Source organism: Coffea arabica, chromosome 11e, assembly GCF_036785885.1.
Source record: "Coffea arabica cultivar ET-39 chromosome 11e, Coffea Arabica ET-39 HiFi, whole genome shotgun sequence".
Lineage (NCBI taxonomy): Eukaryota > Viridiplantae > Streptophyta > Magnoliopsida > Gentianales > Rubiaceae > Coffea > Coffea arabica.
Window position 1 is genome coordinate 62,115,294 of NC_092331.1, and position 121,896 is coordinate 62,237,189.

Consider the following 121,896-nt stretch of genomic DNA (forward strand, 5'->3'; position numbering starts at 1 on the left):
TCCGAGAACGGACTCAAAGCTACTATTCTAGGCTTCTTCATGAGCTGTGTCAAGTAATCTTTCAACTATTTCTTTTTCAATATTTGTTTGACTATTTTTCTTTTGTTATTCGGAGCTTGCTACATATGTAAATACCGATTTTGGTTTTTCTGTCGTAAATTTTGGTTATATTTGATACAGGTTAGTGCCTGGAGTAAAACGATACATCGATGCCGAAAAGCAAAAGGTGGTGTATATTGTATAATTGTTTATCCGTTATGATTTCATAATATATGCTTATTGACCTTTTTATATTATGTTTAACGGTTTTTGGAAATAAGTAAAGAATTTGAGCTTTAATTGGACAATGAAAAAGTAGCCAAAGAGAGAATAATCAATCAAAAAAGGAACAGAACTAAAAGTAGCACCGGATGATGTTCTTTTATTATCAAATTTTCTGGTATAATATTGCAAGTCTAACTGAATCTGCCACCACTGTAATCGATTGAAAAATGACATGACTGTGTGCAAAATTGAATGAGTAGATAATGCCTTTCAGCAGTGGATTAGTAGTTCCCTGGTTGATGTCAATTACATAGAACGTTTGCTCTGGACAGAAACTTGTTGATTGTGTTGGACTCTTTTGGTACTTGTTTCTTATTTTTCTATTTTCCTCATCATGACAACCTTTTCAAAATGCGTAATCCATTCCAAATTGTTCGAATATTTGCCTTCATCATTTTTCGTTCAAAAATTGTTTTACTATTCCAAATCTTTTTTTAAGCAAATTTGAATTCCAGCTACAAATATGAATTTTATTAGTTACCAAAAGCTTCTTGTCTAGTGCTTTTCATGGTCCACTGTATTATGTTTCTTTTTTCATATTAGTTGTAACTTGTAACTAAAAATCTTACTCGGCTTACTGAGCTGCAGTTTTTGTTCATTTACTTTGCAGGTTGTGGATAAAATGCAAACTTCTGGTAAATCCAAAAGAGATGATTGGATAAGTGAGTTGCCACGGACACGACTGGGAGCTGGAGTTATTGAGAAAATGAAAGATGAGAAGCAAAAAGATGTGGTCTGGCAGGGCAGATGCTCTGGTACAGTGTATGTTCTTAGTTAATCATTGGCTAGGCATACTTTCAGGCACCTTTGAGACAGTGATTTTATTACTAGTAGCATGTTCTTGCAAGTAAAGGCTAACTTGATATGTTTGTGCAGCTATATTGGAGGAACTGAGCAGGAAGGACATTTTCCTTTGATAAATGAGGCATGTTCAATGTTAGTATGATAATGCAGTTGTTCATATTAAAAAGCCCATTCTATTAACTAGACAATAGGATAGTTTTGATCTGTAGCTAATGTATACAATGAACAAGCAATTCTAATTTCTGGTAAAACTTCCGGAATTATAGTGAAGGACCTTCTAGGGAAAGGTCACAGATTTGGCATTGGATGTTTCATTGTCAGTTTTAGATGGTTTTCCATTCTCATTTATCAACCTTCAGCCTATTAAAATGGTGTCACTAATTTTTGTCTTTTGGCCTCTTGCTCTCGAGGTTCCTTTCAGGTTTGCACATACTAATCCACTGCATCTCGATGTATTCCCAAGTGTTGTAAGATTTGAAGCAGAGGTTGTTGCAATGACAGCTGCACTACTTGGAAGTAAGGAAAAGGCTTCTGGAGGGCAAATCTGTGGGAATATGACATCAGGTGGGACAGAAAGCATATTATTAGCGGTGAAATCATCTCGTGACTACATCAGAGCTAAGAAGGGAATCACTAAACCAGAAATGTATGTAGCTATACATAAGCTTTTCTTGCTTAATTTTCATGAGCAAATTAATCACATCATGCATTTTACTTTGCGAACATAGGATAATACCAGTATCTGCCCACTCTGCGTATGACAAGGCTGCTCAATATTTCAAAATCAAGTTGTGGCGAGTCCCAGTAAACAAACAATTTCAAGCAGATGCCAGGGCTATAAGAAGACATATCAACAAAAACACTATAATGGTATTATTCTTAAGTAGGTCTGGTATGCCGTGCATTTAGCAATATTGGAGCAGAGTTTGTTTCTTTTCTCCCTAAAGCAATGTTATTTTACTATAGATCATGTCAGGTTTTGATGGTTTTGTGTAACTGTTGGCGATCAGATTTCATTTCACATTTTGCTGTCATCATTTAGAAGCGATAATTGCTAGTTTATCTTCATGTTATCTTTTGTCTGGTTTCCTAACTTTGTTACTTTTCAAGCGAACCTGAACTTGAAACTCATGAATTCACAGATTGTTGGATCAGCACCTGGCTTCCCTCATGGAATTATTGACCCAATTGAGGCATGTGATTCAGAGTACTCATTCTCCAATTCCTGAGAAATGGTTTTTGCTTCTCAGAATTCACCTTTTATAATCTCTCTCGCAGGAGCTTGGTGATTTAGCTTCTAGTTTTGGAATTTGTTTACATGTAGACCTCTGTCTGGGTGGCTTTGTACTACCTTTTGCTCGTAAACTTGGGTAAATATTCTGGACATTATCTGGCTCATTTTCTGCTATCTTTTGCTAATTATTAAATCATTCAAGTTACTTTGAAGTCTCGTGTTCTCCCTTCTTATCCTTAGGCTTCAAGCTGTTATGTAGATCACCATTTCTCATATTCTCTTATATCTTATCCTTACATAGTTAGTTCTTCTTTTACTGAATATTTGTTCTCACAGGCTACAAAAATGAAATTGCATGACAATAGCATTTTGAGGAGAAGGATCCTTCCTATTCTTGAAATTGTTTTGATGGCATCATGCTGTTTTTATGTCAATTAATGAAAAAGGAAGGAAAACAATACCAGCTTATACTGTTAAAACTGTTCTGTAATTTTTATTAATCACTGCTTTCATGGGCTCTCTAATATGTTGGTGAGAATAGGAATTGATCCAAAGCTACAATGAAAAGTATATGATAGCACTTGAAGTGGATGCTGCTAAAATATACTCTTAAACAACTGCATCCAAAATGTATTCAAGGAGTATTCATTACAAGATGCCTATGGTGTGGGTTTTAAACATTTTCATTAGATGCTGCAGTTGTTGTGTCATATGTGCCATTTATTTGGACAAATTACCAAGAGAAGAAGCTTATACTTGATAGTGGCTTTTATTTATTTATTTATTTTCATTGATTGATCTTTCTGCTTCATTTGTTCTTGGGGTTACGAAAATTATTTGTTTAATCCACTAAACTATCATGTTAATTACTAGGTACCCTGTACCACCTTGTGATTTTTCTGTTCAAGGAGTGACCTCAATCTCAGTAGATGTACACAAATATGGTTTGGCTCCGAAAGGAACTAGTATAGTTCTGTACAGAAATCATGACATCAGAAAGGTAAGCAATTATTTGTCATCTCTCTACTTATACGCTATTCTCAAGAAGCATTTAAAATCGTTTGGAGTTTTCTTATGGTAGATTGAAAACCTATCAGAGATGAATGCAGGCTCCTTTTTTCTTTGGAAGGTGTTTCTGCATGATTTTTCCCGTTCTTTTTAGGGGGTTTGGTGTTAAGAGTGTAGGGAGAGATATGGTCTTCCTCATCTGCTGGTTGATTCCTTTGTTATTGATTAGTCTCTTGCTACTGTAGTTATCACTGTCCAAAATGTCATAGTATCTCCATATTTTGGTGACAAGTATGGTAGAGATATAACGTTTGGAATTCAACCTCCCCCCTTACACGCTTTAATAAGGTCATAAAACTACCTGTTTTCAGGTTCCCCTGTCTACATTCATCTATTCATTCGGCCTGTTGTGGAACCATTTTCAGCTGATCAGTTCAGTTTTGCTTTACTCATAAGTTGGAGTTCCTATGCTGGTCGTGCCAACAAACACGTCTTGGGCAGGATTGACTAACCTAATCTGTATTTTTTGCATAGACTGGTGCTCTGCTTTAGACCGGAGTGATGCCTTCAATTTTCTTGAAATGCTATAGTTCCAAGCTGATAATTAGAGAAGAAAGCAAAACTTTCATCTTAGTGAAACCTATTCTTCGCTTTTTCGAATTAAAGCTTTACCCAATTGAAAAATTAGAAGAAACTAGTAGCAATATTTAGAATCTTAGACATGATTAATAAGGATAAATGCACTTATAAATTGCAATCCACAATTCATTCATCCAATTGCATTAGTCATTCTGCGTACTAATGTTGATCTACAAGCTGATCATTATGGCTTAACATGTCTAAATGACATATTCCACACATAGCTCAAGTTGCTGAACACATATCATCTTTTTTTTTTTTTTTTTTGCTTTTTTTTTTCCCTTCTAATTTCGATGGCTGCCTATTCTACTTTGCATGTTTGCTAATGGGCCTGAATGTTGGGATGCTGAATCACGTGGCTTCTTGTATCTCTGATATAACAGCATCAATTTGTTGCTGGTGAGTTATAATTTCACAATGATCTATTTCTAATTTTTGAGCGGTCAAGCTAGGTGCATGCCATAACAAAACTTTTGTAATTTGATTTAGTAAATGTTGAGCAGTCTCTGTGAGACTACATTTCTAGAAATCAGGTCATTATTGGCATTCTTGCAACAACTGTTGGACATAAAAGGATTTGGGATTGTCTTAATTCTTGGCCAGTGAAATATGTTATCTGTATTTTAACTTATGCCTAAACTCATGTCTGATGCTTCTGTATAAATTACTTTGACTGTCAGTTACTGAATGGTCTGGTGGGCTTTATGTCTCTCCAACGATTGCTGGGAGCAGGCCCGGAGGCTTGATTGCTGGAGCTTGGGCAGCAATGATGTCACTAGGAGTGGAAGGTACATCATAATTAATTACAATTTGCACTTGGTTGTCCAAATTTCTGTTTTGAACTTGTGGATTCTGAGCTCACAAGTTTCTTCCTCTCTTACAGGATACTTGGAAAACACAAGGGCTATAATGGAAGCTTCAAAGAGAATACAGAAGGGGTAGATACATGTTTCACTGGATAGTTTTTGAGTATTTCAAATTAAGGACCGTCACATACCAATGTTTTATCAATGCAGAGTGCAGGAAATTCCCGAACTATTCATCATTGGAAGGCCTGATATGACCATTGTGGCCTTTGGATCTGATGTTGTGGACATCTTTGAAGTCAACGATATTATGTCATCAAAAGGTTGGCATCTAAATGCGCTGCAAAGACCTAATAGGTAAGCATCTTTTACTGATCATGGATACATCATGATATTGGATTTTAGTCATCACATTTACCAATGGCAAGATAGTCACTCAACATGGCATCTTTATCATAATACGACATTTAATTACATGTAATAGTGCTTCTTACCATTTTGAGTACTCTACCCAGTTGCTCTGAAGAATTGTGTTTATTCATTTAGTGCTCTCTCAAATTCTTCTCCTGAGGTATTAACATTATGCTTCTTTGACAGCATTCATATATGTGTGACACTTCAGCATGTATGTGTTGTTGAGGACTTCTTGAAGGATCTCAGAGAATCTGTTCAAACTGTAAGTTCTTGATTAGTCGAGAACACTAATTACCATATTTCTAATCAGACCATCGCAGTTGCATATCAGGATTGATTAACGTAATAGACATGCATAATTCATGATGGCGGCTCACAATTCATGTAACTTTTGCTGGTAAAAATGTAAACCTGGTCATGTCATGTCCTGTGCCATTCGGTGGAGGAATAATAACATGCTGAGGTTGAAAACAAAAGCTTTTGCCGTCAAAGTTAGGGAACTTCTAAGATGTGCAGAGGGCGCTGAAGGTTGAGCCTCTTAAGTCTCTTTTTCTGAACCTTCATTTTGCGAGGCCTCAATCTGTTTTGGCCCTTAACTTTGGAGATGTATTTTTGCCAACGCCATGAATTTTGAAGAAACACTAACAATCATTCATGGAGTTTTTCCCATTTCAGGTAAAAGAAAATCCAGGTCCTATTAGTGGAGGGCTTGCTCCAATATATGGTGCGGCGGGAAAGATGCCAGATAGAGTAATGGTTAAGGATTTGTTGGTGGATTTCATGGATAGTTCATGCTAGTGGCATTCTTATCTTCCCGGTGGCGAAGCTTTCGTCTTATAATATTTCATAATTCTTTTGTAAAGGTTCGATGGAAGAAATAACCAGAATTGATTAGCAATACATGACGTGACATATTTCAGCTAGTTTTGGTGTTGTCTGGAAATCTTGTATGCTTGCAAAATCGCATTATCAATTTTCTTCTTTTATTTTCGTGCATCAGACAATGGCAGTGCTTTTTCTGCGTTTTTATGATTTTGGGACGGACTTGCGCAGGAACTGCATGCCTCCAAGTAGAGGTATCCTTCACTACTTACCTTTTCTTGGGTGCTAAAGGAGGAGGGGGGGCCATAGAAATTCCTCATATTTAAGTCTTAAGCAGAGCATCTCGCATGCTACAATCTTCTCCGAGAGACAGCACCGTTCACAAAGAAAGAGATTTTACCACCAGTAAAAAGTTTATGCACCGAAGACTCAGAAGATGTGCCCATTCTCAATTGACCAACATTGTGGACGGTAGTCATTTAGCTCATCTCGGGAAATCAAACCAACAGTTGTATTTGATTTGCAAAACCACAAACAATAATATATTATTGCACAAGACAAGTTAATCCTTAAACAACTATTATTGAAGATGGAAATCAGGATCGAGATAACTCAGATTTTTGTTAAAGTGTCTCTCAGCTGAGCATTTACTTTGCATAGAATTTGAGAGTCGAAATCTTTACGACTGCAAGAACCTGGAATCCTGTATGCTTCCATTCCGAAATTCGTTAGACTTGTCAGACCACGGTTTGCAGCTCCAGTCATAAATACTTTGTGTTATCATTTTTAGCGTGGCATGGACGTTATATAAAAAGCTAAATCAAAGGGGCTATAATATATATGTTTCTTCCAAAAAATCTACCAAGGATAGATTATGATCACATAATCACTTTCAATAACCTATACCAATTATTTCTTTTAATTAGCACATACGGCTATGCTTTTCCCACTAGGTCATAATATTATTCGATTCCGTATTAATAATCAAACATAGCTCTATCTATATTATTCTACTAATGGTTTATGAAAGCAAAGAGAATTCTCCCTGTTCATATCTTGCAAGAGATTTCAAAATCTTCCAAACTAATAACAATATCAGTATCGACATGATCCAAAGACGTTTTTCAGAAAAAAGGAATTTTCAATCATTTTATCCAAAATCCTCCCAACTAACTTAACTAATTAATGACTTTAATAATCATCTATCAATAACATTACTCAACAGTAGTGCCAAAAAAAATGCAAATGCAATCGTACTTCACTTTTTTTTAGAGTAATCTTATAGTATACACTAACAGTGTATACATTATCATGGTTGAATGTACGATACATATGCAAAATTTGGGTTTCAAATTCAAATTCCGATTATGTGTCATATATCCAATGGTGCAAGTGGATACACTGTCAGTATATAGAAAATTAATTCTTTTTTTTATAATAGCATTTTCACAATTTTTTATTATACAATTTAATAAATGAAAAATACATGATAAAAATGATAGTAGGAGTGTCATTATAAAATAGGTTGAGTGTGATTACACATATATGTGTGTGGGTGCACGCATGCATGCATGTATAGTTAAGTATAACTCACTTTGTACATTTTTCCAACTTTCACCGACCAAGTGGAGATTACCTAGAGAAATAAAAAAGTCGCCAGTCGAGAATTGAATTGAATTTCTCCGGCGAAGTTGTTAAATCTTCTATAGAAAGAATGACAAGGAGAAAAACTCTGCTATCTAGTCATGGCCGTAATAACGTCAACTTTTTCCATGCCTTCACGCAATCCACGAGTTATGTTAAGTTGCCATGCAATGGCATTGATCATCTCCAATACTATTGCATGGCAACTTAACATATTTAGCAATTCTGTGAAGATTCTGATTCTCAAAAATTCACCAAATATTTTCATTCCTTCTAAGTGCACCAATAATATGGAAGTTTTCTATGCTTATTACCCCAAAAAACTTTTCCCCTCCCCATATCTCCTGCACAGAAAGAAACTTTTCGATCTTCTCCTTCCCCATAGCAGAAAATTCTTGCGAGAGAGCTTTTGAGCAATGGAAGAAAACCAAACAATTTCCAGCATTCTTATGCTCCCATGGCTTGCTCATGGGCATGTCTCCCCTTACTTAGAACTTGCCAGGAAACTGACCGCCAGAAACTTCAACATCTATTTGTGCTCTACCCCCATTAACCTCAGTTCAATCAGGTCAAAAATAAGCCCAAAGTTTGGTAAATCAATCCAACTCATTGAACTCAATCTCCCCACATTGCCTAACCTTCCCCCTCAGTACCACACCACTAATGGTCTCCCTCCACATCTCATGGTCACTCTCAAGGAGGCTTTTGAGATGGCTAGTCCTAACTTCTGCAAGATCCTGAGGACTCTAATGCCCGACTTGCTCATATATGATCTTCTTCAGCCGTGGGCTCCAGAGGCTGCATCATATTATAATATCCCTGCCGTTGAGTTTATTACTTGTAGCGCGACCATGACTTCGTGCATGCTGCATTTCTTCCGGACTCCAGGTATCCAATTCCCTTATTCTTCCACGATTTTTTTTCGCGATTATGAGTCTGCTATAGCTAACAAGTTGCTTGAGCGCGATGAAGATGCAAATAGAGTGGCTCAATGCATCGAACGATCTTCTAAAATCCTTCTAATCAAGAGTTTTAAGGAGATTGAAGGTAAATATAACGATTACGTTTCTTGCTTATCTGGCAAGAAAGTAGTTCCTGTTGGCCCTCTTGTTCAAGACCCCGTACATGACAATGAAGATTTGACAATTATGGAATGGCTGAACACAAAAGGAAAGTATTCAACAGTTTTTGTTTCTTTTGGCAGCGAATATTTTCTGTCCAAGGGAGATTTGGAAGGCGTTGCCCATGGTTTAGAGCTTAGCAGTGTTAACTTTGTATGGGTTGTTAGGTTTCCAAAGGGAGAGAATATTATAGTCGAAGAAGCCTTGCCAAAAGGCTTTCTCAAGAGGGTTGGGGAGAGGGGAAAAATTGTGAATGGATGGGCACCCCAAGCAAAAATATTGAACCATTCTAGCATTGGAGGTTTTGTGAGTCATTGTGGTTGGAATTCAGTTTTGGAGGGCATGAGATTTGGGGTTCCAATCATAGCCGTGCCTATGCACCTTGACCAACCGGTTAATGCTCGGTTACTTCAAGAGGTTGGAGCAGGTATGGAGGTTGTCCGAGGATCAACTGGGAAGATTCATGGGGAAAACATGGCTGAAATCATCAACCAGGTGGTGAAGGGGCCAAGAGGAGAACCCGTGAGGAAGAAGGCAAGAGATTTGCGAGAGACACTTGAATTAAAAGGAGATGAAGAGATTGATGAGGTGGTGAAGGAGTTGGTCCAACTCTGTTTGACGGAGGACAAGAACAACGGTCTGCACTAGCCAATACAGTAGTACTTTATAGTTTTGGCTTAAATTTTGCATTCTGTCAGTGTTTTGATATGATGGTAATTAAGTTACTACGACTCGTTACCATCAAGTTTGTTACTTTTACAGTTTATTTTTCCCTCTCATTAACCAGTTGTTTGGCTTGTTTGTTGGACTTTTGCCATTTGTTTTGTAGGAGATGGTTGGATGGATCATGATCCATAGCCAAACACATTTGCAACTTCAACGGGAAACCACGCTTTTTTTTTTTTTTATGTATTAGTGCTTTGGATATAAGTAATTTGTATTAAATCTTGGAAAAAACTTATGTTTACTTAGATGAATTTATATGTATTAAAATTGAAGTACGAATGACAAGTTTTCTAATGAGATCGGTAGTAGATGGATCCGAACTGAACTCTAGGGCCGATTTTTTTTTTTATTTTTTATTTTAATGTGAAAGGGAGTTCTGTTAAGAAGGATAATAATGAGGAAAAGTTTTGTTATTGTAAAAAACGAAGCGCCTATTTCATATATCATCACTTGTTTAATTGGACCGGTGTTTGGATAGTGAAATTATTTCAAATAATATTTCGCTTGCATCATAAACACATTTTCCAATTCACCTTTTTATATTTCCAATCAACTTTTTATCTCACATACATCACATCACAAAAAGTGCTACAGTAATTATTCCAAATAATATTTCAAATAATACTCTATCCATTCGTAATTTCAATTTGTTCTCTCTCTACTCTCTCCAAAGAAAGCATGGAAGCAAAGTCCTCCACCGGAATATACCCTTTTTAGATAAACATGTTTTGGTTTTAGGCTGGAAAATTAGGAGTAAGGTACCACTGATACTGCTAGCACCAAAAAAATATAAATGAACAAATAAAAAATGTTAGTAGTGCTGCAATCGTTGCTCTATTTTCTTCACTCTCTCTCTCTTTTTTTTTTTTTTCAGGGACAAAAAAAAAATCAAAGAAAATAAAAGATGTACATAAAGTTTATTCCTGTAAAGCTTATGTTTGACTGTTTGGTCAACTGGGATTCATTCATATTTATTCATTGTCTACACCATTAATCATTAAATTAATTTGAACAGTGTTCACGAGCATGATTCCAGGCAGAAAACGTTGGGTCCGTTTGGATTGAGTGTTTTTGCACCTGTTTTTGAAAAACTGTTTTTCACATTCCAAATGCTATAGTAAATGTGTATTTCAAAAACAACTTCAAAAACACCATATCCAAACAATATATCAAAAACAACTCCAAATATATTTCAATTATGTATATTTAATTTGTATATTTTAATAAGTATATTTCAATTTGTATATTTTAATTATGTATATTTCAATTATATTTTAATATGTATATTTCAATTATGTATTTTAATATGTATATTTCAATTATGTATTTTATATATATTATATCAATATAAATATATTTATTTCAATTATGTATAATATTATATATATATTATATCAATTGAAATAAATATTATATATTTATATAAATACAGTTATTTATATATAAATTTATAAATATATTTATTCAATTTTGTTTTGTAATATATATTAATATATATTAATATGTATATTATACATAAATTATATTAATATTAATGTATATTATATATATATTACACATTTCTAATATTATATATTTATACATACATATTATAAATATTTTATTTTATTTATAATATATTTACATAAATATTATATGTTATATAAATTATATATAATATAATATATAATATATTACACATTTATACATAATATATAAATATTTATGTATATTTATAATATACATTTATATTATGTATAATATATAATATAATACATTTATAATACATTTATACATTTATATTAATATACATAATATTAATTTTACCCTTATACATAATATTGATACATGTATACATTTATATTGATTATATTAATACATTTCTACATAATATTAATATATATTAATAATATATTAATTTATACATTTATATAATATTCATTTATAATTTAAACGTTTTTAATAATATACACATATACATTTAAATATACATTTATATTATGTATTATATATAATATAATACATTTATATATTTATATTAATATACATAATATTAACACATATATACATTTATATTAATTATATAAATACATTTCTACATAATATTAATATATATTTATAATATATTAATTTATACATTTATAATATTCATTTATAATTTATACATTTATAATAATATACACTTATAATTTATAATATATTTATAATATCCATTTATAATTTATACATTTATAATAATATACACTTATACATTTATAAATATATTTATATTATGTATTATATATAATATAATACATCTATATATTTCTATATGAATATATAAATATATTTATTTATAAATATCTATAAATGTATTATAAATGCATAAATGTATATTTATATAAAAATATTAATTTATAATTTATACATTTATATAATATTCATTTATAATTTATACATTTATAATAATATACATTTATACATTTGTAAATATAAATGTATTATAATGCATAAATGTATATTTATATAAAAATTATAATATTCTAAAAATACTCAAAAATATGTTTCAAAAATACCTCTTAAAATAATCCAAAAAAATCTATAGTAAAAGTTTTTTATATAGTTTTTGAAAAATAACCCCAAAAACAACTAATCCAAACGGACTTGTTTTTTAGATTCAAAATGTTACAGTGGTGTTTTTGAAAAACAAACCCAAAAACAGCTAATCCAAACGGAGCCGTTGTTCGTTGGCTAAGAGTAATCCATTCAAATAATTCAGACAATATATTCGTGGCAACATATATATATATATATATATATATATATATATATATATATATACGCATGAGATGGGGTTTGCTCATTTTATTTTAACCATTATCTCAAACTTATCAGGCAAAATAACCCACTCTACAGGTATGGGTAATTACAAAGCCAAGGTCACAATCGCGGATCAAGAAAAATAACAATCAAAGTACTTGCTACTTAGTTGAGAGAGTGCTTTTAAACACACACACACACACAACCATTTTGGCATCCTGTAGGTTTAATGCGAGCCACCACACTTTGAAATTGCTGCCTGCTTCTGTTTCAGAGCTCCAGCACCAGGTCTACAAAGGTAACAAAAACAAAACCTTCGCGTATGAGACATTAGATTCATTATAATCATATCACGTTCTTGCCATCTTACGTGTGTATATGACAAAAAATAGGCATAAATTAAAAGTCTTTGTTATTTTGTGCATAACTCATAAGTTTAGTGTTTATCTTAACCAGAAATTTTAAGAGTTTTGTCACAAATCGAAGTGCTTATTAGTCAAATATATAACCGGAAAAGTCAATTTAGTGTGTGAAAAAAAGTATAGTTTTTTTTTTCCAGAGTATTCTTTAAGGGTATTATATGGAGAATGTATACTACATAAGTAAAACACGGATATAATACTGAGTTTTTTTTCTCTAGGGGCTCCTAGTACAGTTATACTATTTCTCTGCTAATGGTAACTCAATTCTTGGAAAGCAACTAATTAAACAAGAATAGTTTTTTCCAAAAAAAATAATTTGTGCATCCAAGGAGATCTGGCTAAGCCCATCAGGATTTGTATGAATATCCTACGTACTACTTACAGTCTGAATCTGTTTTAATCCAGTGTTCGCCAGTGCCAAGAGGATTGCCACCATTGAGTGAGAGTTGGGGTGGGTTTGATTGGCTCTTGAAGCGTCTTAGGCGTTCCTTTGAGAGGGGCTGGTATGGGGTTATTATGATGTCTTCATCCGTATCCTCTGGGCCTCCAATGATATATGGCCTCTTGTAGCTCCCGCCACTTCTTTCCCCAACCTGGCTTGGCGGCTTCTTAGACTTCTTGGCAGCTGCTGAGCTTTCAGGGTGGACTTTCCTGTGGAAAAGATGGAGGATCTGCACATATTTCAGCATTAGGATGCTACATTTTGTTAGAATTTATGGAAATAAACATTTGCAAACAAAAGTTCACTCTTATATTGGTTCAGCCTTTCTTTCTTAAGGCTTAACTTAGATGTACAATACACCATTTTAACTAGCAATCTACTCCTTTCCTGTTCCGACACAAATCGAAGTCTGACATGTCAGTTTGAACTTGAGCGATTCAGAAATCATGTGAAAGGCTCAATTCTTTTGGTTTTGCTCCACTTTATGGTAAGGATTTAATTTGATTAAGAGCCAAGAGATGAAAGTGCAGGATGATCAGGGCTCTATGATTTATTTTCGTGAGACAAAAGACCCACCTTGTGCAGTTTGGTTTCAGCTGAAGCAGAATCAGTTGTTCCTCCAGAAGCCGCAATGCAGTTCCGATTAGGATGGAGTATTTTTCTTTTTAGCATCTTCTTGACAAGAAGAACTGCAAACTTATCGGATTCCTTGTCCGGTTTCTTTTCAGCTGCCCTTTCAGGTTTTGCTCCAGAGATATCCTCTGCTTGTTTTGTTTTCAGGAAGAGCTCTCCAAGCGACACCCTACTTTCTTTCTTTGCAGTAGTAGTACTTGTTGTTGTTGTTGTTGTTGTTGTCGTTGTTTCTGGGAATCCAATTGCTGATCCAAGAAGATAGCTTTGCAGTGGACAGACAATTGTCCCATTCCCATTGGCATCTGTGCTTTCCGTAGGCTTGCCCCCAAGTGTAATTGCGCTACAATGACTGCTCCTTCCTGCACTGACATGACTGTTCCTTCCAGTGCTCACGTGGCTGTTCCTCCCGGTGCTAACATGGCTGTTTCTTCCTGATGAGAGATTACAAATTTCATCGGCTCCCAGCACCTTCTCCAATTCATCATTGATCAGCTTCAACTCATTTTCGGTCACTTCAGTTTCTTTCTCCATTATGTTCTCCACAGAGATGGAAAATGTTGGTGTTGAAGGGTCAGCAGTGACTGGGTCTGTCCCCAGGGTACCAATTGCAAGGAAGCCATGGAAGAACTCAGAAAGTGCAGCCGATGTCTCTTCTCCAATATCATCACCATCAGTCCTAGCAGCATCAGTACTGGCAGATGATTTTCGAAGTTGGTTGTCCCTTTGTCCTCTGATTAATGGTTTAGTGCAATAGTTTGGCTTTGAAGGGTATTGTACGTCATCCAGTGACGGCTGCCCTGTAAGACAAGCACAAGAATTCCCTGACAGGAGAAATATGTAGAGTAACTAGGACGCTAGCAGGCTAATCAGGTGCAATACGTTGCTTGATTTACCAGGAATTGCACAATTGTGATTGTCTTGTTAGCCATCATCATTCATTTCGTGCACTCATTAACAGTTCAAGCTCGACAATGTTTGAGTTATTCAAGATCTTTGTTAATTGAGGATCACCAATCAAATCACCTGCTGGTTTGTTCTTTGCTAATTGCCATTATAAATTAAGTAACTTAACAAAAACTGAAGAAGTTATTTATGTTTCAACAAAACGAAGTTCCTGATTCACAAATGAGTATATAGATTCAAGATTACGTGTTGTTCCATAAATTTGAGACTCCGACTCACCAATCAAGCAGAACTAAACCATAGACTTTGAAATTCATGATCACTTACCGATGGAAAAATCTTTGAAGGGCTCATTGCTATTCTGCCGGAACTTACGATGCATCCAACCTAGTAACTGCCATGAAAATACCGCAGATAACAGGCAAGTTTCAGATGAATTAGGTAACTGTGGCTATTTAAGTTCAACGCAACAAAATTAAGTGGAACTGACCTTCATCTTGTGGTGTCCCTCAGAGCTAAATGTATGGTAAAATAGAAGTGTGCGGTTAGTTTGCCGTTATATATAGAGACTACAAAATTGTCAAACCGGTTTCTGAAGCCTAAATCGATGCAAGAAATTGGCGGGTTCAGAAAAACAGGAAGAAAAAAACAAAGCTTGGGCTGACTTTTAGTGTTGTTAATTTACTTCATTCTCGGGCACGGTAAGTTCATATTAGCGTTTATCTCCCACTCATGTGCGTAGATTTGCTGATTTATGATTACTGATTTGCCATACTATTCAGCATTACTTGGTGTTTATCTTGAAGTCGGTGAAATTATCTCCATAATCTGTGAATGATGGGTGGTTCTGGCGCATGCACGTTTCGTTGCAACACTTGATCATGCTCTTCATTTGCATGAAACAAGTGATTTAATTTTTGGTTTCACCCACTTCTTAGGTTCAATTAAGACCATAAACAGCCAGAAATCAAAGTATGAATGGAATTTTAGCCGACGCTAATGGGTCAAACACTATCTGTTAAATTGTATCTTCTTCATCTCTTCATGAGGAATAAGAAGCCAGGCTGACGTGTGCTTACAATGTTTTGTCTTATGAACAAAGCATAGAGTTGTTCTACATAACCCATGCTTTATCAATCGTTCATCATGAATGTAGATCGAATAACAAATCAATCGATCACGCCAAAAGAAAAATGTTGGATCATTGATCAATAGAGGCGATGAAAGCGATCCAAGTCTGATGGTATCATATGCCAAACGTAAAAATGGAGCTTGATCTATTTGATCTTGTATACTCAAAAATCACATACATTATCAAATTACCTTTTTGTTGGAAAAGAAAACTCCAGCCACTACTAAGCTAATCAAGAAGCAGCAGCTGAACTAACTCAAGTCCTTGTTTACAACTCTGATACGGATTGCTCTTTTTTTCCCTTGCTAGATTAAACTTTCCCTGGAACTTTAAACTACAGGCCATGAGCTGATGGGATCTGTGCGAGGTGAACGACAGTAGAAGCTGGCCTTTTGTGTCTGTTCTATTGCTAATGAAAGGTAAAATAGAGGTATCCGTGTGAAATATATGCATATAGCTGGAGTGGAGCCAGTTTCAAATCAGATTGTGATTGACGACATAATCCTCCAGTTCTTTTTACATAAATATCGGGCAATTAAGGATGTCCATCTGCGTTTCCTTCTATCAATTCAGTAGTTAAGTCTTGATCGAAATCAAAATGATTTAACTGGTGACAACAAATTTGATCAATCCACAGGGGATATGGTTGGCTAGCATCAAGCCGTCAACTTCTTCAACGTGCCCCGCAGATAAAGAGTGCAACACCGATTAATGGGAGTGCCACCAGATAAACAAGGAGAAAACGGTGTTAGCTTAGAGACAACTTTGATGAGAACAAACATTTTCACATGTGTATGCTCAATAGTTTCACCGGAAATACGCCTCCAAATGTTTATATATGGATGTCTTGTTTCTACGTAGGAAAGGAAAGAGAAAAAGAGAGAGAGCCGAAAACCAAATTTCTCAAGTTTTGTGGCATTGGTGGAGTTGAAACCTATATAAATAAAATTAATTTAAAATTTTTTTTTGGTAGATCCGAGAACCACACATTTGACAAAACAAAGACATAGCAACTGAATTTATATATAGCCTGATGCTTGAAGAATTAAAGAACCAAAGAAAAAAATTTCGATTGAATGCTCGAATTTTATTATTATTTTTTTTTAATAACGCATGAATGCTCTTCCCATTTAAAAGAAATGCATGCGAGCAAAATGAACTGCAGATAATTCGCAAGCTACTAATGTTTCATCGACGGCGACTTACACAGATCTCAAACCCCCCCCCCCCCCACCCCTTCCCCTGCCCACTCATCCCCCGCCCTCCGAAAAAAAAAAAATTCTTAGTCATCGATGATGGTCTTGGATATATAGAGTTCCATGGTCCCTTGATGAGCATGCGAGTAACTACTCCATGCTGCCAGGGCGACAGGTAGCTAGCAGAAGGCCATTTGATCTGCTGCCGAAATTCTTTGTACTAAAACCCGCACGCATATTTGAACCACGTAGGATGTCTCTTGCTCATGTCATTATCAAACAGTACTTACTCGGAAAAACGCATTCAACAGGTTAAGAGGCTAGAAGATAGTACATTCATACGAGTCTAGTACGCATAATTAAAAGATCCGGTCTCCTTTCTGGAGAGCACTTGAGATTCGGTCGAAAGCATTGTTTGATTGAGACCCACAAAGGGCAAGTGCAGTTTGATGATCGATGCCCACTAAGCTAATAACACTGGGGTACTGCATCCATCGATCATAAGTTAAAAAGAGTGGGTCTGCATAACACCCTGAACCTGAAGAATTTGTATAGAGAGAGAGAGAGGCCTGCACCAATTATTGGAGAATTGAATAGTAAATAAGGCAGTAATGATATGGCATTGCTGCATTACAAGTTGAAATGATTTGGGTGATAAATATGTTACGTAGATGTAATAACAACAGCCACGTCGCACTTGCTCCTGCCTGCATATTATCGGATCGTCCCTGCGGTTGTGGTTTCTATTTTTTCAGTGGATTTTCGACGGCACCTCAACCTCAAAATTGTAATTGCATTTTACAATTTTATTTATTCATTCATGTGACCGACATTCATAAGGTTTGCGGTTTTGGGTAGACACATTTAGTATGTACGGCCACTCCTATTACTTGGCCCCGGAGGGAAATGCAAGTTCGCGTCGTGTCTTGGCCGCAGGACTTGTGGTTCATGGTTTTCCAGCATTTTAATTCGTAGAAATTAAAGATTGAAATAGTTTTTAGCACTTCTGTAAGCAAGTGCCAAAACTACGTAATGCTGCCTAAGTAGTAGTAGTAGTAGTATTAATTTAGCCAAAAAAAAAAAGATGAAAAATGAAGAAGAAGGTACCGAAGTATTGATGACAAATTAACTTCATTTTTTAGCAATAACAAATACTGCTGCTGTTTCTAAATCTTCAGTAAGTTTGATTAGGCATTCTGAAGCTCATCTCCCCTTGTAGCAGTAGCACAGCTTAGCCAAACCGGATGGTATCCATGATAGTACAAATTTTCTTCCCCGTTTCTAATACTACTACAGGAAATTCCATAGAACAAGTGGTGATGAACATGACCACGTCATTACGCTAGCATCCACAGAAATAATAATCATAACGTTTCATCGGAAAACAATGAAATAGAAAAGTTTCTGATCCTGTTAAGGGAACGTCAAACGCCAAAAAAAGGAGAGGAGAGGAGAGTAGGAGACAAAGGAGAAATCCCAAAAGGGTAATTCCACGGCTCTGTTGGGCTCCAACTCGGCGGACTGAATTCTGATAGGTCCGTCCGTACAGAAAGAGAGGGAGGGATAGAGAGAGGTGTTGTGCCTGTGCGTCAATAACTTGAAACTTCGGCTGGTCTTGTTTGGGTGGATTATGGCTGTGGGAACTCAGAATCGTGGGCTGCCAAGTCTTGAGGAAAACAAGCATGGCTTTTGTTGACTTTTGGATCCCTCTTTTGCATGCATGAGGTTCCATGGAAGATGCAATGTCACTGCCACTTGGAATTGCAACGCCATGACCACCCAGTTTTAGCTCACCGGCCATTAAAAATGATTGAGTGTCTTTTATTTGCAGTAAAAAATTTCAAAGGACGTGTCAGAATATTTTTTTAGTCTAATGGCACAATTTTTTTAGTATTTCTTTCCTGCAGTGTATAATAGAATAGGTTATAAGAATGTTATCGTAGTCAGAAAAAAAAAAAAAAAAAAAGAACTGCTACGTCAACTTTTATACTCTCGAGTATGGACAAGAAATTTACTTGAGCCAGACTTGACATATAATTGGCAGGCATCCTAGCAGCTTCTCCACGTCTTTTTGGGGGATGTTTGTATATACTAAATTGTTTGCATTCCAACTTCACCCAAAATGAATATTTTAAAAAAAAAAAAAAAAAAAGGTAAAAACGAAAGGCGGGCAGAGATGTTTACAAAATGTATCCTTAAAACTCAATTGTCAAATGCAAAAGTCGGAATGCAGTGGTCTTTTAATTAATATAATATTAACCTTATCTACTAGATACAAAACCTAATTGATACTCCATAAAAGTTGATAATATAGTCTCAGAGCATATTGAATAATTCTAGAAAAAGCACAGTCAAGAGGACCCAAAACCCATAGGGGAGAATCATAGAACTCTCCAACATCCTTCACGATAAGGAACAAATATTGCACCTACAATCGAAAAGCAACACTGAAGATTTCTGAGACCAAAAAGAATCCCAACAAGTTTTTTTTTTTGTGCAAAATGCAAGTATTTCCAATGGTATGGTGGTCCCGAAAAAGAACATTCACAGCTCCAGCACTACAGTCTCAACAACAACTGCCTTCTTCCTCAATAATCAAAGGGAAATGCCAATTGTAGTGGCATGGGCAGGAGCTCTAAATGTAGCAGTCAACATACTTTTCCATTATCAATTCTTTTATAAGGTAGTTTAATTAGTTACTCAATTTGTTTAATTAGTAATTAATTAGCTCATTTGCTTCATCAATTTGTTAACAAGCAACATTCATTCTTTTGTAAAATTCGTTCAACGGATAATCACAAATAATTGGGGTGGCTAGGTAAATTCATACAATCTTTTGATAGCAATAGGCCCCAATTAGTTCCTATGGGAGGTTAGTGCTATTTTGTAAATTATAAGGGAGGTGAGGGCTACTGAAAGAAACCTCAGGGGAGAGGTTTCTGCAATTATCCAAAAAAAAAAAAAGTTTCTAGCTCTCCATCCTCTCATTCACTTAAAAAAATACGCCCTGATTTAGATGGAGGAGAGGACTAGGACTGAGCCTGGCAACTAATATAGATCCCATTTGACAAATGAATTTTTTTTTTATGTTTATCTAAAATTTTACTGTAACTTACTGTAGAAGCTGAAAAAAAATTTATAAAGTGTGTAAATTTTTAAATATTTTGAAATGTATAATTTAAAATTTTTGAGAAATTTTTTGAAATTATTATAACTATAATTGTTAAAAAATTTGTAGTAGATAAACTTGACCAAAAACTTATTTACCAAATATGCCCATAAAACTTGTTCAAACTTGGCATAAAATTACCGTGCATTGCGATTTCAAGATGGTTTTTTTTATTAGTATTATTAATGACTGAGGGACTACCTTTGTTGTGACCGTAAAGCCCAAAACGTCCAATCTGAACATTACCAACTACTGGGCCGCTCCTCAAGATTCTGTTGATGGACAATAATTCGAGATGCCTTCTGTAGGCCCCCAACCAACCGCTACACGTAGCCATCCATATCAATATGCACTTATTTATTACTACTGCTCCATTAACATCCTTCTCATTCCGCAGAACCCCGCCCCCCCCCCCCCAAACAAAATTTTTTAAAATGTATTGTACCTTTGCTATCCCATCTCTGTAGAGCAAAGTATGCAATCATTCATTCTGTGTTTGCATACTCAAATTTTTACGAATATCATTTTATTTTTATCATAAAAATGCATTTCAACAATTTTTAAATCGCAGATACATCATATTACCCAAAAAAAAAAAGAAAAGAAAGTACTAGCAATTATTTTTAATAATAATTCAAATAATATTCCATCCAAACACACTGAGTACCATCTCTTTGTTGTATCTTTTTTTTTTTTTTTTTTTTTTTGTCGTTGGGTATCGGTCACTCCGGACTGGTAATACCGTTTGTGCCACTATTCCCATCGCCCGGGGAGAGCGGGCCCCACCGATCCCCGAGAGTATCACCCCGGACACTCAGCCTTGGGGTCGAACCCCAGACCTATCTCACCTAATGAGGCTACACAAGCCAGCTGAGCTGCCCGTGGGGGGCCTCTTTGTTGTATCTCTTGAACAACAATTACCACTCTTAGACTGTAGAGCAATTTTTTACAGTCATGTGGAATAGAAGACTGAACCCAGCTGGGTAGGCTACCCGTACAAAATGTGGGGATAAATGCACGAGTATGGGGGCGGTTGGCGGTCATCAAAATTTTTGTGAGGTCCCAAATTTGCCTTACCCGTCTCTAGTTATCTATCTTTTAGTTATCTATCTTTTATGTGCTGCAACCTTCTTTTTTTTTTTTTTAGCTATTGGGCCGGTTCAAGAAATAATTTGGAGGAAATGAGATTGACATCGATCGCTGGATTCAGAATTGTGATGCACTAATTTTTGTCCCTCACAAAGCATACAAAACAGTGGGGGATAATATTTGTCCCACACAATTCAATTTATGCAAATTTGGCTGCTCTTTATGGGACTGCATCTGCAGAGGTGTCAGTAAGGAGTGAACAAAAAGGATAGGGACCAATGACGATAGGGCCAGTTGAATTATCCTTATATATATATGTATCCTTATATATATATATATATAAAAGGGGATAACCAATGAGGATGCATCCATATGAATTTTTGGGTTGGAAATGAAAATGGTGAAAGAATTTTACCAAACAGCAGGCAGCAAGTAATCAGGATCATTAACTTTTCCAATTTCCACGCTAAAAAGAGTAAAGGGAAGAGGGGAAAGGGAGACCGCCACCAAACAGGCAATAATAGCCTTATAGTAACATTTTATAATAATACAAGGGTACATAGATTGAACCACCGGCGTTGCTCCAGTCGTGAGTCGTGTGAAAAGAGGGCTCGTAAAGCTCTCTTCACCGTTAAATTCAGGGTTTGAGCTCCATTTTGGAGAATTTTTAAAGAAAAATTACTATAACAATTTTTAGGATGTGATGTTTAAATTGCGTTTTTTTTTTGAAAAGTTTCTAAAGAAAAATTACTGCAGCACTTTTTTAGAATATGATATACGTGATGTGAAAATGTGATTAAAAATTTACGTGTAGGAAAAAATTTACGAGGAAAAAAAAAAAGGATGAAATTTGCCTATGCAAAGACACAATTCAAGCTGCCCTTTGCTTCCCAACTTGTGCTGTTACCAAATCTAGTAGGCAAAGGTGCTTATCCGGTAATATTGCTACGACAATATAGGAGTGAATTCACAACTACTCTCTCCATCTCATTTTGATAGGTTCAATTTTTTTTTTTCATATAATTTAATAATAGTTAGTTAATTTTGTTAGGATAATAAATCTAACTCACTATCTTTCTAAAATATTCATACATTAAATGGAGTATGACTAATTAGCTTTATATTAAATAAATTAGGTTATACGTAATGACAAGCTGCATTAAACCGAGGACTACTTTTATGAAGGATCAGGGCCGAGATGAGCGTGTTTGGATAGTGATTATTTGGCTAAAAATTATTTGCTTGAAGCACAAATATAATTTTTATCTTATTTTTTTATCTTACATACATTATATCATAAAAAGTGTTACAGTAATTATTTCAAATAATATTTATTTCACAGGATATAACTCACTTTTAACAACTTGTAAATATAGAATAAAATTTTATGAGTCTCACACGTGACCTTAAAATAGACGTGCAATTTGGGCCTTAGATTTTATTTTGGTCAAATCGTGGCCAAAGGTCAACCTTTAATGTCCGGCGCCTCATCCCCTGTGAGAATAATTTCAGGTGTTCAAATTATCTCACAGATTTTCAAGAATATCTATCAAAATCCAAGTAGCAAAATTTTAGGCCTGCTTTCCACGTGTCACAGTGTTGTATGTTAATCGTGATTGTCCACCATCGAGGACAAAAAAGAATTGATGATGATTGTCCACAGGGAGCCCCAAAAAGTGAGGCGGATGCTGGTGCTTTAGCAGATTGAGAGATTGGCTCTGGTCTCCATCATCCCAGTTTCAACACCGGAAAAGCGCATGAGAAAACCCCTAGTCAAGCCTTTTTGCGCTGCTGCCTACAACTTGCGTGTGTAACAATTGCAGGAATCAGAACACACAACACCAAAAAGGGGAGCGTGTGTGTCAAACTAACCATTTGGATAAAAAGCCATCTTCCTCACTCACTGGGCCCCACCCTCCCCTTCAGTAATAATGCACCCACTGTAGCGTACGCATATATTATTAATGCTGTCTCGGTGTCAACAGCCAACAGCTAACCGGACTGAAGAACCTCTTCCCTTCATCAAAACCCAGAAAAAAACTACTACTAGTAGAGTAGTAGGGTAGATAAGTCTCGTGGGGCTGCTCCAAGAGTTGCCGGCTTTTGGAGTATGCTCTGGGGTTTAGGTTTGTTCTGCTCCAAGAGTTGCCGGCTTTTGGAGTATGCTCTGGGGTTTAAGTTGCCGGCTTTTGGAGTATGCTCTGGGGTTTAGGTTTGTTCTGCTCCAAGAGTTGCCGGCTTTTGGAGTATGCTCTGGGGTTTAGGTTTGTTGAGTCAGTAAGAGTTAATTGACTTCTTGACAGAAAAAAAGTAGAGTAGTAGTGCAGTGTAATCCCATCTGCAAAATTTCCAATCCCATCAATCACAATACGAGCACTAGTAGTAGTAGTGTATCTGCATTTTTCTTGATCCTGTCCTGGGGAGGATCATAGACCCTTGCGAAGAAACCAAGCTGGTCTAGTCACCCACATTACTTACTACTTACATCTGAAGCAAGTAGGGACCTCAGCGAACGAACTTACTTGGGATGGTGTAGTATATCTGCATTTTGCCGCATATTACACACTGCAGCAACCTCTCAAAATTTCCAACTTTCTCATGAACCAAGAAGATCTATCAGAATCTTTGACACCACTTTCTTCTTCCATGTTAGTAGTAAGTAATAATTAACTCCCCAAAATTCCACATTCGAGTTCCTAATAGTACAATCAATCAGTGATGATGATGATGATGATGATGATGATGAGAGAAAATTCATCAAGTTCCACAAATGTGTATTATTTGTAAAATTACCAAATCCAAACGCTGAGCTCCCCAATTATTTATGGCATTAAACAACTACTGCCATGGTATAAAGAATAATATTTATGGCATTAATCATTAGTCATTACCCGTAAAATATACTCCTACTGTATGATTCTACACCCAAACTGTTGTGTGCGCCAAGGGGACAAAAAAAAAAACACAAATTTAAAAAAATATTAGTATTTATAACTTTTCCTTTATTTGCGAGTTCCTTCAGAACAGGAGGAAGAAGGAAAGAGGGGCCGAAATTGGGCAGATTTATTATGACCGGATTTGGCTGAAAAGCTGGAGAAAGCTTTGTACAGTTTTTTAAAATACCAACTCTGTTCTTGAATGGCTTCAAACTAAAATTTTCATGACATCTATGTATCCAAAATTGATCATCCCATTTCTATCTTAAACTCCCAAAATATTAAAATCTCCTCTCTTCTTTTTTTACCCTTTCTTTTCTCTTCTTTCCTAATCTATCCTCAACCCCCCAAACTAGCCATACATAATATTACTTTTTTTTTCTTTTGGCCACCAAATAAAATAATCCATCATATGTAATACTGACTCGCAAAGGGATAGGAGAAGCACAGAAATGTCACATTTCATTGGCCCATCAAAAGTACATATGTCTTCTCACAATGCTTAGCTACTAAGCAAAGACTTCAATAATGTACAAGAAGGAAGGAAGGACTGAAAATAGGTATGCAAGCACCCACCTAAGCAGAGTCCATGAAGAAGTTGTCCACCTAAGTAGCAAGCACTAATAATAATAATAATATATTGATTACTTGAGAAGCAGTAGCAGCTAAAACTTGAAATTTCCTGCGGAGAAAAACAGAAAAGAGAATTCAGCCACATTTCCATTTGCAACCGGGAAAATGATTCTTGGCCAGCCCAAGAATACACCACTTTAGCTCAGATTCTTGTGTAGTAGTAGTAGTATTTGACAAGAGAATAAACAAATGGCTCGTGAAGAAAGGAGAAGCATCTTTTTACTAAAGTCCGAAAATTTTTATATACTCGAGAAGGAATTTTGCCTACCACATTTCCTTTTCCTCGAAATAATAATAATAGGAAAAAAGTAGAATTTTCTTCCTCCTCCTTTTTCTTTTCTTTATACATTCGGACTCCAAAGACTCCATAAACGCGAATTCAGCAGTCCCAACACATCCGGCAACACTTTTCTAGCTAGTCCTTTGTGGTTACTCGCCGGCGCCGCTCCTCTCACAATTAAAGCCGTCTCCGGCGCAGTCTCCGTCACCACATCCTCCTCCTCCTCTTTTACAACTATCAAGGCCGCCGCTGCCGCTTCACCAGTATCTCCACTCTCAGGCACCAGTACCCCAGCTGATGACTCCGGCGAGAAAGCCTCATCTTGCGGCACAGAAGAGCTACTCTCTTGAATCTCCGGCGATCCATTTCCTGTTTCGGGCAGCGGAAAATCCACTAATTTCTGAGTCCCACGCCGGCCCATTTTGTCTCTTCTCTTGTTCTTCCCCTTCTTGGACTGCTCGCCGTTATTCAAGTGCTCCTCGAAGGCTTCAATGGCTTGGTGGATAAGCTCCCGGTTAGGTGAAGAATCCCACCTAAACCAGTAGCTAGTGTAACAATCAAAGCACTCGCAGTCAAACAAAGGAGTACTTTTGTGGAGGTGGGCACCGGTATTTGCTGATTTTTTGGAGTTTTTCTTGGATTTTTCATCGAGAAGAGCTGATGGGTTGGTAGTCTTGATGGACCTAGTGATCATGTAAGCCAATACTTCGCGGTCCTCGAGAGAAAGGACTGCTGCTATAGCAAGAATAGCAGCAGGCAAGAGTTTTAGAACAGATAAAGCATCTTTGTTGTTGTGGTGGGAAGAATGAGACGAAGAGGAGGAAGAAGATGATGGGGAAGGATGGACTTTACCCTTGTTCCGCATTTTCACATTTCTCTCTTTTTTGGCCAAAAAAGATCTAAAGGGTATCAGGGAAACGATATGGTCATAGATGGTAAAAGGGCTATGTAGAGAGAGAAAGGCTTTTTGGGTTGGGGGATTGAGGGGTTTTGTGGTGGGAAGGGGGAGAGGGGTTGGGATAGGGGAGGGGTTCGGGGATGCTGGAGGAAGGTAGGGTTTGATTTTCTTGATGGCCACGGTAGACCAGAGAGAGAAACGAGAAGGATGGGGGGTCCTGGGCGATCGAGGGGCTACAATTTCTTATATAGTGTTAGGTTTGGACCGGGGCTTGGTTGGTAAAAAAATGTTACACTTTTCGGTGCTAAAAGCGTACTGTTGAAGCGTTTGATGAGTATCATTCAATGAAACTAGGAGTGGATTTTTTTTTTTTTTTTTTGTTGAAAGCAGCCAAAGTTTGGATCCCTGTTTTTTTGAGTGTTTTTCAAAAATTAATTTTTTAAATAGAATAAAAATTTTTAAAAAGTACTTTAAAAGGTAATCTAAAAATCAGTTTTAATTTTTTTAACATTTTAAAAAATATCTCAAAATATATTCTAGAAACTCTTCTACTCTTAAATATTTCAAAGTATTTTCTAAAAATATTCTAAAAACTCTGTTACAGCAAAGTATCCCAAACGGATGTTTTTAGAATAATTTTTGTGTTTTAAAAATAAAATATTAAATTTAATTATTTTATCCTATATTATGAAGTAAATAAAGATATAAGTATATTTAAAAATTTAAAATTACATACTATTCAATAAAATAAGTATATATTAAAATATGTAATTCAAATAATATACTTAAGAGTATTTGAACACTTAATAAGTGCTTTTATTAAAAATTTTATTAGGTAAAACACTTATTTTTTATTAAGTTATCACAACTCCAAATAGTCCCAAGTTCCGATCCTGCGTTGCATTCATGATAGTAATAGGCTAGTGTAGCACTCTTTAGTTTTCGTTAGCTTTTGTCTCTTTTAATTTCTTTGCTAACTATTTTTTAGGTTATTTGAGGTCAAGAAGTTAAAGTTGGCGTGCATTAAAAAGCCGGACAAGTGAGGAAGGAATGTCCACGGAAATATAAAGAAACTTGCAAATTGAAGAAACAAAGAGGTTTCATTTGTTCTGAACTAAAATGTGTTCTGAACTTATGTTATAATAAGTTTTGAAGTGTATTGTGGAAGTGTATTATGCTCACATGATTGTTTTTGGGTATTTTTTAAGAAAACTATATGGGTGGGATAACGTGTCAGAAGTTAAGTTTACTTCTAAGTTAATAATCTTGTTTGGAAAGCCATTTTTTCATCAAAATTTTTTTATATTTTTCATAAACACATTTTTTAATCACCTTTTTACCTCACATATACCAAATCGCTATAATATATTTTCTACAAAAACTCCAAAAAAATTACAATCCAAACAAGACAAAAAATATGAATTTAGAATCTCTTATTTATAACTCTTCCTAATTTACTATCCAATCCAATCAAACCCTTCCCAACTAAGTTGAATTAGACAAAGATTGCAAATTTGATGGCATATAATGACTGTTGGAGCGATAGCTCTTTTAAATAAAAAAAATAACAAACAAAAAAAGCAAAACCAACGCAAATAAAAAGTTAGGTCGGGTGGGGGATTTGGGCCAGCGGCTTGCCAGGAATTTTTATTTTTTATTTTTTGTCAGTAACGATGCATTCCAACTAAATCAAGGGAGTGCTTTAACACAATTCTTAAATTTTTTTTTGCTGCAGGTACCTACAGCCCAATGAGGGACTTAAGCCCCTCCCTGGTGGCGACTGAGCCATTGGCCCAGTGGTTTGCCAGGAATTGGTGGGCAACATTTAGCAGGGACAGAAAAAAGCATTGATTACCACCACCACCGATGAGTGGGATAAAGTCATAAAAACAAGGATTAATTACATTTACCTCTCAAATATTTTGTTCATATTACCAAACAAACCCTATAGTTTGGCCAAATAATGAATATCCCATGACACTCTTTTCACCAGTAAATAATAAACACACACATCCAGAATCTAAGGTAATTCCACAGGTTTACCCAAAAGGCAATTGCTAATACCCCATGACACTCACCTCCGTTATTTTAGTCTAATAGAAATTGGGAAAAGTCAAAATTGCCCACCGGAGAATTGGAGGCTAAAAAAGCATATTAATTCCAAAAAACATATTCATGTAGCGAAAAAGATTTTTTTTTTTATAGAGTTTTATTCAAAGTTGAACTTTAAATGATTCGGATATTTATTCAAAGTTGAACTTTAAAACATGTATATGTACCGAAAATCCCAATGCCTGCTCTATTATGTGAGAGAAGAGTCGATTACTATCGAGGCCTAAGTCTGCTACTAATTTTTGCTGAGCACTCCAGCTCTAAATGTAATTGCTATTTCTTTCATGTCAATAATGTTTTTTATTTGTAGATGATCATGAGCTAGTAAGAAGGGGAGAAATTAGATAAAGACTTTAGACTGCCAATTTTTCTCAATTTTTCCTCCAGGGGAAGTATATGTAATTAACCCTAAAAGCAAATCCAACTGACTATTTGGTTTTGGCGCTGCGTTTAGCATCACTGATTACTGTGCTCTCAGCCGAATAAATGGGCGGTCCATTGCAATTACAGTTGTATCATATTTACGCACACTCAAATTGTCGTGGTGGTAAATTGAGAAATCACCACACATATCTTCTGCCCTTTTTGTACAGCCACTGGCATTTAGGCACTCGTAGCCCGTCTGCAATAGGAAGTTAATCCTAGGTAGCTATTTTTGAAAAAAAAAATTCCATTTGAAGCTATTTTTCTGGGTACAATTTATCAAGCGTATCGTATGTGCCCAACCAAAGCCTAAAATACTTGTTGCAATATGCACATTGCAACCCTTCGATCAAAAACTTGAATACCATCGGGGCTGAGGATGGACTAGGGGTGCAAATGAGCCGAATCGAGTCGAACTTTGGTCTAATCGAATTGCGCCTCCAATTAATTGTGTGAAGCTCGAATTCGAGCTCGAGCTCGACGAGCTCAAAATGTGTCGAGCTCGAGCTCGAACTCTGAGTTTAAAAAATAAAAAATAATAATAAATTTATTTTTTAAAAAATAAAAAATAATTATTTATTTTTAAAAATGAATAAAATAATTATTTTTTAATAAATAATAAAATATTAGGGATATATGTGTAATTTTACTATTAAAATAAAAAATAAAAAAAATAAAATTGATTTCGTGAGCCGCTCGCAAGCCAACGACCTTAATGTTTTTGAGCTCGAGCTCGAGTTCGATATTGACCGAGCTCGAGTACGAGCTGACCTTAATGTTTTTGAGCTCGAGCTCGATATTGACCGAGCTCGTACTCGAGCGATCGCGAGCGGCTCGATTCATTAACACCCTAGGATGGATGTTGTCTTTTTTCTTTTTTTCTAAAAAAAAGAAAAAAGGAAAAAGAAAAATTGAGTCGAGATCAATTTAATAATATGGTTGGTTTTGGAAGATATTATCCTGGGAAACTCGTGAAGTGCTAAAAGTGGTTTTAAGTATAAATTATAATCCGTGACTCCAAAAATATCAAGACCTACATGCACGTACTCTGCCTGCATCATAGTCCAAAAGAAAGGGATCATAATTGCCATCCGTTATCACAATTCACAGAACACCAGAGAAGAGACCAAGCGCGTATGTGTGCCGCCTGCTTGATATACAGAAGTACAACACGTTTTGATGGGATGGGAGACAAGTTTCATGGCATTACCTATTTACCTTGCATCTTGAGATCACTAATATCAGCGAAGCCAACAGATTAAAATCCAATAGTACCAAAAAAGTTGACAAAAGAAACACAACCGATTCAAGTGGGAATTTGGAATACACAGGAGTTCTTTAGTTTCAGAAGTGAGAAAAGAAAAGAGGAAGTCAGTCATTGGCGGAGGGTGGGAAGTGGAAGGAACAAACGAGTCCCAATAACAGGAAGGAAGAAACTCATTAAGTAGGAGTATTATACCACTACTACTCTTATTCAGTCTGCCTTTTTGCCGTCCGCCTGCTGCGATCTGTTCATTGCAGCTGAACGCTTGTCTTCTTCAATCTTCGAATGTATTTCATCCCTCTCCTTGAAATACCTCTCGAATGCCCTCGGAAGAAAACGAGGGATAAGAAAACAAAAGAGATTGACGAAGAAATACACAAAATTTGCAGCCGCCAGGCCCCTTCCGAACCAAAACCATGCGATGTCCTGAAACAAGCAATCAACGCAACGCAACGCAACTTGTCAGGATCACAACAAAATACTACTATTTAACTTGCACCATAAACACAATTTTCAATTACATTCATAAAAAAAAGGTGTTACGGTATTGTTTTGAAATAATCTTTTTCCCCAAATAGTCTCCGACGCAATTAAACACACCTATGCATGAGTTGAGTTTATGATCAATGCACTGCTCGACTTGCTTACCACTAATTTAATAATTAATCAAAAGCCACAAAATTGCTTTGCGCAATTAATTACCCGGAATTCAGCATTTGCAGGCAAAGTTTTGTTCAGCCAGACGTCATGTATCCAATCAATGATGACGAAAATTCTCCTCACAGTGTAAAGCAAGGGGACTAGTGCTCTAACCGGAGGCGAGAACAACGAAAGCCCGCTTATAATGTTCTCGGTGAGTATCTGAAATGAGAGCAAGAAGAGGTGAGGGGTGGCTGACCGGACGGCATGCTCATCCCCTCTTGCAAATCCTCCCAGAACATAAGCTAAGGGCAAAAACAGGCCTACAGTAGTCCCGACAACTACATAAATTCGGAAAAGTCGACTTCCGCGGAATATCTCCTCCGACCCAGTTGTTCTACCATGGGATGGAAATGCCAACCGGGAGAGTGTAATTAGATAAGCAGTGGTGAATGCGGGATACACAATGTCAAGGATGGGGACTAGGCCACTGGCAGAGAACACCATAATAAATGCGACTAGTTGGAGCTCTATGACACGGAGGGATCCCATTACTCCTCCAGCCGCTGCCACCTGCTGCTGTTGCTGTGGAAGTGGCTTCGGCGCCTGCTGTAGGCGATGTTTTGTTCCGGAGCCGGAGGTCATGGTTGTTGTCGTTTGATCGTGCTCGGTACGGGGAGCCCCTGCAATTGATAGGCCTGACATTTTCAATTAGTATTCTGCAGACGGACCAAAATGTTTTTTTTTTTTGGAAGGTGTGCTGTGGTGGTAGATTTCTTCGCGCAATTAACCCCTGCCAAAGAAACAAGAAATTTAAAAAAGATTAAAAAAAAAAAAAGGCTTTTTCTAAGCGTATCAAAACGACTACCATTTCTGGATACCAACAATATTATGCTAGGCCTGGAAAAACGGGGAACAATCAACAATAATAAATGTTGCAGCAGCAGAGAACCATATAAGGTCATGTCTTGTCTGGCAACATATACACCAAAAGAGTCGAGGGTCAAACATATATACAGGTAGTGAGGAGGGCTCTTCTTGTTGGTGTTGGCTCGGAGCTCTTCGATCTGCGGAGCTGTAGAAACATACATTTTGAAATGAAGCCGGGGAAGAAAAAAGGCCCCGCTTTTGTGAGTGTACGTACTGCCAAGGTTTTAGCTTAGAAATATGGAGCAGTATAGTATAGAGATCTCTGTCATTAAGCATCAATTAAAGATACTACTTAGTATTTATTAGACACACAAGTACACAATGGCGTGCTATCTTTATCCAAAATACTTCCTCTTGGTACATCATACATGGCTCTCTCTCTCTCTCTCTCTCTCTATATATATATTTATATTGGACCCATGGCTCTCTCTCTCTCTCTCTATATATATATATATATATATATATATATTGGAATGGTTGTGCTATGCAGGCAAATTTGGGCTCAGCTTTAAAGAGGAAAGGGGTAAAACGCACTGCAGAGCCCAACCAACCTGTATGTATAGCCCATCAATTCGTGTATTACCCGAGGCGTTAAATGTAGGAGCAAAATTTTACCACCAAACACATCATCAAATGTATGTCGCTGTTACGTTACGGGAGAGAGATTGGTCGGATGGTTTCAGGGAGAGAGATTACATTTTTTAAAAAAAAATGTGTATCATCAAAATGGTCCATAACAAAATCAGCAGCATGTATGATTACTACTACTACTACTACAAAAAAAAAGAAAAAAAAAAGAAGAGAAAGAAAGAAAGAAGGAAGAATTAGAAGAAGCCAATGACGTGTTTCATAAACTCAGATCATATATATATATATATATATATATATATATATATATAAACGAGAACTACTAAATTCATGCAAACTATGAGATACAGGAACATCAAATATCAAGACAGATGCACAACAACATATTAGTATTCCATATAATTGATAAAAACAGGTAATTCTCAAAAGGGGATAGAGATTCCAGACCAACTTACTCACCGCGCAAGTTAACAGCACGACGGATGGATGAGGGATCAGAGGAATAAGTGTTAATAAAACTGCAGCTACTGGGATCAGAGGAGAAATTGAGAAGCAATTTAGGATCATATGATTGGTGAGTAGGAGGAGTTGTTTTGATGTCCAGTCCATATGTTGTCTGCGGAGCACTGAAACGTGTAAGCTGTTAGCGGAATACATGTTCTACGATCCACGTGGGTCCGTTATTGAACAACGCGTGGCAGCCTCAACCGTTTCGTTTGCTCCCTTAATACTCTGTTGTGCCGCTAACAATTGGACCCCACGCACGAATGAAACAAACAAAACTCAGAGGGGGGATTGTAAAAACAAAATCCAGCCTCCCTTGTTGTGTGGCCGTAGCATTGTGAATCAAAAAAGGACTCGTTTCAGCAACTTAGGTGTATTTGGATGGCATTTTTCTAGTTTTTTTTTTATAAAAAAAAAAAATTATTGTAACGATTTGATATATGTGAGATAAAAAGGTAATTGAAAAATGTGTTCAGAAAAAACGTAACAATTTTTTTTTGAAATCTACAACCCAAATACACCGAAGTAGTGTTCAGTGCGTGCCATTAATAGAAAAATATTATTAAAATTTTAAGTAATTTTGTAGTATCATTTTTCAGAAGAATTGGTTTTCATATTTTTGACAATAGATATTAAAAAATTCACCGAAATAGATAGCTATTTAGAAATAATTCATGACCATTATTGACATTTGATCGTATTAGATGGTTAGCAAGAGAAGCTTAGAAAAAATATAAAGTGACACAAATTTATTTACACCAAAACTTTCCTCTTCCTTTATTTATTTATATATAGTATGTATAGATATCGAAAAATTTTATAGTAATACAAACTTCACAAGATTGTGAGAACGAACTCCTTTATTTCCTCCATAGGTAGAATATTTTTGCTATGTATCATCAGTTTGAGCGATTAGGGTTAAAACAAACAAAATAAAAAAAAAAAACCAATTGATCAAATCCATCAGACGGAATAATCATCTGTCTATTCATTTTCCTGTCTAATATAAAACTATATAGTTCGACTTACTTATACTGCTGAACAGGTAACAAACGTAAAAGAATGAAGGACAGAATGACAAAGAAATTTATTGCCGCCTGTTACTCAAACCGGAACACAGCCCTCAAACGTTCGTAATCATCCAGGGAGACGAGGAGCATCGGTTTTTCTCATCTTCCTGATTTAGTTACTGCTGCTGTTATAGTATATGCCTAAGCACTCGATCGTACTAATTACCCGTCAAAAGGCTCAATTCTTAGCCATAAAATAGATCTCCTTAGTTCCACAAGAATTGCAAGAAACTTGGTAACGTATACTTTGTTAGGCATACCGTAATAATACAGGCATAATTAGTCACCGAGGTTAACGACCAATTCGGAATTTGGATAGCCGTATTTAATCAATCAATTAGTACCATTAGTATTTTGTACTCCCAAGTTTCCATGTATCCATTGCTCAAAAGGCTGGCTTAACTCAAAGCTGAAGGATCAGGATCATCATCATCATCCACGAAATGAATCTCTTCTATGTTTGGTAGTATCAAGGATTAACCGCTTCTTCATAATTTACCAACAACAGCAGAGCATTTAATTATAATCAATGAGCTGAAATAATGAAAAATCAGCATTCTCCGTTTAGCAGTAGCAGCATTATCATCAATTTCTTCCTTGCTCCCCCCTGGCCTTCCCCCCACCCACGCCCCCGGGGCGAAATACCACAGAAAAAGAAAAAAAAAAAAGTGATAATTTGGGGAAGAACCAAAATGGCATTTCGTACTACTTCCTCCTCAAGTTACCTGGTGGCACAATTCCACAGCATCCCGACTCAAGAATCAAATCCCATTCTTATGTCCATCAGAACCGTAGATCCAAATCCATGGTAAGCTGTTTACAGAAGTACAACCCCCAAAGCCAAAACTAATTCTAGAAAGAAGGCAAAGACAAAACATGCCATGTCATCACAAAATACTAACAAAATAACAATCTCCAATCCCACGCAGCACAAACTTGTGCAGCAGCTATACATGGCTCGACACTAGGCGTGTCAGTAGACAGCGGTAGTGCTTTCCCGGCAACTCAGTTGCCTTGCACCCTGCAACTGAGAAATGGGGAAGGTACTAAACTATTCAAGAAACGTTTCACAAATTAGTGCCAAAAGAAACGTTCACAAATTAGTGATCTTGACCTTTCTACTTCCCTTACAAGAAACGTTCACAAATTAGTGCCAAAAGAAAAAAAATGGCGGAAAAAAAAAAATTTCCAAGCTTCCTCTTTTAATTCATTCCCACTATTTCTTTTTGCATTCTAACACATAGCAAGCACTCCATTACTGCTAGTCTAAAGTTTTCTGCCTCTTCAGTTTCCCCTGTTTACTTGGAAATTGGAATCCAACCCCCGCCCCCTTCTTCTTCTTCTTCTTCGAAAAAAAAAAGCCTCGTAGATTACCACTATCATAGAGGTACTGACATTTATAGTGTTACATTTTGGCTTTGTGGATTTATATCAGATATATAAGCTCTTGATATTTTGAACTTGTTTTCTCGGCACAGAGAAAGAACGAGAAGGATCAGAATCCAGAAGAGAACAATTCTTTAGAGACTTCAGAGGTCAAAAGCAAAGAGGAGAATATGAGCCCAAAAGGAAATATTGTCCTGCAAGTGTATATTCATTGTCCAGGTTGTGAGGAAACTGTGGTCAAGAGCTTGAGGGGCTACGACGGTAAATTGAAAAAAAAAGATCCACATTACTTTTGTGAATCTGTATCGATACATGGTTTTTTTCTTCTTTTTCTGTTAGTAATGTGGGTGAAAATGTGTAGGTGTCGAAGGAATTGAGGTGGATTCAAAGAATCATATAGTTATTGTCAAGGGAGAAAAGGCTGATCCCACGAAGGTGGCAAAGAGGCTCAGGAAAAAAAGCGGCAAATATGTTAAGTTGATCTCACCCATTCCGCCAAAGGACAAGAAAGAAGAAAAGAAAGAAGAGAAAAGAGAGGTTTACGTTGTTAGTGCTAATCTTACTAAATATGTCCAAATTTTGTGTTCATCAGTTAGATGTTAATCTTTGTTCAATCACATGTTTTACTTTAATCGAATTTGATTGGTTGTTAATGGGATGTTTGTGCAGCCTAAGGGGGTTGAAGTGGTGCTTAAAGTGCACCTGCATTGCGAAGGCTGTGCCAAGGATGTTAAGCATTGCATCCATAAGATGCCTGGTATGTTGAACTTTCGTATATTGATAATTGGATTCTTTTACCCTTTTCCTTTTTGCCTGTCCAGTTTGCATTAATTTTTCAGTTGAAATGTTAAAACTGGAACTGAGAGAGAGTGTCGTTGATTTATGGTTTGCAGGAGTACGAACTGTTGAGCCTAATATGGAGAAGAATATGGTGACTGTAAAGGGAGGAATTGAACCACAAAAGCTTGTGGAGTTTGTGAAGAAAAGAGCAGGGAAGCATGCTGAGATTGAGATTGTTAAACCAGAAAAGCAAAAACAAAGTGAGGACAAGAAGAATGGGAAAGAATGCGAGACTGAGAAGCATTGCAACAAGAGTGGTGGGAAAGAATGGTACGCCAATTTCTGCCCTGAACTTGTCTATGCCCCTCAATTGTTCAGCGACGAAAATCCCAATGCCTGCTCTATTATGTGAGCGGAGATGAGAATTGAGAAGAGTCGGTTACTCTCGAGGCCTAAGTCTGCTACTAATTTTTGCTGAGCACTCCGACTCCAAATGTAATTACTATTTCTTTCATGTCAAAAATGTTTTTTATTTGTAGATGATCATGAGCTAGTAAGAAGGGGAGAAATTAGATAAAGACTTTAGACTGCCAATTTTTCTCATTTCTCACTTTTTCCTCTAAAAGGACAAGAATACACATTCGTATGTGAGCGCGCGCGTACGTGTTTTTGTGCACTATAAGACAGCTGCTTATGATAAAAAATACTAGTAGATCTTTCCGGTTTGGATTGCTATTTTTAAGAGTTTTTGTAATATGGATTGATGTATGTGATATACAAAGATGATTGATAAATGTGTTTACGAAAAACGTAAAAATTTTCCGCATTCCAAACAAGTTATATACCCAATAATTTCATCCCTTAATTAAGTCCAAAATAAAAGGAAAGAAGAGTAAATTATTAAAAACGGTCCAATCAAAAAGCAAGTGGATACATTTTTCAGCCTAATTTCTTCTTGTCTTGGCACTTGTCTAAAAAAGAATATGTGATCCACCAACATTAATGGGATGGGGAATGGGTAAATGGTAAGCTATTAAAAATAAGAGAGTATGATGATTGAGAAATTATAGATAATTACGTTTATGTTTGTATGAATGAAATGTGTACTATAATGAGAATTTTTCAAATAAAAATTTTAAATAAGGAAAGCTAAGGAAGAGGTGTCCAAGACAACACTGACCTGGGAAAAATTAATTAAAACAAAAGTCAACGTGGACATGGCTTGAGCTTTGGTTTACATACAGGGTTAATTGCAATTTATCCCATAAATGTCTATCCTAATTCTTTTTTACTTTACCCCTTAGCTTTATTTTGTGTCACTTAACCTCCTAAAAAAAAAAATACCCCCTCTACTATGTAAGTTTTTTTTTTCATTTTTTCTCTCTTCTCTTTTTTTAATTTCAAATTAGTTTTCTTTTATCAAATTTTTGTTTCTAAGAAAATAATAAATTTTTCTAACAAAAATACTATAATATTTTTTTGATGTAATATATGCAAAATAAAAAGGTAATTAAAAAAATTGTTGATGAAGTTAGTAAATATTGATAATTGAAACTACTAAAAATATTATAACACTTCTTTTAATTTGATATATGCAAGATAAAAAGATAGATTGAAAAATGTGTTGATGCAAACAAACAAATATTACTAATTGCTACTAAAAATTATTGGTAATTGAAACTAGAGTTATTTAATGAGTTCAATAGAGATAGTTAGGATGCATAAGAGAAATTCGCCATTTATGAGGTCAAATTTGGATAAATAAGAGAAAACGTCACCCGAGAATGAGAAGCCCATCCCGGCTCCCGCCACAAACCAGAAACCGGGACCACAGCAACCTCGCAAACAACCCACAACGTTACAATTTTTCAACCACTTACATTTCGCCACGCCTGCAAAACCACCGGTCCCAGGTCAAAGCAACTCTTTTGGTTCACCCGGCTCATGTTAGCTTCAGCCCCTGAAAACCATTCAACAACCCCCATCCCCGGTCAGGAAAAAGATCCGTTAAACGAAACTCCGTTAGATTCCTCCACGTGTCCAAGTTCCTCCCCGTCGTCAAAATCTACCCGTTAAATCTAATTCCTCCATCTTCCTCTTTCTCTTTCCCTCTCTCTCTCCTCTGCAACGTCTCCATTGACGAAGAAGAAAAAAAAAATTCGAAATCCAATTTTTGTTGCATTTTTCCATTTTTTTTCATAAAAGATTTGAGAAATGGGAAAGTTAATTTGCGACTCGACGGCGTCGTCACCGGTCATCCCATGGAGAGACCCAACTTCAACTCCAACGGTGGATCTCGTTGACCAGTCAACGGCCGGCCCGCCAACAACAACGACGTCGTGGGATGACGTTTCAGGATTAGAGGAGCAGCAGAAAAGGCACCTGACGAGGCTGCAGGCAAAAGGGGTTTTGTGGAAGCATCCAGAGGATCAGAACATGTCGGTCGTCTTCAGGTTAAGTCACGGCGGAGAGGTGGAAGCCGACGGAAATTGTTTGTTTACGGCGTCGAGGAAGGCCATGGGGTCAGTTTTAACGGCAAAGGAGTTGAGGCGGAGGACGGTGAGGAGGTTCTTGGAGGATCTTGGATCCGCGACTAATGAGGTCAGGGAAAAGATTGAATCGGCAATTAAGCATATGTATTCGCCGGATCTGAAGTCCGGTTGGGGGATCCATGTGGTTCAGGAGATTAAGTTGTTGGCTAAGAAAGAAGATCGTCTGGGTCTTGATTCCGCCATCAATGAGCTACTACAGCTTGGGATGCAGAGGTATTTCGTATTTATGTTTCTTTTCTTGTTTCTGTTTAAAAGAATAACCTCTCTTTACTTTCTCGTCTTAAATATTGGTCTGTTTCCATTTTTTAGAGTTTTCCTTCATCTTTTGGAAAACTATGGCCATTTCTTGGTTTTGGGTTCTTTATTATCCGCTTTAATTTTATGCCGTAAGTGGCCTTATTTTCCTTCTTAGGTGAAAGTTGGAAACAGATGAATGTAATGTATCGACGCCTGTGCCAGTGGCCTGCTTTATCTTTCATGTTTTTGGTTTCTGTTTTTTCTTCCTTGAACTACTTGGGTTCAAGAAGAAATTTGGGTGATGGGGCGAGAAATGATGGGGAAAAACATATAAATTTCAATCCTGGGTTGCCCCTTGAAAATGGTTATTTCAATTTTCGGCTTGAATAAGAATTGAGATGGGACTTGAGTTCCTTTTCTTGGTTTAAATAACTTATCTGTCAATTTTGCTGGCTACTATTTAAGGTCTGAGGAGCTATATGTTATCTCTGTTAATTTTTACTGTTAATCAATAACAGATTTTTGAATAGGATTCAAATTTTTAGTTTGTCAGACTTGGCATTGTTGACTCTATTCCTTCTTATTATCTGTTTGTTTGGTTGTATAATTGGATAGAATGGATTCTGTTTGCAGGATGAGATGGGGTATAACTGGTTCTGTAGACTGCCTTTCAAGTTTTCTGAACTTGTTATGTATGTGTGTCTTCTTGTTTCTTGATTGTACTTTCTTCTTGATGATTGTAGAGAATTGGCTGCGGATTCTATTTACAAAGAGAGATGTATAGCTGTCGACAATGGTTCAAGTTGGGCAAAGTACATGTCAATCTCTGGTTCCCCTGATGATGAATATGAAATTATCACTTTGCAATACACAGATGAGGGTTTGCTGACTGTAGATGAGAATAGAGATGGCCATGCTGCTGCTTTTGGAGATGACATTGCAATAGAGTGTCTTGCGACGGAGTTCAAAAGAGAGATCTTTGTGGTAAGAGGTTTTTGTCCTTTTATGCGTTTCAACCTTCCCCTATCTGTGTATTTCTATTCTATGTCATCGTTGCACAACTCCTGACTTTGCTGAACATTCAGGCCTTGTTCTGATGAACTGCTGATCCGCTGAGATCCAGTGTAGTGTGTGTTTCCTTGGGACAGAAATACATTTTGACGCCAAGATTAGATGAAATTTAATCATGTCCTAATGTTACTTGTAAAAATTATAGAACCTACAACCAGATATACTTATATTTGACCTGATGTATTGTAGCTGTGATCTATCTTGTTCTCAAAGTCTCCGTTATCTATGCCTCTGTTTTTATCTCCTTCTATTTCCTCTAGCTCCAGATTTTTCTTTGTGATTTGGTGGTTGGGAAATAAGGGTTCAAATGAGATGAAGAATTTATGGTGCACCTATGAGACAATGTTAGTTGGGGAGTTAGAATGAAAGTAGATTACAGCTCTGTGTTCTTTACAGACCAGGTCTGTGTTAAGGGATAATTTTCTTTACATACCAGCTCTGTGTTCTTTTGCATCATATTTATTTGTTCTGTGTTCTTTTTCTTGAATTTGCTTTAATACAGTTTCCTTCTTATCCTCTTCTTGGTTTTCATATTCCTAACTTTATTTGCGCTGTATAAAGTGCATTGAAGTCTGTAATAGATAACAATTTGCCGAATTCTACAATGTTGTCATTAAAGTTCTCAATTTTTGAATTGCATCCTAAGTTCAGAATCCATCAGTGCAGTTGAATTGTGAGAGATGTTGCTTATTTACTGATCAATCATATACAGGTGCAAGCACATGGATCAGATGCAATGGTTGATGAAGATAATTGTGTTTTCTTCTTACCACATCGGCCAAGGAGTGAAATCTGTGAACCCCCTTTTTTTCTTTTCATGAAGGGAACAGGTAATTATAACTAAAAATAGGTGTTTATGTCATCGCACCTTCTTTTTTAGTGCCCTTTTCAAGGTTGAAAAATGACATAAAACTCTACACGTAGCCTGATGGAGCATGATCTTCAATGGATTCATGTGCTCTCTTTTACTCTTTTAACAGTCTGGAGTACAGTTATAAATGATTACAATCTTGCTCTTACAGGTTGGTGCGGCGCTGGTGGTGACCATTATGAGCCTCTTATTGCTCATCCTTCCTCATTTGTCTCCCAGGAGAAGGTTGCCATGGTTCTTTAGATGATTAGCTTTCGCAAGTTTTTGTCTTTGAGATGACGAGTAGAATTTAGTTATTGATGAAGTGTCTTCCCTGCGCTTTGCCTGAAATATTCTTCCGGCTTCTTTACTAGACAGATAGGGATGCAAGTCCACTGCGCGGCTTCAATTGTTTGTCTACAGTTTCTAGAGTTGAAGAATGACTGTTTAGGGGCGTCCAAAATTTTGTAACAATTAGAGTCGGTACATCTTTGACGCTGACTAGCAGATGCTGCATCTGCATTTGAGGATCTTGTAGTTTGGTAATTCTTTTCGGGCCCATTATTGTTGTTGTCAATTGTTTTGGAGAGCATAGAGGGTGGGTGGTGGTGGTATTGGTTGGTGCTATGCGCTTGAAGTGGAATAGTACCTTTTTGTTGTATTTCGTACTGAGTTTTATATAGCTTGAGATGGAAATGAATTTTAGTTTCACTTCCTCTGCATTTTTATAGTGAGCGGGAAAAGAATTTTCGTACTCATTTAGCCACTGTCTGGGTGGTTGATCTTTCTATGTTTCAACTGACTTGGCTGAAACTTCAACTCGCATGTGATGGAAGCATACTTTTCTGTAGAGGTTTTAAAGGATAAATAAATGGTCTACATGCGTACCAGAAGCGTCAGAAATGCAAAACCCAGGCATCGAGTTATATGTCATAATAGGTTTGTTGTCTTTTGACTCCTTTCAGTGTTTTTAACTTTCTAACTGAGCCTTAAGTAGGCTTGAGCGGTTTTGGAACCAAAGTCGTTTTCGTACAGGGTTTGAAAGGAAAATGCTCAAAGTCGAGAAACAGAAAAAACATTAAAATATCTATTTTACTCTATTATATATAAAGGGAGATGGATGGGTTGGCGTAAATTTTTTTTGTATCACTTTATGTTTTTCTTAAACTATCTTTTGATGACTACCCGTTTCTAAGTTCTAACTTTCAATATATCCTTTTTCAATTAATATGTGTCTTTTATTATTTTGTTTTCCAACTTATTTAGTAAACCTTAATTTTATTAAAATTAGAAACTATCAATCATGGTTATGAATTACTATTAAATAATTACTTATTTATATATTTTATTTTAGTGGATTTTCTACATATGTACTATTATGATATAAAACTAATTCTCTAGAAAATGATTTTTAAGTATGGTGAAAAAATTTGACACAAATTTTGTTTATTAGTTGCACACACATTTGTATTTGTATTCGTGTGTGCCTTGAACACTAGGGATCTGTTTGATAGCATCAAAAAGTGCTGAATCTGAACTTTTTCAGACATTCAGATGTTTTGAGTGTTTGATAAATGAAAATCCATTTGCTGAACTTGTCAAGTAGTGTTGAACTTGTGTGTATTTTTTTCAGGGAAAAATGCACTTTACATCCTCAAAGGTTGGGTTGATGACCAATTTCGTCCTCAAAGTTTCACCAATAATACATTTCATCCTCAAAGTTCTTGAATTTTGGCCAATTAGGGACAATTGACAGAATAACACTCAATTTGGACGGAAAGCTGCACGTGAGAAACATACTCTGTTAGAACCAACAAAAAAGGGATAAAAGCTGTTCAGAAGTGCAGACACTAATATTATAACTTTTGAATTCTATATTCTGTACCTTTGTTTTATTTTGTTCATGGTCCATATTCAATAGGAACCATGTCAATGACCACTTGGAATGCACTTTTGACAAGCCTATGCCTCTTTTTTTTGATGGTTTTAATTGGTTATATTAATTTGGATACAATATCCAGTTTGGTTGCTACTTCGGATTGTTAAAATTTTAGACAAAACTCTACCAAAACTTTCCTTCTTATCTTATTGACATGTAAATCAGCATCAAGATAAAAATAGCTGGTGGTTTTTTTTATATAATGCCTATTTTAGGTTGGAATTGAAAATCATACACATAAATAACTGGTAGTTTTTTTTGAAATAATGGACGAAAGCAACAAACGGCTGATAGTCTATGGGAAATAAAAGAAACCCACAAAGAATCCCATGCATTTTTTTTTTACGAAACGATAGGAGTTTTTATTTATAGTTATCAAAGTATATACAAGTTGGACTCAGTCCCCTAATACAATAGTAGTGCAAAATTGAACTAAGGAGATAAAAAAAGAAGTAATAAAGAGGTGATAAATTTTGGACAAGATAAATGAAAGGGATAATTTCAGAAACCTCAGGGGAGGTTTCTGACAATTTCACTCACCTCCCTTAGTTTTGAATAATTGCACTAACTTCCATTTATGCAATAAAATGACTATAATATCCTTCACTTATAGATAATTTCTAAAAAAGCCTACAACTAAAACTAATATTTCATTTTAAAACAACAGCTACCACACAAAACAAACTCTTATTCTCTCTCTCGATCCTCTTGCTTACCTTTTCTCTCATGTATTTCATAGTCCACTTTTTTCCATAGTCGCCATCTACACAATTATCTAATACATTCCAAATCCTCATTATTATGGAAATAGATCCTCTCTTTTTTTTTTCCTTTTTTGTAAGTATTATTGAATTGAAATTGCTAAACGACAAGTTGTCAAAGCATATTTGTTGTCAAACTAAATGAAGATAAAAAAAAATGGCGATGATACAGAGTATAAACAAGAAAATAATAATGATGGCTAAAAACGAAACATAGATTGAGGAAGATTACACTATTATACCAAATGTGCAAGGAAAAAAAAATTTGGGATATAAGAACTATAATCAAATTTGCCTAAAGACATAGAATGTGATCTCTAATGTTGCTTTTGGTTGCTCCATGTTGGTATTCTTGATAGGTTAGATTATTTTAGCGTCAACAAGTTTGCATTCATTTTGATTGAATTTGAATATTGACATTGGTCAATTTAGAGGCAAAATTTAGGCAAAAAAAAAAAATTGAGGTAAAGATTAGGTTGAATGCAAATGTTAATTGTCATGATTGATTTGCACAAGAAGGTTTAGGGCTGCAAAGTTGGGCTTTCGAAATTATGAGAATACGAGGATTAAGTTAAAGTGGCTTATTGACTTCGTTAGGGTAGTAGTTATGCCGATTGTAATAGTTGCAATGTGGAAGAAATTCATAAGCGAGTTTTCCCCCCTTCTAACTAACAAAGGGGTATTTTAGGATTTTTAGGACAAATTTAACATAGTGGATTTATATTGTTACTGAAATGCTAATAGTAGAGAAGGTAGGTGTAATCTTTTAAATTAGAAGGGACCTACCTGCAATAGTCAAAAACCTCCCCTGAGGTTTCTGAAATCATCCCTAAAATAAAGTTATAAATAGCTGGTAGTTTCTGTATAAGATAAAGAAACAACAACCAATCAGCTTTTTATAGCTTTCATCTATTTTTGCAAATAGGGTTTCCTCTATTATATATCTTTTTGATAGGTAAAAAATAAAAAATAAAATAAATTAAAAAGGATGGACTAATTTAATGCGTTTGGATAGATACTCAAATCTAAGTCATTTATAATGCATGAATAAGTGGATGTCGACCATTTATGTCAACCTTCTTGCCAGCAAATGACTGGATTTAGAATAGTAAGAGTGGTTAGAACTTTTTTTAGAACTACAACAAATAGAATAGCAGAGAGGACATAAATGAAGCAAGAACAGGTTTTACCCATTTTTTATTGGGTACAAAGTCGGTTCTAATAGGCCATGTTTCTTACGTACAGCTTTCCGTCCAAATTGAGTGTTATTCTGTCAATTGTCTCTAATTGGCCAAAATTCAGGAACTTTGAGAATGAAATGTATTCTTGGTGAAACTTTGAGGACGAAATTGGTCATTCATGCAACCTTTGAGGATGAAAAGTGCATTTTTTCCATTTTTTTCAGCACAAGAATCCTAACTGAATGCTTAATTTTGATAAGAATCAATAGAATTACTTCAACTACCTTATCTTATCTACCAAATATACCCTTGTTTATTAATTATGTTCAACATTCTTATATAATTAAACAACCTAATATTCTCTATCTAATGATTTTCTATTTCTCATTTCTCCCTTTTGAATGACTTTCACTTTTTCTCCATACTCCTCATATAATATAATTCATCTTTTATATTAATTTGATTTAAAAATAAATATTGTCATTTTCATACCTAACATTTTTAGCTAATTAAATCACAGGTTCTATTTCTTTTTTGGATGAAAAGATATAAGGGCAAAATTGTCAAATTTAACTTATTAAGCATTCAATTATAAATGTTTATCAAACAGTATAAATAGGTTTAGCATTAAAATTCAGACATTCATATATTTCTTTTCAGTGCTTAAAATTCAACAAATTAATTGTTTCAGTATTCAAATTTCAGAATTTAGACTTTAGAATTCAGATTCAGTTTTTTGTCAAACGAAACCTAGGTTCGGAACGTGCGTTTGTTGTCCGCGTCACTAACAACACAGCCAACAGGACGACACGTTTGCCAACTCGGATATGGGAATTCGACTTCCGGGCTTCGAATATGCTTTATAACGACAATGGGCTTGGTTCGGTAAAAGAATCACAACCACATGAACTAGAGTGGAGGGCGCATGAGGTTCAGGCGTTGCATTTCACGCTTTTGATTCTCTTATTTAGGGGATCTCAAGGCGTGTGATGCAGGGAAAAAAAAATCACGCATTTAGGGTAGGTAGTAGCAGAAAGTTGAATCACGAAAAGCAGCCTCGCAAACTCACGAATATGGTCTTATAACTTCGCTTCTATAAATGATTGAAATGCTTTCCATTTTCTGTTTCTTTTTAGCCTCTATTCACTCCCTCTCTCTCCCCTTTTCCCTTCCTTTTTCCTTTGTATTTTCATTTTTCAACCCGCTATCTCTGCAGGCGCTAGTGGAGCATAAAATGAAATATATGCTTTTCAAACAACCTTTCCGTCAAGAAATTAATAATATTATTACTATATCCTTGACTAAAGGCACCAAATATAACTTTTTTTGTTTTTGATTTTTGAGACAAAGGTAGATTTAGCTAGCTGAAGGAGGAGGAAATATCGCAGCAACCGGAGAATCCATACCGCCAAGACAAAAGTTAAAATCAAACCCAAAAAAAAAAAAAAAAAAGTTCACAACACTTGTGCTCGCAAAAGTATACTAGCTACGTACTAGAAAAGAAATTGTAGTATTGAATCTCCTGCCCGCACGACCATCCAGGCCAGCATGGCCCCATCACTCCCATCTGCCATCTCCGTGGGTGCAACCATTGCTTAAATACCCAAAATTTCAACATTCCGTGCCCGACCCTTTTTCTAGTTACTTCTTGATTCACAGCCTAAGAGGGATTGACTATGTCATTTCTAGCCTCACAGCATCTCTCTACATCCTCAATGACCATGGAATCATTTACGTTAAAAAAAAAAAAAAAGAATTTCCCATTTAAAGATAAGTAATAGTACATGTAATAGGTGAGCGCGTGCTGAGACTCCGGTGTATATCGTATGTACTAATTGGTATTTTCAAAAGGGATAATTTCACAAACCTCCCCTAAGGTTTCTGACAATTGCACTGACTCTCCCTTAAGTTTTAAAAATTTCACTGACCACCCTTGCTTTTGAGATTTTGGTAATAATTCAGTCCCAATAGGATTAAAATATTATTTTCATGAGTGATATGAGATTTTTATTCCATGAATGTCCTCTTGGTCCCGTATTAGTAGAAGATTGCAAGTTATTAAAAAGTTGAAATGATTAGTAAAGTTGAGGGGGTGTAAATGCAATTCAAGAACTTTCAAGCACCACATGGAAACACAAGCAATGTTTTAACAACCATAGCAACAGCTACCTGCAAGTTCCAATAGCTAGATTTTTGATTCAGCACCAAGTGTATATAAATATCACAACTGCATCCACACCCTCGAGATTATTATTGTGAGCAACAAGAGTTTGGGTGCATATAAAGTTATTGTTTTGTGCTGCATTTAGGGTTCATAGCGAAAACATTTAGTAGAAATTATGGCCTCTTCAAGCCATATGGGAGAATTATGGAATTCACCAACATCTTTCAACAAAAAAAATACAACTTTTACTTAACATAAGATTCAGAATAACACAAAAAAATTTCCTTCAACTCTTAATAATTTTCTATTATCCCTTCCTCACTGTATAAATTTACACATAACAACATGATGCATGAAATACAAGAATTTAGTTTTATTACCAACTCAAAAATCTATTGATCAAGCAAGACAGTTCTATTTCTTCCCTTCTAGTTATATGACTACAATATCAGAAACTTGTTCAATCATCCTTGTCAAATCATACTAGTCACAAAAATGGTCTCAAATTTCTTCCTCAATTGGTGCCTTTTTGTAATGGAGTTTTAATCAACTTAATTAGACATCAAAATTCTATTATTCTAGTTAAATGTAATTAACTAGTTTAGATGCATTTGTTTCCCAAATTTACGTTAGCTTTTAGTCCCAACTTCACAGGACAAAGTGGTAATTTCAACTATCATGATGTAAGCTAAGGATTCCAAATCTCTGTCAGGGGAGGTAAGTGAGATTTTTAAAATCTCGAGGTGTGTCAGTGCAAATGTCAAATGTCAGAAAGTTTAGGGGAGGTTTGTCGAATTATCCCTTTTCACAACGATATGTTAGTCTTTGATGGTAGCAAGGCGGTTGCTTAATAGTGAGGTGAACCATGTATACGCACGTGAGACTATAATAATGTGATTTTTTCTTTTTTGGACGGACGAAAGTTACTTTATGGCTTTGGAAGATGACGTTTTAATATCCAAAACGTACCGGGCGGTGGATACACCACTTCCTTTGGCTCCTTCAGTATTAGCCGTTCTTTCTCCTTACATTCCTTGATGCAAACGTGCTAATAATTTGCTCTACAATTATGGGATCAGGGCTCACAAGTTGAGTCACTGCCTCGTGTGATTCTCACAACCTTCAATATAAAATCATATAGTATGAGTATAAATTCGAATTTATCAACTTATACAACTAAATTGATTACATTAAAATTGCACAAATTTATATCCAATGTTATAAGAATTACACGAACTGAACAGAAATCAATTCAGCGAGTTGTTAGAACTTTGATCCTCAATTACGAGGCATAAAAGTGCACCTAACATTGACAGTAGTACAAGCATTTGTATAAGAGAAAGCATAGTTTGTGGGCACATATGATGCCAGCCAGACAGCGACGGCTTCTCTTCCAACCAAACATTAACAAATTATAACGTTGAGACGCCATGGTGTTACTGAACCAATCAAATACTGTTGAAGTTGGGCGGCAAAAGATGAAATCCCCATGATGTTGACAAGTATCTGTTGTTTAATTGATACTAACCTTGAGTGGACCAGCAGATGCATGCTAGCCCAGAGAGATGGCCAAGAATGAGCTGGTTATTAGCCGAAACCACACAGGAACATTAACGCCGGCTTTTCTAATAAGGGTCACTAATAACTAGAGCTGTTAATCGAATCGAGTAGCTCGTGAGCTGAGCTCGACCCGGCTCGATAAGGGCTCAACTCGGCTCGTTTACTGAGAGAAACGAGCCGAGCTCTAGTTCAACTTTAGGCTCGTTTAATAGACGAGCCGAGCTATGCTCGACTCGTTTAAACTCGATAGGCTCAAATAGTAGGGTCATTAGCATCATTTCATTGTGTATTTGATACTTTTACCTAATTCATTCTTCCGTTTCTAGCCCTAATTTTTTCTTTCCTCTTTCAGTCTTGCCCTAATGTTCATCTCCCAAACGAGCTCGAGCTCGATAAACTCGGCTCAATTTTGAACTCGAGTTCGAGATCGAGCTCGAGTTTTCGATCGAGTACACCGAGTCGATCTTGAATAGCTTGTGAAGCTCGAATTACTAATCGAGCGAGCTCGACTAGCTCGATTAGAGGTTCAAATCGAGCTCGATTATCATGTGCTCAAGCACGATTCGGCTCGATTAATAGCTCTACTAATAACTAGCCCAGAAATGCTAAGTGTACAAATTTTTAAGATTAATCAAGTGCAGAGTTCACAAAATGAACTTCAATTCCTTGAGTGAGTCTTTCAGGCTTCCCCTCTTTTTCTCCCACTTACTCTCATCATCATATTGTGACGGTAAAATTTACTTGACTAAATTGATCATCAAAATCGTTTCATGCATATGAAGATAGGTATTTCTTAACCCAACGCGCCTCGGGCCAAGATGACTACAAAGAAGCAAATTCTTCGTAGGTTTGAAGAAGTTACTGATTATAGCATAACTAACCAATTTTCATTTTTATCACTTGGTTTATTTACTTTGCTACGTAAAGGCTTTTGTTGTTGACTGAAGGGTAATTATATAGTATTATCTTATGCTGCAAGGAAATGTTTCTTGGTTGCAAATTCAAAATCACGCTTTGAATAAAACCGGATTCCATAGACCGAACAATACACAATTACACGTTGGCGAGCCCACTACTCTTTCTTTATGGAAAAAAGGAAAAAAGTTACCAACTTTAATTAAGCGACCACTAACCGAGCACGATATTTTTTTTGGGGGGGGGGGGCTGTTCTTTTGATACACAGAACCATGCTTGGAATTATGTAGCAGAGAATAATATATAGCAATGTGATGAATCAAAATTGCATCTTCCTTTAATATTGGGTCTCCACGCCATTATAAAAGCCATGTTTTCCCTGGCACTAAGTTTCGTGAGATATTTGGGGGAAACCTCAGTTTCCTAGCTAGCTCCCCCTAGAATTCTCTCCCACTGCTTTTACATCTTCTACAACGTTCATTCAATCTCTTACAAACGATTCTTAACTGGTCAGAAGATGTACCAATGGATTCAATCAAAGCACAGAAGCTTCAAGCCCTGAAAAACTACAAGAGAACTCAATTTCTCTACAATCTCATGGTTTACTCTCTCACGGCTTTTCTTTCTACTTTGTTTTATTTACACTTGTTTTGGTTCCCATCCATGAAGCACTTCTTCTCCATCTTTCTCCCAAACATCTGTTCGTTCTTTTTGAGCACCAAGTTCTTGTTCATAGTGGGGAATGTCATAGTTCTCTTCCTAGTCGGACAATCAAAGCTAGGAGGAGGAGGTTCACAGTATTCATCCCCAGCCGCAGAGATTTACGATGAGTATGTACGGTTCCAGAGAAGTAGTCCAAGTCTTAGGGAGAGATCAATCAGGCTTCATGAGTACAAGAAGAAGAATAAGGATGGGAAAGTGTGGGACGTGCGTACGAGTATTAATAGAAAGTGCATGAGTCTGGATGCAATGAGTACTCATGTATATCTTAAAGAGTATGAGAAGGAAAATGAAACACAAGTAGAAACAAATAATAGTGGCAAAGCTGTAGTTTTCGAGGTTGATGCCGTGGAAGGAAAGCTAGGAAGAAGAGGAGAAGTAAAAGAAGAAGAGGAAGGAGACAAACAAGAACAAAAGCCTACTCAGGTTTTGGCAAAGGATGAGTTAAATCGACGAGTTGAGGAGTTCATTGCAAGAGTTAATAGACAAAGGAGGCTTGAAGAAAGACAAGTGCTGGATCGCTGGTGAATACTACTCATTATGGTTTTGAGGACGAGAATATGTACTTCACTAGGAAAACCTAATTTTATATAGGTGCCAAGAGATTAATGTATTGATCACTTGCTTAATAAAAACTATCAAACAAGTTGAGACTATTCCAAATAAATGTTTAATTAGACGAGTTTCCAAGCATGGGGTGACTAATGTCATGTTTATGATGATTGATCGTTATGTAGCCGAGTTGCCTTGTATATATGCAGGATGGTCCTATAAATTAAGCATGATGATGACAAAAAAAAATGACAAAGCCCCCATATATGTAGTTAGTTTAACCACACGGCAAACTCATTCCTTATAATCAAGACACTTCTATTTTTATTTTTAATGTTTTATGTTTCGCTTTTTCTAGTAGAATGGAGTCATGCGGTGAATATTTCAGTAGTTACTTGCACGTAATTATAATAATTTGTATGCCACAATTGAACCGACAAAATGTGAAAATCAGTTGATTAAGGGAAGGCCATGGATCCTGTTTCGAGCCGATCTTTCTTTCATTTCTAAAATTTCGTCTTCGACCAAGTGTAAAGGTATTTCGTTCTTCCATGAACCAAAAGAAGATGAGGAAAAAGTGGCCGAAGATGTTGGAGCTTGGACTACTTGTTCCTGGCATGAAAAGTCGTGACATTCACTCAACAGTAATATATAGCCCTTCTCGACCATTATTATTAGAATTAATCTTCTGTACGGTGACAGTGTATACACTTTCATCATTTGATGCATGATACATAATTCGAATTTGAAACTTAAATTTTACATGTGTGTCATTATCCAACCGTGATAGTGTATATATCGTCAGTCAGTGTATATAAGATTTGCTTTTATTTTTATTATTATTACTACTTAGCATTATTTTTCTTCGAAAGCCCATCTTGACCATTAGCAGGAAAAGTATAATCAACCAGAGAGAAGGGGCCAAAAAAAAAGGTCAGACAGAATACTGAATACGCAATGAGAAAGTCAGGGAAGTACTAAGAGTTAAAAGCGAGCAAGTGGAGTGCTTTTGCTAGTGCTAGCTACCCAGATTTTGTTGCCTGATTAAAGCCTTAAATGTCGAACATGATAAATACTCCGACCAAAAAGGAAGGAGAAGAAGAGGAAGGAGAAAGCGTCTGTAACCAGACACTTCCACGTACAGTGCATGCAATCCAATGGCTGCAAAACTTTCCTTAGCAGAGAAGACAATTATCAATCCACTTCGTCAAAAATATGAAATAAAAGTCCCCTACTTGACAATTAGTTCTTTTTTTTTTTCCCCAAGTGATTAGTAAGTGTCCTCCTTTTTGTTTTCTTTCATGTGTCCTATTGAAGAAGCAATAATATACCAACACCGACACCCCGTGAATACAGAAGAGAGGTGAGGAGGGGAAGTTCATTTTCTGGTAGAAGAAGAGCAGTATTAGAGTTCGAATACTGCCGGAAATGAACTGGGCTCAACAGAGATGGACTGGATGTTCGTTAAGATTACAGTCGGTGGCTAGGCTTGAAGCCCAACATGATTCTTCTTCCCTCCCAATTTGCAGAAGCCCAGAGGGTCATACGGATACAGTAACAGTCTCATATGGACAGAAGGAAAGGGAAGTCATTTTATATTTATATTTAAGAAAACCAGTTTCGAATCCTTTAAACTTGCAATTTTTTTTTTTTAAAAAAAGAAAATTTTATAGAAGGCGTAGTGAAGAGGTGATTTTTGGTTGGTAACTAGACCGACCTGAATCAGTCCTCTCTGAGATGAAGTGAGGTGAACTCCTGTGTCCGAAGTGAACCTCCTTGTCCGAAGTGAGTGGCGGGGCTTCTCCCCTGGGATCACTCCGACGATCAAGTTAGTAAGGGAACGAGGGAATGCTAAAGTATAAGCAAATGAACAGTGTATGCTTACTTGTTGGGAGTGTGTCTGGGGTATTTATAGAGGGAGAGTAGAGGACAAAGCGGAGGGCTTATGCTGGTGGGACCCACCCTCTGGTCATTACGGCTCTGTCCCGTGTCAGGAGGTCTGACTCTGACACTGTAACTGCCTGGGCATGATGACGGGGAGTATTGTGCAGGTGCCATTAAGTGCCTCCAGTGCTTTTCAGATAAAGCACTGGTCTTGGGTGATGTCAGATGGTTTGACATCATCAGCGTGCAGCTGAGGTGGGGGTGCCGAGGTCGGCTACACAGTAGGCTAGGGAAACGGCCGAGGCCGAGCTCAGGGATGATGCCCGGGACACGGATGAGCTCTGATGAGGGACGAGGTGAGTTCACCTCGGCCACTCGGGATGGCCGAGGTGAGCATCCTCAATAAGCCCCTCAAGCCTCGGATGCTCCGAGCAAGGGAGGTGCCGAGGCTTCCTAGTGCTGAAGTCATGAAGAGTCGAGGTTCCGAAACTGCTCCGGAAGATGCGGGGACTTGACACGTGGGCGAGTCAGTTGATAGGACGTGGTCACTGGTAACCGTCGCATCGTGAAGTAGTGGGACGTTTCGTGCAGTGGGTGTCAGCCGAAAGGACGGGGCATTAATGAAGAGAGAGAGACAGAAGGGCAGGTACTCAGTATCTTGAATTCGAAGAGTTGCCGCCTTTCCGTATTCTGGCTGCCTCTTCGGGTTCCCCTTAGACTCCTATAAATAGGGGGTCTTTCTCACCGCATGGCCCATCATTTTCTTCCTCTGCCTGGGACTTGCCAAATTTACGTCTGTTGCCGAGATAGAAAACACAAGGACAGGCTGCCAAGCCCCCGGTGGCTACACGCACTCCCACCAAGGTCGGCCAGAGCAGCTCGGCCACCGCGGCTACTGGGTCCACCTCGTCCGTGCCGGGGGGAGTGCCTCTCGGAGTCGTCACGGCACTCCCACCTCCTCAGGGCCGAGGCAAGCAGTTGAAGGCCCCGGTCAATCCAGTCTCGGGGACCTCGCTATGGAATCGTTTCCATAGCCCCCCAGTGTTTCCCGGGGAGGAGAAGACGCACTCCGGCAATCATTGGTGTCCGAACTGGAAGATTTCGGTCAACGACAGGTGCCAAAATCCTCGGGTCGCTCAAGAGCTAGTAATGCACTCCACTCTGCCAAGGGATTTGGAGTTCATGAAGAAACTGAGCCCGGCCGAGCTGGTTCAAAGTCTGATGGTGACCACGGCTTCCAACTCAGCTTTTGCGGCCGAGATGGCTCACAGATACTGTGCTCTAGTCGAGGAGCAGGACACCGGCAAGCTGCAGACTCAGATCTCCAAGTTGGAGAAACAATTGGCGGTGTCCGAATCCGAGAAGTCGGAGCTTCAGAGGCAACTTCAAGAGGCTGAAGCTAAGGGTGAGGAGGCCGAGGCTACGATGAATAGTCTTAGATCAGCCCTCGAGGAAGAGCAGAAGAGGGGGGACGAAGTGAAGAAGTCCCACGCACAAGCTCTCGAGGGTGCTGGAGCCTCGGCTGTGGACGCGTTTCGGAGGTCCGATGCCTTCATCAAGGACCTCGGCCAACTGCTTACGCCTAACTTCATGTTTGGCTTCACATCGGCCATTGACGAGGCCGCAGCTCACCTCTCCTCCGAAGCCTTGGAGTCTTTGAAAAATCATGCCAGCTACAATGAAGACTCCAAGGAGTTATGTGATCGGATGGCCGAAGGCATTCAGGCAGGAAGGAACTTGGCCGAAGTCCAGGTCGAGTTCAACAAGTGGCTGTCCGAACTCGACGACGTGTTCGAGGACGTGGAAGTAAAGGAAGCTGAGGGAGATGAAGCCGGGGGGGACGAAGTCGGAGGGGACATCGGAAAAGAGCCTGGAGATGAACATCCCGGCGGAAAAGAGGCCGAAGAGGAGGCTGCCCAGGAGGGAGCCAAGACCGGGAATGGAGCCGAGACGGGGGTCTAGGCTCATATGCTTCGAGGGGGTGGTCGAGGTGGAAAGTGCTTAGCAGCATTCGGACCTCGGCCTTGTATTTTTTTTGTAACGCTCTTTTCTGTTGAATGAAATCTATTCCTTCTGTTCTCAGTATTTCAATTTCTTGTTTTGACTTCTTCCCTTGCTTGTCCCCCTTATTTTTTAACTGCGTAATAACCATATTGTTTTCAGGTCGTTAGCCGAGGTAGTAAAACGGGCAGATACCACCTTGATTTATAATGGGCCGAGGTGGCCCTGCGGGAGGTGCCGCTGATTAAGGCCTAAGTGGCCCTGCGGGAGGTGCCACTGAGTAAGGCCGAGGTGGCCCTGCGGGAGGTGCCGCTGATTAAGGCCTAAGTGGCCCTGCGGGAGGTGCCGCTGATTAAGGCCGAGGTGGCCCTTCGGGAGGTGCCACTGAGTAAGGTCGAGGTGGCCCTTCGGGAGGTGCCGCTGAGTAAGGCCTAAGTGGCCCTGCGGGAGGTGCCACTGATTAAGGCCGAGGTGGCCCTTCGGGAGGTGCCGCTGAGGAAGGCCGAGGTGGCCCTTCGGGAGGTGCCGCTGAGTAAGGCCTAAGTGGCCCTGCGGGAGGTGCCACTGATTAAGGCCGAGGTGGCCCTTCGGGAGGTGCCGCTGAGTAAGGCCTAAGTGGCCCTGCGGGAGGTGCCACTGATTAAGGCCGAGGTGCCCTGAGTAAGGCCGAGGTGGCCCTGCGGGAGGTGCCACTGAGTAAGGCCTAGGACTGTCCGGGCCAAAATGACCATCCTCACTACCCGTGCCAAGACCTCGGCACTAATGAGTCATCTCGGTAACTCAGCTTACAATACCCTTTAGGGTCAGATTCCACAACTCGGTAAGGGCCTTCCCATTTCGGGCATAATTTCCTCTGCGGCTCAGCTCGGCTGACTGAATTTTTCCTCAGAACCAAGTCTCCAGGCTGGAATTGAGCGGTGTCAGCTCAGCGTTCGAGGTGGACGATCTTCCTTTCACTATTCGATCGAAAATACTCCGGCGGTCCCGGAGTTGGGTTGAAGTGCCACTTGGGCCGGGTTCACCTCGGCCGGTGTCTCTCCTCCGGGGATCTGGCCCCGTACGAGATGCTTGGGCTTCTCGCTTCATGCGGTTCACATCCTCACTTCGGATTCCCTGGTCCACTCTATCCCAGAGTTCCCGAAGTGTACGGGGGTACTCCCGATGGATTTCAGTGTTGAAGATTCCCGCCACCAATCCGTTGGTAAAGGCCGCGATAGTTACCTGCTCGTTCTGGTCAGGTATCTGCACATTCTCCTCGTTGAACCTTTGAGTATACGAGCGAAGGGACTCGCCCTGACCCTGTTGCAGGTTCAAGAGGTAAGCTGAAGTCTTGGTGATTGGTCGAGATGATACAAAGCGGTGGATGAACCGGTCTATCAGCTCGTCCAGGGAGGAAATGCTCCCTGGTTCCAGACTCCAGAACCACTTCCGGGCAGTCCCATGTAGGAAGATGGGGAAAGCTCGGCAGATCACAGCGTCGGGGACGCAGTAGAGTCGGAAAGCGGAGATGAAGGCGCGGAGGTGATCCTCGGGGTCACCTCGGCCATCGTAGGTGTGCAAGTTTGGGAGCTTGAAGTTCGGGGGAACCATCTCCCCGTTGATGTCATCAGTAAAGGGCGGAGCCCTCATGTACTCAGAAGCTAGGCCTCCGGGACGCCGAGGTGGGTCCTCGGCTCGTTTTCCCAGTAGTCCCCGAGAAAACGCTCGGGAGATGGAGGCAATCTTGGAGGTTGCCTTGGATGAGGCTCGCCTGCTGGTGCTCCGAGATAGACGCCCATCTTCGGAGTCCTCGCTTGAGGGCACTTCAGGGGACTTCGTCGGTCTCCTCTTGGAAGACTCGGCTTTTTCTTTTCCCTGCCTCTTGAGGTACCTTCCTAGTTCCTCAAAGATGTTGGGGTTGTCCGTGACAAACTCGGCCATCTTGGCGATGGCCTCCTCATTGTTGGGCTGGGTCCTTTGGGACCCTGGTTCTTCAGAAATGCGGTCTTGCTGGGCTTCCGAGGTCTGCCCAACCCCAGTTGAGGGAACTCTTCCGCTTCTAGAGCGCGTGGATCTCATTTTTGTAATAGTCTCGTTCCCACAGACGGCGCCAATTGAAGAGGTGATTTTTGGTTGGTAACTAGACCGACCTGAATCAGTCCTCTCTGAGATGAAGTGAGGTGAACTCCTGTGTCCGAAGTGAACCTCCTTGTCCGAAGTGAGTGGCGGGGCTTCTCCCCTGGGATCACTCCGACGATCAAGTTAGTAAGGGAACGAGGGAATGCTAAAGTATAAGCAAATGAACAGTGTATGCTTACTTGTTGGGAGTGTGTCTGGGGTATTTATAGAGGGAGAGTAGAGGACAAAGCGGAGGGCTTATGCTGGTGGGACCCACCCTCTGGTCATTACGGCTCTGTCCCGTGTCAGGAGGTCTGACTCTGACACTGTAACTGCCTGGGCATGATGACGGGGAGTATTGTGCAGGTGCCATTAAGTGCCTCCAGTGCTTTTCAGATAAAGCACTGGTCTTGGGTGATGTCAGATGGTTTGACATCATCAGCGTGCAGCTGAGGTGGGGGTGCCGAGGTCGGCTACACAGTAGGCTAGGGAAACGGCCGAGGCCGAGCTCAGGGATGATGCCCGGGACACGGATGAGCTCTGATGAGGGACGAGGTGAGTTCACCTCGGCCACTCGGGATGGCCGAGGTGAGCATCCTCAATAAGCCCCTCAAGCCTCGGATGCTCCGAGCAAGGGAGGTGCCGAGGCTTCCTAGTGCTGAAGTCATGAAGAGTCGAGGTTCCGAAACTGCTCCGGAAGATGCGGGGACTTGACACGTGGGCGAGTCAGTTGATAGGACGTGGTCACTGGTAACCGTCGCATCGTGAAGTAGTGGGACGTTTCGTGCAGTGGGTGTCAGCCGAAAGGACGGGGCATTAATGAAGAGAGAGAGACAGAAGGGCAGGTACTCAGTATCTTGAATTCGAAGAGTTGCCGCCTTTCCGTATTCTGGCTGCCTCTTCGGGTTCCCCTTAGACTCCTATAAATAGGGGGTCTTTCTCACCGCATGGCCCATCATTTTCTTCCTCTGCCTGGGACTTGCCAAATTTACGTCTGTTGCCGAGATAGAAAACACAAGGACAGGCTGCCAAGCCCCCGGTGGCTACACGCACTCCCACCAAGGTCGGCCAGAGCAGCTCGGCCACCGCGGCTACTGGGTCCACCTCGTCCGTGCCGGGGGGAGTGCCTCTCGGAGTCGTCACGGCACTCCCACCTCCTCAGGGCCGAGGCAAGCAGTTGAAGGCCCCGGTCAATCCAGTCTCGGGGACCTCGCTATGGAATCGTTTCCATAGCCCCCCAGTGTTTCCCGGGGAGGAGAAGACGCACTCCGGCAATCATTGGTGTCCGAACTGGAAGATTTCGGTCAACGACAGGTGCCAAAATCCTCGGGTCGCTCAAGAGCTAGTAATGCACTCCACTCTGCCAAGGGATTTGGAGTTCATGAAGAAACTGAGCCCGGCCGAGTTGGTTCAAAGTCTGATGGTGACCACGGCTTCCAACTCAGCTTTTGCGGCCGAGATGGCTCACAGATACTGTGCTCTAGTCGAGGAGCAGGACACCGGCAAGCTGCAGACTCAGATCTCCAAGTTGGAGAAACAATTGGCGGTGTCCGAATCCGAGAAGTCGGAGCTTCAGAGGCAACTTCAAGAGGCTGAAGCTAAGGGTGAGGAGGCCGAGGCTACGATGAATAGTCTTAGATCAGCCCTCGAGGAAGAGCAGAAGAGGGGGGACGAAGTGAAGAAGTCCCACGCACAAGCTCTCGAGGGTGCTGGAGCCTCGGCTGTGGACGCGTTTCGGAGGTCCGATGCCTTCATCAAGGACCTCGGCCAACTGCTTACGCCTAACTTCATGTTTGGCTTCACATCGGCCATTGACGAGGCCGCAGCTCACCTCTCCTCCGAAGCCTTGGAGTCTTTGAAAAATCATGCCAGCTACAATGAAGACTCCAAGGAGTTATGTGATCGGATGGCCGAAGGCATTCAGGCAGGAAGGAACTTGGCCGAAGTCCAGGTCGAGTTCAACAAGTGGCTGTCCGAACTCGACGACGTGTTCGAGGACGTGGAAGTAAAGGAAGCTGAGGGAGACGAAGCCGGGGGGGACGAAGTCGGAGGGGACATCGGAAAAGAGCCTGGAGATGAACATCCCGGCGGAAAAGAGGCCGAAGAGGAGGCTGCCCAGGAGGGAGCCAAGACCGGGAATGGAGCCGAGACGGGGGTCTAGGCTCATATGCTTCGAGGGGGTGGTCGAGGTGGAAAGTGCTTAGCAGCATTCGGACCTCGGCCTTGTATTTTTTTTGTAACGCTCTTTTCTGTTGAATGAAATCTATTCCTTCTGTTCTCAGTATTTCAATTTCTTGTTTTGACTTCTTCCCTTGCTTGTCCCCCTTATTTTTTAACTGCGTAATAACCATATTGTTTTCAGGTCGTTAGCCGAGGTAGTAAAACGGGCAGATACCACCTTGATTTATAATGGGCCGAGGTGGCCCTGCGGGAGGTGCCGCTGATTAAGGCCTAAGTGGCCCTGCGGGAGGTGCCACTGAGTAAGGCCGAGGTGGCCCTGCGGGAGGTGCCGCTGATTAAGGCCTAAGTGGCCCTGCGGGAGGTGCCGCTGATTAAGGCCGAGGTGGCCCTTCGGGAGGTGCCACTGAGTAAGGTCGAGGTGGCCCTTCGGGAGGTGCCGCTGAGTAAGGCCTAAGTGGCCCTGCGGGAGGTGCCACTGATTAAGGCCGAGATGGCCCTTCGGGAGGTGCCACTGAGTAAGGCCGAGGTGGCCCTTCGGGAGGTGCCGCTGAGGAAGGCCGAGGTGGCCCTTCGGGAGGTGCCGCTGAGTAAGGCCTAAGTGGCCCTGCGGGAGGTGCCACTGATTAAGGCCGAGGTGGCCCTTCGGGAGGTGCCGCTGAGTAAGGCCTAAGTGGCCCTGCGGGAGGTGCCACTGATTAAGGCCGAGGTGCCCTGAGTAAGGCCGAGGTGGCCCTGCGGGAGGTGCCACTGAGTAAGGCCTAGGACTGTCCGGGCCAAAATGACCATCCTCACTACCCGTGCCAAGACCTCGGCACTAATGAGTCATCTCGGTAACTCAGCTTACAATACCCTTTAGGGTCAGATTCCACAACTCGGTAAGGGCCTTCCCATTTCGGGCATAATTTCCTCTGCGGCTCAGCTCGGCTGACTGAATTTTTCCTCAGAACCAAGTCTCCAGGCTGGAATTGAGCGGTGTCAGCTCAGCGTTCGAGGTGGACGATCTTCCTTTCACTATTCGATCGAAAATACTCCGGCGGTCCCGGAGTTGGGTTGAAGTGCCACTTGGGCCGGGTTCACCTCGGCCGGTGTCTCTCCTCCGGGGATCTGGCCCCGTACGAGATGCTTGGGCTTCTCGCTTCATGCGGTTCACATCCTCACTTCGGATTCCCTGGTCCACTCTATCCCAGAGTTCCCGAAGTGTACGGGGGTACTCCCGATGGATTTCAGTGTTGAAGATTCCCGCCACCAATCCGTTGGTAAAGGCCGCGATAGTTACCTGCTCGTTCTGGTCAGGTATCTGCACATTCTCCTCGTTGAACCTTTGAGTATACGAGCGAAGGGACTCGCCCTGACCCTGTTGCAGGTTCAAGAGGTAAGCTGAAGTCTTGGTGATTGGTCGAGATGATACAAAGCGGTGGATGAACCGGTCTATCAGCTCGTCCAGGGAGGAAATGCTCCCTGGTTCCAGACTCCAGAACCACTTCCGGGCAGTCCCATGTAGGAAGATGGGGAAAGCTCGGCAGATCACAGCGTCGGGGACGCAGTAGAGTCGGAAAGCGGAGATGAAGGCGCGGAGGTGATCCTCGGGGTCACCTCGGCCATCGTAGGTGTGCAAGTTTGGGAGCTTGAAGTTCGGGGGAACCATCTCCCCGTTGATGTCATCAGTAAAGGGCGGAGCCCTCATGTACTCAGAAGCTAGGCCTCCGGGACGCCGAGGTGGGTCCTCGGCTCGTTTTCCCAGTAGTCCCCGAGAAAACGCTCGGGAGATGGAGGCAATCTTGGAGGTTGCCTTGGATGAGGCTCGCCTGCTGGTGCTCCGAGATAGACGCCCATCTTCGGAGTCCTCGCTTGAGGGCACTTCAGGGGACTTCGTCGGTCTCCTCTTGGAAGACTCGGCTTTTTCTTTTCCCTGCCTCTTGAGGTACCTTCCTAGTTCCTCAAAGATGTTGGGGTTGTCCGTGACAAACTCGGCCATCTTGGCGATGGCCTCCTCATTGTTGGGCTGGGTCCTTTGGGACCCTGGTTCTTCAGAAATGCGGTCTTGCTGGGCTTCCGAGGTCTGCCCAACCCCAGTTGAGGGAACTCTTCCGCTTCTAGAGCGCGTGGATCTCATTTTTGTAATAGTCTCGTTCCCACAGACGGCGCCAATTGAAGAGGTGATTTTTGGTTGGTAACTAGACCGACCTGAATCAGTCCTCTCTGAGATGAAGTGAGGTGAACTCCTGTGTCCGAAGTGAACCTCCTTGTCCGAAGTGAGTGGCGGGGCTTCTCCCCTGGGATCACTCCGACGATCAAGTTAGTAAGGGAACGAGGGAATGCTAAAGTATAAGCAAATGAACAGTGTATGCTTACTTGTTGGGAGTGTGTCTGGGGTATTTATAGAGGGAGAGTAGAGGACAAAGCGGAGGGCTTATGCTGGTGGGACCCACCCTCTGGTCATTACGGCTCTGTCCCGTGTCAGGAGGTCTGACTCTGACACTGTAACTGCCTGGGCATGATGACGGGGAGTATTGTGCAGGTGCCATTAAGTGCCTCCAGTGCTTTTCAGATAAAGCACTGGTCCTGGGTGATGTCAGATGGTTTGACATCATCAGCGTGCAGCTGAGGTGGGGGTGCCGAGGTCGGCTACACAGTAGGCTAGGGAAACGGCCGAGGCCGAGCTCAGGGATGATGCCCGGGACACGGATGAGCTCTGATGAGGGACGAGGTGAGTTCACCTCGGCCACTCGGGATGGCCGAGGTGAGCATCCTCACGTAGTAACGCACTTCTTTCGTTCATTTAGACCAATCTTTCTTCTCCAGTCTTTATATGGTCCAATTGAGCTCTTCCTACCTTTTATAAAGTGCTAGAATAGAATTAAAAGGTATGGTCGGTTTTTTTTTTATAATTTTGTGGGCATACAAATTCCCAAGCTCCGTCTACTGAGCATATATTTATTATTATTATTTTTTTTATCGAAACGACAAGTAAGCATATAAAAATTTTATATGCGTCGTTTTCGTTGTTTTCTTCTGTTCTCTCAAAAAAAAAAAAAAATACTAGTAGTATAATTTTAAGTCGTACATCTGCGTGCGTCACGAGGCAAAATACTACAAAGTTGGGCTGTTTTAGTTTTGCAGCAATTGCACCGATGTGGCCTCCATCCTTGACTTCCTACCCCCAGCAGCCAACATAACATAGTCGGTCAAAAATAGACCTGTTAACTGCATCTGCCCTTTTTCTCATGTCCAAATAAAACAAATCCCATCCCAGGCAGGGAAAAACCCACCAACCAACTTGATGCATGCTTGCTTCAAACTAATTCATCATCAAAAAATTAAAATCATACTCAAAACTCGTTTCATTTCAGAGCCACCATCCCATGCCCGCTTCTTCCCGGGGCCCCAACAAACATCCCCCAAAGGAAAAAATACACACACACACACACACACAAGAAAATTAGAAATATACAACAGGGAGGGTCAAAGCAAGCAAAAACGAGGGGCTGACTGAGAACTGAAGCAGGGCAAAGCAGCCTTTCGGAGATATCAAGAGACTAAGCCCTCGACATTTCCGAAGTTCTACTAACCCATCTCCCCTTCCTTACTTTCCTTCTCTGTTATTCTATAATCCTAATTTTAGTAGTGGCCTTTCTCACTTCTTCAACTCTGTAAACCCCATCTTTTTTCTTTATCGTTTCTTCCACTTTCTTAATACTTTGCTAGATTTATTCCATTTATTCATAGTTAGAAAGATACCTTCCTCTTCCTTCGAAATATTTCTGTGGTGATATAGAGTTGGAAAGATGGCGACGCTGTCTTCATCACCACATTGTTCATCATCCCCTTATTATTCCAATTCATCGTCAATTGTTTTTCATCATCAGAAAGTGGTGACTCTTTCTTCCATTCGTCCCCAGAGCTTTGGTCCAGGAAGATTTTCTTTACAATCAAAGACAAAACCGAATTCCATTGTGGTCTGCATGCAGGATGGTCAGCTCCCTTTTCCCCTTTTCTAAATTTGTACATCCGTCTATTCGGGTTTGTTTTCGCTCTTGCCTACGTATTTTGTGTTATTTTAGCCGACATCTTTGCTAATACGTTTATTCAATTGTTCGTTCATCAATGAATTGATCCACAAAAGCAAAACAAGTCTTTTTTCTTTTCCCCTTTTTCTTTTGATTTTGATGATATGCTAGCTACTATAACATTGGCTGATATATTAGCAAAAGATTGGAACTTTTTGTCATTTGTTGTAGATGTTCCGGTATGAAATTGCTTTTCTGGATTTTGGGTTTCCTTTGTTCTGATTTCTCGTGTGAATGGTAATCTAATACAGGTGCCGCAGCAGCAACTATTAGCCCCATTGAAAATGAAACTCCTCTAAAGAAGTTGACGGATGGGTTGTTAAATGTAGCCTCCCCGGAGGACCGCAAAGAGGCAGCTGCTTTTGATATCAATAGAGATAAATCCACCGTCAGCGTCACCGTAGTTGGTGCCTCAGGAGACCTTGCCAAGAAGAAGATATTTCCTGCACTTTTTGCACTTTACTATGAGGGTTGCCTCCCTGAGGTCTTCATCTTATTTATCCTGTTTCCACTTAGTTTGACTTGCAAAAATCGTGTTGGCCCAATTTCCACATGCTTTTATTCCGCTGAATAAGTAAATATTTATTTCTTTTCATTGCAGCATTTCACTGTTTTTGGTTATGCTCGGAGTAAGATGACGGATGCTGAACTTAGAACCATGGTTAGCAAAACTCTTACTTGCAGGATAGATAAGAGGTGGTCTTTGCTTTGTTCTCCTTGGTTTTATGTGCTTAATGTTACCTGTCGATGCTATTGTTACTCCTGCCACAAAGCATGTTGTTGCCAGGTGCCATTTGTGGTAGTTTTGAACTTGTGCTTATGCGGTTGACTAAAACTTTCTTGCATAACTTTCTCCTTTGTAGAGAAAACTGTGGTGAAAAGATGGAAGAGTTCCTAAACAGGTGTTTTTACCACTGTGGTCAGTATGACTCCCAGGAACATTTTGGAGAACTTGATAAGAAACTCAAGGAACAGGAGGTAATTAACGTTTGCAGACTTCAGCTGTTTAGCATCTGTTAATTTTTGCTTGCCTCATGTTTGTACTAAAAAGCTATTCTAAGGCAGGACCAAACTTTCTAGGTATTGTGACATATTGAAGTCAGAGCCTTTTCTGATTTTATCATGTGACGTGGAGTGTGTTTTTGTTAACTTGATGCAGTCATGCATACAATTTTACGATTACGAGGTTCATTTGATTCGAATATGAGACAATCTTAGAATTACAGCATCTCCACTTTTGCTTGTTTATACGGTGAATTGTTTTGTGCGCTTGTCAATCGCCTGTGATGGCATCCTAAGAGTAAAAGTTTGATGGAAGGTTCGTTCTTGGTGCATATATTGGTAAGAAAATTTGACAAGTAGAATACTTTGGAGTTCTCTGTTGCATTCTTATTAAAATTGGGAATCCTAATTTTATGACTACAGTTGCCACTTAAGTTGTTTAGCTGATAAGTATAATTAGCCAAGTAATGAGCGTCCCTTTTTTAAACTTGTTATGGAGATTAGAGATGAGATTTATTGCTTCTGATTTTGGGCTGTCAATAAAGTTCGGCTAGGTCAAAGTGAAATATGTGTTTCATTTAAAGAGTGATATTCACCTGTTCGATTGTGCTTTCAAAATTGTTTTTGGTCACTTGATTTTTCTAGTAGGATCTCACCGAATTCCAGCCTTGTGATTCGCATTGTTTTTGAAGCTTGAATGTTTGAGAATTGCTTGTGCAGTATCATAGCATATCCCTCTATCTTCCTCACATTTTTGATGATAACTATTTTCTTGTAGGCTGGCAGAGTTTCTAATCGACTTTTCTACTTGTCAATTCCACCAAATATTTTTATAGATGCTGTAAAATGTGCGAGCCTCTCTGCATCTGCTGCAAATGGCTGGACTAGGGTCATTGTTGAGAAACCCTTTGGTCGTGATTCTGAATCTTCTGCTGCTTTGACAAAAGCTCTTAAGCAGTATTTAGAGGAGGACCAGATTTTTAGGTGCTTCTCTTTGTACTGGATTTGGTTGTCATCTTTAAATGAACAGCCAGTGACAGTTTTTGAGTTGCTTATCTGAACTTGATTTTGTTCAAATGCCTTACTTTTTGGTAATTCCCCTTCAACAGGATAGATCACTATCTAGGAAAAGAGCTTGTAGAGAATCTTTCTGTCCTCCGCTTTTCCAACCTCATCTTTGAACCCTTGTGGTCAAGACAGTACATAAGGAATGTACAGTTGATCTTCTCTGAAGATTTTGGGACTGAAGGACGTGGAGGGTAAATCTCTTCCCAATAGTTGATTTAATCACCCCACATTAAGTTAAAGACTAAGTTTTCTTGATGTGTTGTGGCACCAGTTACTTTGACAGTTATGGAATTATCAGAGATATAATGCAAAATCATTTGCTTCAAATACTGGCCCTCTTTGCAATGGAAACACCTGTCAGTTTGGATGCAGAAGATATTAGAAATGAGAAGGTAGTACTTTACCCAGGCTATCCTATTATCTTTCTGGTTGCCTATTTTTTCCTACCTGTTTGTTCTAATTTCTTATGCAATGCCAGGTCAAAGTCTTGCGTTCCATGAGGCCTTTAAAGCTTGATGATGTGGTCATAGGACAGTACAAGAGTCACACAAAAGGAGTTGTTTCATACCCAGCATATACTGATGACAAGACTGTATCCAAAGACAGCAGAACCCCAACATTTGCTGCAGCTGCTCTTTTCATAGATAACTCAAGATGGGATGGGGTGCCTTTTCTGATGAAAGCTGGGAAAGCTCTTCATAATCGGAGGTTGGTTTTATCTACAGCTCACACTAAGACAATATTGGTTCTGTTCTCTAAAATGCATCTTTGGCTCCCACCCCCACCCCCCGTTTTTTGGGTTGCTTGTCAGGGCTGAGATAAGAGTGCAGTTTAGGCATGTGCCGGGTAACTTGTACAATCGAACCTTTGGGACAGATCTTGACCAGGCCACAAATGAGCTTGTTATTCGTGTTCAGCCAGATGAAGCTATCTATCTGAAGATTAATAACAAGGTCCCTGGTTTGGGAATGAGGCTGGACCGCAGTCATCTTAATCTTCTATATGCTGCAAGGTACTGTTGATTAATATTTTGTTTAAGGTGCACTTATTTTTATACAGACTGAAGATGAGGACTACTTTGCCATGTGCTTGTCGCATTAGTATCTCCATGTTGAAAAAAACAAAAGACGCTTTCACATTTTGGGTCAAATTTGAACTTTTTTCTGAAAAATTTTGTTGCAAAATATCTGCATGGAAGCTGATTGTTGTTTACCACCCAAATAAAAAGGAAACATCAATACCTAGTAGGAATTAGCATGAATCGGATGAATATAGTGGACATCTATGTTATACAATTATTGGTAAACTTTATGTGTTGTTGTGATATGGAGTCCTACAGACACTTAACTAACATTGATGAGAGAAGAAAATGAAGACCTACATGGGGATTTTTTTTATTTGAGAAGATCATTGAACCAAAGCAAATCAATTTATTCTTGTCAGAACTTGTGCTTTATCGAATTGTTCCATGGTTCTCGTGTGACTTTGAAATGTGGGATACTGGTAGCATGGAACAAGGTTGAATTCTGTCTGTTTATATGTGATCTCAGATGCCCGTAGGGACATTAATTACACCCGAACAAAAGAAAGTTAGGACTTGAGTTATTTCTTTTTTTTTTCCCTTAAATTTTTTCCATCTCTTTTTAACATCAATTTTGCTATTGCTTAGATTTCCAGTATTGTCAAGGATTAATGCTATGCAGCACTCTAGTTCCTACCATTTACCAACTGTATCTAGATATAAGGTTGATTCCTCTTGAGAAGCATGTTGTAGACTTTTATTTGATACTAGTTGTTTATGGGATGGTTGTGTTCCTACTTCAGAATATGTCAGATTCAGTTCTACCTTAGTCTGTTGGGCCTTGCATTTCAAAGCACTGCCTTGCTTTGCTTTCACATCCTGGTTATAGTTGGGCTTTCAAATTTTATATGTTTTCTGTCATTAACATCACGTGGATGGGTACGTACGGATACAATAATTTGACTTATAAAATGCGGGTCTCTATGATGATTTGTAAAAATTTCTGCAGGTAAGATTTCTTTGATTAAATGCAACAGGTTTGATGACTTTATTTACCTATCCTTCACCTGCTGATGAGATTTTATTACATGCATAGCGATAGACTAGTTAAAAGTTTAACTAGAAAAAGAACTAGTTTGGTTGTGAGTTCAGCGTTGCAAGGACAAAGGGGTAATGAATGAGATGTCAGATAATGAAGCGACCAACAATTTGTAGCTTGGCTATCGCAAAAGCTGTACTCATCTAGTGTAACTAGTATACCCGGGTTGTGAAGAATGTGAATAATTAGTGATTGATCATACCATTTTTCAGCTGAAAATTTGTTCTTTCTGGCTTCTGTAGGTACTCGAAGGAGATTCCTGATGCATACGAGAGACTTCTTCTGGATGCTATAGAAGGTGAAAGGCGGCTTTTCATCCGAAGTGATGAACTAGACGCTGCTTGGTCTCTATTTACTCCTGTATTAAAAGAAATTGAGGAGAGGAAAATCACTCCGGAATACTATCCCTATGGAAGTCGAGGTCCTGTTGGAGCTCATTACCTTGCAGCCAGATACAATGTACGTTGGGGTGATCTTGGTCTTGAGCAATAAAAGGAGAGCGTATATATATTATATTTCGAGTCAAGAAGCTACATTTGCAGTGGTGGGAGAGGAGCCAGTTGCTGGCGAAGGAATTCCACCAACAATGGCTTGGAGCTGATTCTTCTCCTCTCCGAAGCAGTCAGTCGAAAACTTGTTTTTATCAGTTTTGTTTTTTTAATTGAATTGTATGCCTGTCAATTCATCTACTATAAATTTTTTTTTTTTTTTGTAAGTTCAAGGGAGACTCTTTGAAGTCTTAGATGAAGAAAAGACGCGGGCTTGAGCCCTGGTTGACTAGTTAATATCTCTCAACTTGGCGAAATGGACTGTTCAGGCTGCGTCTTTTGCCCGAATAACATGGGCCTGTACCAGAGTGCGAAATTCAAGTGGGGAGTGCAACAATGAATGGCTTTGGTCTGATTTCAAAAATGTTGGTTGTCGCAGAACCAGAAATGAAAGAGAATCAATACCATCTCTCAATCTAAGAAATCTTACGGAGCGTTGCAAGAAAGTAGGAAAAGTAAAAGTGAAAAATCAGTTGAATGGTTGGTCATCATAAAGGCGCTTAAGATCTTTATGAAATGAGAGGTCAAGGCTTCAAATTTTGTCTCTCCCACCATCGATCATCAATTGTTATTTTATGTGGCTTTTCTAAATTCAGTCCGGGTATGTCTGGTCTAGGGGGTTGGATCGGATCTGTGCTCTTTCCCGTGATTTGAGTTAGATTTGTTTCTCTCGTCTCACATCGAAAGATCGTGGGGTAGTTACTCTGGATTTAAGGTCCACAGGTATCCCGTTTAGTTATCAATTAGCTGAACAAGATTGCTTTGTGGATCCCTCTTAGATTGTTCTTTGGACCGTTCTTGGGGCCATAGAGATTATCATGTTAGTAAAGATGCCATTTCCAAAAAATGCGACTTTAACTCCCAAGTCACAGCAGCAGTAAGTATGGCCACCAGTCATGACCTCCATAAGAGGGTTGAATTGTTTTTGGGATTTTTGTTACCTGGGTGGCTGCCGGGCAACTCAGCTTGAGAAAGAAGATAAGCTTATATTGACGGGTCTAACAAATGATTAACATAAATAAAGGGAGATGGGGGCGGGTTGCTCTGCTTTTACACATTTTTTGGCTTGGCGTGGCGTGTTTTACCTACTAATAAAAAGGAGAAGGGGGAGGAAGGTTTATAGCTAGCTTGGTTGCGGTGTGTGGTAAAAAAATGTAGTATGAACGGGGGAGCGAAGACGGGTGATGCGTCAACAACTGGCTTTTAAAAGCGTCCCCATATGTCTGCACGATGCCTAACAAACTTTCACACACACACACACACACACACACACACACACACACACAACCCATCATCCATCATCCATCAGCCATCATCATCATCATCATCATCATGATCATGCACGACACGCCCCCCAACCAATTATTATTATTAGTATCGATTTCACTCTATCTAACCAACTTAATAGTAATAAGTACATTCTCCGGTCCTCAGTCCATCATCAAGGACTGTAGGACTATTACAAGTTAGAAATGTGAGAGTAATAGTAGGAGGCGGTGGCAATTTCAAATTTCGGAAGCCATTACCCGCAGGCCAACGTGAATAGCGGAGGAAGCTGGGCAGAGTAAAGTCAAATTCCGCACGACAATGCAGATTGGAGAGAGCCAACGGGGGTCTTGACTTTCCATTATGCTTCTGAACAAAACCTTGCACTAGTACACTACTGTTTTCAAATGCACAATAATTACATCACATCACTGTACAAGTAATTTTGTACACCATCGGTATTTAGCATTTTTAGCTAACGGCAGTGATTTGAATAAATAAAAAGAACCGTCATTTTTTTTTTTACCCCCACCGTATTCGATTGGTGTCTTTTTCATCCTTGTTTGGTTCAGTTAAGGATAATCTGAAATGACTTTGCGGCCAAGACTTATTATGTCGAGTAAGGTCAAAGAAACATAAACCCTTTGATCACGCACACATCTAAAAACGCAAAACTCATCCCCTTTTTTCTAATTTCTTTCATTTCTCTAACATTTTTTTTTTTTTTTTTGGGAGAGGGTACTTAGGCCATGTCAAGCAATAGGGATGACAATTGGAGCGACCATCCATGAAAAATTAATGATTAATTATACTAATACGTTCATACTAAATCACTAATTAAACCTTTTTCCCTCTCGCGGGGCGGGAGCGAGGGGAATGTTTGGACAACGAACCCCTTATCCATTGCCATTCCTATTATGGCGGAATTAGAGGGGGCGTGTTAGGGCTGCTGCTCATTTCAAGATATGCTATGAAATCCTGTAATTTACCTGTGAAATATTTAAGATATTCATCCGTTGCGACATTACAATGAATTAGAATTTGCACGTTCGAAATTTTGACTAAGTTGGTTTGTTTGGATGGTGAAATTATTCCAAATAATATTTCGCTTGCATCATAAACACATTTTTCAATCCACCTTTTTATATTTCTAACCATCTTTTTATCTCACATACATCACATCACAAAAAGTGCTACAGTATTTATTCCAAATAATATTTCAAATAATATTCTATCCAAACAAAGTATCGAAAGAAAAACAGATAGGGGCTTAGGTGAATTCAAGTAAGAAATTTTTTTTTTTTTTTGTTTTGGGGGGGAGAGAGAGAGGATGATCTCCATTGATTTGTCTGAAAATTGCAGGTCACGCTTCGCAGGAATAGGGAATTGAAACTTCGTCTCGGGCAAGTTTTCCTTGGAATATAAAAGCTTGCTTCGGCAGGAACAACCACCAATGATGCTTCTAAAAGAACACGATATGAGTAGTAAACCCTACCCTATTATAGTGCTTTTAACAGAAACAAGAATGCTACTAGGCAGAGTGTTGAATATTGGTCACGCTTCCGGCAGATATTCCTACAAAAGAGTTATCTGTATATGATCACCCCCCGCTTTGACCTTCATTAGAAAATGCTTCCACCACTGATTTCTTTAATGGCAAGCTTCATGTAATCAATTACTACTATGTAGCACGGACAGGGAGATAATATACAAAACTACAAAAATTCTTTTTGAAAAAAATAGCTCTGTCAGTTGATTGGCTGCGCCACTTGATCACGATTTGAAAGCCAGTTGATGCTAGTACTCCTCCATAAACTGGCATAAATTTAGGCCATGACACAAGGGTCAAATATCAAAAGTAGTATAGTAGTTATCACTTTTCTAAGGCATAGAATCCCACATGCCATCCACTGGCCGTGGCAATACTGCCAAAGTACGGACTTATGATTGAGCATTGGGGATGGTGGCCCGTAGTAATTGGTCCTATGATTACCGCAAGGGCAATGCACCCACCTTAGATTGTTGGTGAGGTTGCCTTGCCATTTCCGTGGAACACAAGGTTGCTACAGTACAGACAGGACAACATGACTCTCTTAATTTAAGTACCTATACTGCTTACTAGTATTTACTAACAGGCAAGAGTACTGCGTCGACTGTCTTCCAGTTTCCCCTAATTACATCGTTCAAGCTAGTGATGCGATCGTAAGTAACTAACCAACAAGCTTGGTAAGCATGAGACTAGAACAAGAGGAAATTAACCAAAAAAAAATTTAAAGTCAAGTCTTTTCGCTTTTTATACCTCACTGAAGACGACCAACGAACAAAAAAGAATCTCTGGTAATTTGTGCCCTGATTAAAAAATTTTGTAGCCGCGGTCATGTTTTTTCCCGGATAATAGTATGAGAGGAAAGGAATGTTGGAGTAAAAACAGCTGTGACATTCACATGCACTTAATTAAGTGAAAGTGCGAGGTAATTTATTAAAAGTGAATTGGCAATTTATGGATGTGTATTAGTACAAGATAGGAGCCATCAAACAAAGCAGATTGTGGTTACAGAATAGAATACATGCATCTAATTCCTCACCTTTTTTAGTTCAGGAGAGATAAGAGAGGAAGGGGAAAAGGAAAGGGTTTAAAAGTTAAACCAGAGGCCACACTGGGTAAAGATTTGCCACCTTATGCGTACAGTCAGTTGGGGGTGTTCATATTTTGGAAAAAAAAAAAAAAAGGAAAAATTGGCCGATCCAATCTAAATCGGATTTCAGTACATCCGAATTCGGAAAAACCAAATATAATGTTTGGCAAAATGGTTCGAGAATGGATAATTAAAAATACATTATCGAATTACAAATTATTGAAAATTTTATAATATAATTTTATGTATATATATATATATATATATATATTACTAAATATAAGAGTAAATCTTAATTCTAATACTAATTACTAATTTAATTATAACTATATTTGGAAGTCAAATTTTGATGGACGCTGACATGTTTGAATTAAACTTGACAATTAAATTTGGAATTCCTTTTTATTTCAATGTTGTTTAAGAATTGAGGTTATGAGTTAGAACTTTCAGATTATGAACCTTTTTTTTTGCATTTTTTTTGAGTTAAGTTGATTGAATTTTATTGAAAAAACATATAGGATATTATTTTGTTATAATAATTTTTGAGAGAAAATTAAAATATTTTAACTCACTATTGACATTTCAGATTTTGGATATTACCAAATTATTGATTCTTAAATCCAATTTACCAAACCAAAAAATATATTGAGGGTGGTTAATTGCTCCCCCTCTCCCCAACTTTTCAAAAATATTTTTTTTAAAAAAAAGAAGACTGAAAACTATTAAAACTATTAATAATAAATCATCAAGTCTATTTGAACGAAGATATTTTCAAAAAATATTCTAGCACGATAGTATAATATTTTTTTGTGATGTAATAAATCATCAATTTTTTTTGTGATGTGATATATATATATATATATGTGACGGTGTATATTATCGGTGTCCGACGTTAAACATCTAAATCCCATTCACCTGTCAGCGCTGCAGCTACTGTACATATGTGTGCTGGCCGTTAGGGATCTGCCCAGACTATTTTCCAAGAGAATTTGAAAAAAAAAAAAAAAAAACCACAGCCCTTGCCCTTGCCATTTGAAAAAATAGCAGTACATTTTAATTATGCAAGGGTTAGTTGTCCACTGCCACTGAAGAGTTTAGAATGATAAATAAAAGGTAGTAGTTGGTCGAGCAATGATTGCGTGTTTGTAGGAACCGCTTAAAAGTTAGTAAAAGCCTTCTCACTTCTTTGCTTCTTAGGAATTTGACAAATTAAGGTCCTTTGGATTGCATTTTTCGTCATTTTTCATGGAAAAATTACTATAGCGATTTGATGTATGTGAGGAAAAAAGGTAATAGGGAAATGTGTTCATGAAAAATGATGAAATTTTTCTACGAAAAACAGCAATCCAAGCAAGACCTAAATGTGCCTGAGACGCGGCATGTGTAGATGAGGGGCTGGAACTGCAATTTGTACACTGTGCATACTACTATTAGCTACTGGCGAAGAAGATACCTTAGTGAGAGTTAATTTCTACGCAGGAAAATGACAATAATGCTAAGAGGCAGAGTGACGAAGCCAAAAGAGTTGTTACATCACATCAGATAAAGAGTAAAGGCCAATGTTGATAATGTCCACGACGTAAGCATGAGAAAATATCGTACTCCCACTAAGCATCAATCAAACAAAATAATAGTTAATAATAATAAATTATTAATTCTACAAAAGATTTTACTATCAAATTTTGTACGACAATTAGGTGAAAGAGGAAAAAAGAGAAAAAAGGGTACCTCGATCTCAATGCGCAGCAGCGCTAGCTCTTAAATCCCTGCAACCGCAAGGGGTCGTAGATGAATTCTTGAAGATAAGCAAAAATGCTGTAGAATTCCGCTAAACTTGTGTACAACTAGTAGGAGTATGTACTTGTAATTTACGTCAATGTCATGCCACAAAAAAATATTTTACCGCATGCCCAGGAAAGTTAATAAGTATCCCTTGAACACGTCGAACCCCCGCTGGTTAATTAATTTCAAGATTCACCACTACTTGCTTGTAGTTAAGATTAAAAGGAAAAAGGGTGTGGTTGGTTGGTTGGTTTTTGGAAGTGCATGAAATGATGAGCAGCTGCTGCTGCTGCTGGCGGATAGTGCAGTAGTAGTGCCAACGCAAGCTCAGATGTGGGAGGGAGGTGGGAATGGGGAATTATGGAACACAGACAACAAAGATCAAAGTAAAGCACCATCTTTTCTTTATTACCTTTTTCTATCCAAACATATTATCAAATTATTATTGCTGATTAATAGCAGAGTATTAGTGATTATAGCAGCGGTAACTACTAATTCCGGTGCAGTAGCAGACTAGCAGCAGGAGTAGAAGTAAAAACTGTGGGGGTGTTCAAAATTTGAACAAGAAGCAAAGGATATTGACACTTACAGTGAAAGGTCATGAAAGCCTAGGACTTTTCATGTCCCCTTCATCAATCAATAGGCCCCATTTCTTATTATTATTTTTTTCTCCCTACTCTCGCGGAATCCAGGGAGCTCCAAAAGTAGTAGCCAGAGCCACAAAGAAAGAGAGAGAAGGGGGAAAGGGGAGGTGCGGGGCGGGGGGTGCCCACCTTCTTAAGTCGTTTCCCACCATCGGACATGGCTGAAAACAAGCCAACAGACATCAACAAGGATTTCCGAATTTTGGCCTCCTCCGATAACAAAGACGATGGCGGCAAGAAGCAGTTAGTCCCCAAAAGAAGTTCCAACAAGGACAGGCATACAAAAGTGGACGGCAGAGGCAGGAGAATTCGGATGCCAGCTCTTTGTGCTGCCAGAATTTTCCAATTGACGCGAGAGTTGGGCCATAAAACTGACGGCGAGACTATCCAGTGGTTGTTACAGCAGGCCGAGCCCTCAATTATCGCCGCCACCGGTACAGGGACCATCCCAGCTTCAGCTCTTGCAACTGCAGCTTCAGGGTCGTCTGTTTCTGAACAGGGGAACTCTGTTGCCACCGGTCTGCATCATCCCAAGTTTGATGAAGTTGGGCCAGGGATGGGGATTAGGATGAATTGGGCTGCGCTGGGTGGAAATATCGGTAGATCCCCTCACGTCCCTGCTGCTGCCTGGCCTTCTGTTGCAGCTGGTTTTGGGTCTGGTTTTCTGCATAATTCTACCCTCCTGAGCTCAAATTCTGTGAACCAGAATTTGAACTCCGGGCCTAAGTTCGGGTTTCAAGGCCTAGAGTTTCCGAGTTCGGCAGGTTTTGGTCAGCAACTCCCAGGTTTGGAGCTTGGACTTTCTCAAGACGGTCATATGGGATCCCTGAACTTCCAAGCCTTACAACAATTCTACCAGCAGATAGGGCAAAGCGGAGACGGAGCCGGTTCCGGTTCGGCAAATAATCAGCAACAGCATCATCCTCCTCCTGCTGCTGGGGGTGATGACTCCCAAGGATCGAGACAGTAGTAGCAGCCGCTATCTAGAACATCGGGATGCTTTGTCGAGATTCAGTTTAACTATGAGTAGCATTAGAAGGAGAGCTGAGTGATCTCTGATGGTTTTCCCCCTCTTTTTTTTTATAGTGCAAAATGAGATTGTTTGAAGGTTAGTGACGTCATGGAATCCATTCTCGCCGGAATGGATGTCGTCGCCCTGCCTGATTGAACGTGGCTGCAAGGGCCTGCTCTTTATTCTGCTGCACAGCTCATCCCAGTATCCTCATATAGGTAAATTGTTGCATTAGGCTGATTGGGGCTTCCCTTTATGTGAAAATTCATTGCTGTGGGCTTGTGTTGTTAATCAAAATTTCATCTTTGCCTGTGCAGGCTGGACTAAAGAGAGCCGAAGATGCCATAAAAGGTTGCTTGTGATTTTTGTTATATCAGTTTGAGGTGTGTTTTAATTTACAGACAATTAACTACGCAGGCATATATAGTGGTTTGATGTTGTTGCAACTAAATGAAATGAGCGGCAATTTGCCTTCTTTACCTGTAATCTTTTGAGAGTTTCTTTATCACACTCATACATTGGTTAGGATCAGCAAAGGAACTAGGTAATGCTATGTTGCAAGATGTTTCTTTGAATTGTCAAAGGTATCAGAACTGGTAATTTACAAGAGGTACAAAGCTTTTTCTTTTTGCCTGCAGTGATGGTCAAATTAGCTGAAGGGAGAGCCAAATGCGAACTTTCCTACTATTATTCAGCAAATTTCATTACATCCGTAGTTCATTTTCTTCTGCCTTCCAATGTGATAACTCTTTGGTAGCTTTTGGGTGAAGTATAATGTTTGGTACCAAACATCGACCGTAACATGTTGGTTAGGGTGTCCTGTGCTCCTAGCAAACGGAGTACCGTTTCTGTTTGATCAACGATAAACTTGGATACGAGTAATAGGGGGCTGGCTCTCCACAAAATTTAGCAAATTTTTAACGTGTCCTGATGCGCATTGAGAAGGAATAAAATTAGTTGTTTAGTACTAGTAAACTTTTAGTTATCTACCTAAGATTTGATGATATAGAATGCAGAGGCTGCTTCAGAAGAAGAATCAGCTATGGAAACAAGACTAAAAAGCTGGTGCAGAGGTTTGTTTTGAGCTCAGCAAACGCCACCCCAGGCCCTGGAAAATTCCTGCGAGTGGCAAAACTACCTACCTACCTAAATTGAGCTCAAAGGCAATTAATATATATATATATATATTACCTAAACCTGCATCCAGTAGTCTTTCCTTTTCAATATGGTAACTACTCAATTTTTGGCCCAAATTAAGGAATGCCCTGTTCAGTTATAGAAAAATGTATCATTGAAGGAGAATGAATGAGAACGCTGCAACGCTGTGGACTAATTTTGAGAAATTTGTGCTTGGCTTCTGCAAAAGTGCCTTGCCTTTTACTTAGCTTATATTTCTGTAAATACGAGGAACAGGAAGGAAGTAATAGGTGCTACAGGAAGCTGTACGATAAAAAGGATTGGCCCATCCCACGGATTATTTAGGATTTTGTGCAAGTGGGAATTCCAACTGGTTGGATGTCTTTGTAGAAAACTCCTTGGCCCTTCACTAGTTTGTAGACTCGTAAAACCCTCGAGTAATGGCATGATAAGAGTCATTTTGTACCTGCTGCTATATAGCCTGGAGGCTGCCCTTTCGTCCAACCTCGTTTGTGTCGGTGAAGAAAAGCAAAGACTTCAACGAATCCAGGAGGGAGCATGCATACTTTATGAAAAAGTTGATGCTCAATTTGTGAACATGTTGGTATTGTAGTCTACCCTGTCATCATTTGGTTTTTCTTCTTTTAGGCTGGGGTTTTTTTTTTTTTGCATCGCGCGACTAGGGATTTACGCGAGCCGAGCTACTCGCGAGTAGCTCGGTCAACGGTTTGGCTCGAACTCAGTCAAACCGAGTTCGAGCCGAGTTTCGAGTAGTTCGATTGGCGTTCGAGTCGAGTTTCGAGTCTCAAAGTTTTGGCTCGAGACTTGTCGAGTAGCTTGTCGAGCCGAGCTATTTAAATAATATATTTATAATTTAAATAATATATATGTATTATAATTATAAAATGACTATTATGGGTATAGGTTATACGGAATTTACAATATACTCTTCTTTATAATAAAATTTTATAAGGATAAAAAAGTAATAACATAATTATAAAAATACCTAAAAAGAAAAAATGTCTAAAAAATGCCTCAGTTTTTTGGTCGAGTCGAGTCAAAAAACTTGATTAGACTCGGCTTGATAAGGATTGACCAAGGGTCGAGCCTTATCGAGTCGAGTTTCGAGTTTAGAGTGAGTACATCGAGTCAAGTTTCGAGTATCAATTTTTTTGACTCGATCGAGCTCGAGCCTAGGGATATATGAGTCGAGTCGAGTTCGAGCCTAGGGATATATGAGTTGAGTCGAGGCTACTACTCGAGCTTAACTCGGCTCGATTACATCCCTACACGCGACACAGCTGATAACAGTAGTAGATATAAAAAATCGCCATTATGCGATGATAAAAGGAGTGGGTCACCAAGCTATTACTACTATTAGATGCAAGAAGTACTTCATTCACGCAGACAAAGGCCTCCTTTGAGGGCCAAAAAAGGAAAATCATTTTCAAAACAAAGACTCAGGTATTTCTATCAGCACCAATAGTTCTAATAACGGCCAACAAGTTCTTATCAATAAAAAAAAAGGACACAATATTTACATTCGTATATCTACAAAAAGACTCATGAAATTATATATATAGGTTTGTTTGGACAGCAAATTATTTGGCCAAATATATTTGCTTACATCATCATTACAATTTTCAATACACTTTTTTATTTTCCCAATTACCTTTTTATCTCACATACATCACATCACAAAAAGTGCTACAGTAAAAATATCTGAAATAATTTACAATCCAAACAAAATGATGTGAGATAAAAAGTACTCCCTCCGTCCCACTTTGATAGTCCTGTATTCCTTTTTCATCTGTCCCAAATTGTAGTCCACTTTCCAATTGAAGAATGTAGTTGTATTTTAATTTTTCTAAAATACCCTTATTCAATGTAAGTAGTTGTTACTATAAACCTACCCCATTTAACGAGAGTTGATTCTTTTTTTTACCATCAATTCAAGTTCCCATAAAGTTGTACCATATTTAATGTGAGGGTATTTTAGGAAAATAGCAATCTAAATTTACTTTTCCAACAAAGTTAATTACTTTTTCTTAAACTGTGTGAAAAAAGAAACAGGACTATCAAAGTGGGACGGAGGGAACAGTTGAAAATATAATTTAGCAATCCAAACACCGTACAGCTCCAAACACACGCTAAATAGCACGAGACTGGACTCCTGAAACCGGAATAGTACCATGGAACAAATTGCCTGCAGCAACCCGTGCAGAGCAGCCCAAGTAAAGTAATGATGCAGGGGGAGTGTCCGAGAACGGCACATGCTGCATGTGGTGCGGACGACCTCATAAAACCCAAAAGTTCATTAAAAGGGACGTGTCTCAGGCTTAAGTGCACTGCAAATTCTTAGTGGTGTCGTCGAACCGTTCAATTTCGGGCCCGGAGGCTTCACGACTCTAGCTTTATGCCTTTATCATGGCCAAAATTTGGCTTTAGGGCTTTAGGGTTCCTTTTTTTTTTTTTTTTTGCCTCAATGCTGTGCTCTAAAAACACATGATAATTAGTGCATCAAATAAAAAGGGTGGGTGCACCACTAAATCTACAAAACTATTATTATGTACTCTCTAAATTGCATGAAAAGATTTACCCCCTTATGGAGAAGTGACAATAATAATTTAACAATTTTGCTTCTTTTTTTTTTTGGTACTTTCTGTTATTCATTATATATTTTAATCTTGTTCTTAAAATGCAGTAGTATTAACTTTGAAACGATACCTTTTTCTGTTCTAGACCTTTGACGGCTTTCTATATACGAATTTGGAAAGATATTCAACCAAGATAAGAAATTCAATCCAGCATTTAACGAAATATGGTCGAAAGTTGTTGATTATCCAATCATCAAATAAGTGGAATTAGAAAAAGACTATTCACGCACAACACCCATCCTCAGATGGGTCCAAATATTCTAAACCTCTCAGGTGCCTTTAGAGATGGAGTTGAAGCTAATCAGCAGGTGGGCAAATGCGATGGAAAACTACTACTAGTACTTGATTTAATTAATACGTACTAGTGCTATTTCTTTTATTTTAGTATTACTCTTCAAACTTCTTTCCACGCCATCTCATATCCCTCCAAAATTGGAGGCTTCTGCAGATTCTACAAAGTAATGAGCCGAAAACAGTAGTCATGTAGGCCACGACTCACGAGGGCCAATATCCATATGATTTTAAAGCCTTAAAGAATGTAGTGTAGGGAGCGTGGACAACCTCATTGCGATGTTTATCAATGAGTAATTTCTGGACCCCACATAGATATTCCAAATCTGGATGAAAAGCGCCGGGGTACCGTACAATCAATCAATATAATTATGCTGAATCATACTGAGGGTTAGTCACAAAAACTCCCTATAAGATTTAATTAGTTTTGTACTTTACCCCCGATGTTTCGTTATTCAACTAACATTGCATATAAATATCAAAAAGATACTGATACCCCTAAGGGTTAATCACAGTAAATCCCCTTAATTTTGCACTCCAAATCAATAATATGTTTCTCTCTTTTAGTATAACTAACAAAAAATATATATACTTCCATATCAAAAAAAAAAAAAAAAACCTAGCTACTAAAAGAAACATTTAGCCACATGCACATTCTCAAAGAGATATTGACAATATCCCAACCAATTTTATACTTTGGAAATATTTTCATATTTTAATCTTTAATAACAATTTTTGTTTTTTTTTCCATTATTAATTCAAATTAGCAAGATATTCTCCTTAGTCTAAACAAAAAGTGCAATTATGGAATGAAATTTAACTAGGACCATATATATAAAAATAAGGAGGGACCAGGTGGTTCATCAAACCCCTGCCTAGCGTTACACATTCTCCACCACCAATATGACAACCAGGATAAATCATCAACGTGACAGAGAGGAAACAAAATCTCAGCCACGTCAATAGTGGTGTAAACGGTGTAATGCCAGGTTGAGGTTACGTCGCGTTGTAGGTCCTGAGCGATGGTGACAGTTCAGAAACCTTCTCCCTCCATAAACATAACATCACCTTCTTTTTGTCATTATCTTAAATAATAGGTTTATTCCTTCAAAAAAATTATAGGTTTATTTTTTAAAAAGAATAATTAGTTTATTAATTTATTAGCATGTTCATATTTAATGTACATTTTTATTAACAAATAAATTATTTTATTGATCAGCCATTTTAGGATTAATAAATAATACAATCTATATTTTTATTACAACTAATTTTATATGAATTCAAATTTAAAATTTAAAACTTTTCCACTTCAAATGAGTGTTTTATAAATCTTTTATTTTTTGTTTACAAACTTTAACCCTGTTTTTCTTCCATAATTAAAGAAAATAAATTTGAAAATTTTGATTAGACCCATATTAAAAGCATTAACCCAGTTACAACTTTATCACTTTGGCCCATTTTACTCTTTGATTAATAAAGATTGATTTGTCAAATTTAAGGATTATTCCCATTTTTTTATCATTTACATAGTAACATTTTTAGCACTTTCTTTCTGGGTATATACATAGATTTGTTAACACATTCAAATGATATATCCAATTATAACCATTCTTTAACCATTTTACCTATTGCAACTAAATCAATTTTTTTAGCATTAAAATCATCCTATTAAACAATTATTTTGACCAATGAAGTAAACATTCTGACAAACAAAATGTTATCTAAATAATTTTTGACATATGTAAATCTTCATCTGGATAATTTTTCATATAACACGTATATCAAAAAGTGCAAATAAAATTTTTTTATATGAATTTTAAATTAATAAAAAGGGCATTTAGATTTTTTTGAGTTTTTATCAAAAATTTTAAAACAAGTATTTTTTAAACAATGATCTTGGGTGGTTATCACAAAAAATAGTAGTATTTCACCAAAATTATACCCAATTATTTTTCCTTAACAACTATAATTCTAACTTTTTTGTTTGAAAAAAAACACACTTAAAAAGTGAGGCAACGAATCCTAAATAGTAAAAGGAGTATAAATATAAGAGTATAGGGTTGGAGAGGGTAAAGTCAAGGGATCTGTAGTCGTAGGTTGGGATGAAACTCTGAAAATAGGGTGATTTGTGTGGGTTAAATGGGTATAGTTTTACATGATTTTGATTATTTTAACCATTTATGATTCACTACAAATTTTATTTATTTTTTCTCCCATATTCTGTAAGCAACAAAATACGATATCATTGTAATCAGTAAAAATAAAAACATATTATATTAATAAATATATTTTTAACTAAAAAAATTACACAGAATGACCAATAGTGGTGAGTTTCAAATTTCACACTTTATAAGAATCTCAAAATAATTTAGATGTGAATACAAGAAATCAATTAACACTCAATGAGTTAATTAAAACTTTGATGGAAGGGAGGGAGGAAGTAGGATGAAATTTAACAAAAATTTAAAAAATGAAAATTAAAGAATAGAGAAAGAACGTTAAATGTGCTTTTGCAAAAGGTAGAATATAATTATGGATTAATTTTTCCTACACTGACCATGTCAGCGTTGGATGAATGACAAATATGCAAATTTTGAATTTAAAATTTAACTCTTGCACATATATCATAGATTCAACGATGATAGTGTATACACTGTCAGGGTGTATAAGATTTACTTTATAATTATTGTATTAGTAGTAATGTAAATTTACTCACTAATGAATTCAAATCTACGTCTAATTTAATTAGTTCTAAATAGGTAGTACCAATCTATCCATTTAATATCCACTAATTAATAAATTTAATTGGGTTACTTATTTGAAATTGGGTTTAATTGGGTTATCCATTCATTTATCATTAATCCAAAAGCGAAGGCCAAAGGAATAAGAAAAAGGGTATGGAGCTGAAGACAAAAGGCGCGTGAGCTTCTATTTCTGGTTTGCATTTAGCAGGATGAGCAGACAAATACTAGTACCACCAAAAAAAAAAAAAAAAAGGTCAGAACAGGAGAATTTTTCTTGTACCGTCATTAATCAAACTTCACAGCGCACATCTTGCAAGTCAACGGGGAGAGAGAGAGTCAGAGAGAGAGGCAATGAGGAATCCATCCGCTTCCTGCTTTGGAGGAATTCTCCGGAATCATAATCAATAATGCTCCTATTCGTCAAATGAAGTAGAATTAAATACTGCACCCCTTCAATGTGTTAAAGAGCAAAATCTAGCATGGCCATTGCTCTCGTTAGGAAATCTTGGTAGATTTTTGGAACCTAAAAAGCCAGTCTCCAACATTTATTGCTCGTATTGTAGCACCAAATATAGTAGTAATTAGAAAACCACCCAATGACACTGACTCCCAACAAAAAAAAAAAAAAGTTTCTTAATCTGGGAATGAAAATGACATGCCTATTACCCATTTTACTACAGATTCTTTAAAGGGTAAAAGATCCTAAAACCACATAGAGGGATAGCCGCCTACCCATACAAGATCCTCTCTCTTTCTCCTTCTCCATTAATTCATATTCCCACTCTAACCTAATATTAAGAGAGGGCCAAGAGGCCAGAGCTACAGGATAGCAGCCTACTCATACAAGATCCTCTCTCTCTCTCCCATCTCTGTTCATTTCTATTCCTATTCTAACTTATATCAGGAGAGCTCAACTGAACCAAAAGAGACGCATGTTATAGTTTTTTTTTTTGGTCAAATAGTGTTATAGTTATTTAGTTAGGCCCAATTGTACAGAGTTTCGAACCCTTAACTATAATTAGGTTATTACTTTATACTTCATTTGGTGGCCAACTCATCGATCGAGAGTTGATTAGTTTTTGAGATTCCAATTGGAAGGATAATAATTTGGTTAAGCTTAGAAACTTGCCTTATGAGTAGAGATGTATAACGCAAAACAAATTCAGTAACACTTGTTACCAGTAACAACTGATTTAGCTAAATAGGAGGAGATTTTACTTTTAGAGTTTACATTGTTTAGACTAGAGTTACAAACGAATCAATCCGTTCGCGAGCCGCTTGAATCAAAACTTGACTTGAAGTCAGTTAACATCGAATTCAAGCTGACTAAATCGAACTCGCATTTAAAAATACTTAACTCGTTAGTTCGTAAGTCGACTCGATTATATATACATACATATTTATTAATTTTTTATAAAAATAGTAAAATTATATATATATATTTCAGCACCGGGGATTGGGGGGAGTGGGGAAGAGAGGAGTATGGGATCCCACACAAGCAGCCAGAGACAAGGGCGTCTGGCCATAAGTGTTTTCTTTTCATGGATTTTAATTTGTTTGATTAATTGAAGGACCGAGTCCGTGATGAGTCGCGAGCAAAGCTGAACTCAGGAGGTGTAAATTTCTCTTCCTCCAGATAAGAAAGAAATTACCACTACCACTACTACTACCCTGGGTACAGCTCTAGAGCCGCCGCCGCTAGGGTAAGTAGTTAGTTAGTAGTCCTTTACTTGCTAGTTCATACTTCATACTAGTCAGCCAGCAGTAGTAGCTGTGCCCAACACAGCACAACACATCCACCTTTGCTTCATTTGCCCCTACCACTAGCATGCTTTTTATACCTGCCAACTCCTTCCTTACCACTAACTCCGGAGTCCAGACCTCTTCTCTCCATTTCTACACAATTTGACTGCACCCATCCACCAACGTTGTTGTTATTTCCAGATAGCTACTGCAAACTTTAATTGAGAGACCGGAGGATTGAGTTGACAGTAAAACATTTAGTACAAACAATCTTTTCGTCTCCCTAAAACTCTTGCAGAATTGCAGCTTTTTCTTTCCCTTTTTTCCCCCTTAATTTAGATTGAGTTGTTGTTGATATGGATTACTGGACTTCATCTGTCAGCGTCGATGATGAATTTGAGAAGCTTGCTCTTCGAATTAACCCGCCAATGTACTTTTCTCTTCTTCCGTCTATCTTCATTTCCTACATATATTTATTGGATTTCCTTTTTCTTTTGGTTTTTGGGTTGATATATTGAAATGGGCTTTTTTCATTCATTGTCGAGGTTTCTACTTTTTAAGCTTTTGTCCCCCTCCCCATAACATACAGCTTACTGCTGAAGAAAAGATAAAAAGGTTGTGATTTTTTTTCCCGTTCATTTTAGGTAAATGAGTGTGATTTCCTATATATTGCTGTGTATTTTCAATCTTTCCTTGATGTTTGATGTATAGGGTTACAGTTGACAATGAATCGGACAAGAAAGCAACTTTGATCAAGGTACTGCACAATTTTGTTTATTCTGTTAGGTGGAGTGTCTTGATTTGACTTGATTGAGGAAGATTTTTGTGTAACGTGTGATGTATCCGACTGGAAGGGGAACAGTAGTCATTCTTGTTTTACATAAATTACGGTTGATTCCATCCAAATTTGATATTTCTTCTATGGAATCTGTAGGTTGATAGCGCCAATAGGAGAGGAAGCTTATTGGAGGTGGTTCAGGTTCTTACTGATTTGAACCTGATAATCAAACGAGCTTACATCTCTTCAGATGGGGAATGGTTTATGGATGGTAACCTACAATTCTTCAAGTTTGTGTATCATTCCCCATCTACTTGAAAAAAATAAAAACTTTACACTCAGACTTAGCTTCTTTTCTTTCCGATGATATTTGTTGCAGTATTCCATGTTACTGATCAAGATGGGAATAAGCTATCTGAGGATAAGGTGGCGGAACGCATTCAGCAGGTGGGTTTGCCAATTATTCATAGTTTCATGTAAAAGTTACATTATTTTTCGTTTAATTAATGACTGAGTAATGTTTCAAATGCATTAACCTTGGAAGTTTAGGATTTTGGTCCCTTCTTAATGGTTGCTTTCTCAACCATATACTTTTCTCTTTGCCGCATCATCCAACCTAGACAGAGCTGTCATGGTCTTCCTTTCATCAATGTCTCAGAAGAGATGGATCTTGCAGCCATCAATTGTTTTTTAGAAGTCTTGCACTTGGTTTAAAACCACTATGGATACACTCGACACTCTGTAAATTAGTTCCTGTAGGTGTGGTCAGTGTTAGTATCTTATCATGATGCTTGAAAATTGTGTGGCAGTCCTTAGGACCAAGGGGCCGAAGCTTTCGATCTTTCAGAAGATCTGTTGGTGTCCAGCCTGCCCTGGAGCACGCTACTATCGAGTTGACAGGAAGAGACAGGCCTGGATTGCTCTCAGAGGTATTTGCTGTTCTTGCTGACCTCAAATGTAATGTAGTTGCTGCAGAAGTATGGACTCATAATTCAAGAATGGCATCAGTAGTTTACATCACTGATGAAGTGAACGGAGTTGCAATAGATGATCCTGAACGACTGTCTAAGATAAAGCAGCTTCTCTTGCATGTTTTAAAAGGAAATAAAGATAGGCGAAGTGCTAATACTGCTGTTTCTGTTGGTTCCACCCATAAAGAACGGAGACTGCACCAAATGATGTATGCTGATCGTGATTATGATAATGATGTCATGGATTGTGCACCTACAAGCGACCGTACCAAGCCACTCGTAACTGTAGAAAAATGTGCGGATAAAGGCTACACTGTTGTGAACTTGAGTTGTCCAGACAGGCCTAAGCTTCTTTTTGATACAGTGTGCACATTAACGGATATGCAGTATGTTGTGTATCATGGTACCATCATCGCTGAAGGACCAGAGGCTCATCAGGTATACTCATACAACCTTTAGTTCAGTAGAAAGCTTTTCGTTTTCCAAGTCCCAGAACAGTAGTTATGCATTAGGACTGAGGCAGCAGATAAGTCCATCCAAGGTTTTTGGCCATTTAAAGCCAGATTATGAACGATTTAAAGTATTGACAAACATCCTGGCTTTAGGAGACAAGTGATCTTGGAATTTTAATTTGATCTATACTCTATTCCTGTTTGTATAGGAATATTATATCAGACATATTGATGGATGGCCCATTAGTTCTGAAGCAGAGCGACAACGTTTAATTCATTGCTTGGAGGCAGCTATAAAGAGGCGAACTTCTGAGGTACTAAGTCCAAATGGGATCACTTGAAATAAAGCTTACCTCTTTCTCCCTGACAATGACTTGCATCCAAGTCCTTTGATGTTTTTTGTCATGCAGGGAATAAGGCTAGAATTGTGTAGTGAAGATAGGGTTGGCCTACTGTCAGACGTAACGCGCATATTCAGAGAGAATGGCCTTTCAGTTACTCGGGCAGAGGTCACCACCAGGGGCTCTCAAGCTGTCAATGTGTTCTATGTAACGGATGCATCAGGTTATCCTGTAAAAAACGAGACCATTGAGGCAGTTCGGAAAGAAATAGGTTTAACCATACTCCGTGTCAAGGATGAAACGTACTCAACTTCACCACCCCAGCAGGGAGGAAAGTTTTCTTTGGGTAATTTATTTCGATCAAGATCAGAAAGGTTCCTCTACAACTTGGGTCTAATAAAATCATGCTCCTGAGCATTTGAATAGGGGAGTTAAGTTGGAAATCCGATGCCAGGAAAATGCACGTGTGAATGGGATAGAATGGGATTAGTGGTAGGTTAAAAAGGCATGGCAAAGCCTTTAACCAACTTCGTGTTGATCCTTGATTAAGGCCTCAACCAATCAACTGTGTATTCTGCTTAAGCCTTGTAAAGTTTCCGGATAACCTGTAAATTCCATTCCCCCAGCTCTTTTCTTTGTTGTTGTTTTTTGGTGTTGGTGGGCAATGTAAATCGATAAATGGTTGTTAGAATGTTGGTATTGTTTTTAGGTGCAGCAACTCAGTAGTCATTGGATAATAGCACGGGAAGTGGTGAGGCAATGGGAGATGGACAAAACAAGCAGCAAGTACATATACAAGTACATATATTCATTGGTTTCGAAACATACCTGATGCCTAACCCAAGAGCGACTACGGAGTTTTAAGGAAGACCCACTCATGAATCCCTTTCTGAGACGCCTGTCAAACGACTTTCAACGAACATTAGCCGCCATTTCTGTTTCTATTGTGTACTACTGTACCTCCCTCCCACCATGTGTGAGTGTGAGTGTGAGAGCGTGTACGAGAAACGAGAGTATATCATTTTTTTTTTGTCGCAACAGTAGAATTCCTATAACCTAATTTAGTCTAATCTAGTCTAATCTAAGGGGAGGGAAGAAATGAGAGCATATCGTAAGAGGTGCAGTATGTGTAGAAAATTTCATTGAAAAGTTTGCACGGCACACAAATGAAATAGTGCAGTGTGTGAAAAGTTTGCACGGCATAATACACTCTGAATTTTCACTGAATAATTGTGCACTGTGTGTGAGTGTGAGAGAATGTATGCGAACACTTTTTGTGATGCGATGTATATAAAATTGAAAAGTGATTGAAAATTGTGTTTACGATACAAACACTAATAATATATATTTACAAATTCTTTTCCTCAAATTAAACTATCCAAACAAATATGTCTATCGCTGAAATATGCCTTTTGAAGCTTCTAGATCGCATGGACAACACTTGCAGTGAGATGACCAGGGCAAAAAATGCTTTTCGTCACCAATCCCATTTTCAGCTCCTGAAATATACCTGATTTTTGCTAACCTTCTCAACAATCAAGAGAGAGATGGGTTCAGGGCACCTTCCTCAACAGTCAGAGATACGTTAAGGAACGTAGCTGCTCCAACCATTCATCATGTATCAACACGGTTCTCCTCAATAGAAATGAAGGATCAGCTTCCTGCACTACTGCATTTTATCACTTAATTCATTCCCATACAGTTAGGTTTCGACCAAGCACTCAAATTACCCCAATTTACACAACCAATACAAAACCACCATCCATCCAAAACTGGATTCATAATCTCCCAGAGCAACAAAATAAACACTGCCATTTCACTGAAAGATTATAGTAGGTCGGTAACGCAATGTATTCTCACGATGGACTAAGCTAAAGTAACATTTTAGTTGTCCCAGAAATACCAGTTTTTGGACCATAATCCTGTATCATTAGCAGCTCTGACAGTACAGTACAAAAGCCTAAACACTCGGATTAAGCCTCACTAGGGAAACAGCCCACTACATCAAAAAGGCAGGCCCAAAAAAATTAAGGGGCAAACAAAACCCTGAACATGAACACGCAGAGGGAATCCCATATTAGGCCACTGGCAGCTCGCCACAGTCACTGACAACCACCCTCAATCTAGGACGATCACCTCTGTCAGTTTCCTGCGACTCGATCAACCTGACAATATCCATCCCCTCCAAAACTTGCCCGAACACAACATGCCGCTGGTCCAGCCATGGTGTCTGTAAATTGCCAAACATAAACATGAGAATTCTTGTTTAAGAAAACAATTGTGATAAAACAATCGAGGCACCCCATAAAAATCCTAAATCAGCTAATTTCAAATGAAGAAACATGAAGGCTTCCAATTTCCAAAGTATCGTTATTTTTTGTATTTTGCTCTTGTAGGATTGCCAATAACCAAAAATTATCAGATACAAGATACATTTTTGACATATTAAGCCCATTCTGAAGGAGGGAATCTCAATTTAGCTTACAAAAAAGCAAATGCTGAAACACGATTCGAATAGAAGGAAATTGTAAAAAATTAAAGACTGATGGGAGAGAAGAACTACAGAAGCTTGGATGACTGATTGACAGGCAGTTGCTCTATTGGAGGAATTCCATGAAACACTCATGGTATCTTGTTGTTTAAACATGTTAACATCCGTAAAAAATGTCACTATCCAGTTTCAGCTTAAAAGTGGAACAATCACTATTATAAGTTTTTTCTCCACCAAGCCCTTCTACATACCTTGACAGTGCAAATGAAAAACTGACTCCCGTTGGTATTGGGTCCAGCATTTGCCATGCTAACCACTCCAGGTCCAGTATGAGATACTGCAAATATTTTAAGTCATAAAGAGATTCTCATTATTGGTATACTGTAATACCATCTTCAGAGAAGGAAAGAGAACATAGTCAGATGTAAAATACCAACTTACACTTGAAATTTTCATCTTTAAATGTGCGGCCATAGATACTTTTACCGCCAGTTCCCTGCAATCAAAAGAAAATTTAACAAAAATGACACTTTTAGATATATATACATGCAACTTGGACATTTTCACAAGAAAAGCAAGAGCACTCTGATAATTAAGCTGGCCGACAAATCACCTGGTCATATTAGGACATTAAGAGTTAGCAAACATATGAATGAGTCTGCAATTAACTTTGCAAACATTTACAAAAGGCAGCTCTAAGGAAATCAAAACAAAAGAGAAGTCAAAAATGGTGATGATTGACTGGTTTCATAAGACAATCCAGATTTTTACCAGGAAAATGCCTGAACATGGGTTTGGGACAGGTGGAGTTGAGCGATGCTCTTAAAAAACTCTACAACAGTTCCAGTGAGGACATGTGATAAACATTTGAGACTAAAAAAATCATTTACATCTAAGGACCACTAGATGCTTGCTCCACTAATGCCTAAAAGCATCTAATTTCCTTATCTTGTTTTCCAAAAATAGAATCACATTCTGTGGAAATAAACTTGAGCATAAACCAATTATAAGTGCTCTACTTGCCCAGTAAGATCTTACCAGCTTCATCATCTGAAAACTCAATTCATTGGCACCTTTTCATGCAGCCTTATAGCTTGAAGGTCAAATTAATAAAAATTGAGCTTCCTAAGTGACAGAGGAATCAGAGTTATAAGATGGGCATAATTCATGCTTCACCAATGTAATCGCGAACCTCGTATACAAGCATGAGCACTCTATCGTACTCTGAGAATGTAGTAATACATTACTCTGCTGTGAAAAGTGAGAGGTTTCACATCAATGATAGTTCTTTAGATTGTGGCAGACAACGTGACTGTTCAGTTGGGTCACACTTGAAACAAGAAGTAGGTTGCCGACAGCTAGGGATTGTGATGGTCAACCATAAAATCAGAAATTCCAGAAGTACAAGTTTATAAATGAGCTTGTTTATATCTGTTGGTGGTAGTCATTATAGGCATCAATCAGGTATGATTTCAGTTGTATGGATGAATGAAAAGTGAGTCAGTAGATCAAAGGAAAAGAAGCACAAACAAGTAAGGAGAGTTTTACGAATATGATTTGGGAACATTAATCACTTGACTTACATTGCCTTTGTCAAAGTCTCCTCCTTGAATCATGAAATCCTTGATAACACGGTGGAAGCTGGAACCCTTGTATCCAAAACCCTTCTCTCCTGATGAAGTAAGGATTAGGTAGGCTACTCAGGCGAAAAGCATCAGATAGGGAGATGGTATAAAACTGAAGTGGCGGCGGATAATGTAAGGGAGGAAAAACCTGTGCACAAAGCACGGAAGTTTTCGGCAGTTTGGGGGACATCATCCCCATACAATCCGATGACAATCCTGCCAGCAAGCTTCCCTACTGGATTTCCAATGCTGATGTCTAGATATACCTTGTGCGTTACTTTGGATTGTAACGAAGCCTCCTAAGTCAGATAGTAATGACATAAATGAGAAACTCAAGCATGAAAAAATAAAAGAAATTAGTAAAGTAGGCAATAGTTGCAGTGCCAGAGAAGCGATGGAAGTTGGGAGGGCACCAATTATGTTGGGAAATGCAGATATATCACAAAGCAGGTCTAAAATTCTACTTAATTCCAATTGCAATAAAAGTTTTGCAACCAATTTCCACTTCAGTCTAAAGGGCAGGGCTTGCATTTAGGAGGGTTTTCTGGATTGTCCCCGACTGAACCCAGAATTAAATCCCAGAAGAAGATGGAGATGGTTAGAGATAAGTAGTGAGAGGAATTAATAAGTGACCTCGGACATGGCTCGGACAGAAAGAAGAAAAGCGCCGCGTTTGCTGAGAAGCAAAGGGTTTGATGAGTTGGAGGAAGACGTGAGGCGGCTGGAACCGGACAGGAAGGTGGAATGACTTGCAGTAGATACAGTGGCTGGGATGGGCTTGGGAAGACAACATGATGGGATTGAAATTCTTGAAATCTTCAGAGGACACAGAGTCCTGATTGGAGCTGAAACCGGGCCAACATTTGACTGCACCACAACAACAAGCATAAATATTCAAACCCAAGAAAGAGAACAAACAAAAACAAAAAGCAGAGAAATCAGATGAAAGAGGGAGAGAAATGCTTACTAGGGTCGCGAATGGGACGGCCATTTCAGATGTGGGACGTTATAGTTTCTACTGTCTGTGTGTGTGAAAAGTGTGGTTTTGTGGTGGGAAGGGGGGGGGGGGGGGGGGCGGGGGGAGGCGACTAAAGAGAGAAATCAATCAAGTAGAAAAGTGTAACAGTAAGATGGCTGAACTGAACTCAAGAGAGGAAAGGAAGAATAAAGAAGACAGCGGAAGCGGATGATGATTAATGGATGACGGAGAGGTCGAGCTTTGTTGAAATCCCCGTTGTGCTCACTCACTCCTCCGCCTTTTCACCCGATCGACAAAATCCCTAAACCCACCCTATATATATATATATATATATCAATAAAAATTGCACGATACACAGTACTCTTTTTTGTTTTTTGGTGGCTATAGCTTATTCGACATTCTTCGGATGCAAAAATTATATATCTTTTATGAAACTGAATAATAAAAAAAAATGCGATGACCAAAATCTTTTTTTAGATTTAGTGGAAGGATTATGCAGAGGCCCCGTCCTGGGCCCGTACACGTGGCAGCCCAGGGCGATCCGAGTTGGGCTTGGACCCCGGGCCCATGGGAAACCAGCCTAGGTCACGCGGCGGCTAGGGCTCCGTGAGGCTCCCGAGAGCTACCCCGCAGAGGGCGGGGAGAATCCCCCTCAGCGCGGGATTGGGAGCTATCCAAGGCAAGTCCCGAAGCGTGCGGAGGTCGGACTCCTAAGAAGGTATAAGTAGTAACGCGCAATGACTGCGCAAGGTACGCTCACTATTCGGCTAATCCACTCTGACTAAGTTAATCCCCGGGAACCCTACTCACCGGAAAACTAACTTGACCGTCGGAGTGCCCTCGGGGACCACCTCAGGGCCCCCTCGTAAGTCCACTCCTTTCTGTTTTGCAGGCTTGGAACCAGCTCTTCCATCGGCACCCCGAGCTCATCAGGTCAGCTCGGTCAGGGGAAGTTCCGTGCTTCTTCAGTTGGCGCCGTCTGTGGGAACCGAAAGGTAATTGTTAGTGTTGATGGCAAGAACACGATCCAAGCGAACCGTCGAAAGCACCGGTCCCGGGGCCGGAGAGGGATCCCGCCGAGCGGAGAACGACGCGGTTGGGGGCGCTGGGGGCTCCGCCCTCTCAGGGGAGCGAAGACAGCAGATCCTCCAGTTCGTAACGGAAAACCTCCCGATGCTGGAGGACCTAGTCCGGCAAGCGAAGGAGAAAGAGGGGGCTGGGGGCGCGCAGACTTCCAAGGCTAAGGGGAAGGAGAAGGAGTTTCCCCCTGACCCTTCGGAGGATGAGTCACGGGATCAGCCCCCCAGGAGGAAGCGGCCGCGGACTCCACCTCGCCCGCGTCCCTCGGTGGTCGGGGACAGTGAAAGGCACTCTCGTGACAGGTCCGCGGGGAGCCGGTTGAGGGACCCATCCCCGAGGAAGCCTGTGCGGAAGGGGCTTGACCGCTCCCCCACCCGGTCTGTCAAGAGCCGGCCGAGGGACCCTCCCCAATGGCAGCCCGTCCGGGACGAGCTCGAGCAGATCCTGCGACTGCAACCGTACGAGGACGACTATGCGGTTTCGCCCTTCACTCGAGAGGTCGAGGACTACCCGTTACCTCGGAGGTTCAAGATTCCGAACATCGAGCTGTACGATGGCTCGGCTGACCCGGAAGACCACCTCTCGGTCTTCCTGACGCACATGCGTCTACAAACCGCCGCGGACGCCCTCCGTTGCAAGACCTTCCCCATGTTCCTTAAGGGTAAGGCACGGCTCTGGTTCCAGGGCCTGGCATCGGGGTCTATCAGGTGTTTCACCGAGCTGGCCAGACAGTTCGCCGCCCAGTTCGTCTCCTCGAAGACTTATTCGAAAAACGCGGCCCACCTGATGGCCATCAGGTAGAGGCCGAGTCGTTGAGGAATTTCATGACCCGTTTCAACACGGAGAGCTTACAGATCAGGGACAAGGACGAAAAGGTGGTCATGGCCGCCTTCATGAACGGGCTCAGGGTAGAGGAGCTCTTCTACAAGTTGGCCGAGAAGCTTCCCGGAGACATGGAGGAGCTCTTGACCCGGGCGCACGCAGCTGCCAACGCAGAGGAGGCAACGCTCGACCCAGGAGGTCGGCATGGCTGCCTTTAAAGTTCAATACTCGGCCCAAGAGGTCGGCAGGACTATCTCTAAAATCCTGAAGCTCGACCCAGGAGGTCGGCGTGGCTGCCATTAAAGTTTAATGCTCGACCCAAGAGGTCGGCAGGGCTAACTTTAAAGCCTTGACGCTCGACCCAGGAGGTCGACGATGCTCGACCCCAAGAGGCCGACACGAGAAGTTCTATTATGCTCGGCCCCAAGAGGTCGGCACGATTTAAAGCTTCGAAACCTGGGAGTTCGACAAGGCTCGACCCAGGAGGTTGGCGCAGTTTGAAGCTTTAGAGTCTGAGTTTGCGGAAATCCGGGAATTCGACGCTCGACCCAGGAGGTCGGCATGAATACCTTGGAAGTCTAACGCTCGGCCTAGGAGGTCGGCGCGGCCTATCCTTAAGAATTTGACGCTCGACCCAAGAGGTCGGCAGGGCTAACTTTAAAGCCTTGACGCTCAACCCAGGAGGTCGGCATGGCTGCCTTTAAAGTTTAATGCTCGGCCCAAGAGGTCGGCAGGGCTATCTTTAAAGCCTTGACGCTCGACCCAGGAGGTCGGCGTGACTGCCTTCAAAGTATGATGCTCGGCCACAAGAGGTCGGCACGGCTTGAAATTTTGAAGTCGGAAAGTGCGATGTTCGGCCCCAAGAGGTCGGCACGTTGTGCCTTAACTTGAATGAGTTTGTTTGACCCAGGAGGTCGGCAAGGCTCAAATCTTTAAAAGTTGGGGGCTTAAACCATGTCAGTGGCAATTTGATGCTCGGTCCTATGAGGTCGGCACGCATTGATCAAGTTTGTCGAAACTTGGGAGTTTGGTGCTCTACCCGGGAGGTCGGCATATGGCCTTGATTGTTAGAGTTTGGCGCAGGCGAGAATTGCAAATAGAGGTTAGATAATTTCATTCGAATTACGTCTATACAACCTATCTATCACAAAGCCTACCGAGCTGAAAAGAGGAGGCACCAGTGGCTTGAAAGGTGGAGAACTTGCTTGAGCCTGGGCAGTGCGACACTGGGCTCCCACGTGGCAAGGGTATAGATCAGGTCTGCCTGGGAGCCTGACCTAATCTAGGGGGCTAGTGCAGAGGCCCCGTCCTGGGCCCGTACACGTGGCAGCCCAGGATGATCCGAGTTGGGCTTGGACCCCGGGCCCATGGGAAACCAGCCTAGGTCACACGGCGGCTAGGGCTCCGTGGGGCTCCCGAGAGCTACCCCGCAGAGGGCGGGGAGAATCCCCCTCAGCGCGGGATTGGGAGCTATCCAAGGCAAGTCCCGAAGCGTGCGGAGGTCGGACTCCTAAGAAGGTATAAGTAGTAACGCACAATGACTGCACAAGGTACGCTCACTATTCGGCTAATCCACTCTGACTAAGTTAATCCCCGGGAACCCTACTCACCGGAAAACTAACTTGACCGTCGGAGTGCCCTCGGGGACCACCTCAGGGCCCCCTCGTAAGTCCACTCCTTTCTGTTTTGCAGGCTTGGAACCAGCTCTTCCATCGGCACCCCGAGCTCATCAGGTCAGCTCGGTCAGGGGAAGTTCCGTGCTTCTTCAGATTACATGGTAGTATCCAATCAATTCATTCTCTCATTTTGTTTTTTAATTTTTGGCCACAAATCGGCGCGATGCGATGTGAGGACTCTGATGTTCTAAATTTGTGGAAAAAAAGATGTGCCATTTCGACGCGCTGCATCATCATATCCTTAGGTGAGAGACATGCTCAAGAGCAGCAAAACAAGGGCGGACGCATTCTTCCTGATCTATAACCTTTTTTTTTTTTTTATCTTTAGCAGCAGTAAATTCGTTAATTTCTCTGATTTCACCTTTTTAGCTGCTGAGTATTGAATTCGATATATTTTCATCTTTTTGCTGATTAGCAGCAGTATTGAATTTAACGGAGGCATATAGGTCAGAATCCATTGGCACGAACGACAGTCAGCCTAGTAAACGCTTTCAATGACAGAAATCTTGTACAAAAGCTTGCCAATGAAAGGCATCGCGTCTTTTATTATATGAAAGTTTACAGATTGAACTTTTTTCAATACGCTTCCAAAGCCTCTATAGAATTATTACATAGAATAATGACAAAGCACAGAGATTTTGTGATTAGTATGTCCTGTATCATCAGTTTGAGATCGCTTCACAGTTCATCACAATCTGTTCAGCTCGGAAACCTCGTGATCTATCCTTGAGACAAGACTCTACACAACCTTACACGAGCATGTAGCTACTCATTTGAATTCCAGGATGACCTCAATCGTCTAACGAAACCACTGAGATTTGAATACGCGCTGAATCGTATTCCCCATGATTGATTCCATTTCTGAAGATGACAAGGGCACTTGTTGGGCAAGCCGAAAGGCAGCTTCTTTTGCTTCTTTGTAGCCACACTCAGCGACAACGTAAGGAAAGTCACTGCAGCAAGGCCCAAGATTGAACTTCTCGAGTTAGCTCCACAATGAAATGGGTACTTCTGGTACATTCAAATCGACGAACATTGTCCTTGCATTTTCCTTTAGGTTCAGAATTTGAATTATAAGACATTTTACCTTCCCCACATGACTCGGTTTGCACCGAAGCTGGAAACTACTTGGGATAGAACTTGGCATAAATCATCATACGGATATGGATTTCTCGACACTCGAAACAAGGCGCTAAATTTTACGTAAACCTGTCAGGCAGAAGTTACTCGAGAGGTTAATGAATGCGTAATATTGAAGGTTTTGGTAATGTAAGAAACCAAAAAAATTAAAATTAAAATTAAGACAGGGCAAGGGCACATGGGATATCACGTATGCATTAGACGATCCACGATTCAAATGGCAAAGCTGATTTGCAGTCTTCTTCGGAAGGGAGGGAAGACTAAGACACGGCCCCGGCCACTTAAGATCAAGAAGATCAACTGTCAATAGCAAATACCAGATGAGATGTAGCATATACTTACTTGCGGAAATCGGGACAACTTTAGCAGTTCAGAGAAGAGTTTGCTTTCCTCGTCATTTCTGAAAGATGAGACGCATCTAAACAAGTAATCTGATCCTTCATCCGTATCACTAAACAGCTCTACTACTATGCTTTGACAGACACGGTCAACTTACATTGGTGGTTTACAGAAGGCCAGATGATCGAGCAAAACAGTTGTTTTAGGAAATTCCATGCACAGTTCCTTAATTTCTGATATATGCAAATTCAGACCCTGCAAAGATCATCTCGTTAAAGTTTTGGGACACTAACTGTTGACTACAAGTAATTTTACCTTTAAAATATACAAGTGACAGCAATGAATTGACACAGACCTTCATGCACATAAAACCCACTGGAACTCCAAGTTCTCCTGCTTTTGAGAAAATAGCCTTCCCAATGTCATTTGTCATCTGCAAAGATCACTAATGTGCTTTACATCTTCTTTCCTCAGTTTCATTTATTTTAGTCAGGTGTGAATATGATAGGATTTAGTTTTTCATCCATGAGTAATCACAAAGAAGACTTCATCACTTCCCCCCTCCTGCATCTTGATATTAAACAACTTGTTAATGGCAGAATTGAGATCAAACACCACCTCTACACCATTATGCTTAGACTTTGTGACGTGGGAAGTTGATACTGTGAAATTTTCATAGTTAAGCTAAGTACAGTACATGAATATACAGCTCAGCCTAGACGTGTAGTAGTTTGCTTATAGAGTTAGTCCTTGGTTTTGAGCTGATTAGCAAATTTAAATTCCTTGTTCTCGCCTTCCAAAAGGTAATTTCCAATAAAGGGTTCAAGATACCATCAAAAACAAGATATATTGTATGACTCCATGAAAGCAATAATCATGTGGGTGTATTCACAAAGAAGGTACCTGTTGACCAGAAGGCCACAAATACGGATTAAAACGTACTGCGCGGTAACCATCCTATCACAAGTGAAAGCGGTCTGTCAAAAAAAAAAAAATCCTTTTCCTACAATATCGGTAAAATACAGTTCCATATTCCTCAGCACCTTCAAGATAAGATTCTCAAACTCTTCAATTCCTTTTCCATCTTCAGTTGGATTTGCAAGGCAGCAACCGACAAACTTGGATGGATACTTCTTCAGCACACTGTTCAATGATCAACTTGGCATAAGGCAACTTCTGAAACTACAATTGACAACATAGAGGAAGAATGAAGACATTAAACTACTTCAATGACTCGAAAACCATAGAAGTCTAATTGCCAAGATGTGCAACTTAAAAATGAAGGCAACTTTAGCTGGGCCGCATTTGAAAGCAATAAGGACAAAGAAAAGCAATAAATAAATTATTTGGAAAATTGTCCTCAAGAATGACAATTATTTGAAAAATTGTTCTTGGAGATCCTCAATGTACGATTTTCCACCACTTGTCTCACATAAATTACATCATATCACAAAGAGCTGTTACAATAAATATCAATATATTTTTTTGGGAAATAACCTCCGTCCAAATGGACTCCATATAATGCTCTTCTTTTTATATTGATGTTGTTGTTATGCTTATTAATCGTCGTAACATTGTCCTTCAGTTTTTTTCCAGGTCTTGATATTTTACTATTTGACATCAAAACTTGCTTAAAAAGATTCACAGCCAACCTTCAAAGTTTAGTCATGTACCCCACCGTAACTGCCAATTTTGGATAATCTACTTTAAAACTAGTACATCATTTGCATACGCTTTCAACAATTAGTCAGAAACCACAGGCTTGCGCCATTGGTGTACAGAGGAAATTTGCAATTGATCAGAGGGACTGAAATTCTTGACACAACAATCGTTTGAATACATGAACTTGAGTATGATCACCTGACCTTGTCACGTAAGAATGATCAAATTTGTGATTTATGGGCTGCACTATGAGTGCACCATCTACCCCTGCTTCTTTCATGCACTGCAGAATATACAGGAAGCAAGTGAACTTTAGTTACACGAGCATCTGGGCAGAAGGGGTGAATGAGACATGGATGGTTGAGGAAAGGGGGAAAACTTTTGTTTATATGGTGGCTAGGAAGTCTCTACTAGCCTACTGAGACGAAGCCAAGGTGACGGGCATCAATAGTAGGAGTAAAGCATACTCAAAACTTAGATTGATGTGAAAAGGATCGATGCCTAAAAAAATGGAGGGACATGGTGTTCACTACTAGCAGCACATTGATGGATGAGCGAAGTTGAAAAAAGCAGGGTTCTGCAAAATAAAGGGTGGAAATTTCGCAATCACCATAGGTTAAGTTGCAAGAGTGACACCGGTACGAGAATTACCCGGAGCAAATAGTCAGCATGACCTGGTAAGGTGGGTTCTTGGCCGGGAAAATAGGGGTAATTGTCTGCAGCCTACATGTCAATTGAAATCCCAGATAAGAATTAAGATAAAATTTGGCGGTTACACGCTTGTAGGAAAAACGCCAAGACTAGCCAAACCTGATATACTGACAGTGGAGATAGATTTGTGTTTGGTGGGAAAGGTTACCTCCTGAGGAGAAGCCCAAACGTGCAGATGCGAGTCGATTACGCTGGACATCTTCTTGGTGCTTGGTTGCTTAGCATTATCATCATCATCAGGGGTTGCCATTTGATTCTCTACTGCTGAGACCCGTAATCGACTTCCAAGTCTACTAGAACCAGTCTGCCTCAGTAGTCTTAGGGGTAAGTTCCAGGACTGAGTTGCGCAACTCACACTCAAACTCGCTGCCATTAGCCCAATTACACTTTTCTACGCCCACACACACACACCGCCAACCTTGTTTTCTTCACATCACCATGATCTTAATTTTATTTAAATGCTCATTCTATCCTAACCCCAACAAACTGTTGCGGTGCAGTTGGTTATCATGTCAATCTAACGCACTGAACCTCTGCGGCTCGAGTCCGGGTGACGCCAATTCTTGCTAGATCTAACATTGAATTCAATCAGACAGGTGATTATTTGAAATAATCATTTCTATGTGCTTTTAGTTTTTGGGATATTTTTAAAAAAAATTTACTATTGCTATGTACTTTCACGGCAGATAGATAGATATTTTTTGATATAATTTTTGAAGATATATTTTAAAATATTTTACTATTTTAAAATTTTAATAAATTAAAAAAAAATTTTAAAAAAAATCACCCCTCCCTACTGCTTCTCCCCTCCTCCCTCCACAGCCCCTTCTCCCTCTTCCTCCCTTCCCTTCCCTCCTTCTCCTTCCCTCTCCCCTCTTGACCAGATAGGAGAAGAGAGGGGAGAGGGAAGGAGTTGCAAATTAGAGAGGAAGGGGGCCGAGAGCTTTTGGTGTTGGGGGGGGAGGGGAGGGAGGAGGAGAAAGGAGGGAAAAAGGAAGAGGCAAGAGGAAGGGAAGGGGGAAGGTAGGGGCGACAGCATCGAGAATAGTGGCGGCGAATTCCAACGGTGGATGGAAGAGGACAGAGGTGACAGGTTATTTATTTATTTGCATTTGAGAGTTAAGAATTGTTAACCATTTTTAAGAGTTTATTATTGTAATATTGTATTTAAAAAACTTATTATGAAAAAATAACCAATTTATATAGACCTCTAATATCATCCACCACACTTCAGATACAAAAGTATGCACGATTCTTTTCATTGGTAAGTATTCCTATCAGATTTCTGTCTATACAAGCTTTACTGGGCTGGCTATATCCTGCCAATGGATTCCGAACCTAATAACCACACCAGCCACCCTACAATAAATGCTAAGCTGCTGCTAAAAAGGTGAAAATGAAGTAGGACAAATTAAAGAAATTGCTGCTGCAAAAACTTTACAGAAACTCCTAATCTGTACAGCAACTAAAAAACTGGCATAGCTCAAGTACTACAATACAGGAAGTATCAATCTTCTATCCGCTGAATCTCACCCATCATTATGCGATTGCTTGTGACCTTGAATCCAAGTAAGGCAGGATCAATTTGTCTACCTTTCTTCCCCTTCTTTTTGTTGCTACGAGAGCCCTGCATTCCATCAACTGAGTCAGAGGCACCAATCCCCGCAGCACTAACATCTTGAGGAGCTGGCTTTTTAGCGCTGCTCTTGAGCATGTCACTAAATGACGTCTCTGAAACATCAGCATCACCTAATGATGCAGTGCGTCGAAATCGCACATCTTTTTTGCCAGAAATCAGCATATCAGAGACTTGGTTTCCTGCATCACGTCTTCCTCCTATCAAAGATTTTGGCAAAAATGAGAATATAAAGTACTAGTCAGAAAATAGCCCAGCATTTCATGAATCCTTCTACCAAATCTTCCCTGCTCAGCTTCTATTTTAGGAAATAACGAGAAGCAGACTTAAATAAGAACTCCAGCTGATGCTCGCATTATACGAAAAGCTTTAGCCCTACATTTCAAAGATCATTTGTACCTTGATACTAACCTGCCTTTTCTCTCACACGATTTAAGCTTTAGCCCTACACAATTTAAGTTGGGGGTTGGGGAAGGGGCACTGTTGCATTGGTGTCTGAATCACATATATAAGCTGCCAACATGAGTGAACTTATAACCCTAAAGCTAGCCTATCTTTCACCGAAAGCAAAAAATGGTAATATGCTGTGCATAACAATCCAAATATAAATTTTAGCAGCATAGAAACCTCTGAACCACATAAACTAAATGCAGAAACAAAAAGTTACACAAAAGCCTCAAGATAATACCTTCAGCAGGTATAGAAATTGGAGGATTTTTTCCTCTGATTGCTGCATCTGAATTCAGCTCAACTAACCCATCCTGAGCAGATGATGCCCGTGGGACTGGAGGACGTTTCAGCAAAATATTTTCTGGCATTTTTGATGCAGCAGATGGGGCCCTGCCAAATATATTAAAGTAAAACGTGTATGGAGTCCCACAACAAGAAGAACGAAGACAACACAAACAATGACATGGATAACTGTAGCAGTAGGCGTGTTGCAAAATTACAATTGCTTGATGGACCAGCAACAGGGGCAGATCAACAGTATTTTTCGAGGAAAATAACACGCCTATTCCTTCTCTTAAAAAGAGAATTAAGATCTTCTAAGAACTTATTTCCTTTGGCAAAGGAACGACTGGGGAGACAACAGAAGCAATTACATTCCCCACAAAGACCACAACACTATTTGTTTCCAACATAATAAACGCTGCAAAAAAACACAAATATTTTAGTTATAAATTCTTGGCATGATTCAACTTTTTGTACTTTTCACTGCCCAATAGCATACCAGCACTTAAGTGGTATCTCAATATCTGTTGTCAAACCAATTGACAGGAATATCAACTTGCAAAAATATCAAATCCATGCAACTTCAGTTTTGGGGTTCCAATGCCAAGGTGATCTTTTAATTAAGCCACTGTAATATAAAAACGAGTTCAAGTCCAGTTCAACAAAACCCGTTCTGAATCTAATCCAGCCACCAAGTGGCAGAACAGGCCAGGTCCAATAGAAAATCAGCTACAATCCTTCACCAGAAATGGATTTTCTCCTAGCTCACTAACTTTAGCTTAAATGCACTCTTCTATATTCAGGAAGCTCTCTTTTCAATAACCTAACCTTCAGCAATCAGTACCAGTCTCATAGGTTAATCAAGTGTATCTTCCTTGAGATTATACCTCAAGTAGCCAACCAGCAGAAATCAAGAAGAAAACTACTTTAATTACTATTTGCAAGGCGGGAAAAAAATTCCAATAATCATATACAGTGTAAAAGGGCATCTTCCTTTAAGGTATCTGAGTCTCTGCACTGGAGCAGAGAAGTATTTCCACCTGTAACTCCCCAGAACATGCAAAGATAAACTACAAGTTCTAGATATTTCATTTCAGTATAGCACAACCAGTACCCAAATTGTCCTTACCGATCCTTAGCAAGATCATCTGCAAATGAATCAAGTAGTCCAATCTTCTCCCCACAAAAGCCTGCATTACCTCCTGGAACCAATCCAGAGTCATGGTATGATAGTGCAAAAAACTAGGCAGAAGGGAAATTGGTAGACAGATTACCTGAACTGCTAAAAGAAGAATGCCTGCTAAGAATATTCACAGGCAATTCCCCTCCGTCCAAAGCAGCATTTTTCACTGGTTCAACAATGTCTTCTCGAACCTCTGAAGCAGGCCCCTGCACAAGACCGCCCATGCTGATAAGCACTCACATTTCTCATTAGATTATTCGAGTCATTGCAAAGATCAATTGCATATCATGTAGGGATCGTGAAAAATAACCTGAGAGGGGCCATTGACACCTGAAAAGAAGGCTTCTTCTTCAAGCAATGCTCCGGAGTTGGACCTGAAAGCTGATCTTTCAACAGTTTCCACCGTACTAGCCACCTCATCAGCTACACGGGCCTGCGGTGGCCCACCTGAATTCAGGCTGTAAGATCCCACAGCAAACGATTGATTCAAATTTGCTTCTTGATCTGAAAGAAGATTAAATGAATGATTTGAGGAGATAGTTCCAGAATATGGACCAGAAGGTCTTTTCTCAGTGGACATTCCACTGATCAAATCTAGTGGCTCAGCTGACTGATGACTTGATTTCTGGTGAAGAAGTTCCATGAGTAAACGCTTCGAGCTGTCATCACTTGCACCAGCTGACATCCATAAACTTGGATCTTCTGAAGTCCTTTTGACTTCTGAGTCCCTTTTTTGCCTCTCACTATTACTATGCAGTTGTTGCAGTCGTGTATCAACCCACTCATTTGGCAACTGACCATTGCTCTCAGACCAGTGGCCCTCCATTATATCTGAATTTGAGGCACGAAACTGGCTGGGAACCATTGGGCGTTGAGATGGATGAGAATATACACTGGATGAAAAACCCCCCATTTGACCACTAAGCTGCAGTCGCGCGTTCAATTCCTGCATATCTAAACCTTGATTACGAGCTATAGAACTCATAACGTCCAAATTTGCTCCTGCAGCACCAACAGGTAATGACATCGAGCGTTCAAATGGTAAAGGGCCGGGCTCAAAATGCCCTGGCTGGAGTCTATCTTGTAATGAAAGATTCCGATCGAGATGACTGAGATGCTCCTCAGGAGATGGAATTTGTTGCTGTTGAAAAAAATCTAGCTGTCCAAATCCAGCAGCACCACCCCGATGAGAATTTGCAGGATTTCTAAGGAATTGACTGCTTTCGTCAACAGACCACGAAGAACCAACTTGTCTGTCATCTTCCATATCCAATCGCTGCCTTAATCCCATTGGCAGTTGCCTTCCATGTAACTGCTCCTGATGAAGCATCTGATGCTCCAATGGATGCATTTGCCCATGTTTTGCACGTGATAAAAGCTCCAATAAATCACTTGGATGCACTTGAGGAGGCACCTGGCCGAATTTTGCCTGAAAAAGATGCTCAAAGGATGGTTCTGGGTGCCTAGGAGGAAGATGGGAACGCTGTTGGAGTTCATTCAAAATTTGCTGCTTTAATAAGACCTGTTCCAGAGCATTACTCGTTCTAATAGCATCATTGCGTGATTGAGCGCGAATAGAATCACGCATTTGACTCTGCATCATTTGTTCGACAAGCAGCTGTCGAGCATGAGCCTGTTGTTGCTCTTTTAATAGCATTTGATGGTGAAGCTGCTGCTGCTGCTGCTGCTGTTGCTGAAGCTGCAGCAATCTTTGCTGCTGTTGTTGGATAGCCACAAAGTGTTCCAGATCTAGCTGGCCTGCCAACTGCTGATTCAACGAGTTCTGATGTTGCCCTCTTTCAAGCATTGCTTCATCCAAGTGGGCATTATGAGATGGTAAACTATGCTGCTCAGAGAATTGTGGAAAATGTTGGGGTAGTATTTTCTCTGAAACATCAAAGCGGTTGGATTCATGGTCCATGCGAGAAAAATGCTGAGCATCCATTGTATCTTGATATAAGTTTGGTTCAGTAAGTGTATTTCTGCGACGAAAATCAGGCCATGTCTCAGCAGCACGAGTTGATTCAGCCAGTGCACCAAATGCAGCAACCCTCCCAGACAGGGGGTTTACAGCGTGCTCCTGATTACCTGAATTGAAAGAAATATTTGACATCTGCTCATTCCTTGTATGGGCACCCTCTAGCTCAGACCACAGCAACCCAAGAGGATGCAGCTTATTATTTTGCTTTGGAATGCCAGCCTCCGTCAACTCAGTTGGAAAAGCAGGGTTAACGATATTTGAAGAATCACCAGAGGCCCTACGAGTCTTCCCAATAGGATTTCCACCACTATCAGGTCTTCCTGGAAAAACTATTTCTACAAAAGAAAAAATATCAACGTGGTTAGATCCATTTTCAATCTAATAAGCATATAAAACTACTCATTAAAAATTTCACAACCTTCATCCTGAGTCACAAAATTTTGGAAATCTTGACCCTCTAAATGCGATTGGTGCTCAATATTTTTCAAGTTTACATGGTGTGAGGAGATGCCATCAAGATGAGACAATGGCCAGATTGGATCATCTAATGCAGTAGGACTAATGACATCCGCAATTGGAGCAGAAGCAAGTACACTACCATCGAACTTCACCCCCATAGCTGTAGATACTTCTAAATTGGAATTCAAACCTGTGCTGGAAGCATGTTCATGGCTTGCTTTAAGATGAGGCATAACATCACCTAATTCAAAAAAAGGTGAATCTTCAGGAGCATCAGCCAATCGTACTGGCAAGTCTGTTCCAAAAAACCCTTGTTCAAACCATGAGATAATGTCAACTCCAAGAAATGGGCCTTGAATTTCTCCTTGAGGATCACAGTAGTACAAACTTAACTCCTCTGGCGGGACACCCTTCTCCAAATAATTTTCCCCAATTCTACTTCCCAAGCTTTGTAAATTTCCATCCCAATACTGGTCTGAAGATGGCAAACTAAACAGAGAGTTTGGCTCATTTGGGAGCTTGTCACTGACATCAAATGCTCCACGCAGTCTTGTAACATCTAAACCAGGATTTCGGGTTATAACAGAATCCATACCTCTGATTTCCAAAGCTTCAAACTGAGCATTAGTAATAGTATCTGAATTGCTACCAATGTTGATCTTCTCTAGGCTTGATCTTACTTCATCAATATTTGTCCCCAAAAAAGCCTCAGAAATGTGCTTTTCTTGGTGATTGATCTCTCTCTCTGAAACCAAGTAGATGTAGTTTCTATTAGAGGTTGTCAAAAAAGAGCACTCAACAAAGAACATTTAAACCAACAACTCACCTTCCAACAAGCTCCTTGTAGGACCATTATTATACAAGTTGCTCTGAATTCTCAACTCGTGGATTTTATCATTTGACATGGCAGGTAAAGTATCTACAATTTCTTCAGAAATATCTGATGAGAGGACAACCTGCTTCTGATTGCTGGTTTCCAGATCTGCCACTTCTACAGGAAAACATGAGCAAAATTAAGAGTTAGAGCAACAACCAAAACAACTTTAAATGCAGGCAAACCAGCATGCAACCTCTATGTCTTAAAAGATGCTAAGCTTGGTACCTGCAATGTTATCAGTTGATCTGCCCTTTCTAAATGAACTGTATGACACTCCACTACTGGTAATTTTGCCCGTCGATATATCATTAAGGATAGCCTGTTAGGACAGGAAATTAAAATAAGACGCAAATTAAGCTCAAGTTTCAAGAAAATAGAAATTCTAGCATAAAATTAATCACAAAACAACATTCTCACATGTAAGGCTAATCAAAATAAAAGAAAATATTTACTTCCTCAATTCAACAGATTACCTCCTCATCTAAACCAGGAACCACAAAAGCTAAAGGTTCAGCGCAATTCACTTGTGTAATTGAGGGTACTTCCTCCATCTGGTCAGGCATGTTACAAAAGGATGAACCTAACTTTTGCCTACGGTAAATATCAAGGAGCTTCCCCCTTGGATATAAAAATGCACCAGTTAAGGGGTATGGTTTCCCAGGGACACTTTCAGTAGATGTTGGTCTTCCAACTGCTGCACTACCTCGTCCACGTCCCAGGGTGAACCCCACATTTGAACCCTCTGCTCGCCCTTTCTCTAGTCCAAATCCGGGGGCAGCACGATAAGAGCCTGGCCCACCAGGATTTCCTTCCATTCTATGCCGTGGCCTCCACTTATCACGAGAATCCGTGTCACGTTCTGAAACAGAACGACTAACCACAGAGGACTGATTCTCATTGTGGGCATCTTCCCTATCCACATCTGCCTTTTTTTCTGGTCGAGCCTCTTTTTCTTTGTCATCAGGACCCCACCTGTTAGACCACTTGTTATCACGTCTTGGCTCATGCCCAGCATTGCGATTACTAGCATCATGCCATCTGTCAGTTGCAGGCAAAGTTCTATTTTCAGTTGTTTCTCTTCCGGAAGCATTGTCAGCTCGACGATCCGTCTTTCTACGGTCTCTTCTGCCAAGCAAGCCAGTTTCCCTTTCTTCTTCACGCCAACGCCGACCACTCTCAGTCTCTGTAGTAATTCTTCTCCAATCTTTTCTTTCTTCAGCTGCATCTGCACGCCAACCCTCCTTCTGATTTGAATCAGCAGAACTTCCAAGAGACAGAGAACTAGGTCCACGAGCTTCCTGTTATGTGCATGAGAATTTATAAACAGAAATGCATAATACTTAAACGGATGAATCCAGGAAGAAGAAACTCGCAACATGTGCGGGACTTGAATCTAGTTTCTCAGGGTTTCCAGAGGATCCACAAAATTATAAACTTAAAAACATATTTAAGCAAGACCTCAACTATCACTTGAAAACAGATAAGGATGAACAGTGATGATCAGAAAATCTAAAAATATTTCTAAAACAAATGTCAAAAACAAAACTAAGACCATATTCAAAAAATAAAATTCTATTCAGGATCATTTTCCTTGAACTGTTACAAACAAAATTCAATAGCTGTTAACATCCCAAAAAGAATGTAATCTGTCCATAAACACAAGCATGAGAGAAAGCATACAATAGCATGTCATTCAAAATAAGTAGAAGCATCACATATGCGAGAAAAAGAGTCCCCATAGATCCCTCAAAGCAGTATGGCAAGATTTTCAGCAATTTTCAATGATCATGCCATGTAGCAGAAAATCAATTTTGCAAGTATGGTCAGGTTCATTCCATAATTTTCAGCCAAAAATGCAAGTATGTACAAAGCCAAAAAAGATATCACCAATTTTTAGATGCCCAGAGAAGGGAATGACCTGGTAAACAGATGTACAAAGCCAAAAATGATACGTGGCACGGTAAATGCCAAATATCCAAGAATGCATTCAAACAAAACAAATTGTACAGGTTCTTGATGAGTTCCCACAAATAAAAAAAAAAAAAAAAAGGATTCAGTATGTAGAAACCAGAATTTCAACTTGGATCAATAATCAAATAATAGATGAAAACCAGCTTTGACAACATAACTGCAAAGTTGCTTCATCAAAGTTGTAATTAAGCACTTATTCACATTAAAAGCTGATTACAGCACCAAATTAACAGGTTTTGTTTTTAGACTGACGGAAAGTAAATATACGAACAGATGCAGTTAAGGATCTTTTAGTACAGTTCACAGGAGAAACAAATGTAAACTTCCCTTAAAAAAAAAACAGAAACTTACCATTTTAGCCTCACTCGGTTTAGCATAAAGCCATTGCGGAGACAGGGGAATGCTTTCCGAAGGGGCTTGATCTGTTACAAAGTCCAGTCAGAAAGACTACACTACCATGCAGTGACAATACAGGAAAGATACTGACCAATCTAATTAAGGTTCTCCAATGGGAATTCGGAGAGGAATGACTAGCATCTAAAGAGCAAGTAAGCCACGCAGAAATCTAAATAAAAAACAAGTATATTACCCTTTGACTCATCGAGCGATCCCATCATCACTTTTTCCTCGTCATTTCCTGCAGAAGACGACAATATTAATTCGCTATATCAATATTCATTTCTATTCAATTCATAACAATGTCTCTTTACACCACGCATATGTCCAAATCAAAAGTTTGACATCCTAGGTCAAATGTCGAAAGATCAAGCAACATGAATTTTAGGCTCGAAAAAATCACCAGCTCTGATCAAACAGAACACACAGAATCCCTGAGAGAAACTGACAAAGCACCAATTCAATTTCTTAAAGAAAGGAGGAGAAAAGAAAACTGAAAGTTGAGTCTCTTTTTCCGAAAATACAATCCAAGTCTATCATAAATGGAGAATGAAGAGTTAAAATATAAAGACAAATGCTAACGTCTTTACGAATTAGAATAACAACAGAACTCTGCATTTAACAAAAATACGTTGCTGTAGGCTAATACAAAGAGGACAGGATATTTCAGACAAAAAAATAGAGTTTCTAATCGAAGGGTCTACCTGTACAATAATAAACACAAGGTTCCAAAGGGAACAACATAGGAATTCAAAGAGTTAGAAGAGATCTCTCGTTCCTTCCCCTGACTTCACTAATACTTAGACCAAGAAAAATCAACACGAGCAATGACCTCAAAAATATTGATTAATAGTACTCTCAACCAAACGCACTGATCTGAAACCCTAAGAATTACAGTTAAAGTCAAATTAAAGGATAAAAGAAGAAGTCAGATCAATAAACCCTAACTTAACGCGAACCGCAAATTAGGCATATCCGAAAGGATTAATGATCGAAGGCGTACAGAATTAAACAACATTGAGTTAAAAAGAAGAAGAGTACCTTTTGGAGTCCAAGACTGATCGGACGGCTTGGATGAGAGGAGATCGTCAGGGAGATCGAGCTTGCTTTCAGCCATGGAACGGTAAATGAGTCACCCAACTTCAATGACAAGATCGAAATCACAAGCTCAGCCAAAAGAATCAAAAGCGCTCAGCGAGCACCGGATGCAGATAGCTAAATAAGAGAGATTAAGAAGAGATTGAAAGAGATAGAAGTGAATCGCTGGGGAAAAACCAGAAAGATATAGAGAGAGAGAGGGGGGGGAGGGAGAGAGGGAGTGCGTGTGTGTGAGAGAGAGGGAGAGAGAGCTTAGAGTGAATGGCGATTAGAGAGACAAACAGTTGAACAGTTCGCAGAGAGCTACGATTTTGAGAGAGAGACAGTTCGCTGGCTTAGAGAGAGAGAGAGAAATGAGAAAGAATGGTGAATGGGGAAGAAAAGGGTGAGGGGCAAGGGTTTGGGTGGTCAGAACAGCTAAATCAACTAATCAGCCTCTGCTTTTAATTGTTTGTTTTCAAAATAAAGGAAAACAGATTTTTAATTGCTGTTGTGTATGAACATTTTTTTTAAAATTTATTATTGCCACCAAAACACGTTCAATTTTCCTCAATTAAAGGATAAAAAATTTTCATCAACAACAATAATGTACTCTGCGACCGATCAGACACACAATTTTTCTTTCTTTCTTTTTCTCTTTTTTTTTTTTCTCTTTGTTTGCATGACTCCGGTAAATAAATCATTCCAACGAATCTTTTTTTTTTTTGGAGGTAAGATTCTTTCTTACTAATTGGATACTATATTATATAGCTTTGTTTGGATTCTAGATTTTTTTTTTTTTTTTTAGAAAAATTACTGTAACGATTTAATATATGTGAGGTAAAAAAATAATTAAAAAATATATTATCGTAAAAACGTAGCGATTTTTTTTGCTGCTTTCCAAACAAAGCAAATTATTTTCCTCACTATTGAAGAACAAAGAACAGGCGAGTGATTTGACCAATAAAACGATAACCTAAACGTGTCTAGGTTGTTGTACCACAGTAAAAGCAAGTGCAATGCAAAATATTTCAACAACAGAGAAATACACAGCCATAATAAGATTAAGAGTTGAAGTATTAATATGATGCAGTGAAAATGAGTTGAAGTTGAATACCAAATCAGCAAGTGTAGTGTAGGGCTGTAGGCTGATGAGACTACTGTTACTGATGATATATGTTTTGATGATCTTCCTCCTCAGTGTAAAACATCAGCATCATCTTTGAATTCGGACGAAGATTATTAATTTATTAGCAGAACAATAATCATTTATGGTAGGTGTTTCTAACAATTTGCTATACACATTTTGTCAAAAATACAAAAGAAAAAAAAAATGTTTAATTTGCTATACGCATGCGTGTTTGTTTTGAATTGCAAAAGGGAGTGCTGCATGACCACTGAGATGTAAATGCGCGAATCTTATCCATTGTGGCGAACTACGTCGCCATGCATTTTTAATTTAACTCCCACACAGAAGAAGCATTTGCTGCTTCAGATGACTTGCAGAAATTGAAAAAGCTCCTTCGACCAAGGGCAAGGAGCAGCATCATCATCATCAAGTTGACCTTGCTATCAAGCAGAGGCTATAGTTAGTTAAAGTTGCCAATCTTCTTGATTTCGTCGTCTGGCTTCGGAACCACTTTGGAACTCTTCATCAACCAATGCCATCTTGTTATTGATTGAACCCGCATTTCTTCTGATAATCTTCTGGTACTTAAACAGTAAGGAGCACCCACACCAACTCATCATTTTCTCATTCTCCTCCATCATCCTCTCTAGCAATCCCCTGTTCCTCTTATTATCATCTACTCTGGAATTTCCTCCTCCATTATCCTCTTCTCCTCCAATGCCAACCTCCATTTGACTCGCCTCCACGCTTTTCTCCACACATTCACTGAAAGCAGGAGTCTTTTCACGCATGTCTTCGACTTCCCCATCATTCTCCATCACTGAATCAAAAACTTGGGCCTCCTTGTCCTCCGTCAGTGATTCGACAACTCGCGCCTCTGAGCTAGCCTTGTTTTCAACAAAATGTCAAGAAGCGTGACTTCGTCAAGACAGGCCTCCCCGTCCACCTTCATTTTCGGATCAATTCCAAACTCCTCCGCATCCTCGACACAGTCCTTGGCCTTCATCTCTGAATCAGCTCTATCGTCATCTCCTCTGTCAACGCCTTGAGCAGATCCATTGTTCTCAAAATCAACAACATCAGAACTTTGAGGAACTTGAACCACAGAAAAATGAACTTTTTGAACCGAATTTCCTACAGCACCATCAGCTAAATCTTGAATCTCAGGAGGTCGACCCTCAGAATTGCTAGAATTTGCACCTGCAGCAGCTACATGTTGAATCACGAGGACCTGATCTCGTGCTTGATGATCCTTCTCCTCCTCAGCTAAGGTATCGGGTTCAGGTTGAATTCGATCGATATCAGCTGATGCAGCAGTAGCAGCAACGGCATCCACTCTTTCTTGCAGGGCAAAAACCTTCCTAATCACGGCCTTCCTAAGATTCCTGACCCCGGAATCCACGGAGAGAACTGAATCCAACACGAAAAGTAGCGCCATTAACATCTCGTTCACCTTCAGCCTCTCCTTTCCATCCTTCTTCCTGAACGCCACCTCGTCGCTCCACCAAATCCTGGCTTCAATCTCATCCACTTCTTTCTTAATTGCCATAATCTTCCTCACATTTTTTCTCGTCAGAAACCCCCTGAAGATCTTCTGAATTATTGATGCTGGCTTGAAGCGGTCCGGGGCGGATTCTGACCTGACAAAGTGGACTGGTATCTGAACCACCTTAGGGGTCATCCTGGTTGCCGTTTTCACCTCCTCAGGGCGGACTGGGATCCCTCTGGCTATGGTGGGTTCGTAGAAATTGCTGGCAGAGGGTTTTGCCCATTGGCTTCTATGAAAGGGAAAATCCATTGTTTGATAGCTTTTCAAAATTCCCAAAAGAAAAAAAAAATTGCTGCCGAAAGTTGAAGACGTGTGGTTTTTTTCTGAGATTAAAAAAAAAAGATAAGTACTATACTTGGAGATTTTTATCTGTAATATCATGGATTGGGGCAGCTGTGGGTTTATTTTATACTGCTACAAGTCACCATAGGTAGGAATTGGAGGAGGATGCGGGGGCCTGGGAGGAGAGGGAATAGGAGAAGATTTGAAATTCCAGAAGTTTCATTCAGAGATACTCCCCCTCGTTTGTGCCTCTGGTAATTTCTAGATCAATGTGGAGTTTTCTCAATTTCTGATAAATGTGGTGGCTGCACCTGCACTGCACGTGCGCTATTGCATCATATTTGATATTTTACCTACGCGGAGGTCCTTCAAGTTTCAGATCAGCTTCTCTTTAAGCTCTGTCAATTTTACATATTTCGGTTTTAAGTCCTGAAACGCTCAATGGCCTTCAAGTTTAACAAGCCTACTAGGAGGTTAGATTGCAGGTTAATAGCAGTTAGTTTTATGAATTTACCAGTGATTTCCATTTGGAAATGATTAACTGAATAGCTAGTCGTAATAGCACTGTGTTTTCTTAAATTACTACGCATATTTTTCCATTTTACTTCTATATGTTATTGGAAGTCAACTAATAACTTGCACTTTTTACCTCATTACCAATGATTCGATATTTTTTTACTAGCTACTTTTTAAGCTAGATTGGATTTTACTAATCAATAAGTTTTCATTTTTTTTCACGTCATTCACAACTTTACGTTTTTATTAGTAATACGAAATTGGATCTATCTAAAAGGTGTTTATTGAACGTTCATGTAGTTCAGGTTTGTTTTTTTTTTTTTTATGTATAAAAAAAAAAGTAAAGTTAATTGGGGAGAATATATAATGCGCGGGAGGATAACAATTATTAGTGCTTGCATTTACATGATAGGTTAAGTATCATTTAGATGTTTTTAAAAACCTATGAAATTTTCAAAAGTTATTTTATAAGTTGACTTCACTTCTTTGGATTTAGAATGAATAATTCATTTCAAACGGTAATGTCAATTAAATTCTCATACAAAAGCGATCCCCGTTAGTCAAGTTGACTTTTGATCCTAGTATTTTTTTTTTACTTTTCTCCATTAAAATGAGACATCAATTTTTACAAGGGGAAAGTTTCAAAGTTAATCCAAGGGTGCCATGATTACTCGAGCACCCAAGGATTGGATTTCTGAGATGTTGTTAATAATTCTTTGTATCTTTAATTTGGCCACTATTAAGTACTATTAACTAAGGTAGTGATAAAAGCTTGTGATTGGGTTGAATTATCAATTATTAGCAAGTTGAGCTGCTTCTTTTTCTTAAACCCCAATTATTAGAGATAAAATGACTGATAGCTTCCTCGTTCTCTGGAGTACGAGTTATTTTAACAAACTTATAATTTGGCGGAGACGGTTAACCCAGTAAATCAGTAACTCTCTCTCAAGGATCCAGAGTCCGCATCTCTTTTTCTTTCATGCCCCTTGCAGATTTCAAGAGACCGTCAAGCGGGCATCTCTTGCAGCTGACTCTACAGAAACATTCAGGGGCAAGGGCAGTTACAAGATGGTCATTCTACTTGGTACGGTGATGCCTGCCCTCTTCATTAGCTCAACAGAAGCATGCTTGGCCATTGAAATGACGTCACTCTGCACATTAAAGAAATTAAATTCCACTTCAAGGCTATGTTTTATCCAGGTAGAATTCTCAATGTTCAGCATACCATTTAACCAAACATGATAAGCTTTAAACAGCCAAACAATCACAAAGGAAAATGAAGGAGCAGCGCTTTGTCAAATACCTCATCCACCTTAAGTATTTTGCGATCCTTCATGATCCACTCTCCATTGCACATAACGGACTGGATATTCTCAGATCGCATGCAATATACAAGGCTGGAAATGCTGCATAGGATTGAAAAGAGACCAACTTGCGTCATTTCATTAATGTGCTGGTACAAAGAAAGAAAAAGGTTAATAATACAAAACTATTTCAGCATGGTTCCGCAGGGAAATCTGAGGAAGGTAAAAAGACTCGCTTTCCTGATAAATATTTATTCATCCCAGTAACCAGGACTACCAAGTGCCCATTGAAAATGCATCCATATTGCAAAAGTGTGCTATTTCCTTTCCTCAAGTCCCCTTTCCCCTCTTTGCAAGAACAACTTTAGCCACATCACTATATTCATTTAACCTCATTCTCTACTCTCTGCGGCAATGCTGAGACAAACGTTGGTAAACAAATTTAATAAACAACTCCAGGCTCCTGATACCTCAGATCAGCATGATCGTCAAAGCTCAATTGATAAGATGGGCAACTCTTCTTAATATTTACAATTGAGTGAAACATCTCTACGTAAAATTAACAAGGTCATTTTGATCTAGCAACCAAACATTTCAGGCAGCCAAAGGCAATTTTGCTAGAATTAAAAACTGACAAAGATATTTTGTTCACAAAGGTTTCTTACACTATAAAACATACTTCTGTAATGCATGACAGCAGGAAGATTTACTAGAATCTACATTATAAAAAAATTGACTATATTATCTAAGGCGTACTACAATGGTACATACCAGTCATGAAGAGGTACCATGGACCAAGAGGAAGGATTGATCACAATCATGTCAGCCTGCCAAGTAATGGGAAAAAAACAAGAATGATTGAAAATTAAAAGTAGAGAGAAGATCAACAAAAATGAAGGGAAAAGAAAAGCAGTGACTAATAACAGGTGATCAGTACCACCAAATATAGCTTATTTCAAGCTACATCTCAATAATATTACAAAATATTGAAGTTTTCTAATAACATTGTATGCAGGAAGTGATAGCATAGCAACAGTTCTTTCTGCATTTATTTCCAGTATACTAGAAAGAAACCAAATTACACTGATATTCCCTTGTCAAATCACATGTTATAACTTAAAACTAAAAATGAGTATAAAGAAATAACTTGTTGCCGTGCAACGTTATCTGAGAAAAGGATGTGAGCTTCTAATCCACTGATCACATATATGCCCATTAGTAAGACGAGATCAAACCTTCTTTCCAACCTCAAGTGACCCAATTTCTTTGTGCCAGAGAATTGATTTTGCGCCATTGCTTGTCACCATTCTGAGAATTATTTCAGCAGGAAGAGCAGTAGGATCAGTAGTTCCTTTATAAAAGACTTCTCGTCCTTTGTTGATTAGAGAAGCTAGGTACATCTCATCAACTGCACTCCAGTAAAGGGTGATGTTATACATAGAATATGAGTTCAGTTATGCTGACCCTGAAAAAAGATGAGTAATTATGGCACACGTTTATTATTGCTTTGTCAGCAAGCCAGTCATTACTCACTAACATGCACAACAAAAGAGTATTCGTTTCTCTTGCATTTCCAGCAATACTTCTTTGTTTTGTAAACCTTAATTTGGTGCATCAGCAGAAGGACAGGAAACTTTTCACTTTGTATGTTATCAGTTGTTCAATGAAATTCACTCTCATGTCTTTCCTTTCTATCTCTAACTTGAGAATTTAAAGGACATTCAAGTTTCAATTCATAATAGCACCTAGTAGAAATTTTGTAAGCAGTGATAAAAATCTGAGTTAGAGATACTCATAGTAATCTAACAAGAAGGAAGTTGTTGTTTGACAAAAGAAATTTGCTATAATCAAAATGATTAGAGGAGGAGGAAAAAAACAAAGAAAAAGAAAAGAAGAGAGTAGCATAAACTCTCTTTAAATGATATAATAGTAGCATAATTCTGTTGATAATGCAGAAATTACCAATACTCATCCTGTTATTTGATGGTGCACCATCTGTTCCCAAGGACACACATACTCCAGCATCAAGCATTTCCCTTATGGGTGCAAATCCAAGCATGCGCATTGCAGCAGCAGGACAATGTGACACTTTAACACTGGCCTTTGATAGGGAAGAAATCTGAAAAAAAAAATGGAAATTACCTACCCTACAAGATTAATTAAGAAGGAATGCAAATGTTTGTAGATCTAGAGGCTCACAATCATTACAATATGATAATTGAAGTAGTGGACAGCCATAATATGTCTTGATGAAAGAAGCCAACAACAATGTCAAAAACCATTCGTAAGAGCAAATAATAATGAACATCAAAACAAACACACGTGCCAACCATAGGAATAGGAAGCATACAATGTCTCAAATGGTCATTTCAGGAAAACCGAGTATTTGCATCCCTGTGTCATAGAAGGAGAGAAAAAAGAAAGAAGACAAAAAGGAAATACTGAAAAAACATTTAATCCTATCTATATTGCCCCAACCACCTGAAGTTATGAAGCATCCTCACAAACCCTGCTATAGTCAAGGGCCTACCCATACCAACAAGAGAAAGCTGGAGAGGGAAATTTTGACTGCAGATCACCCTTCAATAAAAGTAGTAAATGACCTTATACTGACAAGACAGTGAAGGATGACCAACTTATTTTCAAGAAGAGCAAATGAAACTGTCCACACTTATTACCTCGCCTGGGTTTACCCAAACAGTATGAGCTGCCAGCAAATTGTCTTCCAGGAACTTGATTTTTTCAAGATATGCAACTGTCCCATGATCAACCCCACGATTGTTTGCCACGTATTGGTTCTCGTAGGGTATCTCTGCAACATGCTAGATGCAAAATGGTGAACCCTTATTTGTCAAAACTCCACATGCTGTAAAATTTACACACAGGTCACGAATAGTAGTAATTTCCAAGATGAGAGACCTGTTGTCGAGAATAGTCAAAACTAAAACGACACTATGATGTTTCATGAATGTCAGATCCCATCTTAGGTTTATTCCTAGTCCCTCACTCCTATTTTTCCTCTCTTTCTTATTTTGTCTTATTTGACTAATATGACAAGAATTATCTTCACACTGTCCCAAGATGGTTAATTTGTGGTCTTTATGTTTGCATAGATATGTACGAAACTGAACCTGGATAATACACAATTCAATGAAGCTACCTGATAATAGTAGACATGCCTCGCCATACTTCTGGTTTTGTCTATTTTGCAGTTTTTTAAATTATATTCATAAAAACAGCAAGTTTGGGCTTAAATGGTGTATCCCAAGACTCAGCAAAGTGGAAGCAAAATTTGCTAGAAAAGATGAACTTAAAATTGTTTAAAAGTTTTTCTCCAAAAAAAAAAAAAAACTTGTCAACTAATTAAACTGGTTTACTCATTATCATCCATAGAAAGTGGGTATCTAAGGCTATTTACTGCACACACCTCAACATCACTTTTTGCAGGAAATATGTCCCGTAAAGCGTAGAACATAAAAAGCATACTATATGGTAACAGAATCTTCCTCTTGCAAACTGCCTTTCAAGCACTTAGACAGTTTCCAGGACACTGAGATCTTATATCTCCCTTTCGTTCAGCTATGCTAACCACAGAATATGAAAGAACCTCAATTGGCAGGTGAATTCATGGAGAGAGAGAGAGAGGACAGACCATATGGATTCCAGTTTGAAGTTCTTTAGCTGTGTCTCTTGTTTGTGTAAGTAATAGATCAGTGGCATTCATGATCTGCCTTATTCCAAGCCATATTCTGATGCGTCCATCTGCAGTATTATGGTGCTTCTTATACAATTCTTTTTGAGACTGTATCCTTAAATAAAAGAGAGAGCTTTAGACCAATGCAATGGATGAATGGCAATCAGGAACTACACACAAAAAAAAAAGACAAACAATTGGTGAGTGATGGCGGAAAAGAGGAACACGTCTACTGGTGGTGTTCAGAAACTGAATGAACTAGATTCAAAATATCAGAAGTCCTATATGAACGCCCCTCCCAGGCAACTAACCACAACCAAGGAAGCAACAAAACTAAATGCAAAAAGTACCAGATTGCTAAAATGTGGAACATACGGATTTCAAAACTTCTACTACAAGTTCATATGAATTCAGTTAACTTGCTGCGATAATGTACAGGAGTTTGAACTTTCAAATCAGCTTGGTGTGATAAGAAACCAATAAAAGTGGTTCAGTCCTCTCTTTCCTACTGATCTTGTAGCGTTCTTACTTAGACTGAAGCTATTTAAAAGCTAACAATTTTAAGCAATTGAAGCATAAACAAACAAATCTCTAAAAGCAACCAGTACCAAAAGATTACCGGAAGTCGTAAAGCAATTAGCAAGTAGAAATAGGTAGTAATGTAGGCAACCTGAATACAGTGTTGAGTGGTCCGATTGGCCCAAGCCATCGGCAAACCCTCGCCACAATCCATAATTGATTCCGTCAAGCAAGCCCGCAATCCCAGCAGTTCCACTGCTCTAGCCATCTCAGATACATGCTGCCCTCCCGCCTCAGCGAAGCACGTCACCTTTTTTCCCCCCACCCCAACAAAATAAATAAGAACTGGTGGTACAGTAGCGCATACGAAGTTGAAGAACAAGTTTAAATTCAAGAAATGAAAAAGGAATAGTAGTTAGCGGAGATGGTCCTGATACTGACCCCGGAGTGAATAAGTTCAATTCCGCAGAGTAAAGTAGAGATGTAAGAATCGTGGGGGGTCATATTGGACTCATAGGGCCAAATACAGTTGTGTAGCCAGGTGAGCAAAGGGACGTCATCGGCAATTCCTCTGGCCAGCTGCTGAGATGTGTGTACGTGGGTGTTTATGAAGCCAGGTAGAAGGAATTGGCCCTGGAGGTCCAGGAGCTGCGACGAGGGGAGAGAAGAAAATTGAGCCAGGATTTGAGGGGAGTGGCCGATGGCTATGATGGTATTGTGTTCGATTACGATTGCTCCGTCACGGAAAACTCGACTCTGAGGATCCATGGTGACGATCAATGCATTGTGGAGTGTGAGTAGCCTGCTGCTGCTGCTGCTGCTATCTGACTTGGACTCGCCGCCACCGCGCGCCGTTTCCATTACAAAAGCGTCCAAGTGTTCGTCTTGGACTTCCTCTTTTGAAGTTTGATCACTCCCAGACTCTATCGTTTCAATTTGGTCCCCCCGCTGACTTCACTAATGTACGTAGACTAGAGTAGCGTATGTTTCCCGTCTCTTTTTTTTGGTGGAAATAGGGATTAAACATTAATAAAATAAGGTTTCGTCCTATCTATTACCGTGCAAAAGAGATAGTGGAAGGAAAACAAATCCCTTTCAAGTCCTCATCACAGACAAAAGCAAGTTCTTGAGGACAATTAGTAAAAGTTACAAAGTCGGATTATAATCTGCCTCCCATTCTTGCGAGTGTGTCTGCACATCTGTTCGCCTCTCGGTATATGTGGGATATCTTAACATGCCGCAGCTGCGAAAGGAGGAATCTGCAGTCCGAAATGATAGAGTTCAAATGATGATTAGGATTGGTAGCAGATTTTATCAAAGTAACAATTGTTTTGCAGTCAACTTCAACTTCTAGTTGAGAAATATTTAAGGAAAGGGCTAGTTCTAGTTCATCCTGGATACCCTAACACTCCATGGTGGGTGTCAAACCAGCAAAAATAAAATTCCTACTCTTAAGTCACGAATTAAGTCCACTATGGTACTGGAGCAGGGACTTAGGCTGTGCAATGGGTTACTAGCTTCACCCTGGTGCCAGAGTTTGCTTGATCCGATATACCAAAGTATATTAATTACGTGAAAGACAAAATTCGAATATAGCAGTGAGCAGGGTCGAATCCACAGGGACTTGGGAATTTATTTTGAATGAATGTAACATTAAATAAAAATGGGGGGAATTGATATGGAACTGTCTAATTTAATTGCTCAAATTAAAAATAAGACAATCGCAGATAAAATAAATAACAATAAATATAAAGTAAATTAACGGAAGGAAAATCTCTAGTCAAAGGTATAATCTCCACTAATGGTTCGAATCACTGATCTCAGATGCAGAGATAAAATCTTTCATTTACAAATAAACTGGTTATGGTTGTCAACAAGCTCTGACAACCTGCCTAACCTTCTTGATTCGATAACCACAACAAGCTCTGTAGTTATTGCCCTAGCCAATTAAGCAGTCCTAAACACGCTCTTAGGATTTAACCTATTGACAGCATTAATCATTAGACTGGCCACCAATTATAACCAACAAACACACATGCTCGGTTTATTTAGGCTATATCATATATTTCCACAACAACAACTCAAAAGTTTCTACTACAATTGAATCATGTCACTTGCCACATGCACTAAAATTACCCAACAATTACGGATTGAGCACTCTTAGATGGCTGTTAATTACTCACACAATTAAACAGTGATCAAGTATTTAATTGCAAGAAATAATCATATGCATAAGTGAACAAGAAATATATAAATACTTGCAAATTAAAGAACGTAGGCAAATGAATTCGATCTCACAGTTTTGTCGAACCAAAGTTTCGATTTAACCTCTGACTAGATAAACTTAGCCACGCCTCATGATTAAATCACCACACGAAGTAATGGATTGCAAAGGCATTGCGTTTTTACTAGAAAGCAAGGAATAAAAGATGTTTTTCCCGTTGGGGAATATTGTCGAACACCTGGCGTGTGTCAGAGGCCAGTCAAGAGAAAGGAAACTAGAACTAAACTAAAAAGCTAAACTAGAGGTGTCCTCTTGCTTCTGTACGTCATCTCCTTAAAAAGCCAAAAGTAAGATGACTAAAAGCTATCTCCGGTGGTCCCCACACATGTGGACAAAGTCTCCAAAATTACTTCTTCTTCCAAGTCTCTCTACGTTGCTTTCTTTGAAGAGCCCAAATGACCAAATATCTTTCACTAGCTTTGTGGTCCCCCACCAATTCAAGGGCCCAAGGTTTGAAGCCCTTAGAAGTCTCCATATTCTCTATAAAGTCCCTCCTTTTTGGTAGTTTTCTGCTTCATTCCCTATCAAATGGGATGCGTGCTTTCTAGTATCAACTAAGAAACTTGTATCAAGATTTTCTTAATGGAATTTCCTCAATTAGGCTTCGATTTCTCCTTTTCTGCCTCAATTAACTTGAAGTTCCTAGAAATCACACAAAAATTCAATTATAAGTAGAATCTAGCAAATTATCACAACATTTGGTCAAAATAAAGGGGAAAATATTAACAAATAAACTGGCTAATTTGCGCATTAACACTCCACCAGCATGTTGGTTGAAGAGCCTAAATTTCTGCAGTATCCTTTAATCGAGCCCTAGAGACGTCTTTGATTAAACCTCCAGATCCAATAGGACCTGGATTTCCTAAAGCTGATCCGTCTGTGTTGAGCTTGAACCAATGAAGGATTTGGGGAATCCATCTGATAAGAATTTGGGATTTTTTGCGAGGGGGTCAAGTGGTGTGTTTACTTGATAATAAACGGTACCCGTCGGTTCGAACCGATTTTTCTTAAATCGTGTATACTAGGGTTTTCACTTATAATTCACTAATTTATTATTATCACTTCTAATCACACACTTAATATCATCTAAAACTCACTCTTAATCACCAAATTTAGTGCACACATCTCACTGAGTGAGCACACGGTCAAAATACGCAAAAAGTCCTAATTTACCCGAAAGAAGAACCTAAAGGGAAAACCCTTGATTCTATGGTGGATTCTAATTACTTACTTGAAAGTTGACGGAGTGTCAACTATTACTTGATCAAGCTCTAGTGATGCAATGAGAATTTGGCTCCAGAGAGCCATCCGTATTCTTATACTTTGGAATGATTAGTACTTATCGTGTTATTGTTTCGTTTTTAAAAGAAACCTTTGCACTCGCTCATTTTGACATTTACTACTTGAAGTGTTATTGTTCACTTTTATGAACTTTTCATGCTCATTACTTTGCTACGTAATACTTGCACGTTTAAATAATGGTCAACTTGCTATTTGAAACATCACTGGGCTTTTAGCTCATTCCACGTCATTTGTTTTCCTTACAGGGGGTACGAGCGAGGCGTGAGACGTGTACAGACTAGTATAGTCTAGTTGTTTTGAATTTTGAATCTGTACTCACGCTAGTACCCGACTAGGGTTGATTGTACTCGAATTGTAAACACTTTGAAGTATCTTGGTGCGTAGAAGTTTTGTATCTGGATTTGAGCATCAATGTATATATTAAGTTGAAATGGGTGTGTTATTTATTTTCTATAGATGTACGTTATTTTTCTTGAGTTATGAGTGACCTGGCGAGAGCTGGACAGGCGGTCCGCCGAACCCTTTGGTTCACTTTAGGGGAAGGTGGGACTGTCACAGGGATGGTTAGATTTTGGGCCAAGGGAGTAGAATTCAATAGCCAACTTAATGCTGGTTTTTGTTGGTGGATGTTGTGGTTTGTTGGGCTCAAAAATCTTCTTATTCCTAGAGTGCCCCAAGAAATATTGTAGTAAGGGGAGGGCGTGGAAATTTTACATCCTTCCCTAAGCCAGATATGAGAAGGAATGAGTATAGTAGATAGGTAATAGTTGCGATTGAGTTCCATCCAAACAGATTGGGCGTGGACAC

General features: G+C 39.3%; 15 protein-coding genes across 32 annotated transcripts in view; 7 read left to right on the forward strand and 8 right to left on the reverse strand.

Annotated features, from left to right (window-relative positions):
* The window catches only part of LOC113719067 (sphingosine-1-phosphate lyase-like), a 6,444-nt gene extending 292 nt beyond the window's left edge, over positions 1–6,152 (forward strand). The window contains exons 1-15 of one of the 2 annotated variants that reach the window (XM_027244073.2): positions 1–53; positions 181–226; positions 935–1,086; positions 1,201–1,260; positions 1,550–1,774; positions 1,857–1,998; positions 2,271–2,321; positions 2,407–2,498; positions 3,236–3,362; positions 4,393–4,408; positions 4,690–4,797; positions 4,893–4,947; positions 5,026–5,172; positions 5,413–5,491; positions 5,905–6,152. The exon at positions 1–53 is cut by the window's left edge and continues 291 nt beyond it. In XM_027244073.2, coding sequence (XP_027099874.1) covers positions 1–53; positions 181–226; positions 935–1,086; positions 1,201–1,260; positions 1,550–1,774; positions 1,857–1,998; positions 2,271–2,321; positions 2,407–2,498; positions 3,236–3,362; positions 4,393–4,408; positions 4,690–4,797; positions 4,893–4,947; positions 5,026–5,172; positions 5,413–5,491; positions 5,905–6,027 — 1,476 coding nt within the window. In that variant the 3' untranslated portion in view covers positions 6,028–6,152. The remainder of the gene's footprint in view (positions 54–180; positions 227–934; positions 1,087–1,200; positions 1,261–1,549; positions 1,775–1,856; positions 1,999–2,270; positions 2,322–2,406; positions 2,499–3,235; positions 3,363–4,392; positions 4,409–4,689; positions 4,798–4,892; positions 4,948–5,025; positions 5,173–5,412; positions 5,492–5,904) is intronic. The other variant, XM_072072365.1, reaches the window with a different exon arrangement.
* Positions 6,153–8,111: 1,959 nt separating this feature from the next.
* Positions 8,112–9,464, forward strand: LOC113718657 (UDP-glucosyltransferase 29-like). The gene has a single exon (XM_027243547.1). It carries the CDS (start codon positions 8,112–8,114, stop codon positions 9,462–9,464), a length of 1,353 nt encoding a protein of 450 aa, XP_027099348.1.
* Positions 9,465–12,528: 3,064 nt separating this feature from the next.
* LOC113717765 (protein LAZY 1-like) lies at positions 12,529–15,255 on the reverse strand. 2 transcript variants are annotated; one of them, XM_027242568.2, is made up of 5 exons: positions 15,211–15,255; positions 15,048–15,114; positions 13,761–14,638; positions 13,125–13,413; positions 12,529–12,610 (listed from the first exon to the last, which is right to left on the reverse strand). In XM_027242568.2, exons 1-5 carry the CDS (start codon positions 15,214–15,216, stop codon positions 12,591–12,593), a joined length of 1,260 nt encoding a protein of 419 aa, XP_027098369.1. In that variant the 5' UTR covers positions 15,217–15,255; the 3' UTR covers positions 12,529–12,590. The 2 variants fall into 2 exon arrangements, with proteins under 2 accessions (XP_027098369.1, XP_027098370.1); XM_027242569.2 differs by having other exon boundaries at positions 13,761–14,614; positions 15,211–15,247.
* Positions 15,256–24,678: 9,423 nt separating this feature from the next.
* LOC113717616 (uncharacterized) lies at positions 24,679–26,267 on the reverse strand. Its single transcript, XM_027242382.2, has one exon. It carries the CDS (start codon positions 26,018–26,020, stop codon positions 25,217–25,219), a length of 804 nt encoding a protein of 267 aa, XP_027098183.1. The 5' UTR covers positions 26,021–26,267; the 3' UTR covers positions 24,679–25,216.
* A 3,604-nt stretch (positions 26,268–29,871) lies between these two features.
* LOC113718923 (uncharacterized) lies at positions 29,872–32,626 on the reverse strand. Of its 2 annotated transcripts, none has more exons than XM_027243855.2 (3): positions 32,469–32,626; positions 30,555–31,284; positions 29,872–30,278 (listed from the first exon to the last, which is right to left on the reverse strand). In XM_027243855.2, the coding sequence occupies exons 2-3, from the start codon at positions 31,194–31,196 to the stop codon at positions 30,063–30,065; spliced, it is 858 nt and encodes a 285-aa protein (XP_027099656.1). In that variant the 5' UTR covers positions 31,197–31,284; positions 32,469–32,626; the 3' UTR covers positions 29,872–30,062. The 2 variants fall into 2 exon arrangements, with proteins under 2 accessions (XP_027099656.1, XP_071928633.1); XM_072072532.1 differs by having other exon boundaries at positions 32,465–32,619.
* Positions 32,627–34,563: 1,937 nt separating this feature from the next.
* LOC113718658 (heavy metal-associated isoprenylated plant protein 8-like) lies at positions 34,564–36,193 on the forward strand. The gene is made up of 5 exons (XM_072073030.1): positions 34,564–34,970; positions 35,062–35,230; positions 35,331–35,515; positions 35,639–35,726; positions 35,863–36,193. The coding sequence occupies exons 2-5, from the start codon at positions 35,140–35,142 to the stop codon at positions 36,159–36,161; spliced, it is 663 nt and encodes a 220-aa protein (XP_071929131.1). The 5' UTR covers positions 34,564–34,970; positions 35,062–35,139; the 3' UTR covers positions 36,162–36,193.
* Positions 36,194–37,758: 1,565 nt separating this feature from the next.
* Positions 37,759–41,181, forward strand: LOC113719656 (uncharacterized). The gene is made up of 4 exons (XM_027244912.2): positions 37,759–38,514; positions 39,282–39,522; positions 40,322–40,439; positions 40,632–41,181. Exons 1-4 carry the CDS (start codon positions 37,964–37,966, stop codon positions 40,721–40,723), a joined length of 1,002 nt encoding a protein of 333 aa, XP_027100713.1. The 5' UTR covers positions 37,759–37,963; the 3' UTR covers positions 40,724–41,181.
* A 20,651-nt stretch (positions 41,182–61,832) lies between these two features.
* On the forward strand, positions 61,833–67,451 carry LOC113719674 (glucose-6-phosphate 1-dehydrogenase, chloroplastic). Its single transcript, XM_027244943.2, has 10 exons — positions 61,833–62,386; positions 62,733–62,965; positions 63,083–63,177; positions 63,345–63,459; positions 64,262–64,467; positions 64,593–64,742; positions 64,823–64,943; positions 65,030–65,259; positions 65,363–65,563; positions 66,914–67,451. The coding sequence occupies exons 1-10, from the start codon at positions 62,200–62,202 to the stop codon at positions 67,161–67,163; spliced, it is 1,788 nt and encodes a 595-aa protein (XP_027100744.1). The 5' UTR covers positions 61,833–62,199; the 3' UTR covers positions 67,164–67,451.
* Positions 67,452–73,466: 6,015 nt separating this feature from the next.
* LOC113719510 (transcription factor TCP20-like) lies at positions 73,467–75,196 on the forward strand. The gene is made up of 2 exons (XM_027244727.2): positions 73,467–74,777; positions 74,877–75,196. Exon 1 carries the CDS (start codon positions 73,705–73,707, stop codon positions 74,515–74,517), a length of 813 nt encoding a protein of 270 aa, XP_027100528.1. The 5' UTR covers positions 73,467–73,704; the 3' UTR covers positions 74,518–74,777; positions 74,877–75,196.
* Positions 75,197–83,164: 7,968 nt separating this feature from the next.
* Positions 83,165–86,298, forward strand: LOC113718856 (ACT domain-containing protein ACR4-like). Its single transcript, XM_027243778.2, has 7 exons — positions 83,165–83,561; positions 83,843–83,888; positions 84,066–84,180; positions 84,289–84,356; positions 84,719–85,318; positions 85,542–85,646; positions 85,743–86,298. The coding sequence occupies exons 1-7, from the start codon at positions 83,488–83,490 to the stop codon at positions 86,085–86,087; spliced, it is 1,353 nt and encodes a 450-aa protein (XP_027099579.1). The 5' UTR covers positions 83,165–83,487; the 3' UTR covers positions 86,088–86,298.
* A 1,161-nt stretch (positions 86,299–87,459) lies between these two features.
* LOC113718857 (photosynthetic NDH subunit of lumenal location 5, chloroplastic) lies at positions 87,460–91,055 on the reverse strand. Its single transcript, XM_027243779.2, has 7 exons — positions 90,757–91,055; positions 90,423–90,656; positions 89,938–90,088; positions 89,748–89,836; positions 88,606–88,660; positions 88,416–88,501; positions 87,460–87,903 (listed from the first exon to the last, which is right to left on the reverse strand). Exons 1-7 carry the CDS (start codon positions 90,778–90,780, stop codon positions 87,751–87,753), a joined length of 792 nt encoding a protein of 263 aa, XP_027099580.1. The 5' UTR covers positions 90,781–91,055; the 3' UTR covers positions 87,460–87,750.
* Positions 91,056–94,852: 3,797 nt separating this feature from the next.
* On the reverse strand, positions 94,853–98,733 carry LOC113719301 (uncharacterized). 5 transcript variants are annotated; one of them, XM_027244507.2, is made up of 10 exons: positions 98,347–98,733; positions 98,139–98,210; positions 97,691–97,770; positions 96,869–96,968; positions 96,729–96,782; positions 96,181–96,258; positions 95,983–96,080; positions 95,829–95,886; positions 95,434–95,555; positions 94,853–95,299 (listed from the first exon to the last, which is right to left on the reverse strand). In XM_027244507.2, exons 1-10 carry the CDS (start codon positions 98,569–98,571, stop codon positions 95,146–95,148), a joined length of 1,041 nt encoding a protein of 346 aa, XP_027100308.1. In that variant the 5' UTR covers positions 98,572–98,733; the 3' UTR covers positions 94,853–95,145. The 5 variants fall into 5 exon arrangements, with proteins under 5 accessions (XP_027100308.1, XP_027100307.1, XP_027100310.1 ...); XM_027244506.2 differs by having other exon boundaries at positions 95,829–95,904; positions 98,347–98,684; XM_027244509.2 differs by lacking the exon at positions 96,729–96,782 and having other exon boundaries at positions 98,347–98,685.
* A 700-nt stretch (positions 98,734–99,433) lies between these two features.
* Positions 99,434–108,962, reverse strand: LOC113717857 (uncharacterized). 5 transcript variants are annotated; one of them, XR_003454532.2, is made up of 13 exons: positions 108,475–108,925; positions 107,627–107,674; positions 107,389–107,459; positions 105,540–106,364; positions 105,292–105,385; positions 105,016–105,180; positions 104,149–104,934; positions 102,305–104,065; positions 102,060–102,207; positions 101,841–101,955; positions 101,696–101,768; positions 100,523–100,674; positions 99,434–100,034 (listed from the first exon to the last, which is right to left on the reverse strand). XR_003454532.2 is itself a non-coding variant. In XM_027242689.2 (13 exons), the coding sequence occupies exons 2-13, from the start codon at positions 108,548–108,550 to the stop codon at positions 99,706–99,708; spliced, it is 4,740 nt and encodes a 1,579-aa protein (XP_027098490.1). In that variant the 5' UTR covers positions 108,551–108,648; positions 108,814–108,962; the 3' UTR covers positions 99,434–99,705. The 5 variants fall into 5 exon arrangements, 4 of the variants coding, with proteins under 4 accessions (XP_027098490.1, XP_071928681.1, XP_071928680.1 ...); XM_027242689.2 differs by having other exon boundaries at positions 102,060–104,065; positions 108,475–108,648; positions 108,814–108,962; XM_072072580.1 differs by having other exon boundaries at positions 102,060–104,065; positions 108,475–108,573; positions 108,814–108,935.
* Positions 108,963–109,908: 946 nt separating this feature from the next.
* Positions 109,909–111,736, reverse strand: LOC113718659 (uncharacterized). The gene has a single exon (XM_027243550.2). It carries the CDS (start codon positions 111,567–111,569, stop codon positions 110,493–110,495), a length of 1,077 nt encoding a protein of 358 aa, XP_027099351.2. The 5' UTR covers positions 111,570–111,736; the 3' UTR covers positions 109,909–110,492.
* A 1,065-nt stretch (positions 111,737–112,801) lies between these two features.
* Positions 112,802–118,472, reverse strand: LOC113717858 (uncharacterized). Of its 7 annotated transcripts, XM_027242691.2 has the most exons (9): positions 117,945–118,463; positions 117,655–117,813; positions 116,943–117,092; positions 115,969–116,112; positions 115,253–115,409; positions 114,526–114,698; positions 114,062–114,117; positions 113,290–113,392; positions 112,802–113,137 (listed from the first exon to the last, which is right to left on the reverse strand). In XM_027242691.2, the coding sequence occupies exons 1-9, from the start codon at positions 118,362–118,364 to the stop codon at positions 113,048–113,050; spliced, it is 1,452 nt and encodes a 483-aa protein (XP_027098492.1). In that variant the 5' UTR covers positions 118,365–118,463; the 3' UTR covers positions 112,802–113,047. The 7 variants fall into 7 exon arrangements, 4 of the variants coding, with proteins under 4 accessions (XP_027098492.1, XP_071928683.1, XP_071928684.1 ...); XM_072072582.1 differs by lacking the exon at positions 115,969–116,112 and having other exon boundaries at positions 117,945–118,470; XR_011825358.1 differs by lacking the exon at positions 112,802–113,137 and having other exon boundaries at positions 113,307–113,392; positions 114,438–114,698; positions 117,945–118,472.
* Between the last annotated feature and the right edge of the window lie 3,424 nt (positions 118,473–121,896).

What these genes read in the sequence shown, in the direction of transcription:
- LOC113718657 (XM_027243547.1), top strand. Translation starts at nt 8,112, where the DNA reads ATGGAAGAAAACCAAACAATTTCCAGCATTCTTATGCTCCCATGGCTT.
- LOC113717765 (XM_027242568.2), bottom strand. An exon ending in CTTCAAAGATTTTTCCATCG is followed by an intron (nt 14,639 to 15,047) that starts GTAAGTGATCAT and finishes TTCTCCTGTCAG; the next exon opens with GGAATTCTTGTGCTTGTCTT. An exon ending in GATTAAAACAGATTCAGACT is followed by an intron (nt 12,611 to 13,124) that starts GTAAGTAGTACG and finishes TTACCTTTGTAG; the next exon opens with ACCTGGTGCTGGAGCTCTGA.
- LOC113717616 (XM_027242382.2), bottom strand. Translation starts at nt 26,020, where the DNA reads ATGCGGAACAAGGGTAAAGTCCATCCTTCCCCATCATCTTCTTCCTCC.
- LOC113718923 (XM_027243855.2), bottom strand. Translation starts at nt 31,196, where the DNA reads ATGTCAGGCCTATCAATTGCAGGGGCTCCCCGTACCGAGCACGATCAA. An exon ending in CTGCAAATGCTGAATTCCGG is followed by an intron (nt 30,279 to 30,554) that starts GTAATTAATTGC and finishes TGCTTGTTTCAG; the next exon opens with GACATCGCATGGTTTTGGTT.
- LOC113718658 (XM_072073030.1), top strand. Translation starts at nt 35,140, where the DNA reads ATGAGCCCAAAAGGAAATATTGTCCTGCAAGTGTATATTCATTGTCCA. An exon ending in GAGCTTGAGGGGCTACGACG is followed by an intron (nt 35,231 to 35,330) that starts GTAAATTGAAAA and finishes GAAAATGTGTAG; the next exon opens with GTGTCGAAGGAATTGAGGTG. An exon ending in AGAAAAGAGAGGTTTACGTT is followed by an intron (nt 35,516 to 35,638) that starts GTTAGTGCTAAT and finishes ATGTTTGTGCAG; the next exon opens with CCTAAGGGGGTTGAAGTGGT.
- LOC113719656 (XM_027244912.2), top strand. Translation starts at nt 37,964, where the DNA reads ATGGGAAAGTTAATTTGCGACTCGACGGCGTCGTCACCGGTCATCCCA. An exon ending in CTACAGCTTGGGATGCAGAG is followed by an intron (nt 38,515 to 39,281) that starts GTATTTCGTATT and finishes TGATGATTGTAG; the next exon opens with AGAATTGGCTGCGGATTCTA. An exon ending in TCTTTTCATGAAGGGAACAG is followed by an intron (nt 40,440 to 40,631) that starts GTAATTATAACT and finishes TTGCTCTTACAG; the next exon opens with GTTGGTGCGGCGCTGGTGGT.
- LOC113719674 (XM_027244943.2), top strand. Translation starts at nt 62,200, where the DNA reads ATGGCGACGCTGTCTTCATCACCACATTGTTCATCATCCCCTTATTAT. An exon ending in ATGAGGGTTGCCTCCCTGAG is followed by an intron (nt 62,966 to 63,082) that starts GTCTTCATCTTA and finishes TTTTCATTGCAG; the next exon opens with CATTTCACTGTTTTTGGTTA. An exon ending in AATCTTCTATATGCTGCAAG is followed by an intron (nt 65,564 to 66,913) that starts GTACTGTTGATT and finishes TGGCTTCTGTAG; the next exon opens with GTACTCGAAGGAGATTCCTG.
- LOC113719510 (XM_027244727.2), top strand. Translation starts at nt 73,705, where the DNA reads ATGGCTGAAAACAAGCCAACAGACATCAACAAGGATTTCCGAATTTTG.
- LOC113718856 (XM_027243778.2), top strand. Translation starts at nt 83,488, where the DNA reads ATGGATTACTGGACTTCATCTGTCAGCGTCGATGATGAATTTGAGAAG. An exon ending in CTTCGAATTAACCCGCCAAT is followed by an intron (nt 83,562 to 83,842) that starts GTACTTTTCTCT and finishes TTTGATGTATAG; the next exon opens with GGTTACAGTTGACAATGAAT. An exon ending in AAGGACCAGAGGCTCATCAG is followed by an intron (nt 85,319 to 85,541) that starts GTATACTCATAC and finishes CTGTTTGTATAG; the next exon opens with GAATATTATATCAGACATAT.
- LOC113718857 (XM_027243779.2), bottom strand. Translation starts at nt 90,780, where the DNA reads ATGGCCGTCCCATTCGCGACCCTA. An exon ending in GAGACTTTGACAAAGGCAAT is followed by an intron (nt 88,661 to 89,747) that starts GTAAGTCAAGTG and finishes TTTTGATTGCAG; the next exon opens with GGAACTGGCGGTAAAAGTAT. An exon ending in TTTTCATTTGCACTGTCAAG is followed by an intron (nt 87,904 to 88,415) that starts GTATGTAGAAGG and finishes GGCAATTTACAG; the next exon opens with ACACCATGGCTGGACCAGCG.
- LOC113719301 (XM_027244506.2), bottom strand. Translation starts at nt 98,571, where the DNA reads ATGGCAGCGAGTTTGAGTGTGAGTTGCGCAACTCAGTCCTGGAACTTA. An exon ending in TTGAGAATCTTATCTTGAAG is followed by an intron (nt 96,783 to 96,868) that starts GTGCTGAGGAAT and finishes CACTTGTGATAG; the next exon opens with GATGGTTACCGCGCAGTACG. An exon ending in TGGGTTTTATGTGCATGAAG is followed by an intron (nt 96,081 to 96,180) that starts GTCTGTGTCAAT and finishes TGATCTTTGCAG; the next exon opens with GGTCTGAATTTGCATATATC.
- LOC113717857 (XM_027242689.2), bottom strand. Translation starts at nt 108,550, where the DNA reads ATGGCTGAAAGCAAGCTCGATCTCCCTGACGATCTCCTCTCATCCAAG. An exon ending in TTCTTCTTTTAGCAGTTCAG is followed by an intron (nt 101,769 to 101,840) that starts GTAATCTGTCTA and finishes GATTGGTTCCAG; the next exon opens with GAGGTAATGCAGGCTTTTGT. An exon ending in AATTTCTATACCTGCTGAAG is followed by an intron (nt 100,035 to 100,522) that starts GTATTATCTTGA and finishes AATCTTTGATAG; the next exon opens with GAGGAAGACGTGATGCAGGA.
- LOC113718659 (XM_027243550.2), bottom strand. Translation starts at nt 111,569, where the DNA reads ATGATATTACAGATAAAAATCTCCAAGTATAGTACTTATCTTTTTTTT.
- LOC113717858 (XM_027242691.2), bottom strand. Translation starts at nt 118,364, where the DNA reads ATGGAAACGGCGCGCGGTGGCGGCGAGTCCAAGTCAGATAGCAGCAGC. An exon ending in TTGAACTTATTCACTCCGGG is followed by an intron (nt 117,814 to 117,944) that starts GTCAGTATCAGG and finishes GGGGGAAAAAAG; the next exon opens with GTGACGTGCTTCGCTGAGGC. An exon ending in ATGGTACCTCTTCATGACTG is followed by an intron (nt 113,393 to 114,061) that starts GTATGTACCATT and finishes AATCCTATGCAG; the next exon opens with CATTTCCAGCCTTGTATATT.